The sequence below is a fragment of the Pogoniulus pusillus genome, chromosome 34 (genome assembly GCF_015220805.1).
Source record: "Pogoniulus pusillus isolate bPogPus1 chromosome 34, bPogPus1.pri, whole genome shotgun sequence".
In the NCBI taxonomy this organism is placed as follows: domain Eukaryota; kingdom Metazoa; phylum Chordata; class Aves; order Piciformes; family Lybiidae; genus Pogoniulus; species Pogoniulus pusillus.
The window spans coordinates 11532237-11672710 of NC_087297.1; the positions used below are offsets into that span (position 1 = coordinate 11532237).

At 47.0% G+C, this 140474-nt stretch overlaps 4 protein-coding genes and 1 long non-coding RNA gene across 8 annotated transcripts in view; 2 read left to right on the forward strand and 3 right to left on the reverse strand.

Moving 5' to 3' along the window:
* Window positions 1-4919: 4919 nt before the first annotated feature.
* On the forward strand, window positions 4920-74157 carry UBXN2B (UBX domain protein 2B). 3 transcript variants are annotated; one of them, XM_064170476.1, is made up of 16 exons: window positions 4920-4983; window positions 5564-5657; window positions 19519-19658; window positions 23941-24067; window positions 30545-30728; window positions 32485-32677; window positions 34627-34692; window positions 53690-53820; window positions 63245-63345; window positions 64250-64321; window positions 65914-66073; window positions 67042-67119; window positions 67773-67882; window positions 68319-68456; window positions 69789-69950; window positions 72027-74157. In XM_064170476.1, exons 7-16 carry the CDS (start codon window positions 34671-34673, stop codon window positions 72187-72189), a joined length of 1137 nt encoding a protein of 378 aa, XP_064026546.1. In that variant the 5' UTR covers window positions 4920-4983; window positions 5564-5657; window positions 19519-19658; window positions 23941-24067; window positions 30545-30728; window positions 32485-32677; window positions 34627-34670; the 3' UTR covers window positions 72190-74157. The 3 variants fall into 3 exon arrangements, with proteins under 3 accessions (XP_064026546.1, XP_064026545.1, XP_064026547.1); XM_064170475.1 differs by lacking the exon at window positions 4920-4983 and having other exon boundaries at window positions 5456-5657; XM_064170477.1 differs by lacking the exons at window positions 4920-4983; window positions 5564-5657; window positions 19519-19658; ... (3 more) ...; window positions 34627-34692; window positions 53690-53820 and adding an exon at window positions 60078-60222.
* A 9933-nt stretch (window positions 74158-84090) lies between these two features.
* On the reverse strand, window positions 84091-92666 carry LOC135189766 (cytochrome P450 7A1). Its single transcript, XM_064170474.1, has 6 exons — window positions 92587-92666; window positions 90894-91134; window positions 89051-89664; window positions 87093-87223; window positions 85976-86151; window positions 84091-85359 (listed from the first exon to the last, which is right to left on the reverse strand). The coding sequence occupies exons 1-6, from the start codon at window positions 92664-92666 to the stop codon at window positions 85060-85062; spliced, it is 1542 nt and encodes a 513-aa protein (XP_064026544.1). The 3' UTR covers window positions 84091-85059.
* An 11515-nt stretch (window positions 92667-104181) lies between these two features.
* Window positions 104182-120343, forward strand: SDCBP (syndecan binding protein). The gene is made up of 9 exons (XM_064170504.1): window positions 104182-104316; window positions 108424-108493; window positions 112680-112758; window positions 115574-115683; window positions 116405-116563; window positions 117290-117465; window positions 117656-117827; window positions 118805-118896; window positions 119639-120343. Exons 2-9 carry the CDS (start codon window positions 108443-108445, stop codon window positions 119691-119693), a joined length of 894 nt encoding a protein of 297 aa, XP_064026574.1. The 5' UTR covers window positions 104182-104316; window positions 108424-108442; the 3' UTR covers window positions 119694-120343.
* A 498-nt stretch (window positions 120344-120841) lies between these two features.
* On the reverse strand, window positions 120842-121753 carry LOC135189785 (uncharacterized). Its single transcript, XR_010308298.1, has 2 exons — window positions 121399-121753; window positions 120842-121288 (listed from the first exon to the last, which is right to left on the reverse strand). It is a non-coding gene; the product is annotated as an uncharacterized LOC135189785 (long non-coding RNA).
* A 277-nt stretch (window positions 121754-122030) lies between these two features.
* NSMAF (neutral sphingomyelinase activation associated factor) overlaps window positions 122031-140474 on the reverse strand; it is a 29274-nt gene continuing 10830 nt past the window's right edge. For both annotated transcript variants that reach the window (XM_064170505.1, XM_064170506.1), the window contains 25 exons: window positions 140238-140309; window positions 139667-139714; window positions 139518-139570; window positions 138894-139023; window positions 137954-138025; window positions 136991-137099; window positions 136210-136386; window positions 135173-135252; window positions 134972-135062; window positions 134815-134878; window positions 134647-134698; window positions 133573-133693; window positions 133174-133305; window positions 132123-132165; window positions 131190-131353; window positions 130298-130406; window positions 128703-128761; window positions 127920-127987; window positions 126323-126390; window positions 125971-126094; window positions 125460-125543; window positions 124379-124529; window positions 123948-124050; window positions 123155-123264; window positions 122031-122390 (listed from right to left, as the gene is read on the reverse strand). In XM_064170505.1, the coding sequence (XP_064026575.1) occupies window positions 122296-122390; window positions 123155-123264; window positions 123948-124050; window positions 124379-124529; window positions 125460-125543; window positions 125971-126094; window positions 126323-126390; window positions 127920-127987; window positions 128703-128761; window positions 130298-130406; window positions 131190-131353; window positions 132123-132165; window positions 133174-133305; window positions 133573-133693; window positions 134647-134698; window positions 134815-134878; window positions 134972-135062; window positions 135173-135252; window positions 136210-136386; window positions 136991-137099; window positions 137954-138025; window positions 138894-139023; window positions 139518-139570; window positions 139667-139714; window positions 140238-140309 (2379 nt within the window). In that variant the 3' untranslated portion in view covers window positions 122031-122295. The remainder of the gene's footprint in view (window positions 122391-123154; window positions 123265-123947; window positions 124051-124378; window positions 124530-125459; window positions 125544-125970; window positions 126095-126322; window positions 126391-127919; window positions 127988-128702; window positions 128762-130297; window positions 130407-131189; window positions 131354-132122; window positions 132166-133173; window positions 133306-133572; window positions 133694-134646; window positions 134699-134814; window positions 134879-134971; window positions 135063-135172; window positions 135253-136209; window positions 136387-136990; window positions 137100-137953; window positions 138026-138893; window positions 139024-139517; window positions 139571-139666; window positions 139715-140237; window positions 140310-140474) is intronic.

The following is a 140474-nucleotide window of genomic DNA, read 5'->3' on the forward strand; positions in this document are numbered from 1 at the left end:
AGCTGGAATGGTAGCTCTGGTACCTCTTCTCTGTCAGTAATCCACTGGTGAGTCCCTGGGGGTGATGTTTGCACAGGCAGATTGTGCTGGTTAGCCCTTCAGGAGGGGCAAATGGGAATCAGGTTGGCACCGTTTAACAACAAGGTAAACGAGGAGATCTTTTGGAAGTGGGCAAATATTTGGCATCAGTCATGTGTTTCTGTGAGCAGAACTTCTTCAAGTGGCTGCTAGTGCCACTGACTATAAAAGAGTGCAGGTGAGGAGTGAAAACTGCTGCTGGTAGTACTGATAATGTCAGCAAGGCCAAGTGTAAGGTCCTGCACTTGGGTGGGTGCAATCCCAAGCACAGCTCCAGGCTGGGTGGGGAATGGCTGAGAGCAGCCCTGAGGAAAAGGACCTGGGGGTCTGGGCTGATGAAAAGCTCAACTGGAGCCTGCAGTGTGAGTGCAGCCCAGACACAACCCTGTGCTGGGCTGCAGCAAGAGCTGTGTAGGCAGCAGGGCAAGGGAGGGGATTCTGCCCCTTGGCTCTGCTCTCCTCAGACCCCACCTGGAGCCCTGTGTGCAGCTCTGCAGCCCCCAGCACAAGCAGGACATGGAAGTGTTTGAGCCAGTCCAGAGGAGGCCACCAAGATGCTGAGAGGGCTGCAGCAGCTCTGCTCTGAAGAGAGGCTGAGAGAGTTGGGGCTGTGCAGCCTGGAGAAGAGAAGGCTTGGAGGAGACCTTGGAGTGGCCTTCCACAATCTGAAATGGGCTCCAGGAGGGCTGGGGAAGGACTATTGACAAGGACTTGTAATGACAGGAGGAGAAGGATTGAGTTTGAACTGGCAGAGGGGAGATTGAAAGTGGATGTTAGGAAGAAGTTGTTTGCAGTGAGGGTGGTGAGACACTGGCACAGGTTGCCCAGGGAGGTTGTGGAGCACAGAAGCACAGAATGATCTTTGATTAAAGATCACATTATGTGATTCTGTGCTCCACAACTGTCTCTGGAGGTGTTCAGGACCAGGTTGGATGCTGCTTTGATCAACCTGTTCTAGTGGGGGATGTCCCTGCCTATGGCAGGGGTTGGAACTGGCTGAGCTTTGAGGTCCCTTCCAACCTAAACCATTCTAGGACTGTAATATTTTGTTCTGCTGTGCCAGACAGTGCAGTGATTCTATTTTCAGCATCATAGAGGAATTAATTTTCTTTTTCATAAGGGCAATGAATGCAGTCCAAACCACTTAGCAGAGCCTCCTAATTTCTGATCTAAAGGCTTCATCAGGTGTTTCCATCACTAGGATTGGAAGAGTAGTGTTTGCCTAAAGAGGAAAATGGTTGGGCTCAGGGGCTGAGGGCATACAGTTGTCTGGAATGCATTGCAGTGGCTGCTTGCCACGACAGCCTCTGCAGGACTGAGATGTTTTGTAATCTGCTTACTTGCACTAATTTCCTGATAAGAGCAAGCCTCATGACTGCTCCTTTGGAAACTTCTGCAGTTCTCTCTTCTTGGATAACCACAGGCTAATCCTGCAAGGACCAGGGTGGAAGCTACTGGAGAAAGAACTCCTTGTACCGAGAGATGGTTCTCATTATGCTCTCAAGGGTACATCCTGCAGGCAGCTTTCCAGCATGAAGCAATAATTCCAGTCGGAAATGTGTGGAGGCATTGGGCTGAAGTGATGATCAAGCAACTTTGGGAGAGATCTGCGTTTTGTAACACAAGCTTCTGCAAGATGTAAATGTCCAAACATTGTATCAATCCAAATCTGCCTGATTATCAATGCTGTGTCTCTTGACACTGCTATAGCCTGCATATGGAGCATTAGCTTAGCTTCTTTTTTCCTATAAGAAGAGATGATCCAAGGGCTGGAGCACCTCTGCTGTGAGGACAGGTTGAGGGAGCTGGGGGTGCTCAGCCTGGAGAAGAGAAGACCCCAGGGAGACCTTAATGCTGCCTTCCAGTAGCTGAAGGGATCCTGCAGGAAGGCTAGAAAGGAACTTTCCATGAGGGTGTCTAGAGACAAGAGAAGGGGGAATGGTTTCAAGCTGAGAAAGAGCAGGGTCAGACTGGAGCTTAGGAAGAAGATCTTCAGTATGAAGGCGGTGAGACTCTGAAACAGGTTGCTTAGGGAGCCTGTGTCTGCCTCCTCCCTGGAGGTGTTCAAGGCCAGGCTGGATGAAACCTGAAGCAGCTGCATCTAGTTGAGAGGTGTCCCTGCACATGGTGGGGAGGTTGACCTAGATGATCTCCGAGCACTTTTCCAACCTAAGCCATCCTTTGGCATGGAACATCAGTTGCAGGTAGGTTTTGTTATGTCCCTCTTAGTGAAGAATCACAATCACTGATGTGATGGATGAGGCAGAGGGGTGAGGAAACCTGTTTGATCCAGCATAGCAAATCCGCTACACTGGTAATCCTCCAAATTCCCATCACCTGTGTCTCAGTGCCATTCCTGCCCATCCTCAGATGAAGGAAAACATGACACATCTTTACATGTCTAGCTGAGGACAGTTGGTTTCAACCCCCAGGGAGCTAAACACGTCAGTGCAGACAGTAACTTCAGCTGCCATTTGAATGCTGGACTCAGAGAAGGGGATTCAGAGCAACAGCTTTCTCCCTGCTATCTTAGGATGCTGTAGGAGGGCAGCAGAACCCAAACAGCTGGAGTATGTGGTTTTTCTTTGCACTTTTATTGAAGAGGGAGGAAGAAAGTGGAATTTCTGTGTATCTGATGAGAGAAAGTATGTTTATGCCTGATCTTGAAAGAAATGGAAAGCAATCCATGGCTCTGGTAAAGGATTTCTTCAGTACCTCTGCCAAGGTCATTAAATGCATAAATCTAGGAGAGTAGAGGTTCTGCTGTTTCCCCACAGCAGCTTTCTGAGGGCTTAGAAGGGTGAGAGAGTTTTCTTACCACTACAAAGCTATTAAACACAGCTGAAAACGTTTTTGCTGCAGTTGGAGGTCTCACCACCATTATAACAGAGCCAGCAGTACCTGAGAGCCTGCTGCAGACAGTGAGTCAGTGTGCCCATGCTCTTTTCCCAAGGTCCTGGGTCTCCTTGCTTCAGAGATCCCACTGTGAGCATTCTGAGTTGCAGCCTTTCAGCAGCTGGGCTTGTTGTCAGGCTTTGTGAATTCAGGTCAGTCTGTTCTCTGTTTTTTTCCATTTCTGCTTTGCAAGGCAGTGCAGTTGAGCAATTCAGAGTGCAGGCATGGGTTAAGAGCTCCAAAAGTAGTCCTGTCTCCAGCCAGCACCCTTCCCCTAAAGTAACCCATATGGTTTCAGAGGTTTTTCTGGGATAGAAGAACATCAAGGTATCATAACGTAGCTTGCTGCAAAAGTGCACTCTTTCAGTGCACCCAAAGTAACTGCCTAAGTGCCTCTTGCCACATCTGGCTACCTGCTACAGACCCATGGGTCTCAGGCATTCGGAGGTGAGTGCTGTGGTGTCATGGTGCAGCCTTCTCATGCTCTGCTGTGCAGCTTGAGTACCCTGAGTGCTTCAGCTCCACGTCCAGAGGCACTCAGAAGTCCTTGTGTTGCCCTCACTGGTGGGGCTTTCAGGCTTCCCAAGTTGTTTGTTCATGGAGAACCTGGTGGCAATCCAAGGGAAGGTTGTTGGGAGGGTCAGAGGCTTGGAGGATGGATCTTGCCAGGGTAGGCTCAATCACTGAAACAGAATTAACCAGGTTGGAAGAGACCCAACCTATCACCTAACCCTTCTAATTAACCCATGGTACTAAGTGCCTCATCCAGTCTCCTCTTAAACACCTCCAGGGATGGGGACCTCCCTGAGCAGCCCATTCCAATGCCAATCACTCTCTCTGGGAAGAATTTCTTCCTAACATCCAGCCTGAACCTGGCCTGGCACAGCTTGAGGCTGTGTCCTCTTGTTCTATCCCTGGGTGCCTGGAAGGAGAGATCAACCCCACCTGGCTACAGCCTCCCTTCAGGTAGTTGTAGAGAGCAATGAGCTCTGCCTTGAGCCTCCTCTGCTGCAGGCTGCACACCCCCAGCTCCCTCAGCCTCTCCTCACAGGGCTGTGCTCCAGGACCCTCCCCAGCCTTGCTGCCCTTCTTTGGATACATTCAAGCACCTCAATATATTTCTGGAATGGAGAAGCCCAGAACTGGACACAGCACTCAAGGGGTAGCCTGAGCAGTGCTGAGCACAGGGGCAGAAGAACCTCCCTTGTCCTGCTGCCCACACTGCTCCTGAGCCAGGCCAGGATGCCATTGGCTCTGCTGCCCACCTGGGCACACTGTTAGCTCATGTTCAGCTCCTCTCTGCCAGCACCCCCAGCTCCCTCTCTGCCTGGCTGCTCTCAGCCACTCTGTCTCCATCTTTCCAATAATTACTTAAAACCAGAGGATTATGCAAATGCTGACAGGAACATCTCAATTAAATGTGGTAGTGGCTGTAGCATATCTATAGGTCAGTATCTCACTAGGGGAAGAAAGCAGCCCAGCCATAATAGCATAAAACTAAACTGTTGAAGAGTGGAGACTTTGTTTCAGCTTTACTCTCATTTATTTTCCCAGGAAATTGCTTTAAAAATAGAAAAAAACCCAAACTGTGAGGAACTGGAAGTGTGTTCAATCTGAAATGATTTTATATTAACTTGATAAACAGTAAAATAATGGCATGAAGCTCTTCCTACCCTTTCAGGGATGCACTCTTTATTGAGTTTCAACTGATAATAAACCATTGAGAGCCCACTGAGCTAGGTAATGAATGGAACACAGCAATTTGAGAGTTCATTTCTGAGGCTCTATAATAGTTTGCAGAGTTTTCTTTTTTTTTTTTTTTTTTTTTTTTTTTTTTTTTTTTATCTTAGTGGAGGTTTTTATGGTTGTGCAATTGGAGTAATTGAAAGTGGATTATAAAAATGATTCCCTTCCAGACCTTTCTGGGGTAAGAGAGAAGAAGGGGGAAAAAAAACACATTAAAAAAGAGATGGAATCTGAATGATGTCTCACCTGGGAGGACGCAGAGAGGTAATTTTCCTATAGCAGAATGGTTAGAAGGCTTCTGCCTGCAATCTCATTCTTCTAGGCAATATGCACAAAATGTGAGTTAAATTGGACATGCTCTCCTGCTGCTTTCCCTGTGCCCACCAGCACAGGCAGTGCAGAGGAAGGGCCATCTGGTGTGTGTGTGAGCAGAGATGGGACTTCACCACCCCAGACCCACCAGCAGTGTGAAGTATTAATGTCCTCATGAGTACCATCAGCCTCACTCCACAGGGCAGCAGTTGTGCTGCTGTCAAGATCTCTCCCAAGCTAGGACCAGACCTAGCCTGGTCTTTGCAATAGGATCATAGGATGTTAGGGGTTGGAAGGGACTGAAAGAGATCATTGAGTCCAACCCCCCTGCCAGAGCAGCATAGTAACCTAGTACAGGTCACACAGGAGCACATCCAGACAGGCCTTGAAAGGCTCCAGAGAAGGAGACTCCACAACCTCTCTGGGCAGCCTGTGGCAGGCCTCAGGGACCCTTACAGTAGTGAAGTTCTTCATGTTGAGATGGAACTTCCTGTACTGTAGTTTACATCCATTGCCCCTTGTCCTGTCACAGGGCGAGGAGGAGATCTCAAGTGTGCTGTGCCTTATGAACATGCAGGAGCCTGATGCCAGAAAATACAGTACAGCCAGCAAGATGCTCATGCTGGGTAAGTACCCATTTCATTCATAACCTGTAAATAAAACTCCTGTTATCTGAGCCAGGAGCAGGTCCAGAGGAGGGCAACAAAGCTGGGCAAGAGCCTAGAGAATAAATCTCATGAGGAGCAACTGAGGGAGCTGAGAATGGGTAGTGTGAGGAAGAGGAGGCTGAGGGGACACTGTAGAGAGGCTGCTGCTGGACTCTTCTCACAGGTCATTGGAGACAGAACAAGGAGGAATGGCCTCAAGCTGAGGCTGGGGAGGTTTAGACTGGACGTTAGGAAAAGTTTTTTTGTGGAGAGAATGGTCAGGGACTGGAATGAGCTGCCCAGGGAGGTGGTGGAGTCACCCAGCCTGGCTGTGTTGAAGGGTGGTGTGGCTGTGGTGCTTAGGGCTGTGGTTTAAGGAGACTCTTGTAGAGTAGGGTTGTAGGTTGGAGTTGGTGCTCCTGAGGGGCTTTGCAGCCTGCATGGTCCTTTGATTCTGTGACAGTGAGGAGCCAGGGACAGTACCCACTCGGAGGGGAAAGTCTCTGATTCTGCATACACATGAAAGGAGTCCATCTGCATCAGCACTGGGAGCTGGGTTAATGGGCTCTGGTGGCACAAGTGAGCAGGGGTCACCTTGCCCAGAGTGGGATGGGAACGGGGTTGCCATCTGCACACCCCTGATTCTCTGCAGAAGCAGCAGCCTGTTATTCAACCATACTTGGCAAGCAAACGCCTGTGCTTAGCATTTATGTGAGCGACATATGCGGCATTGTCTGAGCCACAAGCTCATTAGCACACCAATGTGAGGTGCCACCCCAGCCGGGAGACCCTGGCAGGACCGAGACGAAGAGGTAGGTGGAACTGGCTGAGGGCAGAGGGGCTGGTGGCAAGCAGTGATGCTGTGTCTAGCAGCAGGGAGACTCCTCACCCTTTTTATTTACCCTGCAATTTGATCAGTGGCTCTAATAACCTCGCAGACCAGGGCGTACAAAGAGCAGTCATGACTTAAAGCTCAGCCTTCATCGGAGCTTTGAGGAGCAGCCCACAGCAGACTGAAGGCAGTAGCTGTGAGCACAAAGAGAGTCAGCTGGCTTCTGAGCTGAGCCAGGCCTGTGTTCAACACTACCCAGCACCTGAACAGTGTCAAAACCAGGCTGGCATCAGCCCATTTCTCTTCCAGACAAACACAGAACCACAGAGTCAGTCAGGGTTGGAAGGAACCACAAGGAGCAGCCAGTTCCACCCACCCTGCCATGGGCAGGGACACCCTACCCTAGAGCAGGCTGCCCACAGCCTCATCCAGCCTGCCCTTAAACACCTCCAGCCATGGGGCCTCAATCACCTCCCTGGGCAACCCATTCCAGGCTCTCACTACTCTCATGGTGAAGAACTTCCTTCTCACATCCAGTCTGACTCCCCACCTCCAGCTTTGCTCCATTCTCTGCAGTCCTGTCACTCCCTGATAGCCTAAAAAGTCCTTCCTCATCTTTTTTGTAGGCCTCCTTCAGATCCTGGAAGGCCACAAGAAGGTCACCTGAGAGCCTTCTCTTCTCCAGCCTGCACAGCCCCAACTCTTTCAGTCTATGCTCACAGCAGAGCTGCTGCAGCCCTCTGAGCATCCTCCTGGCCCTGCTCTGGAGATGCTCCAGCATCTCCACATCCCTCCTGTAATGGGGGCTCCAGAACTGGGTGCAGTAATCCAGGTGGGGTCTTACCAGAGCAGAGAGAGAGAACCACCTCCCCCAACCTGCTGGCCACACTAACATGCTGCTCCTTAATCCAAAACTGCACAGAAATACACAGAAGAAAGCTACTTTTGTCACCTCCTTTTCCTGGGTATTGTTCTTGTGCACAATTCTAGCATCCTGTACTCAACAATGGTCAGGCCACACCTTGAGACCTGTGTGCAGTTCTGGGCTCCTCAATTCCAGAAGGATGTTGAGGTGCTTGAATGTATCCAAAGAAGGGCAGCAAGGCTGGGGAGGGGCCTGGAGCAGAGCCCTGTGAGGAGAGGCTGAGGGAGCTGGGGGTGTGCAGCCTGCAGCAGAGGAGGCTCAGGGCAGAGCTCATTGCTGTCTACAACTACTCTGAAAGGAGGCTGTAGCCAGGTGGGGTTGGGCTCTTCTGCCAGGCACCCAGGGACAGAACACAGCCTCAAGCTGTGCCAGGGCAGGTTCAGGCTGGATGTTAGGAAGAAATTCTTCCCAGAGAGAGTGATTGGCATTGGAATAGGCTGCCTGGGAAGGTTGTGGAGTCCCCATTCCTGGAGGTGTTTAAGAGGAGGCTGGATGAGGCCTTGAGCAAACTGTTCTTGTTGGAGGTGTCCCTACCTATGGCATGGAGTTGGAGCTGGCTGAACTTTGAGGTCACTTCCAACCTGGTTAATTTTCACTGTGTGATGCTGTGAAAGAATGGAAGCCATGAAGTCTGCTGGAGTTTGACAGGGTTGTTATCTGGGCTGTGCAGTCAGAGTATCCCAACACTGCTGGATTTAAGTGCAGTGTACAAATGGAAGTGCCCCATAATAACTTAGCCATCTTACATCCCATTGTGACTGACTTATTTTTCTCCTTGCTTTACTTAGGAAGTCTTTCTGTTTCCTCCTTATTTGGGGGAGGTTTTTTGCTTGTTCAGTTTTGGTTGGGTGAGTTTTTTCCTTTGGTTTTATTTTGGGTTTTTTTTTCATAACATGTAATCAAATTTCATTTTATATTTCATTTCTGTGGTTCTCATAAGGGTATTGTTGAAACTGGAACCAATTACAAAACATCTGTAGCCAACACAATGCTGTCGAGTGTGAACAATAAAATCTCTTCTAAGAGAAGAGAGAGCACAGCACACTCTCAACAAATATGGGAAAGCTTTGTCCAAACAAAAGCTGTGTTTATATCTTCACTTGGAGCTTCCAGTGTGTTCCATCCAGGCTGTAAAGAGCAGTGTAAAGCAAGCCAGAGCTGACCCAGCCTTTGCAATCAGCAGCACTAATTAAGTTCAGCCCACCACCAGCTAGTCTGGTTTAGGTATACTGTGCTAAGCAGGCACATAAAGCAGTGACTGTGTGCTTATGAAGAAGATATTTTAGTTTAAACTGATTTTTTTCTCCTCTCTTTTTAATTCTGAGGATCTCACTAGGGAGCCTTGTAAAGGTTATATGGAGCCATTTTCCCTCTCTCCAATCCAATTTCATTTCTTTTAGGCTTTGCCTCAGGCCACTGGGATTGTCGTGTTTCTTTATGGGATAATTATGATATCCCCATAAGGTTTTATTACCTTAACATGCTGGTGTGTATTCTCACTCCCAACTCTGGTTTAATATGTATGTTTCAATAATTAATATGCAGCACAGACAAGCATGTGGTGCAGCAGAGAAATGAGACAGCAGGAGGGTCTCTGAGGGAGAGATGTGCCCTGTCCACATGCCCATCCTCCCTGGAAGGGTGGCAGAGAGGGGTAAGACCTGAAAACATTGGTACCAACAAGTTGCTGGCTTCTTCCTGCAGATAGGAGAGATTTTAACACAGTGTTGTCCACTTGGAGGAGTACAAATACACATGATAAGGCTTCCACACCAGGAGCTGTGGTTGGTCTGTTGTGGAGGAAAGGGCTAGGAGCTTTTTGTGTTCACAGGTGTGAGGATAAGAAGTGGGTTTGCTTTCTCCCTGCAAGATGTGCTTCTCATACTTATGGCATTAGGAGTCTACAGGATGAAAAATACTTGCTTTGGTGAGGGCTGGAAGGCTAACACTGCTGGTGTCAGTGGGCACCATGAGGGTATCCAGCCCAGTTCAGAAACTAGCTCTGTGCTGCTGGTGCTCTGGCTGTCACAGCCCAGATGAATGGCCAAGGGGCTTAATGCAGTCCTCAGTGGGTTATTTTATCACACAGTATCACAGTATCACCAAGGTTGGAAGAGACCTCACAGATCATCAAGTCCAACCCTTTACCACAGTGCCCAAGGCTAGACCATGGCACCAAGTGCAGTAGGCCGTGTAAAATCTCCATTACTGCCATCACTTCAGCAGCTGGATGCATGGTGGGTGCAGGACAGCCCCAGGAGCTGCAGCATGGTCATGCCTGGAGGAAGAAAATTGAGACCATCATCTCTGTGGCTTCACAGTCTGCCCTTTTTCCTGGGCAGAGATGAGAAGCTTTGCTGTTTCGCCTGCAAACAATGCTTCCCTTTTCCTTTATCAGAACTAACAGATACTGCATGACAGCTTTATGCTCCACAGGCTTATTTTCCCTCAGGCAGCCCTACCTGAGCTCTCAGTCCCACTGGTATGGCCACAGCAGGAGTCATTAATTACAACAGACAGCAAAACCAATAACAGTTCTTATTTACAGACAATGTAAGATGCAGGGAGGCAGGGGCCACAGGTGAAGCAAACACCTAGTGTGGGTTATCTCAGAATCACCTTTCAGCACTTCCCAGAAGAGCAGCCTTTATTTACCACACCACCACTTACCAGGGGCGTGAGCAATGGCAAAGCCTCTGTCTCTAAATTCTCCACCAAGGCCTCTGATTATTTTTCAGAGATAGAATGTCTGGACTGCTTCAGTAGAAACTGGTTGTACAGAGTAATCTTCAAGTGGGGTATGTCCAGACATCACAGAATCTCCACAGTGCTACCCAGGCACCAATGGAAGGATGCATTATGAAGTAAGTAGGTCATAGGATGGTTTAGGTTGGAAGGGACCTCAAGGATCATCCAGTTCCAACCCCCTGCCATAGGCAGGGTCACCTCCCACTAGAACAGGTTGTTCAGGGTCTCATCCAGCCTGGCCTTGAACACCTCCAGGGAGGTTGTGGAGCACAGAAGCACCCAATGTGATCTTGGATCACATTCTGTGCTTCTGTGCTCCACAACCTCCCTGGGCAACCTGTGCCAGTGTCTCACCACCCTCACTGCAAAGAACTTCTTCCTAACATCCAGTTTCAATCTCCCCTCTGCCAGTTTAAGCCCATTCCTCCTCATCCTGTCATTCCAAGACCTTGTCAATAGTGCCTCCTCAGCCCTCCTGTAGCTCCCTTCAGATACTGAAAGGCCACTATAAGGTCTCCTCAAAGCCTCCTCTTCTGCAGGCTGAAGAGCCCCAACTCTTGTAGCCTGTTCCCATAGCAGAGCTGCTGCAGCCCTCTGAGCATCTTTTCCATTTGTTAGCAGGCAGTATTTTGGGATTTTTCCAAGTGCAAACTTTGGGAAATTCCCATCCACATTGCTTTTGAGAACCTCTTCCTGTTCTGCCATCTCTCCTTATGCCTTCCCTCTTGCAATCTCTCCATCTCTGCAGCCAGCTCTTCTAAAGCAATTTCTAATTTTATCTGGAGCTGTGAAGTTTTTGAAGATTCTCTGTTTGAAAAAGGCTGCAAGAAAGAAGAAAAAATAAATGAGGCTGAACTGAATAAGTAGTTCTTCTAACATTTTGATGTCTCATGGGTGCCAGAGTGGTTCAGAAGGCGGGGGTAGGATGAGGCTCTGAAAAATGATGATCCTATTAAAGCTTCCTTGCTGGTTTCCTCCTGAAATACAGGGCTGTAGGTCATGCAACTTGCTTAACTTAGGTCAACTCCATCACAGATGTCTGATGCAACTCTTGTGATTCAACAGGCTAGAAAAGAAACAGGGCAGGAGGAGATGAGTAAGAGGGCTTGCATCATAAGCTGCTGCTCCATGTAGCTGCAGACATGGGAACAATGGAAATGTCTACAAAGGCTTAAGTCAGAAGTGTAGCAACAAGTCATGTCCTGCTTTGTCTGTGAAAGCTGGGAGGAAAGAATTGTATCACTGTTTGCCCGTATATGTCTGCTTTCAAATTTTCTTATTAGAATCATAGAACCATAGAATTGCTTGGTTGGAAAAGACTTCTAAGATCATTGTACTGTGTCCAGTGCTGGGCCCCTCAATTCAAGAGAGATGTTGAGGTGCTGGAAGGTGTCCAGAGAAGGGCAACAAAGCTGGTGGAAGGCCTGAAACATAGAATCAAGCAGGTTGGAAGAGACCTCCAAGCTCAGCCAGTCCAACCTAGCACCCAGCCCTAGACAATCAGCCAGACCATGGCACTAAGTGCCCCAGACAGGCTTTTCTTGAATACCTCCAGGCATGTCAACTCCACCACCTCCCTGGGCAGCCCATTCCAATGCCAATCACTCTCTCTGCCAACAAATTCCTCCTGACATCCAGCCTAGACCTCCCCTGGCTCAACTTAAGACTGTGTCCCCTTGTTCTGTTGCTGGTTGCTTGGCAAAAGAGCCCAACCCCACCTGGCTACAGCCTCCCTTCAGGTAGTTGCTCACTTGTGCTAGTTTGAGCCTAGCTGGAATATTTTGGTGAGAAGAATTAGATGCTAGGCTGTGAAAAGGGAACAATGGTGATGTCTGCTGCACTCATAGGCTTTGCTGAGATGTGTGAAAACAAGAACACATAGATAACTCAGCTGCTGTGTGTCTCTGGCTGCCTGCACTCTTCTGCCTAACCTGCTGTCTGTCTAACTAATCCTTCTGCTTCCTAACCCCTCTAGCTGATTCTTCAAACTCACCTTGAACATAAGGCAAAGTCTGGGATGAGGTAGAGGGGTGAAAAGGAGGTGGAAGTATGGATGGGAGCCCCTCTTGGGGACTCTGGTTTCTGGCAGGGCTGTTGTGTTTCTGTATCCCTTTTAACTTGTCTATTTCTGTCTATAGCTGTAGGTATTGCAAATATCTGCTTGTATAGTGTGCTGAGCTGTAAATATAAAGCTTGATTCTTAATTTCCAGCTTAGCTGAGTCTAGTCTGGGTAGTTTCATAAGAGTGGGGGGGTGGGCAACACCTGAACCATCACTTCAAAGCAGTACTTCCCTGATTGCCCCAAAATAATCAGCACAATGCAACATGTTTAGAGTCATAGAATCATAGGTGGAAAAGAGCTGAACTGTAGCTTCAGTTCAACTTGGCAGACATCACACCAGAACTCAGACTCCAAAGGATCCTCTCCAGCCCTGCAAAGCTATTACAGAAAATGACTCCACTGCTTCTTGAGGAAATCTGATACAGCCTTAGACTACTTGGGGAGATAAGTTATTTCCTTTTCTCATATCTGAAGCAGTTTGGTTCAAAGTTTGTAGCTGCCTTTGCTTCCAGTGTTTTCCCCAAACACCTTTCGGTGTTGTCTGTGGGAGTAGCCACAAAGCAAAAGAAACATGCCAAACATATTGATTACTGAGTTAAATGGTTGCCCTGGCAACTAAAAATCCTAGGAAAGCTCTTAAAACTTCCTTCCTTTCTCATGTGACTTCTTTTTATATACTTCCCCCCCTCCCTCTGGTGGTTTCAGAACTCATGGATGTCAGATATAAAAGTACTTGCTCTGACTGTACAGCAGTGGAGAAAAGGTGATTCACACTGAGATTATCTATTCTACCAGGAATATAACTACCCACATTCCTGCCTTACTAATCCATCACTTGCATAATGGATAGGCCATTTTTGCAATTCTGAGGGGCAGAATAACCCTCTCCCACTGATTTCTAAATCTATATTCAGATATGAGCTAAGGAAAAAAATGTGGGGACTAGAATTTTCCTGAAGTGCCAAGGCAAGCAAGAAGAGCAGTGTGAAAGGAGCCTTATGCAGCAGCCAGGAGTTTGCTCTGCTCCTTGTGGATCAAAGGAAATTAATGTCCTTTTTCCATGAGTGGTTTTGATCAAATAGTGATTAGGTGTGACAAATGGAGTAACCTCACCAGATGAACAGCATGGATTGGAGCTGGCCTCAGTGGCATCACTCAGGCTCATACTAGGCACAGCCCAAATGATGCTGCCAGTGTGTTTCAAACCACAGAAACGTAGAATGATTTAGATTGGAAGGAACCTCGAAGCTCAGCCAGTTCCAACCCCCTGCCATAGGCAGGGACACCTCCCACTAGAACAAACTGCCTAAGGTCTCATCCAGCCTGGCCTTGAACATCTCCAGGGTGGTTGTGGAGCACGGAATCCCAGAATGTGATCTGAACACATTGGGTGATTCTGTGCTCCACAACCTCCCTGGGCAGCCTGTGCCAGTGTCTCACCACCCTCACTGGAAAGAGCCCTTTCTTAACATCTAGTTTGGATCTCTCCCTTGTGCTGCTGAAAGCACATATGAAGCTCAGCTAGGGCTTGTTTCTCTCTCTCCTGCATGGTTCAAGCCTCAAATACAGAAAGTTGCCTGCACAATGCTCAAGCAACCCTTGTGAGCAGGCTGTTTGCAGAATGATTGGGTTGGAAGACACTTCTGGAGACCATCCAGTCCCACCCCTCTGCTAAAGCAGGGTTACTTACAACAGGCTGCTCAGGAATACAATGGCCAGGTGGGTTTGGAAGCTCTCCAGAGAAGGAGACTGCAACCAGCCTGGGCAGCCTGCTCCAGGGCTCCAGCAGCCTCACAACAAAGACTTTATTTTCTTGAGTTCAAGCGCCAGGGGAGGTCTAGGCTGGATGTTGGGAGGAAGTTCTTGCCTGAGACAGTGATTGGTATTGGAATGGGCTGCCCAGGGAGGTGGTGGAGTTGCCATCCCTGGAGGTGCTCAAGAAAAGCCTGGATGAGGCACTTAGTGCCATGGTCTGGTTGATTGGCCAGGGCTGGATGCTAGGTTGGGCTGGCTGAGCTTGGAGGTCTCTTCCAACCTGCTTGATTCTATGATTCTGTGTTCCAGTCTGAGCCCACTTTGATATTGCAGGGACTGCCTTCACAGGCACTAAGTAGACCCTTGCTGGCCAACCCATTTGTAAGCAGGAACTGTAACCGGACTGCGAGGAAAGAAGAGGGGGGAAACATGTGACAGTGATTACATTAGGGTTTAGAGGCTTGTTAGAGTCAGGCAATCTAAGCCAGCGATTCAGAAAACAGGGCACTACTGTTCAGGCTTTGATATGCTGATTTTTCTCTTCCCTGAACAAGTGGCACTGGGGTTGGGTTATGAGTGGTTTTTTTTTTCCTTCTTTCTCCTTTTTCTTTTCTTACTTTTTTGGGTCCTTCCATACTGGTTTCCCAAATAAGAATGGGTTTGAAAAGCTGCAATTACAGAGGTTACAAATAAAGCACAGCAACACAGCTGGCCTGGAGCACTTCCAGAACGTTATCACCTGTCGTGTGTGCTAATTCCAGCACCCTTTATTGGGGACCCTTTATTGCCAGTGGGGGTCTGACAGGTCTGTTGTTCAAAGTGGCATCTCCTAATGGAGCAGGTTTGGGATTGTCTGAGCCCCAGCCTGTTTTCCTCTGTCAGCTTGTGTTAAGAAGGTATGTTAATGCTTTGAATGATGCTTGCTTTTTCAGTTGTCCCAGGCTGGTCTTGTCAGTAGAGGGCTGCAGAAAATGCGATTAAGCTACATGGAAGCACAAATGAGCTTGCTATGAAAAGGAACGACACAAGCACAACTTTTCCAGCCAACATAATCCTAAGGAGAACTGAATAGGGGCTAAAGGGCAAGGGTTGGGGGTGGGGGGAGCACAGTGGTTAATTTTGATAGGTGGAATATTACTTCAGTGCAACAAAAGGCACTTCTCTCACTCCCTTTGTTTGAACAGATGTTTGCCTTGTGTTGTGCTTTTGTATTCTCAGGGCTTTTCTGTCAGTCCTGCGTGGGACAGCTCTGCTAATGCCTTTCTAATTCATGGTCTCCTTTAATTTAGATATTTTATTCTAATTGAAAAATGCAAAGCCCTCTAAGGCAGCAATGATTGTCTCCCATATGAGAAGCTGGAGTTACTGTCACTTCTATAAGCAGCCTTCTGCTGAGAAATACAAAGATGATAACAGTGAGCGCTAACATTTTGACATGTACCAGTCACAGGACTTAATAGTAACATCAAATTGACATCCCTGGTAGGGGAAGGAGTGAGTCCTCAAAGGAAATATGGTCCCACTTCCCCGTCACTGTCATCACTTCCCTTTGCATGGCACTGATTAGGGGAGATTGGATCAAAACAGTGCAGTCAGGACTAGATCCCAGCCTGCCTGACGTTGTGCACAAGCAGGGCAGAGAGTTCTTCCACTTGCACTCCATCATCTGCTGCTGCAGCAGAGCCTCCTGCTCCACAGGTCCCTGCTTGTCTGCCCCAGTTCCCAAGGGGACACCATCTGGTTAAAGTGGGAACACAGAGGCTGTTCTTCACGGAGTACCAGAAGTTTGTCTGATTTTTCCTGTTAGTGTTTGGCAGCAGCCAGGTTTATTGCCCTGAACCCCACACAGCTTTAGGCCTGCATCTGTGAATGCTGCTGTGCTCTCCAAAGCCAGGTGCATATACCTTCCCTGCAGGGTGGGAAGGTCCCCTGATGGCACAGATGTCTCAGAGAGTTGTGCCAGGTGACTCTGTCAAAGAGTGACAGGCTCCCAGGGCAGCTCTGTGGCCCATTCCTGGGCTAGCTGTGCCAGCCAGGCGGGCAGACCTGTCTGGTTGTGGCAGCAGCCGCTGCTAGTAACATGTTGGCTTCCCAAGGTCCTTCCCCAGGCATTTGTGGGAGCAGAGCAGCTCCCTCAGCCTTTGTCTAACTGTCCTGCTGCCATCTATAACAGAAGCAATTCTCATTTCAGTGATGTCCTTTCCTAGCTCAGGCTCTGCTCACTGAGGCACTATCTGAAGTTCAGAGGTGCTTTGTTCAGCCAGGGGCTGCTCCTAGCAGGAAGAAGCTGATGGGACAGTTCTTGCCAAGGTTGGGCTGAATCACAGAATTAACCAGTTTGGAAAAGACCTTTGAGATCATTGAGTCCAACCTATCACCTAACCTTTCTGATTAACTAAAGCATGGCACTAAGTGCCTCATCCAGTCTCTTCTTACCTGTAAGGATGGAGATTCCACACCTCCTCAGGCATCCCATTACAATGCCAATCACTCTTACTGTGAAGAATTTCTTCCAAACATCCAGCCTGAACCTGCCCTGGCACAGCTTGAGGCTGTGTCCTCTTCTTCTGTCATTGGGTGCCTGGGAGAAGAGACCAACCCCACTTGGCTACAGCTTCCTTTCAGGTAGTTGTAGTGTGCAAGAAGGGCTCTGGCTTGGCCTTGCACCTGTGCAGACCCAGCATCAGTGGTGCCAGTGGTGTCATCATTGCCGTCACAGGTTGTGTCTCTGTCTCTAGATCGCTGGAGTGTTCTTATTTCCATCCCAGAAGCTTTAGTTGCTTTCCCAACCCATCAGTCTCTCTCCTTTATTCCCTTTCTCTTCCCTTTGGGAAGAGAGGGGGTTCATAGAGAAGTTCTGGCATGCATCTAGAGGCCAGCCTTGACTATCCCATGAGTATCTTCTCAAAGCTTGGAGCAGCAGGATGTGAATGGAAGTATCCTATTGCAGCAAGAATCCATAGTTCTGTGTGCTCATGTTTGTGTTGCATCACTTCCTCTCATTTCCTATTCTCCCTATGGATTAAGGGCATGTCCATGCTTGGCCACAAGCTCCTTGAAGAGCTTTATGCCAGAAAGGCCCTGGGCTTGTGCAGCAGCAGCTGGAGCTGCCACATGTCCCATGCTGGGGTTCTTTAAAATGAAGCACCTCCAGGGCAGCTCTGGGGAAGGGCTGCTGCTGCCTTCCAAGCCTGCCTGCCTGCGTGGGGGTGTGCACACGTGGGAGTTGTTCTCATTACTCACCCCGTGGTAATGAAGTGCACAACTTAGGTGAGGAGAGATGAGGCAGTAAGCACAGGCTGTGGCTTTTTTGGGTGGGAAGCATGTTGGTGTTATGTGGATGTTATTGTTGACCCAACCACTTCTTTCAGTGCTGCTAGCACTTCCCATGGGGATGCTGGACCCAGGCTGCTCTTCCAGGGTTGTGTAGTTGCCTTTTAATTTTCTCTGATCTCTCTTCCCCTCTCTGTGCCTCATAATTGTCTTATTATATAGACAGGACCGATGTCCTTCATTACTTATCTGAGGCCCTTAATTGGGTGCTGCTGCTGGAATCCCTGGGAAGAAGATAGGCTTGGGAGATGTTTGTTAGTGCTGAAGGCCACAGACAATCACAGATGCCAAAATGAGTGTGTGGAGGAGAATAAGAGGTGAAAGGAAGGAGCACTCAGACCAGCAGATGTGGCTTGTTATCTTCTGTGTTTCTAGCAAACCCTGGAGTTTTCACCCTCCTTTGTTCCTTCTAACATAGTAATATAAACTAAAGTGTTATATGCTCTCACATGAGAAATTGACACTCACTGCTCCCATGCTTTTTCCTCTATTGATTTTAAGATCATCTGTTCCACCTGGGCTACTTTATGCATGTACAAGTTAAACTCTTATGCAGCCAGCAAAGAACTCAGAGCTTACAGTCAGCACACAGCCTGTTTGTGAACTGGGGGCCCAGAGTGGCACTAAACCTGCCTAGGATGAACAGAAAGGCTCCTCACATTTTTGTTTACAGGTACATTAGGGGTTTTTTCCCCAGTCCATCAGCTGAGCAAAAGATGCTGGCTCTCAGAATGAATGAATCATAGAATCCAGCAGGTTGGAAGACAGCTCCAAGCTCAGCCACTCCAGCCTAGCACCCAGCCCTGGCCAACCAACCAGACCATGGCACTAAGTGCCCCAGCCAGGCTTTGCTCCAACACCTCCAGAGACAGCAACTCCACCACCTCCCTGGGCAGCCCATTCCAATACATATACTAAAATTCACCAGAATCTTAACTGCTTCTTTGGAAAGTTTCTTTAAGTATCCACAAATCTTGGGAACCATAGAATCGTAGACCTGTGTGATCACTGAGTCCAACCACCAACCTAATACCTCCCATGGCTGTTAAACCTGTCCCCAGGTGCCATGTGCACACATTTCTTGATCACCTCCATGGACAGTGACTCCACCACCTCCTTGGGCAGCCTGTTCCAATGCCTGGCCATGCTTTCCCTAAAGACTTTTTTCCTAATATCCAATATAAACTTCCCCTGGCACAATTTCAGGCCATTTCCTCTTGTTCTATCATCTGATACTAGACAGAAGAGATTACTGCAGGAGAGGTCAGAGAGCAAAAGCAAGACACATGCTATCCCTCCATCCAAGTCCTGCCACTATACAGAAAGTGAATAGAGGAGGTTTAGATTAGATATCACAAGAAATCTCTTCACTTTCAAATGTTCTCCAACACTGGAACAGGCTCTCGGGGCAGTGGTGGATTCCCCATCCATGGAAGTGTTTAAAAGAGGCAGAGATGTGGTGCTCAGGGATACCAGATTTAGTAGAGAATGGTTGGACTCAATGATTGTAAAGGTCTTTTCCAACTGAAACAGTTCTGTGAGCCTATAATACTCAAGAAGACAAAGAGAGAGCTCAGTAATGAACAAACATCCCATTAAGCTCAGCCTGGGGGAGCAGAATAGCCAGAGGAGGCTGACAGCAAAGTGGTGCTGCTTCTTTTCATTTGCTGCAGTGCCCTTTAGCTTCACCAGGCTCATGCAGGGCTAGATCTGGCATCTCTCACAGCACAGCACCGTGCCACAAACACTTGCCTGGGATTCTGGAGGGACTGATCTTCTGGGTAATCCTGCAGCAAGTTCTGGAGCCCCTATTACAAGAAGGATGTGAAGATGCTGGAGTGTGTCCAGACCAGGGCCAGGAGGATGCTCAGAGGGCTGCAGCAGCTCTTCTGTGAGCACAGACTGAAAGAGATGGGGCTGTGCAGGCTGGAGAAAGGAGGCTCCCAGGTGACCTTCTTGTGGCCTTCTGAAGGAGGCCTCCAAAAAAGCTGGGGAGAGACTTTTGAGGCTGTCAGGGAGTGCCAGGACTGGGGGGGATGGAGCAGAGCTGGAGGTGGGTGTAGCAGAAATGAAGAGTCTTTATGAATCAGGACTATTCACATCTCTACAAATAATAATTTTTATTATTAACATTCAAAACTTGGGAAAATTCCCTGAGAGGTTCTTTGGATTTTTGGTTGACAGAAAGCAATGGCACAGACTGAAACAGTTGAAACAATCAGAACTTGGAAAACAGTAACATGAGAAGAGGAACAATTCAATCTGTGCCTGTGGAGTCTCAGCATTCACCGCAGCAGATGGACTCACGACGCCTTGGTCCCTGAGTAAGTCTCCTGTATGAAAGACACTTTTAAACTCACAATCATCCTCCCCCTCTACTCTGCCCTGGTGAGACCCCATCTTGAATACTGTGTTCAGTTTTGGGCTCCCCAGTTGAAGAGGGACAGGGATCTGCTGGAGAGGGCTACGAGGATGATGAGGGGACTGGAAGCCATGGCTTATGCTGAGAGGATGAAAGACTTGGGACTTTTTAGCCTGGAAAAGAGAAGACTGAGAAGGGATTTGATAAATGTTTCTAAGTATCTAAAGGCTGGCCAGGAGCTGGGGGCAGGCTCTGCTCACTGCTGCCTGGGATAGGACAAGGAGCAATGGGTGTAAGTTGCAGCACAAGAGGTTCAACCTCAACACAAAGGGGAACTTCTTTATTGTGAGGGTCCCAGAGCACTGGCACAGGCTGCCCAGAGAGGTTGTGGAGTCTCCTTCTCAGGAGCCTTTCAAGGCCTGTCTGGATGTGTTCCTGTGTGATCTGAGCTAGATTGTGTTGTCCTGCTCTGGCAGGGGGGTTGGACTGGATGATCTCCTTGATCTCCTTCCAGCCTCTAACATCCTGTGAGCCTGTGATCCTGGGGTAAAATACAGATATTTCAGGCAGAGGGAAGAGAGGCTGCGAAGCTGCTGGTGTGAGCTGCAACACCTGGCTGCCTTTAGCCAGCCACAGACGAGGAGAGCTAGGATGGCTCCGTGCAGACAAAGGCACGGTGCAGAAAGGCCAGTGTAAAAAGGCCCAGTTTCTAAATCTTCCCCCTTTATATACTTGACTTTGAAATCCAACTGGCCAACAGGCACTAGCACCACTGCTCTGGCCAATGGATTCACAGTTTTGTGCCTCCTTTGACCATGCAGGCACGGTGAGGGCAGCACAAGACACCTGACACGAGGTGCTAAGCCCCCCTGCCCTCAAGGCTTTGCTAGGGTCAGACTCTTATTGTTTGCTCATCTACTCACTCCTAACAGAAGGAGGAGAGCAAGGGTTAAACCTGCCTGGAAGGATCTATGCCCCACCAGGACAGTAGGGAGATTCAGCCTGGCCATGAGGAGGAAGTTGTTGAGCATGAGAGTGGTGAGAGGCTGGAATGGGTTGCCCAGGGAGGTGGTTGAGGCCCCATCCCTGGAGATGTTTAAGGCCAGGCTGGATGAGGCTGTGAGCAGCCTGGTCTAGGGTAGGGTGTCCCTGCCCATGTCAGAGGGTTTGGAATTAGATGATCCTTGTGGTCCCTTTCAACCCTGATTCTAGGATTATGTGATTCTATGAGTCTAAGTCTGTCTTCTGCTGGTACATTCACAGCATAGATCCAGGTTGTTTCAGCAAAAGCAGTTTCTTCTCTCTGCAGCATTGGGCACAGACACCTGAATCCTTGCCCTGCCAAGCTTTACAAATATTGAAGCAGGCAGGGCTTGCTGAACAGTATTTACTTTTCACAAGGAAGCATCTAAAGGTTGCTTTATTATTTTGGTTTCCATTGCAAATAAAAAATACAAATTATATGTACTCTTAAGGTAGAACAGTGAAAGAATCCAGTGAAACTGGCACTTAACTTGACTCTTCCTCCAGTCTGCTTATTTGAAAGCTCAGACACACAAACAGTTTTCATAAAGCACTGACAGAGATGATTTCCTCTACTTTGAGTTGCAAATCCCCTCTGCAGAAATCACTGCTTAACACAGGCTCCATTATCCACTGGGTTTTCCAGTCTTGGGAAGATTCCATGTCCTTGAATAGCTTTGTTCTGCAACTTCAACTTAAGCTCATGTCTGATTCATGTACACATATAAGCTGCTGATTACAAGAGAGGTAAAGAGCTGTGTGATCTTGGATTGGAGTAATTGTAAACTCTTGGATAACTCAGAATGATAGTTGGAGAAAAGCACTTTACACATTATTGGCACTCTGCAGCAGCAGGCATCTCCACATGGTTGTGTCATCTCTGTGACCTTACACAACAGCTGCATTTTAGGCATCTTCTCCTCCAGCAGCAAGGGTTGCTCACACCAGTGTTAGAGCCTAGTGCCTGTTTCAGCCTGGGGTATCCAAGTGTATCTTTTGTCAGGCTTCAGCAACAGAACAAGGGGACACAGTCTCAAGCTGTGCCAGGGGAGGTCTAGGCTGGATGTCAGGAGGAAGTTGTTGTCAGAGAGAGTGATTGGCATTGGAATGGGCTGCCCAGGGAGGTGGTGGAGTTGCTGTCCCTGGAGGTGTTGAAGAAAAGAATGAATGAGGCACTTAGTGCCATGGTCTGGTTGATTGGCCAGGGCTGGGTGCTAGGTTGGCCTGGCTGAGCTTGCAGGTCTCTTCCTACCTGCTTGATTCTATGATTCTAAGCCAGAGAGACACTCCCTTATCTATGTCTCAGCAAACCTATAAGTGAAGCAGACACCACCATTGTTTTTTTTTTCACAGCCTATAATCTAATTTCTCTCATTAAAACACTCCTGTTAGACTCAAACCAGCACAAGCAGCATCCATTAAAAAATATGCTCTTTGCATTAAAAAGGAGGAAAAAATCCATCTCCTTCTGCCCCTTGGCTCTGACAGATGTTCCACACCCTCTGCAAATGAGGAGAGTACAGGTGAACAGGACCAAGGGACCATCCTGCTTCCCAGAGACAAGTGGAAAACGTCCCATTGCCATCCACACAGGACACCACACTGAGTGCCTTTGCACAGGGCACTTCTCTTTCTAGAAGCAGCCTTTTACACTTTGAAGCTTGCATGGCAGAGCTCATTTATAATCTGGTCAGGGTCTGTGTACGGCTGTGTACGTTCATATGTCTGCCATGAAAACCTCCTACCAGCCAATCAGCACTCCAGAGCAGACTGGAAGCTGGCAGAGCAGCTAATTACTCTCACTAAGAGAAATCTGCTGGCTTGATTAATGCCAGCTTACCAATCCTTGCTGTTAGTTCTAGTGGAGTTCTGGAGCCCGTATTACAAGAGAGATGTGGAGATGCTGGAGTGTGGCCAGGAGGATGCTCAGAGGGCTGGAGCAGCTTTGCTATGAGGACAGACTGAAAGAGTTGGGGCTGTTCAGTCTGGAGAAGAGGAGACTCCCAGGTGACCTTCTTGTGGCCTTCCATTATCTGAAGGAGGCCTACAAAAAAGCTGGGGAGGGACTTTTCAGGCTCTGAGGGAGTGACAGGACTGGGGGGAATGGAGAAAAGCTGAGGTGGGGAGAGTCAGGCTGGAGGTGAGGAGGAAGTTGTTGAGCATGAGAGTGGTGAGAGCCTGGAATGGGTTGCCCAGGGAGGTGGTTCAGGTCCCATCCCTGGATGAGGCTCTGGCCAGCCTGATCTAGTGTGAGGTGTCCCTGCCCATGGCAGGGTGGGTGGAACTGGCTGATCCTTGTGGTTCCTGCTTGTAGTTCCTCGGGGAAATCAGAGTGTGTGAAAATGCATCCCATCTCTTTTGGAGCAGTATTCCTGTGAGATCATCCTGGGGGCAGGAGCCAGTGCTGAGCTGAGCCTGCCAAGCTCTTCCTGACTCCCACCAGGCCCTGATGCAGTTAATGATAACCAGAGTGCAGCTCACTCTCCCTTCTCATGAGAAGGAAGGCCACTGAGAAGGGCAGGCAGAGGGACAACTTCTAAGACTTGGAATGCTCCAAATTCCCAGAGAGGTAGTGCCAAAGTGCATTGCAGATTGTGTGTAGTGGGCCCTGGTGTATCTCCTGTGTGACACCAAAGATGTTTTTTGCAGAATGTTTCTATATGGAAAATGTCTTTTGAGTTTCAGCACTTCAGACTGACCATGCCAGGGGAGACAAAAGCTTCACTGTGCTGCATTTGGCTGGGATAATTTTCTCCAGGGTAGCTGCTATGGGCTGTGGTTTGGATTTGTGCTGGAAACAGTGTTGATAGCACAGGGATGTTTTTAGCTGTTGCTGAGCAGGGCTTGCACAGAGTCAAGGCTTTTCTGTTGCTCACCCCGCCAGTGGGTAGGCTGGGGGTGCCCCAGAAGCTGGGAGGGGATACAGCTGGGAGAGCTGACCCCAGCTGACCAAAGGGATATTCCAGACCATGTGAGATCAAGCTCAACATGAAAAGCTGGGGGAAGAAGTCAGGAGAGGACATCTGGAGTGATGATATTTGTGCTTCCCAAGTGACCATTACATGTGATGGAGCCCTGCTTGCCTGGAGGTGGCTGAACACCTGGAAGTGGTGAATGAATTCTCTGGTTTTCTGGTGTGCATAGCTTTTGCTTTACCTGGTAAACTGTCTTTATCTTAACCCACAAATCTGCCCTTCTGACTTTCTCCTCCACCCCTCCAGGTAGGAGTGAGCAAGCTGTGTGGGGCTGCCAGCTGGAGTTGAACCATGACATTCACCTGGTCCACTGTCCAATTTCCAGAAGTGCCCAGAAGCAGATGGCTTGGCAGAGTACAGGGACAATGCAAAGGTATCAAAGCTTCCTACTGCTCTCCTTCAATGCTTCCTGCTGCTCTCCCTCAGCATTGCCTCCAGCAATCACTGGGTCAAGAGCTTCTTGACCCAGAATTAGTACCCTTGGATTTGCATGGGTGTGAATCAGCTGTGCACAAAATGCTCTTGGTAGATGGCATCCTCCACTGCTGCCACCATCCCTCCCTGGTGCATTCAGCAGCCTGCCACTGCTTGCCTATATCCTGCTTGTTCATAATGCAGCAAGTGGTGAGGAGTGAAGCCTGTGTTCAAACAGGCTCTGAGCTACAATGCTCAGGTCCCCATCCCCAGACAATTTATTTCTGTTTTCTGAACCTGGCTGTGTTCCGACTCAGTGCTTTGGTTTGGTCTCAGGCTATGGTTTGTATCTGAACCTGAGCCCAGGCCTGCTTGAATAGGATCTGTTGTTCTCTTTGGAGACTACCTCAGATAGCAGTGCTCCCAAAGGAGGGACTTTGTGCCTTTTGAAGCAGCTCTGCCTGCCAATGAAATCTTCCATCCCAAATGACCTCAGGAACAGCCATGTGAAACAGTTCCTTCTGATGGGAATCTTTGCTCTGGCTCAGGATTTGTGAGGTTCAGCTGCTTTGTGCAGAATGAAGATGCAAACACTCGAGAAGCTGGCAAACTTCTCCTCACCTCCAAGCACTAGAGGAGGAGAGGGGAAGGAGTAAAAGGCTGGCAGGAGCATGCCTGACCATGGGGGCCTGGAAACTCCTGCTAATTCAGTGCCAACCTCAGCAAGTTCAGTGGGGCAGCTCACGCACATCCCAAGGGAACCAAAATGCATCACTCCCATGTCATTAATCTAGAAGGGTTTTATAAACCTCACCTGTGCTTGTTGATGAAGCAGAGTGCAAATGGGGTGAGTAATGGATAGCAGAGGCAGTGAGACAGCTGAGGCAGGATCCAGTCTTGCAGTCCCTGTGTATGTGGTCTACTGCTGCTGTGCAGGGAGTGCAGTCGGAAGGAGCTGGGAGTCTGTTCCAGATTTGAAGAGTTGAGACTGTTTCTGTGCAGTGAACAAATGATGAGTACAGACACATCATAGAATCATACAATCACAGAATCTGTCAGGGTTGGAAGGGACCACAAGGATCATCCAGTTCCAACTCTCCTGCCTTGGGCAGAGACACCTCACACTAGATCAGGCTGTTCAGAGCCTCACCCAGCCTGGCCTTAAACATCTCCAGGGATGGGGCCTGAACCATCTCCCTGGGCAACCTGTTCCAGGCTCTCATCATTCTCATGGGGAAGAACTTCTTTCTAACATCCAGTCTGAATCTCCCCATTTCCAGCTTTGTTCTGTTCCTCTCTGTCCTATCCCTACCTGACAGCGTAAAAAGTTCCTCCTCAGCTTTCTTGTAGCCTCCTTAAGATACTGAAAGGTCACAAGAAGGTCACCTGGGAACCTTTTCCTCTCCAGACTGAACAGCCCCAACTCTCTCAGTCTCTCTTCACAGCAGAGCAGCTCCAGCCCTCTGCTCATCCTCGTGGTCCTTCTCTGGACACCTTCCAGCACATCCATAGCCCTCTTGTCCCAGGGGCTCCAGCACTGGATGCAGTACTCCAGGTGGGGTCTCAGCAGTGTGGAGCAGAGGGGCAGTATCACTTCCCTTGCCCTGCTGCCCACACTTCTCTTGCTGCAGCCCAGGCTCTAGTTGCTCTCTGTGCTGCCAAAGCACACTGACAGCTCACATGGAGCTTCTTGTCCACCCCCACCCCCAAGTCCCTCTCCTCAGGACTGCTCTCGACCCAAGCCATCACAGAATCATAGAATGGCTTATGTTGAAAGGCTTCTTAAAGATCATCTAGTTCCACCTCTGCAGAGGCACCTCCCACTAGACCTGGTTGCTCAAAGCCTCATCCAGCCTGCTCTTAAAACAATTCCATGGATAAGGCATGCACAGCTTCTCTGAGCAACCTGCTGCAGTGCCCCAGCAGCACATGAACAGGCCCTGCTCCATGACCTGTGCTGACACGTAGGCTTTCTGGAAGCAGTTCTTCTCCCAGGGCAATAAGGCTAATTTATTTGCTTCAGTTGATGTCTAATCTTAAACCCCAGTTACGGCTATTGTCATTCCTTCCCAAGCCAAGCAAACAAGTACAATGCAATTAGTGCTCTGAGGACCTATTTGCCATTTCATTGTCAACACAGCAATAAGGGATGTTTGACAAAGCCTGAAGGCAACTGATTACATTCTTTATCTGTCACAGCAGGCAAAGGCTGCTCCTCTTGGTAATAAGGCTATATTTGTTGTCCCTCAAGGAGAAGGTGACAAATAAATTCACGACTAGAAGCTGTAAAGCTTTTCTCGGTTGCATGGTCTATTTCAAGACAAAAATAGCTCCTTTGGGTTGGGTAATAGATACTCCCTAAGCAGCAGTTGTCATATTTATCACAGGTTTCAGAAAATTATGAAACCAGGAGCGTTTCCCTGGGAAACACAAACACTGCCACCCTGCAAAAGCAAAGCACCGCTAACGGCGCCTTCCTCTTCAGCCTCATGCAAGTTTGCCTCTCTCAAATCTATTGTTTTAGGGTTTTTCTTCCTACATCTAACCAATTTTGGTTGTTTTACAAATAGCCTCTCTCTTGGGAAGATGCTAGGATCATTGCTGGCCTTCTCTGGACAAGTAGCACTCAACATCTTTCTGGAATTGAGGTGCCCAGAACTGGACACAGCACTCAAGGTGTGGCCTGAGAGTGCCACCTCCCTGGGCAGCCTGTTCCAATGCCTGACCACTCTTTCACAGAATCATAGAATCAACCAGGTTGGAAGAGACCTCCAAGATCATCCAGTCCAACCTATCCCTACAGCAATAGAATCATAGAATGGTTTAGGTTGGAAGGGACCTCAAAGCTCACTTGGAGATAGAGGTGAGATGCTGCTACCAAAGACTAAAGTCTTTGCCATCTCTTCTACATAACTGTAGTAAAAGTTGAGGAGCACTAAGAAGTAACTTTTCAAGCCCCCAAAATTATTTATAGTTAAGATGGATAGTGCCAGTCTCTATTTGGTGTTGGTGAGACCTGCACATCTCATGCAGTCTGTAGGAAACCCTGGGCTTTGGAATTGGTATTTTATACTAGAGCAAAGCATGGGCAGGGCACAAACCCAAAGCTTACTGAGTTGTGGCAGTGGTAAATAAAAGAACAGGAAAAATGTGCAGATGGGCATCACAGTAGCAATAGGCAGAAGCAACAAGAGTTGAAGATGCTCTCTTCTTGGAGAAAGAAACCTTCCATAGCAGCTGAGTGGGCTCAAAGCTGGCACAGGAGGTAAAAAGGCTGTTGGGTTTTAAAGATAAATGAGCCAAACTGAGTTGCTTTTTTCCCCCTTTGTGTTCTGCCAGAGTCATGATTAAAGAAGTCAGAAGATTGTGCTGCTTTGGTTCAGTTGTATTATTAGCCACTTAGACTGAATCATTACAAACATGAAACAGAAAGCTAATTAGTCAGCTCTCTGAGCTTTTTGGCTTCTTTGAGATGCTGTTTGGCTTCAGCAGTCCCAGCTAGTGGGTTTTATCCCAACAGCAGCAGCAAGCTGCAGGCTGAGGCAGTGCATAGGGTAGGTCTGGCCGCAGTCTGCCTCTGCAAGCCCACTCCTGCCTGCTGTGCTGGGAGACACAGCTCTGCTTCACGCTGCCACCACCATCAGTCTGCTGGCTTTGTTGTCATCCCTGGACAGCACTCGTTAACATTTCAGAAACAAGCAAACAAATTCTAGCAAGCCCAGAGAGCACCTGGCAAGTAAAAGAAAGCAGAGAGGGAGCAGGAGCCATCGTCGCAGGTCAGAGGTGAGGCCAAGTGTAAGAGCCACGTTGGAGGAACTTGTGGAGCATTTGCTGGCAGTAGCAAAGCCCTTGGCTTCCTTTCTGCTGGATGACATCCTAAATCCACTCATCTGCTTTGTAAGAGACAAGGCAATGCTCCTAGAGTTAATCATAACCAATTTATGTCTCCAAAAGTGTCACAACGTGATACAGAGAGAGCCTTCCCTTGCCTGCCTTGTCCTGCTGAACACAATGCCTGATGATGACTGTTTTCATTACAGTGTGCATATTGCCTCATGTGAGCAGAATGAATAACACCTTCCCTGTTTAATTAAGCTGTTGAAAATGGCTTTGTATTCGTTGAAGCCATCACTCCTCTCTCCTTGGCTTATCCTGGCTGCACCTCAGCTTGCAGGAAACCGTGAAGTAAATTATCAAAAGGTGGTTGCTTAATTGTGAGCTAATCCACCTGCTGGGAGGGCTAACTAAAAGCAGTGGCTGGCTTTGGCACTGTCCTTGCCATCACTTCCACAGCTGCATCAGCTGGTTGGGTCCATCCCAGAATTTTGCTATCTGCATACAGCCTCTGTAGCTGCTGCACACCGTGCGGAAATGATTTACAGAATCACAGAGTTGTTGGAAGGGACCTCAAAGATCAGCCAGTTCCACCCTCCCCCCCCTGCTATGGGACACCTCACACTAGATCAGGTTGCTCAGAGCCCCATCCAGCCTGGTCTTAACAACTTTAGAAGGGCTTCCATTAGATTTGTTTCACAAAAGTTCTATGTGCTGCCCTGAAGGGATTTATTAAAGCCATCTGCATATAAATGAAGCACTGCTTGCACCTTGCCTGTAAGCTCTCAGAGCAGCTGCACCCCTTCTGCTGCATCAACTTGAGCTATTATTAGGAGCAGGTGTGGATTTGTTGAGGGTAGGAGAGCCCTGCAGAGGGACCTGGCCAGGCTGGATGGGTGGGCAGAGGTCAGTGGGATGAGATTGAACAAGGCCAAGTGCAGGGTTCTACACTTCGTCCACAACCTCAAGCAGTACTACAGGCTGGGGACAGAGTGGCTGAGAGCAGCCAGGAAGAAAGGGACTGGAGGGTGCTGATAAATAGCAGCTGAAGATGAGGCAGCAGTGTGCCCAGGTGGGCAGCAGAGCCAATGGCAGCCTGGGCTGGCTCAGGAGCAGTGTGGGCAGCAGGGCAAGGGAGGTTCTTCCGCCCCTGTGCTCAGCACTGCTCAGGCCACAGCTTGAGTGCTGTGTCCAGTTCTGGGCTCCTCAATTCAAGAATATCTCCCTCTCTGGAGATACTCAGGAACCATCTGGATGTGTTCCTGTGTGATCTGCTCTGGGTGATCCTGCCCTGGCAGAGGGGCTGGACCAGATGATCTTTCCAGGTCCCTTCCAGCCCCTGACATTCTGTGATTCACTTGCACATATTCCTGTCCATGAGAGATTTTAAGGGACCCTCAGACCACATCTCTGGCTAGAGATAGCTCAGCTGGACAATCTAACACCCTACCCGACTATTTCTTCCATGGGATGGCCCCTCACTGCTCTGGAGGTGGGGGGGGCTTTGAAGCTTTGCTTGGGAAGACCTGGCACACAGGCTTCAGCCACCTTCTTTTTTCATTTCTTTCTTTTCTTTCCCTTGCAAGTCCTGACAAGATCACCCCTTGATTGGTGTGCAGCTGTGGGCAGCTTTGAAACCTGGAGAGTTACAGTACAATGTGCAGATGTTTGCACACCAGCAGCCCCCACCTCAGACACTGGGAATCCTGCTGAACCCCCTGGTAATTGGTGATGAGATGCTACAAACCACTTTGCCATGGCTCACTGGGGACATAAGAGTTTTGTCCCCCCTGGTTTCTTTATGTATGTCCCAAAATGTTTGGCATTGAGCCAAAATAATTTGTTCCTTCTTGGAAAGGGAACCTTCAGATGCACCTCTGATAAAGCCATCAAAAGCCCCTGTTGTTATGGCCTGTAATGGCCCAGAGGAGTGTTTGATTAGAGCTAGGAGATATTATCTGCCTCAGGAGGCTAAATGGAAGACCTGAGGGATAAAAAGGTCTCATTATTATTATGTGCATAGTCTTGTGACTGAAAATGTCACGAGGGATTAAGACAGTTCTGGATGTATGGAGGGAAGCATTCTATGTAAATGAATTTTGTTTACCCACACTGCTGGGTGTTGTAATTATTCTATTCAGCAACACTTAAACTTAGGAATAACCTAGGGGATACTCCAGCTGTGATATAATTGCTTTCTTATTTATAAGGGCTGTTGTGGTGATAATGAGATGTCTGGGTAACCCTTAACGTAGGGAGCTCAGCAGTGATATTAAGCATTAACACCACATCAGAGCTCCAGGCCTTGATGTCCTCTAAGACTGCCCACCTGTGTTGGCAGAAGAGCTCTTCCATCTAGGCAAATATGGTGGTAGAGTTGCTGTCCCTGGAGGTGTTCAGAAAAAAAGCCTGGATGAGACAATTAGTGCCATGGTCTGGTTGACTGGACAGGGCTGGGTGCTAGGTTGGACTAGATGAGCTTGGAGGTCTCTTCCAACCTGGATGGTTCTATGATTACAGTCCCAGCCCCTGAGGGACTAGATACAAGCCTCCAAGTAGACTCTGTCCCATTGATCACAACTCTCTGACTTCTTTCTTTCAGCCACCTCACTACTGGATCATCCAGACCACATTTGTTCAATGTAACTGTTTGGATGCTGTGGATACTTCCCTGAGGCCAAGAGAAACCACAACCACTGCACCACCACCATCTTTCCACTTGCTTAGGTCCTCCTGTGGTGCTGTGTGGAAATACTGCTGAATATACTTGGTTAAGTGCATATAAGGTGAGGAAAAGAGGAAGGAAGAACTGTGGCTCTAGGGGAGGTGGGACAGAAGGTGATGGCCTGCTTGATTTGCTTTTATTGAGGCAACACTGATGTCATTGCCATCAATCTTTGCCAGTAAGCCCCAAATATGTGTATTTTTCATGCCTGATAGATGCAATGCTGCTTTTCTTGGTGGTGGAACAGTTGTTATGGTGACTCTTTCTTCCCTCCTTTAATACAGGAAGCAGAGCACCAAAATAAAAATCATTCCATTTATGGAACTTAGGAAAAAAAAACACTCTGAAGCTGTAGCTCCAGAGAGATCTCTTGGAGTATTTAATGGCATATTTATTTTATGTTATTTGATTTTTTTCCCCACTCTGGAGCTTGAAGTTTTGTGGAAAGATGAAGTAATAGGAAATATATGGAAGGAAATGCATTTTTCTGGACATTATAGAATGGTTTAGGTTGGAAGGGACCTCAAGGATCAGCCAGTTCCAACCCCCCACCATGGGCAGGGACACCTCCCACTAGAACAGGTTGCTCAAGGCCTCATCCAACCTGGCCTTGAACACCTCCAGGGAGGTTGTGGAGTGCAGGATCACCCAACGTGATCAAAGATTCAGATGTGCAGGTTAAATCCATACCAGGGCTATGTGCACAGCCAGGGCAGATGTGACTTTGCAAAAGCTCACTTTGTCTATAAGAATTTGTGCAAGTTCTATATTGGTCAAAGCTTCTAAGTGGTCCTTGAGAACAGGCAGCTCTGTAGAGTGATTGACCTTCATGCAGTGGAGATAGAGCCCCCCTGAACGTGTCTTCACTGATGTTAAAGAAGTATTTAAACCTCCCTAAAGCAGTTGTGAAGGAGGCAGAACATGGACCTGGGGCAGTTTAGTCTTGAGAAGAGAAGACTGAGAGGGATTTAATCAATGTTTCTAAATACCTGAGGGCTGGGGGTCAGGAGGGGGAGGACAGGTTCTGTTCATTTGCTCCCTGGGATAGGACAAGGAGCAATGGATGGAAGCTGCAGCACAGGAGGTGCAACCTCAACCCCTCAACACAGGGGGGAACTTCTTTCATGTAAGGATCACAGAGCCCTGGCACAGGCTGCCCAGAGAGGTTGTGGAGTCTCCTTCTGTGGAGCCTTTCAGGGCCTGTCTGGATGTGTTCCTGTGTGCCCTGAGCTACATTGTCCGGTCCTGCTCTGGCAGGGGGGTTGGACTGGATGATCTCCTTGGGTCCTTTCCAGCCCCTAACATCCTGTGAGCCTGTGACTGAACCAGCCATTGCCATGAAAAAGAACATAGCAGGGGAAGATGATTCAAGCACAAAGAGGGAAGGCATCTTGGAAATTATCAACTGAATATCTTTAAACAGGAAAATAAACAAAGAGAAAATACTTTAAGTAGCCTACAAGTCAAGCTGCAGCTGGGGGTGTGCTCGGGGAGGAATGAGGGCCTCTCAGCTGGAAAAGGTGAAATCAAACACAGGAAATGCACAATCCAATAATAACTTCTCATCTATAAACACTAAAATCTCTGTGCTGAAGTGCTGCACTGAAATTACTGAGGGGATCAATTCCCCAGGAGCAGTTACCCTTTTATCAGCCTCCCATAGGAAAGCAGCAGCATTGCAGTCCATGAGAACTGCTGAAGTTTGTTAGGACCAGACTATCAGGGTAAACTTTTTAATGAGTCATTTATCACCCTTAGAAGCCCTGATTTTTATTAACCTTACCTGTGGCTGAAGATGAATTGCCTTCCTAATCCAGAGGCTGGCAGCCATGGAGCATCCCCTTATCAGCAGCAGGCCATTTGCTTCACAAGCAGTTCTGGTGGCAGGAGGGAATCCATCCTTCTTTAGAGCACTTCAGCCTGGGACAGATGCAGTGCCAGTGCCTCCTGCTGAAAGACTGAAGACCCTCAGAGGAGATGTTAGGATGTGCCTGAAGGAGTTCCAGCCAGGTAGGTGTTCATTACTGGTCTGCTCAAGTGAAGGCTGTGCTTGAGGACCTTTAGATTTATCCCACCAAGTACACAGTTGTAAAGATCTCTGCTGGTGTGCAAACCTGTCCCAGGTTACAGTGGATCACTCCCCTGGTAAAGTCACTACAATATGGATTTTTGGGAAGTCAGAAAAAAACACATTGTATTTCCTAGAGTTTAAATCCAACAGGATAAGGAGAATAAACTACTACAGAAATATAATAACCTTAACCTCTTGAATGGAGGAGCCCAGAACTGGACACAGCACTCAAGGGGTGGCCTGAGCAGTGCTGAGCACAGGGGCAGAAGAACCTCCCTTGTCCTGCTGCCCACACTGCTCCTGAGCCAGCCCAGGATGCCATTGGCTCTGCTGCCCACCTGGGCACTCTGCTGGCTCATGTTCAGCTACTCTCTACCAGCACCCCCAGCTCCCTCTCTGCCTGGCTGCTCTCCACCACTCTGTCCCCAGCCTGTAGCACTGTTTGGGAGTTTACATCCTGCTGCATGAAAGCAAGAAAAGAAAACAGGAGCACATCTGCACCTCTCTGCACTACAAAAACATGTCCCAGCACATTGCCATATTGGTGATACATCTAACCAGGGGGGAAATGAAATTCAGCCTCCCCTCCTTCTGTGTTGCTGCCAAGGGACAAAAATACACCATAGGCTAAAGGTTCTCTGCCAGCCCCAGCCAATTACAACATAACATACAATTAACTTTCACAGCTGGTCACAGGCTTTGTCAGAAGCCTGGGGAGAAAACAAAAAGCCCTGTGTGTTGGACCTGGTTGTGACTGTGCTTTATATAGCTCATTACATCCAGTTGGAGTTACACTTGCTGCTTGCTGGGTTAGCTGGCTGAGGGTCTCCTCAGAGGAGCACATGGGAAGAGTAGAACAAGATCTATCTAGCCAGTAAAAGCCCTTAGCTTCCATGGGCTAGGCTGGTTTTGTTGTTACACTGCATGCAGGCACAGTGAGGACACTGAAATCAGCCTGCTCTGGCTTTGTTCCTGCCTGCAATTACACACATGCTCACAACTGGCCTCCAACGTGCTGAGAGCTGGGGCTGTTTGGCTTGGAGGAGAGGAGGCTGAGGTGGGATCTTATTAATGCTTACAAATATCAAAGGGGTAGGCATCAGGAAGATGGGGCCAGGTCCTCCTCAGCAGCCCCCAGTGACAGGACAAGAGGCAATTGAACAAAAGAAGTTTCATCTGAACATGAAAAAGAATTTCTTTACATTGAGAATGGCAGAGCACTGGAACAGGCTGCCAAAGAGGTGAGGGATTCTTCATCTCTGCAGACTTTCAAGGCTTGCCTGGATGTGTTCCTATGTGGCCTGCTTTAGATGGTTCTGCTCTGGCTGGGAGGGTGGACTGATGATCATCAGAGCTCCCTTCCAAGCCCTGTGACTCTGTGATGTGGACTTTGCCTGTTAACTCTCTGTGGCCAAAGCTGCCATTGCATTACACACACCACACACAGCTGTCAAAGCTTCTACCACTGCAACAGTTGGCCCTTGGTGGACTCATGGAAATGTGGAAGGAACAGGGAGTTCTCACTGACTGCTCAGAAATGCTTGCTCAAAGGTTTTCCAGCCAGCAGATTGTCACTTGGTGAATTGAAGACATTTAACATTAGACTTTCTCTCTGTAAGAGTCTTTGCATATAGAGATTTGCCACAGGTCTGTGAACTGCTCTTTGGTCTGATCTGAGAGGAAAATGGGCAGGGTACATGTGTGCACCATACTGAAGTGATTATTTGGGTACCAGACTGGAACCTGACTGTGGGTGTTGGGCTTGGAGCATTTGGACCTACCTGAATTCCCTGGCATTGCTGTAGTCCTAATACAGCTTCCCCAAACCAAGCTTCTTTTTTAAGTGGATGATAACCATTGCTAATGTTGTTTGGGCTTCTGTTTGCAGCACTTCTAAACCCAGTCCAGCAGAAGTGACAGCTACTCAGAACAATGAATTCTACAGCTCCTCTAGGTATGTGCAGCTGTTTGTTTTAATTCAAATGAGCACTTCTGATCTTCTCTGTCGAGTTCTACCATAAGAGAAGGTGGGGGGTACCAGCTGAGGTGAATGGAACCAGATTTACCCATTCCAGCTGGGTTATTGCCACTTTTTCTCCCTTGGTTGGTGTGTTAGGAAATTCATGGAAATTTTGCCATGGATTTGAGTGAGGCCAGGGTGTAAACACCAACACATGCTGCATAAAGAAGCCTTTTTCATCTCCGTGTCATATCCTGAATAACTGCAAAGATAACCTCAATCTGTCTTTGCAATGTACCAGCACAGTTTAATGCCCCCAGCAGTGACTTAAAGACAAACAGTGGGGTTTTTTGAGGCTGCAGTTTTGAAGCTAATGGAGGATAAGTAAGCTAGAACTTCACACAGCTCAGGACACACAGGGTTGCTTAACTTTCTTATATTTTAATTGTGTCTTTCTGTAGAGAAATTTATGTCTGCAGACAAGTAGGTGGTCCAGTTAAAATAGCTCCTAGCCACAGAATCATAGAATCAACCAGATTGGAAGAGACCTCCAAGCTCATCCACTCCAACCTAGCACCCAGCCCTGGCCAATCAACCAGACCATGGCACTAAGTGCCCCAGCCAGGCTTGGCTTGAACACCTCCAGGGGTGGTGACTCCACCACCTCCCTGGGCAGCCCATTCCAATGCCAGTCACTCTCTCTGAGAAGAACTTCTTCCTAACATCCAGCCTAGACCTTCCCTGGCAGAGTTTGAGACTGTGTCCCCTTGTTCTGGTGCTGGTTCCCTGGCAGAAGACTGACTCCCTGCCCTTCAAGTAGTTGTAGACAGCAAATAAATGTGTGCCTTTTGGAGTTCTGTCTGCTGTGGCATTTTCTAGGTGTGTCCAGGGAAACCTTGCTCTGCTCTCTGCACAACAACCCAAAGTGAACTATGTAGTTTCATATTCCATTTTCATTATGTTGTTGCTTGGAATTCACAGCATGATGTTGCTGCTAGCAAGGAATATAATATCACAGCCCTCCTGAGACTGCTTTAACACATGTACATTCCTGTAGGAAAGCTGTGAATCTAATGGATAAAGTGTCCATTTTATTAGGCAAGGGATGGATTCCTTTTTTTTTCTCAAGGCTCACCTGTTTCTTTACACCTTTTATTAGGAAAAGTTTGGGTAGTGCTTAATTGTGTTTAATTTGGACGTGGCACTTGGTGCCATGGTCTAGCCTTGAGCTCTGTGGTAAAGCGTTGGACTTGGTCATCTATGAGGGCTCTCCTGCCCCTCTACTCTGCCCTGCTGAGGCCACATCTGGAGTACTGTATCTAGTTCTGGGCCCCCCAGCTCAAGAGAGACACAGAACTGCTGGAGAGAGTCCAGCACAGATGCTGAAGGGAATGGAACATCTCTGTTAGGAGGAGAGCCCTGAGGGAGCTGGGGTTGTGCTGCTGGGAGGAGACTGAGAGGTGACCTCAGCAATGCTGATAAAGATGTAAAGGTGAGTGCCAGGAGGCTAGAGCCAGGCTCTGCTGGGTGGTGCCCAGTGACAGCATAAGGGGCAGTGGGTGGAAGCTGTGGCATAGGAAGTTTCATTTAAACATGAGGAGGACTTTTTTTCCCTGTGAGGGTGACAGAAGACTGGAGCAGGCTGCCCAAGGGGGTTGTGTTCCTGGATGTGTTCTTGTGATCTGGTCTGGGTGATCCTGCTCTGCAGTGGGGCTGGACTGGATGAGCTTTGGAGATCCCTTCCAGCCCCTGACATTCTGTGATTCTGTGACTCTGGAGAGCACTTGCTTTGAGTCATGGTCATGGTGGGAGCTCCCTCTGCTTCCCAGAAAGGCTGGGCAAGCAGCTTGCCAGACCTAGCTGGGGCTTGGAAGAGCTTTTTCTTTTTGAATAAAGCATATCCATGGGACCTCCCACACCAAAGAACACTGCAATGCATTGTTATGATGTCAGCCTCTAGCACTGTTTGAGCAGGACCAGAGAAAGGGCATGAAAATCATCAGAGGGTTGGGCTCTTCTCACAGGCATTTAGTGATAGAACAAGGAGGAGCAGCCTCAAGCTGCCACTGGGTAGATTTAGACTGGATATTAAGAAGGTTTTTTTCTCAGCAAGAGTGGTCAGGATTGGAATGGGCTGCTCAGGGTGGAGTCACCAAGCCTGGGTGTGTTTAAAGGTCGTTTGGTTGTGGTGCTTGGGGATATGGTTTAGGGTGCACCTTGTAGAGTAGGACTGTGGGTTGGACTTGGTAATCCTGAGAGGCTTTGCCAACCAACTCTGTGATTCTGTAAAGAAAGGGTGAGAGAGTTGGAGCTGTTCAGCCTGGAGAAGGCTCTGGGGAGAATTTCATGAGGGCTTTCAGTGCTTGAAGGGGCCAATAAGAAAGCTGGGGGCAGACTTCTTAGCAGAGTCTGTTGTGATAGGATCAGGGGTAATGGGTTTAAACTAAAAGGGAGAGATTTAGACTAGAGAAAATGAAGACTTTTTTTTCTTTTACACTGAGGGTGACAAAACACTGTCCCAGTTTGCCTAAAGAGGTGGGAGGTAGCCCATGCATGGAAACACTCCAGGTCAGGTTGTCTGGGGCTCTGAGCAACCTGCTCTAGTTGAAAATGTCTATGATGGGAACGTCTGACTGCAGGGAGGTTGGACCTGATAACCTTTAAAATATCCCTTCCTACTCAACTTATTCTGTGATAGCTGTTTCAAGGGTGAAAGTCTGTGTGGTAGCTCATGTGGTGTCTATCACACAGCTCAGCCAGTGGGAGGCAGGGAAATTGTGGCCAAGGACAGAAAGGTGAAGAAGCTGCTTTGTACATTAGTCAGGGCATTTTTAATGTCTCTGCTGCTCAGACTGAAATGCTGCTTTTGAAGCCTGGTCTTGAATATTCAGCATGTAGCAAGCTGAAGGGAATTAAATTTATCTGATGCCAAAAGAAGAAGGGAACATAGTTTATCACAGTAGTTTTAGCAACTGAAGTTAGAAATGCTACCAGCTGTGGTATTTACAGTTTCATCTGAAAGCCTGGAAACACTACTGCCCAGTCCAACCTCTGGCACCACTGCAGCTGTTGGCTGAGTCTCCCTCCAGGCACTCTCTCCTGGTGCTGTGAACTGCCTCAGAAGGCAGAAAGGTGTTCAGGAAAAGCCTGGATGGGGCACTTAGTACCACAGTCTGGTTGATTGGCCAGGGCTGGGTGCTAGGTTGGACTGGATGAGCTTGGAAGTCTCTTCCAACCTGGTTGATTCTATGATTCTAAGAGAGGTTTATGCATCACCACAGGTGGGTTGTGACATTTCACCAGTGCTGTGCTTTCTCAGCCATCAGAGCAGCCTCAACACTTTGTCATCTGTTCTCAGCTTCTTTCTTCTCCAAAGATCTTGATCTGTGTGAACTACTCTGGGTGATCCTGCTTGGGAGGGGGCTTGGAATTGGTGATCTCTGGAGGTCCTTTCCAATCTCTAAGGTTCTGTGATCCTGTGTAAGAAGACTTCTCTGCCCATAACCTTTGAATAGAATAGAGTAGAGTAGAATCAAGCAGGTTGGAAGAGACCTCCAAGCTCATCCAGTCCAACCTATCACCCAGCCCTATCCAATCAACCAGACCATGGCACTAAGTGCCTCATCCAGGCTTTTCTTGAACATGTCTGCCCCCTTGTTTTATGTGTAGTCCCCCCATAGACCACTGCATCCTCCTGTGATCTAGAACCATGGAACTTCCACCAAGCCCCTGTCCTCCAAGGTGGTGGCCTCCTTTCTCACTGTGTGGGACAGGATGCTCAAGCTTGGAGCTGGAGGTAGTACAACAAATCTAAAGTCAGTGAAGCTGGCAGTAAAGTCCCTCTTCAGGAGAAAGAAACTATCAGATAGAAATCCCTGGCAACAAGATCATTTGGAAATACTTTCCTGCAGTGACCTCTGTGGGGTTTGAGATGTTTGCAGCCTCAGAAACATGCCTTAGTTGTCCTCACCTTCAGCCTTTCAAAGTGACAGAGTTATCACCACCAGCCTGGTGTCCTGTCTCAAGCTCTTCTGAGAGCCTCTGACGCCAATGACTTCATTGTGAACTTATCAAACGTTGGAGGCTGCTCCAAACTGGTTTGGAAGATGGAGTGCACAGGAAAAGAGGAAACTGATGGAGATAATATTCATCTGATGGTTTCCCTGAGGATTTCTGTGGCTCAGAGTTTCATGGGAAAGCTTTCTTTTCAAATTAAACTCATCTAAGACTTCATACCACAAAGGTAGGGCTGTTTCCTAAGCGTCCCAAAGGCACAGGGGCCAAATGATTTTGTGCCTTTGCCATCCAATCCCTTGCCCAACAAGGCATTAAAGCACTGTCTTTCAGCCCCACACAGATGTGTTTTGGCAGGAATGAGAGCATAATAAAACAAAGCTCTTAAATATTGGGTGTATTTTCAGCCAAGTGTTTAAAAAGAGTGGAAAGAAGGCTTCTCATGTTTGTTGAGTTACGAGGAGTTTCGGTTCACATCGAACTGTGCTTTTCCTGGAGGCATTGACCCACAGGACAGCACTGCATATACTCTTAAGTCATACTTTTAAGTCACACACTGAGCTTTTAATGCATCACACATTGGATTTGCTCAGCGTGGAGGCAAAGTACTCTTCCTGTCCATCAACACTTGTGACCTAACTCAGTGTGATCTTCCTTCTGTTTGTGCAGCACAGGCTGGTACCTGAATCTTAGAATCATAGAATCAACCAGGAAGGAAGACTGAGTAATTCAGTCTCTTACCCTACTCACCCCAGGAGGTAGAGACTCAAAACGTTGTTATCTGTTCCATTATCTGTTCAGTCTGGAGAGGAGAAGGCTCCCAGGTGACCTTATTGTGACCTTTCAGTATCTTAAAGGAGCTACAAGAAAGCTGGGGAGGGACATTTTAGGATGTCAGGTAGCGATAGGACTGGGGAAACAAAGCTAGAAATGGGTAGATTCAGACTGGATGTTAGGAAGAAGTTCTTCAGCATGAGGGTGGTGAGAGCCTGGAATGGGTTGCCCAGGGAGGTGGTGGAAGCCTCATCCCTGAAGGTGTTTAAGGCCAGGCTGGATGAGGCTCTGGCCAACCTGATCTAATGTGAGGTGTCCCTGCCCATGGCAGGGGGGTTGGAACTAGGTGATCCTTGTGGTCCCTTCCAACCAGCCTGATTCTCTGATTCAGGATTTATTTGCAGTGCAGTGAGGATGTTATGTTGTGCACACCTCAGCTTTCCTCAGTGTTGTGATCATTACTAATAAAACTGGCACCATGCCTCCTGCGTCAGAGAGCTCTGAGGTTCATAACTAAATCAAACAAGTCACAGCTAAGGGACTTGCAGGGGGGGGAGCATTGGTTTTGTTTACTTCTCTCAGGAAGAACAACATAGATTGTTTAAATTTGCATGGGGTTGTTTTAAGAGGAATTCTCATTTATTTTGTGAGGACCAGCATTGTAGATTTATATACATCATGCCTACAGAAAAACCCAAACCATGCTTCATTTGTGTTCAGGAGTAACAAATTCTTCTTGTATCCTGAGAACGAGATGTGTGTGTTTTAAAGTTCTTTCATGTTGCCAGAACAGTGTTTGGGTATCAGCATAAATGAGAACCAGGTCCTGTGAGGATCAGGTGTTTAGAAGTCCTCTCTGGCTTATCACAAGCAGCTGGAGGAACTGGAGTTGTTTAGTGTGGAGATGAGGAGGCTGAGGGGAGATCTTACTGCTCTCTACAGCTGCAGTGAGGTGAGATTGGTCTCTTCTCCCCAGCACCAGGTGATAGAACAGGAGGAAGTGGCTTGATATTGTGCCAGGGGAGGCTTAGATTGGATTTTAGGAAAATATTCTCTCCTACAGGAGTGGTCAAACATTGGAACAGGTTGTTGAGGGACGTAGTGAAGTCACCATCTCTGCAGGTGTTCAAGTGTGGTCATGGCACTCCGGGACGTGGTTTAATGGCCATGGTGTGCTTAGGCCGATGGTTGGGCTGGAGGATCTTAGAGGTCTTTTCCAACTGAAGCAATTCTATGCTTCTATGAAACCTGAGCATTTGGTGTAAGCATTAAATGTATTCAGGTGTCCTGAGAACTGAAACCAGTGTGGAGGACATGCCCACACTCTCCATTTCAAATGCTGTGCCAGCTACGTAGTGCAGATGTTTTCCCAGAGCATCGCTCAGCGAATGCACACCAACACCAGAATCATTCATCTTTCTAGCTCTAAACAGAGCCTGAAATGGTAGAAATTGCTAGTGCTAAATCAGTATGAAACCCACAAGCTTTGCATCTGTTTGCAGGTTAGATAGCAGCTATCTGATTCCTTATGCAGCCAGTGAAGATGAATATTTACTGGAGAGAAAGCAAGAGCAGAGGAAGGGCAATCCTCTGGCATTGCTAAGGAAATCATCTCCTTTTGCAAGGAGCTACAATCCCTCTTACATCTCTGGTGTCTATTACATTTGCTCCAGAGCAGTTCATTTCATTGCATGGCAGTAGGAAGAATTTGAGGTCTCCTCACCAGTAATGGATACATTTAAAAGCTTTTCCTGGCAACTGATTCAGTTTCCTCAAATTTGATTCCCTAACCTGTATATATTTTTTCATTCTGAGGGCTGATATTTCTCACAAGCTGATGTCTGTGACACAGCTGTGCACATATTATTCAGTACCTGGGAACATATACAACACCTGTAAATAATACATGCAGTGCAGTGAGGGATGAGCCTCTTTTTTCCTGATTGCTTTCAAGCATCAGGAGCATACACATTGGTGTGTAACTTTTAGGGCACTGCAGTGGGATAAAGACAGCAGAGTGTATGGGCTGGAGTAACCTAACTGCATTGCATTGTGCTGCATGGTCAAGACTATAACATTAAACAAAAGAAGGCACAGAAGTGAATTTAGACACCAGAGCCCTAGGTGCTCACATCAATTAATCTTTAGCCTGGCCCAGTTTGGACTGTTTCAATGGGGTCTCTCCAGGATAAGTCTGCTCTAGAGGAGGCTAACACTAAGCACTGTGGACACAAGCATAGAATCATACAATGCCTTGGGTTGGAAGGGACCTTTAAAGCTCATCTAGTCCAATGCCCACGCAGTCAGCAGGGACATCTTCAACTAGAGCAGGTTGCTCGCAGCCCTGTCAAGTGTGACCTTGAAGCAAGTCAGTGCCATTGGCTTCTTTAATCACAGAGTTACAGAACATTAGGGGTTGGAAGTGACCTCCAAAGATCAGCCAGTCCAACCCCCTTGCCAAGGCAGGATCACCCAGAGTAGTCCACAGAGGAATGCATCAAGGTGGGTTTGGAAAGTCTCCAGAAAAGGAGACTGCTCAACCTCTCTGGGCAGCCTGCTCCAGGGCTCTCTCACCCTCACTGGAAAGAAGTTTCTCCTTCTGTGTCGAGATCTCATTGGATGGCTTCACAGCCTGATGGGGTGTGAGCACTCTCCTCTAGTTTCATATCATCAGAAGAAAGGGAAGAAGGGGAAAATGCAGATGAAGAAGAGGAGAATGCAGAAGAAGAAGGGGGAAAGGCAGAAGAGAAGGAGGGCAATGCAGATATAGAAGAACAACACAGCACACCAGAAGAGGATGACAATGAAGAAGCAGAAAAGCAAGAGGGCATCCTCAGCTACAACAACAATTATGAATCTGCTGCTGCTGCTGCCCAAGACAGAGAAGAAGAAAAAGAGCAAGACAAAGAAGAGGAGGAGGAAGATATCAGCTTGCATCTAACTCCTAGTGTATCTACATCACAGAAAGGAGGTTCTTGTGTAGATACTCAGCCACAGGAACCTGAGTGCCTGTGTGGGTCAGTGAGGGCACTGCTGCCCAGAGTTACAGCTGGCAGCCAGGTGCAGCCCAGATGTGTTGAGTGGCACAGTCAGCAGCACAGCCAGACTGACTCCAGACCTGAGGTGACGCCTTACACATCGCTGCCTGGTGTCTTGTGGCCCTCAGTGCTTGTTGTCCAAGCAGCACCGTTTGCCAGAGAGGGAGGATGGTCTTCTGTCAGTTAATTAGCATGGAAGCCATGAGGGCCCGTTGGGACAAGCTAGCCTCTAGACTGCCTCACAATATCTCCTTGGTGTTTGGATTCATTCCTCCTGCTGAACTTTCCATTCTCCGTGTTGAATGCTGCTTAGCACAGTCCCATGATATCATTTCCTTTAATCAAAATGTTTTGTTTCTGAGCCTGAAGAAAGGCAGGAAGGGTTAAGCCTGATGCTTTCCCCCCACTCGAAGATGTGGCCCTTGCACTCTTTGTTACTCCTACCTTCAATAACTGCATTGATGTTTTTGGCCACTCCACGCAGTGTGACCGTGACTGGCAAGCGGTGATTTAATCGCCTTGGCCTCCACAAGTGTTCTCTGTCTCCTAATGTTGTTTGCCTACAGAGCTAATGATAACATTTTCTCCAGCCATCTCAGCTGAGTCTGCTCTGCTGCACACAGCCCTGTTCAGTGTGTAACTCATGACATATTCTTGGAACAGAGTAGAATGGGCTCTTGTATGGGCTTTGAAGGCTCTGCTGCCTTTGGTGAATCGCAAGCTGTGGAAAGAACAAGTGAAAAAGTTACTCATTCTCTTCAGTGTAGCTTTGTAATGGCTCCAGAGGAGGGCTACAAGGATGGTTGGGGGGCTGGAGCATTTCTCCTATAAGGACAGGCTGAGGGAGGTGGGGTTGTCCAGCCTGGGGAAGAGAAGGAGCCAGGCAGACCTAATAGCAGCAGGTACATGAAGGGGGCTACAAAGGGACTGTTTGCAAAGGCCTGCAGTGACTGGATGAGGGCAGTGGTTTGAAATGAGGGAAGAGCAGATTTAGATTGGATGTTAGGAACAAGTTCTGCATTATTCAAGCTGGTGGAACACTGCAACAGGTTGCCTGGTGAGGTAGTTGAGGCCCCATCCCTGGAGATATTCAAGGTCAGGCTCAACAAGGCTCTGAGCAACCTGATCCAGTGGAGGAGAGGATGTCCTTGCTGGCTGCAGGGGGCTGGACAAGATGACCTTTGGATGTCCCCTTCCAACCCAAACCACTCTGTGACTTTCTAACAAAATTCCCCCATCTTATCCTTTAGTTTATTTTTGAAAAATGATATTAAAATGTCAAAGTTCAGCCCTACCTTGATTCTAGCCTCAGACTGGCAAGCTAAATTTGGCTCCTAGAATAAATAATCCCGATGCTTAGAAAATAAATACAAGCAATACACTTTGGAAAGATCACTTACAGCAGCAGGGTTCAGTTGGTGTTTCGTGGGACAAACCCCTCTGGCCTACTGCATTTCACAAAGGAAACACAGGGAATGCTGCTAGATGGAGCACTCAGAGCTGCAGTGCTTCTGCACTGTATGTACCCAGGGAAAGGGGGGACTGAAAGCATTTCTTCTCCACATGGCATTTACATGGCCTGAAGCTTACTGTTACATCAACACAGACCATCATGAGAGGGCCTCAAACTGCAGGCATCTCCACCCCAATGCAACCACTCTAGCTGACAAGGCTGGACCACCTGGAAGGTTTTCCAAGCTATAATATTTGCAGTGGAGGTAAAATATTTCCATCCTGCTCCAAAAATAACATCCCCGGAGGGGCTGCTGGAGGGGGCAATCAGTTGTGCTGGTGAGGATCTGTGCCCAGAGAGGTGAGAGATGCTCCCCTCTCTGGAACCATTCCAAGTCAGGTTGGCCTCCTCCAAACAAAAGCAGACCCACAGTTGGTTGCCTTCTCAAGGCTGTTTGGCCCAAAGTTTCATCTTTGGAGTGCACCTGGGTGCAGTGGCTTCAGAAGGTCCTTTCTGACCGCGGTGGTGTGCGGATGCAGGTTATTGGCTAGCACTGTGGTAAGAGGGCCTAGAGAATAAACCCTGCAAATGAAAATGCTCTTGTCTGAAACCAGGAGTGGGTCCAGAGGAGGGCAATGAAGCTGGGGAGGGGGCCAGAGAATAAATCTCATGAGTAGTGACTGAGGGAGTTGGGGATGGGTAGTGTGAGGAAGAGGAGGCTGAGGGCAGACCTCGTTGCTGTCTACAATCACCTGAAGGGGCATTGTGGAGAGGCTGCTGCTGGGCTCTGCTCACAGGTAGCTGGAGGCAGAACAAGGGGGAATGGCCTCAAGCTGAGGCTGGGCAGGTTTAGGTTGGACATTAGGAAAAGGTTTTTCACAGAGAGAGTGGTCAGGGACTGGAATGAGCTGCCCAGGGAGGTGGTGGCATCTCCCAGCCTGGATGTGTTTAAGGGTGGTTTGGCTGTGGTGCTTGGGGCTGTGGTTTAAGGTGACTCTTGTAGAGAAGGGTTCTAGGTTGGAGTTGGTGATCCTGAGGGGCTTTGCCAGCCTGCATGGTGCTGTCAGTCTGTGGTATGGGGCTGTGAAATTGCTCCTTTTATTCAATCAGAAAAGCAAATGAGAACATCAGCATTTAGCTACCACCAGCACCAGCTGGAGGTCAGAGAGAAAGCAATAAGCAGAACATCAGCGCGGCACCAGCAGAGTCAGCAGAGGTTTATGAAGTGACTTGTTCTTGCCCACGATTTCCTGAAGCCTGGCTGCTCAGGACTTAACAAAACTCTCCTGCTAAATTTAAAGGGCCTGAGGTCAAGTCCATCGTAGTGTTGAGTGCCTTTCCCATATTCCTGGCAAATTAATCATCCTGCTTTTTGACATTCCCCCTGCTCACTATGCAGCTGCTGTGTCTGGCAGGGTGGTGTGAGCTTGTCACTTCGGTGCAGTCTGGAGCAAAAAGCTATGTGAACACAAATGCCAGCGCTCTGCTAAGCCTTCCTTCAAGGGAGACTTGTTCCCTTTACATTCCCTGCTCCTCTCAGGGGGTCTGTTTATGCAGTGGGATGCTTGTAGGTTACAGAAAAGGTCCTGCAGTTTGGATTTAAACCTTTTGTTTTAACATTTCATGAGCATTTATACAGTTTCAGGGTTCTCATATCTTTAAACCACTTATCCCACCACTTGAAGTCTGGTGGGAACTATATTTGTCACTTCCTCAGAACAAAGCAAGTGGCTGCACAGCACTTCTCCAGCCTTGTTTCATATTCTACAGCCCACCTGTGCTGCCTGGACCAAACCATAAAGTCCAGCAAAATTAGCCTTGCACCAAACCACGCTGAGCTTCCACAGTTTCTTTCCTTCTGAAGTAAACTTGCTTAGGATTAATTCTTTTAATTAGAGTGGAGCCTCCTAAGTGACACATATATTGTACAATCTTATTTCTTTCTCAGATGTTTCCCTTCTGCAGTAATGTGTTTCTTATCAAGTGGATTTTGAGACTCCCCAAATGGCAAAACCAAGTGTATGTATTTAGCATATTCATCACTAAGTCACAGAGCTACAAAACTATCTGAAGTGTCTCTAAAGGTCTCTCACTCTCTCTGGTTTCCCATGAGGTTCCTAAACTTTATTCTTTCATGTCTTTTAACAAAAGTAGCATCCTGGGGTCTATATTATTTTTTATTAGAGTTCACAGAATCACAGAATGTCAGGGGTTGGAAGGGACCTCCAGAGATCACTCAGTCCAAAGCAGGATCAGATAGTGCAGGCTACACAGGATTGCATCCAGGTGGGTTTGGAAAGTATTCAGAGAAGGAGACTCCACAACCTCTCTGGGCAGCCTGTTCCAGTGCTCTGTGACCCTCAACATATAGAAATGTCTCCTCATGCTGTGGTGGAACCGCCTGTGTTCTAGTTTGTACCCTGGTGCTCCTTGTCCTATCACTGGGCACCACCAAAAAGAACCTGGCACCTTCACCCTGACACCTACCCCTCAGATATAGAATCACTGAATCAGTCGGAGTTGGAAGGGACCACAGGGATCATCTGCCATGGCAGAGACACCTCACATTAGATCAGGCTGTCCAGAGCCTCATCCAGCCTGGCCTTAAGCAACTCCAGGGATGAGGCTTCCACTACCTCCCTGGGCAACCTGTTCCAAGCTCTCTCCACTCTCATGCTGAACAACTTCTTCCTAATATCCAGTCTGAACCTACCCATTTCTAGCTTTGTCCCTTTCCTCCTAGTCCTGTCCCTACCTGACATCCTAAAAAGTTCCTCCCCAGCTTTCTTGTAGCCTCCTTAAGATACTGAAAGGTACAATAAGGTCACCCTGTAGTCTTCTCTCCAGACTGAACAGCCCCAACTCCATCAGTCTTTCCTCACAGCAGAGCAGCTCCAGCCCTCTGATCTTACAGCTCTTCTCTGGACACCTTCCAGCACATCCATAGCCTTCTTGTCCCAGGGGCTCCAGCACTGGATGCAGTACTCTAGTTGGGGTCTTGCCAGTGCAGAGCAGAGAGGCAGGACCACTTCTTTGCCCTTCAGCCCACACTTCTCTTGCTGCAACCCAGGCTCTGGCTGCTCTCTGAGCTGCAAGAGCACTGACAGCTCAGATTGAGCTTCTCATCCACCAGCACCCCCAAGTCCCGCTGCTCAGATCTGCTCTCAAGCCAGTCCCTGCCCAGCTTGTATTGGTGCTTGAGATTGCCTGGACCCAGCTGCAGGATATTTTTGCTTGCTTCCCCCTTCTTTTCTGTCTTCATTTTTCCAGACATAATTTTGTCTTGTTGGTGAATCCAAAGCGAAGGAGGTAACAGCTTTATTGTTACTACAGAGAAGTCATATTTTAGATTCTCTAGATGTGTTCTGCCCAAATGTTCACTTGGTAAAGCACACTGTGAAACAGCCTTCTGGAACTTGGTAATTTCTTCTCATCCCCCAATTTATTACAGCTGTAGAGTTTGATCAGCAAAACAAATTAAGAAGAGGTTATGCTGCTTTAAACAGAAATATTAATGTGTCATGTATAAATTAATTCACTGCATAACCATATAAATGCAAATTATACAATCAGCCTTTTTTTTTTTCCCTCCCTTTCCCTAATTATAACAAATGTATTTTAGAATTGTCTGCAAACAGTGTTCAAAATCCCTTTAAAATTGATTTCTTATATATTGCCTTGCAACAGAGCCATCGTTCCGCTTTCATTTTAGGTCATTTTGTGCCTGTGACCAATGGTTTAGAAAATTCTACTTTCCTTCAGCAGAAATATCCCCCTCCAAATTCTATCATAATGCAACCTTCAAGATGCACACCAAGGGCAAGAAAATTGTTAGTGTTCTCAGCTTCACAGCTCCTCTCGGAAATCTCTTTGGCATAAAATTCACTCTTTGCAGAAATGAGAATGATTTCAGTTGTTCCCACATCAGGTTCTTGAGTGTTGAGCCTCTCTTACAGATCTATTGGCCTATTTAAAGTCATCAGGGTAGGCTGAATATGAGGCAGCAGTGTGCCCAGGTGGCCAAGAGAGCCAATGGCATCCTGGCCTGCATTAGGAGCAGTGTGGCCAGCAGGACAAGGGAGGTTCTTCTGCCCCTGTAGTCAGCACTGCTCAGGCCACATCTTGAGTGCTGTGTCCAGTTCTGGGCCACTCAATCCAAGAGAGATGTTGCAGTACTGGAAGGTGTCCACAGGAGGGCGACAAAGCTGCTGAGGGGCCTGGAGCACAGCCCTGTGAGGAGAGGCTGAGGGAGCTGGGGGGGTGCAGCCTGCAGCAGAGGAGGCTCAGGGCAGAGCTCATTGCTGGCTACAGCTACCTGAAGGGAGGCTGTAGCCAGGTGGGGTTGGGGTCTTCTGCCAGGCACTCAGCAACAGAAGAAGGGGACACAGTCTCAAGCTGTGCCAGGGCAGGTCTAGGCTGGATGTAAGGAGGAAGAAGTTCTTCACAGCAAGAGTGATTGGCATTGGAATGGGCTGCCCAGGGAGGTGGTGGAAGTCTCATCCCTGAAGGTGTTTTATGGCCAGGCTGGATGAGGCTCTGGCCAGCCTGATCTAATGTGAGGTTTCCCTGCCCATGGCAGGGGGGTTGGACTCAACGATGTCCTTGAGTCCCTTCCAACCCTGACTGATCCTATGATTCTTGTGGCAGGGCTGAGCTGTGGTGATCTACTCCCTCACTACACAGTGCATGCACAGCATACATGTTAGGACTGATATGCATAAAAACCCTTTCAGCAAGGCATCAAACTACTATAAAGCAGCAATTGGACCTGACAGCCACATTGCAGAACTGGTGGCCCCAGTGCCATGGCTTTGTGATGCTGTGATCCTGGGAGCTGACCTTGAAGCAAATGCAGTAAGGTCATTCTTGTCTCAGCTGTAGAATCACAACATAGCTACATAGCACTACAGGGCTAAGAGCAGAGCATGAGCATCACCTGCACATCCATCTCCCAGCTTGTGTATATGTTGTGTTGGTGAACTAATACCAAATCAGTCTTCTGTAATCAATGTAAGGGTATGACAAAACAAAATCTTGTTGGGGATGGGAGGCCAGCCGTAGCCTAAGAGACAGATGACTGCCTCCTGCACTATCAGCTCTATATCATAGATCATAAAAGGATGATTCAATATCCAACAATGCTTTGGTGTTTGTACTGTTGAAGTCAATGCAATGTACAGCAGCCAAAAATGCTCCTTAACTTTGTCTCATCTTTGCCTGCAAAGAATTTGCTTACTCTCAAATAGTAGTGCAGTTTTCAGGGTGTGACTCTACATGACAAAATGAGACTCTTCCCTGGGGGAAATCAATAGGTTTTCTCTAAATTAAGGTAAATATCTCCTTGGTGAAACTGAAGAGTTTTACTGTGAAATCAAAACACCCTGTAAGCCATCCCAGAATACTAAAGCATAATGAGACAGAAAGGCAGCTCCAAACGTACAGCCTTTCCTTATATGTTGAGGAGAGGGTATGTTATGGACGTTGCACTCCTGGGTTGTGGTGAAGAGCATGGCCCTTTGTGCCCTCTGAACATCTTGCAGGGATCTCAGCAGCCAGACTCTATAATCCAACAGTCACAATCAAGGCCTTGTGACGCCGTCAAGCAGAAAAAGGCTTCTTTGACGGGATGATTTGGTGTTCTACATGCTAATGTGAGCCATAGCATCTGCAGAACAGCTCATGAATACCCCAAATCCTGTTCAGCACTCTAGTCAGAGATGTGTTTTACTTAGCTGTAGTGCCAAGATGCCATTTCGTTCACCTTATTTCTCCTTCTTTTCTGTACGGCGTAATTCTGTTGTAGCTTAGGCTCACCAGGATACGTCATGGATACCAAGTAGAGTAAATAGTGTTAACATAATATGCACAGCCTTTGCTTCCAATTTCCATGCTTCACACAGGAAGATGTGTAGTGACTGAAGTCTGACAGTTTAATTTATTCAGCCCTGTTAGACTGGTTTGTTTTAAAACCCCCCAACAACCAACCAACCAACTCACAATCAACCTTCCACATCGGATTCATTTCCCTTCTTTTTAAACCATGAAGAAGGAAGCAATTTACTTCCACTCTGCCTTAATTCTTAACTGACCTGTACTGCAGACAGCTAATGGAAGAGCTCAGATTCTTCACATGTCAACAGGGATGCTGTCTCGAGTCTATCTTTACAGTTCTGGCCACTTCTCAGTATTGACCTCGTGCCATGGTTTGTCAAAGTCGAAGAACAAATGGGTTAAATGTATACTCAGAAAATGAAGCAAGTTAGGAACACTCTGCTAGAAGTATCCAGGGTGTAATGAGGTCATTTGTTACCACAGGAAGGAAGCTGTTTCATCTTCCAAATGCTACCAGCTGTGGTATTTAAAGTTTCATCTGAAAGCCTGGAAACACTACTGCCCAGTCCAACCTCTGGCACCACTGCAGCTATTGGCTGAGTCTCCCTCCAGGCACTCTCTCCTGGTGCTGTGAACTGCCTCAGAAGGCAGAAAGGAGGTGTTCAGGAGAAGCCTGGATGGGGCACTTAGAACCATGGTCTAGTTGATTGGACAGGGCTGGGTGCTAGGTTGGAGTGAGTGAGCTTGTAGGTCTCTTCCAACCTGGTTGATTCTATGATCAACATTAAAAGCACATCAAAAGAGAATCTAAGCTATGTCAGAAGTTGATGGAAATAAACCCACTGCAAAAATTAGCAAATATTAGTGTATGCTTCTGGAACTGAACTTTTGAACTGAACCTTACCTAAACTCTCAGTTTAAGTCTCCAGCACAGGTTTGCACTTTAATCCTGAGCAAATCATGACCAGATTTGTCAAAGCATTTAAACACTGCATTTTGTGGCCACTTATGTAACTTAGATAAATCAGCTTTTCCATCATAAAGTTCATTGCTATTACAAGGAGGAGAGACAAGCTGGCTTTGCTCAGAGATGTGATGGAAGTACCTCATGTACTGGCCTAACCCACAGCTTTGGTGATCAGAAATGCAACCAAAGAAGGTTTGCTTGCAAATCTCAACTTTCCAACGTTCACAGAACTCAGCTTTTGATTTCTGCTTTGTACAGTTGGTGATTTCTAGCAAAATTCCTCTTCAGTTGTAACAAAAGCTACAACAATTAACTAGGTGGGAACAGCTAACCTGTACTGATCACATCCCAGCCTGAAGGCTCTCAAAGTTCTCTTCTCTACATGTGAATGAGTTTTGGCCTATGCTAGCAGCATAATAATTTGGTGACTAAAGCTGCCCCTGTCACATTACACCTCTTTCAACACTCTTATTTTTAACCCCTTCAAAAGCTATTGTAACCTGAACTTTTTGCAAGGTTACAGTATTCACTTAAAGATCTAAGTCATCATACTTCATTTTTGTCACACATGAACAGCCATCACCATGTGGTTGATGAGCAGCAACTCATCAGAATCCTAAATCCTGTAATCCATAATTCACCTTAACCCAGCACCCACTTTTTACACAGTCAAGCCTCTAGACTCTGGTACAAATTCCACATAGTGGCCTTGGATAGCATCAAAAGCAGCTTCTGATGAGTGAAATGATGCAGAAATTCAGCTGTGCCACCCAGTACTCCACTCACATTCAGACAGAGGCAGAGGTGTTTTGAAAATTGAGGGGATATTCAGGTGAGCAGCAGATTGAGCTTAGTGTCATTTACAAATAAGAGAAACACAGACAGGTCCCTCAGTGGCCAGAAATAATCTCCTTTTGAATTGCTTAATGCAGCATTATTCTGTTGGGTAATTCACTGTGTTTTGCCCTTTCCCTTCACAATGGAAATCAGTTCATTTGTTTCCTCACACAAACGTAGCATCTAATTGCTTCACAGGCTGTGCCAGCAGTGTCACTGCAAAAGAAATCTCTCTGTTGATCAAAGATCTCTATCTTGTTATTGTTTCTCTCCTGGAAGTGGTATCTTGATAGAGCTCTGGCTCTACAAGATGAATGTCAATGCATCTGAAGGTGCTTTGGCTTGCTAATATCTTTCATTCCTGAGCTAGTGCCAGCTACTTGGTGAAGATAGCAGTATTGGATGTAATTCCACAAGAGTAGATATTTAAAAGCACCCCTTAGCCAATCAACAGATTCTAATAGTGCCCAAACTTGCACAGTTTTGACAGCAAATGGAATAAAATCCAGCAGCATAAGAAGGTGATGCCATGCAATACCAAGGACAGAAATGCCCTATTGCCAGTGACTGTGCAGCCACACGTGAAATTTGGACTCTGCAAAGAGTTCTTTCAGGGAGTTTGGCTCCATCATCTCTTCACTGGCTCTGAATATCCATCCTGGAAGGGTTTTGCCTGTACTAGTATCTCATCATGTAGTAAACTGGAAAATGATGAGTGTTCAAGATGCTCCCCCCCTTTTTAAAGTGCTTCTCACTTAAACCCAAAACAAATCACAAAGAGGAACTGAAGTTCACATAAACACAGCAGAAAAAACTCCCAACAAGCTGCTTTTTGAAAGCAGAGTGACCCATGAACAGCTTGCAGCTCCTAAGTGGCAAATCAAAAGCATGAGTCAACTCTTCAGCAATCCCTTTAATCATGTAGATCCTACTCATGTTGCTTGCCAGAGCTTCAGCAACCAGCATCTCTTCGCTGGCTAGTGGTTGATGAGAGGACATCCAGCTTTACAACTCAGCAGGGCACTTACAGGGTCCCTCACTGTCCTTCCTGGGATTGTTTTTACCACACTTCATCAGCTAGCCCATAATTTCTTAACATATTTGACAGGAATATGATTGCACATCAGACAATCTGCCTCTCTACTCACTGAATCGCAGAATCAGCCAGGTTGGAAAAGACCTTCATCGAGTCCAACCTATCCCCCAACCCTTCTTATTAACTAACCCATGGCACTAAGTGCCTCATCCAGCCTCCTTTTAAACACCTCCAGGGACTGTGACTCCACCACCTCCCTGGGCAGCCCATTCCAATGCCAATCACTCTTTCTGTGAAGAATTTCTTCCTACCATCCAGCCTGAACCTGCCCTGGCACAGGTTGAGGCTGTGTCCTCTTGTTCTGTCACTGGATGCCTGGCAGAAGAGCCCAACCCCACCTGGCTACAGCCTCCCTTCAGGGAGCTGTAGACAGCAATGAGCTCTGCCCTGAGCCTCCTCTGCTGCAGGCTGCACACCCCCAGCTCCCTCAGCCTCTCCTCACAGGGCTGTGCTCCAGGCCCCTCACCAGCCTTGCTGCCCTGCTCTGGACAACGCTCAAGCACTTGAACATCTTTCTTAAATTGAGGGGCCCAGGGGGCTGATGAGATCACACCTGGAGTACTGTGTCCACTTCTGGACCTCCGTTTCAAGAGGGACATAGAACTGCTTGAGAGTCCAGCACAGAGCCACAAAGATGCTGAAGGGAATGGAACAGCTCTGTTATGAGGAGAGCCTGAGGGAGCTGGGGCTGTGCTGCTGGGAGAGCAGGAGACTGAGAGGTGACCTCAGCAATGGTTATCAGTATGTGCAGGTGAGTGCCAGGAGGCTGGAGCTAGGTTCTGCTGGGTGGTGCCTGATGACAGCACAAGGGGCAATGGTGGAAGCTGAGGCATAGGAAGTTTCATTTAAACATGGGGAGGATTTTTTTCCCTGTGAGGGTGACAGAGCCCTGGCACAGGCTGTCCACGGGGGTTGTGGAATCTCCCTCTCTGGAGATATTCAAAACTTGCCTGGATGCCAACCTGTGTGATCTGTTTTAGGTGATCCTGCTCCAGCAGGGAGGTTGGACTGGCTGAGCTTTGGAGGTCCCTTCCAGCCCCTGACATTCTGTGACTGTGTGAAACGCAGTGCCCCAGCAAGGCAGATATCAAGACCATGCCTTCACTCAGAGGTGAGTTCCCAGACTATTCAATGAACTCAGAGAACCTCAAGATTGTTTCACAGTCATCTGTGGGGAAGAAAGGCAACGAGGCAGGACTGCAGAGCTGCCTAATCCTCCCATTTTAAATACAGCTGGGTGGAAATTTCTCACTCAAGTGATTTTTTGACTGCAAAATGCCAGACTGTCAGAACTGACATGTCAGTGAGGGAAAGGCTTTTTGTTCCTGAAAATATTTTTGGGGGGAGGGAAAAAAAAACCCAACACATTTTGAACCTGTCAAAATATCTATTAGCATCATTATTAATTGGGAGGTTGAGAGGTGATCTGCTGGAGAGCAGCCCTGTGGAGAGGGACCTGGGAGCACTGGTGGCTAACAAGCTAACCATGGCACAGCAATGTGCCCTTGTGGCCAAGAGTGCCAATGGGATCCTGGGGTGTAGTAGGGAGAGTGTGTCCAGCAGATCAAGGCAGGTTCTCCTTCCCCTCTACTCTGCCCTGCTGAGACCTCATCTTGAATACTGCCTTCAGTTTTGGGCTCCCCAGTTTAAGAGGGGCAGAGATCTGTTGGAGAGGGTCCAGCAGAGGGCTACGAGGATGATGACTGGAGGGCATGGCTTATGAGGAGAGGCTGAAGGACCTGGAGCTGTTTAGTCTGGAGAAGAGAAGAGTGAGCGGGAATTTAATCAATGTTTTTAAACACCTGAGGGATGAAGGTCAGGAAGGGAGGGACAGGCTCTGCTCACTTGCTCCCTGGGACAGGACAAGGAGCAATGGGTGTAAGTTGCAGCACAGGAGGTTCCAGCTCAACACAAGGAGGAACTTCTTGACTGTAAGGATCACAGAGCCCTGGCACAGGCTGCCCAGGGAGGTTGTGGAGTCTCCTGTGGAGCCTTTCAAGGCCTGTCTGGATGTGTTCCTGTGTGCCCTGAGCTAGATTGTGTGGTCCTGCTCTGGCAGGGGGGTTGGACTGGATGATCTCCTTGGGTTCCTTCCAACCCCTAATATCCTGTAACTGAGAGTTTCCAACTCCCCCCTCCTCAGTTCAGAATTCTGAAATTCAAGCTACTTGAAGCTATCTAAACTAACCAACCAAGGAGCTATTAAAAATAAATGACCTATTTAATTTTGCTCATGAATATTTTTCAAGATTTTAATTTTTCATCCTGATTTGAGCAAGGGCCAAATTTGATATAAAAAAGAAAGAAAAAGAAAAGGAAATGAGTGGAAGAAAACCATGTTGCTTCCAAAAATAAGTTGCAGCTGACACCCAGTTACTGTAGTGCCAGCAACTTATGTCCCACCAAGTGACCTTCCTTGGCATTCCTCTGCTTTTGCTGGGACAGAATCACTGGCCAGCCATGGTCTGCAGGCACTGCAGGATTGCAAGGGGGGTTGAGGACACACCACACCAGTATAAACCAGTATGGACCAGTACAGATCAATATAGATCAGTTTGGGACTAATATGGAGCCTTATGAATCAATATGGACTAGTATAGACCAGTAGGGACCAGTATGAAGCAGTGATGGAACAGTATGGATCAATATGGACCAGTATGAAGCAGTAATGGAACAGTATGGATCAATATGGACCAGTGTGGACCACTAATGGACCAGTATAGATCAATGTGGACCAGTAATGGACCAGTATGGACTGGTATGGACCAGTATGGATCAATGTGGACCAGTATGGATCAATATGGGTCAGTATGGGACCAGTTTAAAGTCAGCTGAGCTGAGTTAGCTCCAGGTGACTTGCATCCCATAAACATCAGATTTAGCATAGAGGGGGAAGTGTGCTGCTGGAGAGGCCTCCTGCTCCTGAGAGCTGCCTTCCAGTTTGGTGTGCCCTTTGTGCCTTTGCTGGGTGAGTGTAGCTTCATGTGCTTTATGCTGGCTTTGGCAGGGGTTTGGCTGTTTTGTTAGTCTGCTCCCATTTCACCCCATGGACCTGTTCTCCTTTTCCTCATCCTCCTTCTCTGCTGGGGAGGACTCACTGGGTGATAGAACAACTGCTGTAGGTTAGCTCCAGGTGAGAGCTGAATGTAGATAGCTTTGTACAGAGAGCTTCAAAGACTCAGTTGTGATTTCTCTTGTTCCTGGACTCTTCCTTCATAGATCTTTTTCAGGTGATGACTTCTTCCAAAGTCCATGCATACCAGTGGGGTACAGGTGGTGTTTGTCATCTCTCAGCTTTCAAGGTGTGGCAGGTCCTAGAACTCCACTGTGGGCTGTCCTTCCTAATGCAGATTAATGGGAGGGAGATTTGTACATCCAAATTTCTACCATTTGTCTGCAAGTGCCTAGAAGATTCTGTTGTGGCTGCTGAGGAGCAGCCAACAGCTGCCTCCTGTTATTCACCTCCTTCAATTCTTCCTTCTCTCCCCATTTCTTTTATTTACTGATGGAGTAATGAGGGTAGATTAAAGAACTGCCAAAGATGAGGAATGCAAAATACAGAAATGAAAGGAAAGGCTGCGTGGACAGGATGCCTGTAGATGACTTCCTTGAGCTTGTGTTGAGTTAAAGGTCAGAAGCTTAAGTGGATGGGGATGAAGTATTGCCTGTGTTCCACGTTGCACTCTAATTTCACTCTCTGAAAGAAAAACAAGATCAGGTCAAACTGTGTTCCAAGAAGGAAGAAAATGATAAAAGAAACAAAGACCAAAAGGAATAAGCATCCTTTGGGGTTTGCAGCTGAAATGCATTGAGGTTTTTTTCCTAGATGTGCCTTTCTGAGCATTACTCTATAGCTAGGATCTTCAATTTTAGTTGTTTCCAAAAGAACCAAATGCAGTGCAAATAATGTGGAAGTAAGCATGAGGACTGGGTGTAATTCTACTTACAAGACAGAAGTTCAACAAATCCATTCATTGCAATTACCACAAGCAAGTTAAAGAACAAATGAGTGTTTCCTGGGGTTAAATTCATAGGATCAACCAGGTTGGAAGAGACCTCCAAGCTCAGCCAGTCCAACCTAGCACTCAGCCCTGGCCAATCAACCAGACCATGGCACTAAGTGCCTCATCCAGGCTTTGCTTCAACACCTCCAGGCACAGCGACTCCACCACCTCCCTGGGCAGCCCATTCCAATGCCAATCACTCTCTCTGACAACAACTTCTTCCTAACATCCAGCCTAGGCCTCCCCTGCCACAACTTCACACTCTGTCCCCTTCTTCTGTTGCTGGGTGTCTGGCAGAAGAGCCCAACCCCACCTGGCTACAGCCTCCCTTCAGGCAGTTGCAGACAGCAATGAGCTCTGCCCTGAGCCTCCTCTGCTGCAGGCTGCACACCCCCAGCTCCCTCAGTCTCTCCTCACAGGGCTGTGCTCCAGCTTGTGAAGTGTTGCCTATAGTTCAACTGCTCTACCTGGACAAACATTTCACTTGAACCTAAGGCAGAACTGTGCAGTGACAGGGTGGAAAAAAGACCCAAGGACAACTGATGCTTTCCTCCACCAAGTAACCATGAGATGCTTATTTTAAAAGCACTTTGTGAGAAATACATTTTTCCCCTGAGTAATTTCCAGGGTAAATGATTCAATTTCAGGTAATAATTCAAAGTGGTGGGGATGGTATTCTTTGCAGGGACTATTTCTCTAGAAAGTCTTCTTTGAGTGCCTGCTGTACAATGCAACAGTAAGCTTGGAGCAGTGTCTCTTTGTGTTTGCATTGACAGAGAAGTATCCCTATAGGTGTGAACTATATTGAGTGAAAAGAAACCACTTCTCAGCGTGACCTTTTGCTCATCAGTAGTACTTTGTCAGAACTTCTGAGCATTCCCCTGACTGCTATGTAAAATGTTGTTAGCCTGCTCACATGAGCCAGTGGAGGGAGTAAATGCAGTGCATTTTCTTTTCTTGGGGTACATAGAAACACAGAATGGTTTGGGTCAGAAAGGACGTGAAAGATCATCTAGTTCTAACCCCCCTGGCATTAGCAGGGACATCTTCCACTAGAGCAGCTAGCTCAAAGCCTCGTCCAACATGGTCTTGCACACCTCCAGGGAGGGAGCATTCATGACTTCCCAGGGCTTGGTGCACAGCTACAGCTCTTAGTCCCCCACCCCAGCAGCAAGACAGTCGTATTTAAGATTAGAAAGTGATGTAGCATTGGTATCGGCTGGCAGGAAAAGCCTTTTTGAAGTGCTGGCTTTAAAGTCGAGCCTGCAGCTCCTGCTCACCGTTCTACCAGCACCACCTTCTGGTATCTCACCCACTTTGTCTTTCTAATGCTGTCAGGAAGCTTTCTGCCTTTTATTTGAGCTCTAAAAATACCTGGGGGACTTAGAAAGAAAGTCTGTTCCCCAGGCTCTTCTGAGATCATGCACAGCAACTTGTGCTGGTGGTGTTTAGAGAACAGAAGCACCTGTGCAGACCATATCTCAACCCTTCTCCTGGGCTGGAGATGGGAGACAAACTTGCCTGCAAAAAATGTGCTCAGGTGGAGGACCTTCTGCAGCAGGTGGCTGAGCTGCAGGAGGCAGTAAACAGGTTACATCGTCTCAGGGAGGCAGAAATGCAGACAGAGAAATGGATTTAAGTGCAGTCTGCACAATGTCCAGTTGGAGACCCTCAGGGGTTGGTACTGGAACCAGTGCTGTTTAATGTCTTTGTCAGCAGCATGGGAAGGGGCACTGAGGTACTCTCAGCAAGTGTGTGGGTGACATCAAGCTGTGTGGTCCAGCTGACGTGCTGGAGGGAAGGGATTCTCCAGAGGGATCTGGACAGGCCACAGCCAACCTCTTGAAGTCCAGTAAGGTCAGGAATAAGGTCCTACACCTAGACTGAGGCTGTTCCAAGCACAGAGGCTGCATGAGGAGTGACTCAAGAGTGGTCTTTTGGAAAAGGACTTGGGGGGTGTCAGTTGATGAAAAACTCATGTGAACCAGCAGTGGTCACTGGCAGCCCAGAAGACAGCAGGGTGCTGGGCTGCACCACAAGCAGAGCACCCAGCAGTGGTCACTGGCAGCCTGTTCAGGGTGATAGTGTAGTCTCTGAAAGGATTGAAAAGTTGTGTAGATGTGGTGCTGAGGGACTGGGTTTAGTGGTGACCTGCAGTACTGTGTTAAGCTGGACTCAATGCACTTAGATGTCTCCTCCAACCAAATGCTTGTGATTTGAAGTGAACAGTGGTACCTCGTGGCTCTGCAGAGCCTCTTGCATGTCAGTGCAGACTGAGAAATCCCCATGCTAGCCACTGGGCTGACACCAGTGAGCAATGTCTGTCAGTTTCCACGGAGTCCCAGGTGACCCAGACCTGCCAGCAGACCAAAGCCTTCCATCCCAAAGCCATCCTTTTGGGACAGAGTGGCTGAGAGCAGCCAGGCAGAAAGGGACCTGGGGGTACTGGTAGATAATAGCCGAACGTGAGCCAGCAGTGTGCCCAGGTGGGCAGCAGAGCCAATGGCATCCTGGGCTGGCTCAGGAGCAGTGTGGGCAGCAGGACAAGGGAGGTTCTTCTGCCCCTGTGCTCAGCACTGCTCAGGACACACCTTGAGTGCTGTGTCCAGTTCTGGGCTCCTCAATTCAAGAGAGATGTTGCAGTACTGGAAGGTGTCCACAGGAGGGCGACAAAGCTGGGGAGGGGCCTGGAGCAGAGCCCTGTGAGGAGAGGCTGAGGGAGCTGGGGGGGTGCAGCCTGCAGCAGAGGAGGCTCAGGGCAGAGCTCATTGCTGCCCACAACTACCTGAAGGGAGGCTGAAGCCAGGTGGGGTTGGGCTCTGCTGCCAGGCAAGCAGCACCAGAACAAGGGGACACAGCCTGAAGCTGTGCCAGGGCAGGTCTAGGCTGGATGTTGTTAGGAAGTTGTTGTCAGAGAGAGTGATTGGCATTGGAATGGGCTGCCCAGGGAGGTGGTGGAGTTGCCATCCCTGGAGGTGTTGAAGCCAAGCCTGGCTGGGGCACTCAGTGCCATGGAGTGGTTGACTGGCCAGGGCTGGGTGCTAGGTTGAGCTGGCTGAGCTTGGAGCTCTCTTCCAACCTGCTTGATTCTGTGATCACCGCCAGGTGCTGCGGGCCGGCTGTAGGCGATCCCCCTCCCCTTGTTACGCCTTGGGTGGGACTCGCCTGGGCGCGGGCCGCTTCCCTCCAGCGAAGGGAAGGCTGGGGGCACACACAGAGGTATAAAAGCCCCCAGCCCCGGCGCCCGCTTGCCCCCAGGAGCACCGCGCGGCGGCCGGAGCCATGCGGCCCGACCCCCCCCCCCCCGTTACCGGGGCAGCGGCACCGGCGGCACGCGGCGGAAGTGCCGCGCGGTGCCGGCCCCGCCCGCGCCCGCCCCTCTGAAGATGGCGGACGGCGGAGCGGCTCCCGCACCGCGGGAAGGGGAGACGTCCGCGGCGGCCGCGGGCCCCCGCAGGGATCGACAGCCCCGCAGCAGCGGCCGCCCGCCCAGCGCCCGGGATTTGCAGGTGAGCGGCTGGCGGTGGGCGCCCTGCTGCCTCCGCGGGGCGGGACGGGGCGGGGTGCCCCTGCCCTTCCCCCTGGCTTCCCCCAGGCCGCCCCTGAGAGGAGCGGGCGGTGCGCGGGGTCCCCGCCCCTCTCCTTGCCGGTCGGGGCAGAGCTCCTGCGTTTCCCTTCCCCCTGCTGTCTGGAGGGTGACAGGGGCAGGACGCCTCGGAAAGAGGACTGAAGACTTTAGGGGGCGGTGGGCATTGAGGAGCTCGGGGAACTGGCCGGGCTCTCCCGGCGCTTCAGTAGCTGGGGTTTAACTGCTCTGAAGTTGCTCTGCCGTCATTGCCTTTCCTGCTTATTTCGTACAAGTCTGTTTTCTTGTATGAAATTCCAGCCTCCACACATGTGGGGGAAGACCAAGGACAGTTCGTCGTCGTCCCCACCCCCCCAGGTTTACATAGCAAAGTTTCTAGAGAGGTGTGGTCACAAGCCGTAAGATGGTTTGGGTTGGAAGGGACCTCTAAAGGTCAGCTAGTCCGACCCCCTCTGCAGTTAGCGAGGACATCCTCGGTTAGATCAGTAGTAAGTAACAGTAATACACAAGGGCAGCAAGGCTGGGGAGGACTGGAGCACAGCCCTGTGAGGAGCGGCTGAGGGAACCGGGGGTGTGCAGCCTGCAGCAGAGGAGGCTCAGGGCAGAGCTCATTGCTGCCTACAGCTGCCTGAAGGGAGGTTGCAGCCAGGTGGGGTTGGGCTCTGCTGCCAGGCAGCCAGCACCAGAACAAGGGGACAGAGTCTCAAGCTGTGCCAGGGCAGGTCTAGGCTGGATGTTAGGAGGAAGTTGTTGTCAGAGAGAGTGATTGGCATTGGAATGGGCTGCTCAGGGAGGTGGTGGAGTCCCCATCCCTGGAAGTGTTTAAAAAGGGACTGAATGAGGCACTTAGTGCCATGAGTTAATTAGAAGGGTTAAGCAGTATATTGGACTCGATGATCCTAGAGGTCTTTTCCAACCTGGTTAATTCTGTGATTCTGTCTGTGTTAATACTTGTGGTTCATAAGATATTTTTGATCGTTATTGGTAAAGGTCATTATTGATAAAATACTAAAACCTGAAGTACCACCCTCCTGTCTCAGAGTATCTGTCCCAGTACCTGATTCATTGTGGCACCATAAGAGCAAAAGCATGAGGAAAGCACAGAAGCTTAATCATGCCCTCTAAGTTCCCTCAACACCTCTCAATCTTTGGATATGGGAGGGCAGGGCAGATCTTTTAGTGTCTGCTTATGGACTTATCCCAACAGTGTTAGAAAAAAGAGACTGGAGACCCTGAATAGGTTTTGAGGGTTTTTTTCCCCCCTTTTTCTAGCTTATTGCTTAGTTTAATACTTTTAATGGGTGTAATTCCTCAGCTCATGGGTTGCTTTTTTTTCCCCTGTGGAAATGCCTCACAATAAAAGGGGATTAATGTCTGCAGTGTTCAGAGCAGTCTGTTGTGAAGGATGACTGATGTTTGATGTTTCATTTTATTGTATTCAACATAAAACTGTAATGAAATTACAGCCCAGTACCTGTTCTGGTGGGAATGATAAAATGCTAATATCAGTTGCATAATGTAAACAGAGTGGCTTGGGGACAAAATTAAGGATGATTTGACAAAGTGGGGTATTATTTGGGACTGAAGTAAGATAGCTGAAAAAAAGGCATGTTAGATGTGTCTCAGGACTTCTTAAAAATGGGCTTGCTGGTGATGTGGCAGCATTTTGAGGTCAAACTGTGTTCCAAGAAGGAAGAAAATGATAAAAGAAACAAAGACCAAAAGGAATAAGCATCCTTTGGGGTCTGCAGCTGAAATGCATTGAGGTTTTTTTCCTAGATGTGCCTTTCTGAGCATTACTCTATAGCTAGGATCTTCAATTTTAGTTGTTTCCAAAAGAACCAAAGGATTTAATAAAATGCATTGCAAATAATGTGGAAGTAAGCATGAGGAGTGGGTATAATTCTACTAACAAGACAGGTTTTTAAAAGTATTTGGAGTGATGTCTTGAATTCAAGCCAGATGAATTGGTTCATAATCCAAACAGAAGCTGATTTGAGTTACATTTTTTTCCTGTATCTATGTAAAACGTTTGTAAAATTATTTGCTTCCCAGTCTTATCAGAGAATAACTTCCCAACTTTATTTCAATTTGTTAGTGTTAATGAGATAATGTTTATTATGTAGGTGTGTGTACTCCTGTGATTCTGAGCCAAACACAGACTGAATGTAACTACTGAAGCAGTGTGAACCAAATGACAGCAGTACAAGTTCCAAGTCACAGTGGTTGTTTCATAAAGCAGAAAGGAAGTTGAATTTAGAGAGAAGTAGTTGGGGTTTCTTGTGTTGTTGTTTATAATCTTCTGGTGGTGCACATAATTTTGTTGGTCATCCCCCTGTACTTTGCACTGGTGTGGACATACCTTGAATATGAGGTTCAGTTTTGGGCCCCCACCCTAAGAAGGACATTGAGAGGCTGGAGTGTGTCCAGGGAAGGGCAGTGAAGCTGGTGAAGGGTCTGGAGAACAAGTCTTGCGAGGAGCAGCTGCAGGAACTGGGGTTGTTTAGTCTGGAGGAGAGGAGGCTGAGGGAAGATCTTGCACTTCACATCAACCTGTGAGGTTGGAGTAAGGTGGGGGCTGGTCTCTTCTCCCAAGTACCAAATCACAGTTTGAGAGTAAATGGCCTTAAGTTACACCAGAGGAGGTGTAGATTGGATACTAGAAGAAAATTCTTCACTGAAAGCCTTGTCAAGCCCTGAAACAGGCTGTCCAGAGAGGCGGTGGAGTTCCCATCCCTGAGATATTTAACTGATGTATAGATATGATACCAGGGAACATGGTTTAGCAGCAGACTTGGATCTGTTTGAATGGACTTAATGATCCTAAAAGTCTTTTCCAGCCTAGAGAATCCTATGATTCCATTTTATATTAGTCTTTGTCTTATTTCTGTTCCACATGTAGTTCTAGAGTTACAGACTTCTCATGAGAGTTCTGTTTTCTACAGCTGGCCTTGGCAGAGCTGTATGAAGATGAAGCTAAAAGGCAGGCACTGTGTTCTGAGAAGCCAACAACTACAAAGCTCAGTAACACAAAAGCAACACAGAGGTAAGATGTGCTTTGCCCTTCAGAAATGTGTTAAATAGATGCTGTATTAGCTCACAGTTTTGTCATACTTACTTGATCTCATATAAGAAGGGATCTACAGCTGCTCATAATTCAGCAGTTCAGAGTAGTGAATCTGCAATACTGTGTGGTGTGGGTCTCCTTAGAGTGCTTTTAAAGCTGTATTTCTTTAGGAGCCTTTGTGCTGCATGGTGTTTCAAACCATTTTAAACCCGTTTCAGGTAAGACAGGAGTAAAATGCTGTAGGTGAAATGCAGAGTTGCTCTTTTTAAGACAGAATTTGGAAACTTGCTGTGTCACAGGAATGCTGCAATTCTTCAGAATTCAATAGCTTGTGTGAAACTTGCCAAGTGAGCTGCTTTGAGTGTTGTACTTTGGTCAGCACCTGATGAGACAAATAGAATTCATTAGTAGGCTCCTGTGGGGTGAGACAAATGAGAATACTCTCAGACTGAGTTAGTCTGGGTTTGGCCAGTGGAAGGAAAGATATCAATGTATGAATCCATCCTCTGCTGGCCTGTAGTGTCTGCAGTTCACACAGCATTTGAAGATTCAATGCTGTTTAAAATTGGTTATGAATAAGTCTTGCCAGAGTTGTAAAGCAGAATTCTGCACAGCCTAGGCTGGGATAGGCCAGGTCAGTTGGAAAGGGCCTATAATGATCATCTAGTCCAAGTGTTACTGAAAAATGACCCTGCCAGACATGCATCTTTACCTGCTTCTTCACTGAGAAGTGTTAATGGCTGAAAAATAAGTGTGCTGAGAATAAAAAACCTCCAACAACTTGATAACCTTTGTTTTGGAAGGAAGAATTTTCAAAGTTAGAGATTAAGTACTTGGAGTGTGTATCAGTCATCTTCAGAGCTTTTCTTTTACTCTTTTACAGTCTTAAAATTGATCCTCTGAGAAGGTTGAGAAAACCAGAGAGAAGCATGAGTGATGACAAAGAAAACCAAAGGTATTTTTAGAGGAAAAAAACCCTTATGCTTGTGAAGGTAACTGGGGTGTTGTGGACATCACATGTGCGAGCTAAGCTCATCCTGCAAAGAGCCAGTAACTACAGAGACAGTAAAGTATTAGCTCTACACTGCTGCAGTAAAACTGATCAGCAGAAACTGCCTGTACTGATCTAGGACCTGTACATGTGACTGGTGTGTGAAGGTTGTAACTCACTTGGGCTTACATTTGTCTTTTCTCAAATGTCCTGAATTGTTCTGTGTGCCATTATTCGGATATCTGAGTACTTGCATTCTTTCTGGAATACCAGTTCTGGTGAGAATTCTTGGTTTATCTCCTTATCAGTAGTATTCCTGTAAATCTCATAATGAAAGACTTTCCTTAAGATGGCAACTGAGATAAAATAGAGATTTAAGTCCAGAGGACTTTACTCTGCCTTGATAAGACCTCACCTGGACTACTACATCCAGCTCTGGAGTCCTCAAAACATGGAGGACATGGACCTGATGGAGTGGGTCCAGAGGAGTTGCCCAGGGAGGTTATTGAGGCCCCATCCCTGCAGATACTCAATGTCAAGTTCAGTAAGGCGCTGAGCAACCTGCTCTAGTGGAAAATGTCCCTGCCAACTGCAAAGGGATTGAAATAGATGAGCTATGGAGATCCTTTCCAGCCCAAACCCATCTGTGAGAGCTGATGCTGACTGTCACTTGTGTGCCATCATAAAGCACTATGATTGTACAGCACCTTCATACCTATTAATGGAAAGTAGAAAACCATTATAAGAGTTTTTAACACTTCTGTAATCAAAGATAAACCACTCAAGTTTGCCAGGTTTTGAGTTGGTATCAAGATAGTTTTTTATAGCACCTCTTCCACTGGTACTTAGAGGTTTGTAGCTTCTTCCTCAAGAGAATCCTCCAGGACTGTGCTGTCCTTCATAAACAGACACAGTTTTGAACAGGATTATTTGTAGTTCAACCTTTCACCTTCACAAGCTCTAAACGAGGCTATGTTGAGAAAAAAGGACACAGATTATCTTTCTCAGCAGTTTCTGCAGATTTTGAAATGCCTTGAAAGGTTAATTAAATGTATTAAAACCTTCCCATTTCTGATACTGGCAGGAATGGAAGTACACCAGAGCTTAAAACTAAAAGATCCAATTATGTCACTGTTCAGGTTTTCCAACAAGAGTTTCAGCTTGTTTTGCCAAGGCAGTGTTAGGTGTGAATCTCTGTTCTAGCCATTCCAGGAACTATCTGTGCACAGGACACCCATGAGGCAGCATCCACATAAGATGAGGTGTACAAAGCCATGGCTGCAGCAGCACTACCTTCACTTAACCATCCAGTCTTGCTCACCAGCCTCAGAAAATTCTGCTGCAGAAGGCACCTTGCTAGTTTGATTAGTGAAATAGCTTTGGAGTAGTGCTGCTTGGATTGCTGGGAATGTTCAGGACTAACTGAAACGTTTTGGTGATCAGAATGAAGAGGTTTCGTGGCAAATTTGGCTCTTCGTGAAATTCTTTTGATGGGAAGAGAAAAATTCTGGTTGGCATTTAAAATGTTGTTGCTTATGGACGTTATTATTCTAAAGATTTTATTCAGGTGACTCAGAATATAGAGGGCTGCAGCTTTCTGGGGCTTCTAATAATCCAAGCAAAATTGTTGCTGAACTCTTCAAGGAAGCAAAAGAGCATGGGGCTGTCCCATTGGATGAAGCTTCAAGAGCATCTGCTGATTTCAGCAAAGCCAAGGTAAAACTTAAAGGATGTTTTGATCTCTCTTTGCTTTAGTCTCTCTGAAACTCATCCAGGCAAATCTGCCTTGTTGTGGTTTGCAAACGACAGAGGATTTAATCAACACAGTTGTGTGTTAGCTGTGCTGAGCTTGCCCTAGAAAATAAAGTGGGGAGGAACCACAGAATTTCAGGGGAAATTGTTAGAACTCAACCTGAACTGGCATTATTTGCTTTAGTTTTAGTTAAAGTAGAATTAAAAAACAAACAAACTGCAGTTGTGTCCCAAATCAGAATCTCTTATCTGTTGAATTGCTGCTGGAGGATAGCAGTTGGTGACTGGATGTCCAGATGGAGACTGGTAACGAATGGTGTCCCTCAACGGTCACTCAGGAGGTTCAGTAAGACCAAGTGCAAGGTCTGCACCTGAGTTGGGGCAAGCCCCAGGATCAGTGCAGGCTGAGGGATGAAGGGATTGATAGCAGCCCTGAGGGAGGTGAGAGTACTAGTGGGTGCAAAGCTGGGCATGAGCCAGCGATGCTGCTCCCAGCACAGAAGCCAACCTTGTCTTTGGCTGCATCCTCAGCAGTGTGGGCAAGCACATAGATGGTGGATGCCTCCTTGGAACCATTCCAGGTCAGATTGTTCGGGGCTCTGAGCAACCTGCTCTAGTTGAAGCTATCCCTGCTGCCTGCAGGCAGTTGGACTAGATGACCTTTAAAGGTCCCTTCCTACCAAAAGCATTCTGTGACTCTAATGTTTGAAGAAGGGTGCAGATGAGAAACTGAAATGCATCACACAAACACTGCTTGGGCTGTCTGGGGGTACTAGATAGAATTTTCCACTCTAGAAAACACACGAGGTAGAGCAGTGCATTTGCTTTTTATCACAGAAACCAGCTAGCTGATGCTTTTATTTGCAGCTAGGTAAAAATGTAACCTGCTTCAGATGTTGATTTCAATAAGCTTTTCTATGTGTTTTTTGCAGTCATTTTCTGGTGGTGGATATAGATTGGGTGACTCATCGCAGAAGCACTCTGAATATATTTATGGAGAAAACCAAGATGTAAGTAAAACCCTGAATAGGAGGATACAGAATCTCCAACAGATGTCTGCTTAATCCTATTTACAGCTTGAAATGCCACTATTACTGTGAGGAGAAATGAATATCCAAATCTGTTTTAAGTAAGAAATTGCCAAAGTGCAAATGTCCACAGAGGACAGATGCTCGTTAGGTACCCCTCGGGCTTCTGTTATGGAATTTTCTGACACAGATCACTTTGAAATTCATAGCAGACATTCCTTTAGTTGTTTACCTCCAGCTGTTGTTCTGCATTCTCTTAGCTATGTTAACATTGTTATCCTCTTAGGTAAGGACTTGTTTCTTCCCGTGGCTTGCAAAGTAGCCAGTCTTAAGCTGGAGGGTGTGGATTTGTTCTAGGCATGATCAAGCAGCAGGTTAGAGGCCTTATGAAAATAATCTGACCTTTCCTCTTGCTTAAAAAGCAGGAAATAAAGGAGAGGGTGGGGAAAAGCAATATTCTCTACACTTCAGCATTTATGTGGATGACTAGAGCAGATGTTCTAAAAAACAAAACCAAGAAATGAGGCCAAAATTCATTAATATAGATTCAAAATATAACTAAGCTGTATGAAATTGAAATATCTTATTTGTTTAGCTTAATTTCTCTTTTTTGTTTCACTGTTTTTGCTTCATAGGTTCAAATTTTGCTGAAACTGTGGAGGAATGGCTTCAGTTTAGACGATGGCGAGTTGAGATCCTATTCAGACCCAACAAATGCTCAGTTTCTTGAGTCTGTTAAGAGAGGGTAAGTTAAAATGGCATCTTTGTTGAGGTGATGTAAAAGGCTTTCTCCTGATGCTTATTGAAAACTTCAGGCTTCTGTGTCTTATCCTGCACTTGCAATCAGGTACAATGGGACATTTAAAATTTTGAATGCTTTGGTTCCTTCTGGTGATTCTGCTCTGAATGCTGCTTGTTACAGACAGCTTTTAGTTTCACATGTTTCATTACCTTGATATTCACTGCCAATATGTTCTGTGTTGTGACTGCCTGCTCACTGATTTGTTTTTTTTTTCCCCTCTTGCTTTAGGGAGAAATCAGTTCATAAAACAATTGGAAGTCTATGACTTTTAAAGTAACCATACTAATAGTATCAACTCACGCTGTACTGTGTAAGATTTGTGTGTAATTTTGTATTGCAGTTCAGAACATAATTGGAAACCTTTATTTTTGTAATCCAGGGAGATTCCTGTGGAGCTGCAGCGACTCGTTCATGGTGGGCAGGTTAATTTGGACATGGAAGACCACCAAGAACAGGAATATGTGAAGCCCAGGCTGCGATTCAAAGCTTTCAGTGGCGAGGGACAAAAGCTTGGGAGGTAAAACCTTTGAGAATTTCTATTTTGCATTCACATACTCCTTCAAAAGCTGGATTGAATCAATGAGGCTGCTGTTGGAGAAGCTAATCAAGTGATGAAGGCACTATAACATTCTGTGCCACAGTCAGCCCTGATTTCATAATCACCAGTCTTGGTTCTCTTTTGGAACTGCTGATAGACATCCTCAGTGCTTTTTGATTTGTTGCTATGAGATTGCTCTACCTGTTCTTACACACAATTTTGCCAGTTAAAAGGCTAGGCTGGTGCTGTTAAAACTTTTGCCATGTATAATTCTATTGAACTGATACCTAATGTGTCAAAATTTATTCCTATGAGTTCAGATTTCTTTATCCAAAGTTGCATCTCTGTTCAATTTCAGTCAGGCAGTAAGAGTAAACAATAATGTGGCCTCAAATCTGCCAGTCATCAGCTTCTCCACATAAAAAAAAGTGGCCTTTATAGCATCTTTTCCAGCTGACTTGATATTAGCTTTTAATGTGTTTCTATTCATGGATGCATTTATTCATGTCTTTTGGTTGCTAAATAAAGGTATTACTTGTGTGCTTCTGCTAGCCACTTAGTGCAAAAAATTCTTAACTGTTCCTAATCTATATTTAATCTCTTTAAAAATGAGGAACTGTGCTCATTATAATAGAGACAGTGATAAGATCTGCTAGGGTAACAAGGAGAAGTGTAAATAACTTCACCTGAACACCTGCTGAGGTTGTTAAAGGAAATGGGGAAGAGAGGAGGTTCTGTATCTAAAAATGTGTGGTGTTTTGGTGGCTTAAGAGGTGTCAGATGTAAGCAATGAAAGAGCAGACACATGGTTATCTCTGTGATGATATCAGTCACCTTTTAATATAATTTGAGCTCTATGATGGTGGGGATTGCCCAGAATCACACAGTAGTGCTCCTGAAGGCAATTACTGCAGCATTTTGGGTCAGTTTTAATGCACTGTTATGGTGCATGATTATATTTTAATGTAGTCCATGAGGTACTATATTTAAATCTTAGTATCAAGGATTGTCACTTCCTGCTCTGTAAGTGTAACCAGAGATAGTTGTGTTTGTACTCAATTACCTGGTTAGAATCATGCAAATGTAATGATCTGCCCCATTCTAAGGAAAATAAATATGAGATACTGCAACCATTGAGAAACTACTAAAGCTTCATTTGTGTCTGTTGGAAGAGCTGTGTTTATATTTGGCTCTGATGACTGTGAGGATTTTTGTTGCTCGTTTGTTCTAGCCAGTGAAAAAGACAAAGATTGCTTGGCTCTGGTTTGACTCCATTAATAACATATTGGTCTGTTTTTTTCAACCCTCTAGCCTTACCCCTGAAATAGTCAGCACACCATCTTCCCCAGAGGAGGAGGAGAAGTCCATTCTTAATGCACCTGTTCTGATTGATGATTCCATGCCAGCAACTAAAATTCAAATTAGATTAGCTGATGGAAGCAGATTAATACAAAGATTTAATCAGACACACAGGTAAATTGATTCTGCACCAGTGCAGGTAACTGTCACTGTTGTGATAGCTTGGTGTTTGTGAATGTGAGCACAGAGGGAGGATGGAGCTCCACTGGAATGTTACAGCTCTGTGTCATTTTCCTGACATAGATGTGCTTGTAACTGACTGTCAAAACAAAAAGCTGTAACCAGAAACACAAGATCTTTGATAACTTGAGTCACAAACTCTCATGACCAGGTGTGTCCTGTGATTTGTAAGGTCACGGTGCCAGCCACTACTCTTCTCAGAGTGACTGAAATCAGGGCAGCCTTGCTTTGTAGTAGTCCCAACTCTGAGCTCTTCTTGAGAGGAGCATGTGGCTGACTCGTGATCCTGTGAAGGCACTTCATGGTGGTTTTGGAGTATAGTCTGAGCTGGGATGTAGTCCATGCTATAGACACAGAAATACTTTGCCTATAATCATGAAATTATAGAATGATTTGGGTTGGGAGGGACCTTTTAAGATCACCTGGTCCAAGCCTCCTGCAGTCATCAGGAAAGTCTCAACTAGAGCAGGTTGTTCAGAGCTCCAAACAAGCTGACCTGGAATGGTTCCAGGGATGGGGCATCTCCCATCTCTCTGGGCAACCTGGGCCAGGGTTTCACCACCATCAGTATTAAAAATTCTTCCTTTTATCAGGTCTAAATCTCCTCTCTTTTAGTTTCAAACCATCACCCCTTGTCCTGTCGCAACAGGCCTTGCTGAAAGTCTGTCTCCGTCTTTCTGATTCATCCTTTTAAGTACTGAAAGGCCACGAGAAAGCGTCCCTGGAGCCTTCTCTTCTCCAGGCTGAACAACAACTCTCTCATCCTGTCCTCACAGAAGAGGGCTTGCAGCCCTCTGATCATTTTTGTGGCCTTCTCTGACCTCTAAAAGGTCCATGTCATGGAATCATAGAGTCAGCCAGGTTGGAAGAGACCTCCAAGATCATCCAGTCTTACCTATATCCTCGTGCTGAAGACTCCAGAGCTGGGCAGAGTACTCCAGATGGGGTCATAATGAGGAGCTCCAGCTTTCTACCTCATTATACTTGAGACTATGTCTAAACATGACCTGAGCTGTAAGTGTAGCCTGCAGCACATACGCAGAAGGACATACGAACATTCTCCATTGCAGTTCTGGTACACAGGGTGGACATAATATTGAGCAGCAGCCTTTTTTGTCTTGGACTGTCAACTCCTAGGAATTGGCAGTGTGAGCACTTGAGGGGGTTTTTAGATCTGGTAATAGTTTGCTGATTAAAGCTTGCCATCAGATTTGTTGACAGTGTTGGGGCACTGCCATAAGTGGTGTTGGCCAATTCCATGTATTTGTCGAAGAGGTTAGTGCAAGGTTCTGCAAAGCTTGGCTTTGCACGACGTGGCTGAGAGAACTTTGGGCTGAGGGCAGAAATGTGGGCAGAATTTCCAGCCACATTTCAGGGCAAGCAGGGTTCAAACCAGCTCTGCTCTGAAATCTTTATACCTGGTGTTAGAACACAAATGAAACTGAGCTGGAATTCTGCTTGAAGGTGGTCTTAGCATGCACCCACTTCTATTTAATGCTACCAATGTGCAGCTTTCCTTCCCTTGCCAACATACAGCTTCAAACTATTCCCCCTTGGCTGTCCCTAGACACCCTTATGAAAAATCCCTCTCCAGCCTTCCTGTAGGCTCCCTTCAAGTATTGGAAGACCGCTGTAAGGTCACTCCAAGGTTTTCTCCTCACCAGGCTGAACAACCCCAGGTCCTGCAGCCTATCCTCATAACAGGGGTGTTCCAGATTTTCAGTCATCCTTGTGGACTTTCTCTAACAGTTCCATGTCCTAGTGATGGTTCATATGACATCAAGGAAAGACTGGATGAGTCACTTAGAGCCATGGTCTAATTGACTGGATAGGGCTGAGTGATAGGTTGGGCTGGATGATCTTGGAGGTCTCTTCCAACCTGGTTAATTCTATGATTCTCTGAAATGGTTTAGTCTGTTAAAAGGTTTTGCATTCTCTGACCATCTTAATGCTCAGCTATATATGTCACAATGGAATCACACAGTTTTCATTTCCATCTCCTTCCCACAGGATCAAGGATATTCGGGATTTCATTATCCAGTCCCGCCCAGCCTTTGCAGCCACTGATTTTGTTCTTGTGACGACCTTTCCAAACAGAGAGCTAACAGACGAGAGCCTGACGCTACAAGAAGCAGATATACTGAACACTGTGATTCTCCAGCAATTAAAGTAACCTTACAGCTGTTTGTACACCCTGGGGAACATGCTGTGCTGCCATACAATATGTTTCCAGCAGAGCAAAGCGAGAGGAAATATTATTCCCCACTTCCACAGATTGGAATTTTGGGTTTCCTGTCTTCCAGCTCTAGCATATCTTTTCTATTTTAATTTTTCAACATTGTTCAGCCTTTTCTCTGTGGTTAAAAATAAGCTTCCCTCTGTTTAGTATTTTCCAAACCACATTTTGTATCAAATGTGAAATGAGGTTTGCCATTTGGACTCTCAATGATTGTGAGGGGGGCTGGGGGGGAGCAGGCTTTTGCCTGAAGGGAACAACATCTTTCATACAGTCGTTAAGATTTGCACTATGGAGATGTTTTATGCTGCATTGACAAACAGCCATTTGAAAACTTAGCCTGTAGGTTATGTTTACTTTCCAAGCTGTATTAATATTAAAGGTGTTCTGTTTAATATGTTGAGAGATAATTAATGCCCTGATACAATTTTTGTGTATTCTGTTGGTGGTGTTTCATGGTGCAGTAGAGTATTTATATCCTTGTTTTAACACTGTTCTCCTTGTACTGTTGCTCATCTGAATGAATCAGTTCAGGAGATGCAAACCTCAGCTATTAATAGATTGTTCTCATTTGTATTCTAGTTGTTCTACTTGTGGTGAAAATAAGTACGAATATTTCTTTTCTTCTGGAAGTTAGGGAATTGAGAGAGACCACTGTCAACTGGAGAAATGTTGCAGTAGAGATTGCATGAGGATAAAGCCTGTGGTCACATTGAACCTGAGTATGCAGTTGAACCCTAGGCAGCTACGTGATTCTTCACATCAACAGTTAGTTAACACCACCCAACACAGCGCTGACGTGCAGAGATCTTGCACATGCTGGGACTTCCATGCACAGGAGTCCATCCAGTTCTGGGCCACTCAGTTCAAGAAGGACCTCAGGAAACTGCTTGAAAGAGTCCAGTGCAGAGCCACAAAGATGTTGAAGGTAGTGAAACATCTCCTTGCTGAGGGAGCTGATCAGGCTCTTTAGCTTGGAGCAAAGGAGTCTGAGGGGTGACCTCATTCATGTTGTTAAAGATATGAAGGGCGAGTGTTGAGAGGATAGTGCCAGGCTCTGCTCAGAGATGTCCAGTGGTAGGGCAAGGGGTGCAAGCTGGAGCAGAGGAGGTTCCATGTGAATATAAGGAAAAACTTTTTCACTGTGAGAGTGGCAGAGCACTGGAACAGGCTGCCCAGAGTGGTTGAGGAGTCTCCTCCTCTGGAGACATTCAGAGTCCACCTAGATGTGTTCCTATGTGACCTACTCTAGGTGATCCTGCTCTGGCAGCGGGGCTGGACTGGATGATCTTTCAAGGTCCCTTCCAGCCTTTAACATTCTGTAGTTCTATGGGCAGCAGACATGTTAATTGGTCTGGTATTTTTGACCTGGATTTCAGATCTTTACATTTGGAATTTCAGCCAAAGGCATTTTGTGATGATTCAGTGGAGGGTTAGTTGTGCTGCTTTCACTACACCTGTTTGGAAGCTGCGTAGCCAGACCCCTTCATCTTGAAAATATGTATTTTTACAAACAACTTGCCCCCACACTGCAGCATGCAGGCAGGAATCTCACAGTGTGAGCAAACTGGCTGCTGTGCTGTAAGAGTTTGCAGTTTTGTAGTAGTTGTGGCTCTGTATCAGATGAGGGGATCACACTCTGGAGGAGGAGAAATGGGCTGTATATGTGTTTAAAAATGCTGGTTTCACTGATTATTTTATTCTGAAAACATTTATTTATGCTATATTATAATTGCTCAGTATATTTAATTTCATCTTAACATTTTTACCTCAAAGTAGATCTTTGGGTAAATTTGAAATGTGCCATTGTATTTGAAGTATTTTGTTTGGTAATCCAAATATCTGCATGAGAGAAATCCTAACTCATTTCATGTGCAAAGGAATTAAAATTTTAAGATAAAAGACCATAGACATCACTTCTTGCTTTTTTTTTTCCCCCAGTTTCTGTTGTGATGAGGTGGTGATTTTGTTGTGTGCCAAATGTTTAAGCCTAAATGGAAAGGAATGGACAATCACTATGCATTTATTGTCTGTGCTAACACCTCTCTAGGTAAGTGCAAAGCCAGAGTCAGTATTGTGGTATCAGTCTTGAGCAATCTGTGGTTTGGGCTCAGTTCAGGATATGGCTAAAGTTACATAGCTTACTGCTTCTGAAGATCAGTATTAATTAAACACTGATGAATGAAGGACAGTGGCTAGCTAAATTTGGCTGTTTTCAATCCTGTTATGCCAAAAATCCCACAACTGCAGATTATCCCAATCTCTCTGTTTGAAATAGCTGGAAAAATGAGTGTTCAGTAGCAGCTGGGAGTGACAGAGGTTCCCAGCAGCTGACTTCATTTTTCTGAGCACTGAGGAAATCTACCAGTGCTTGTGTTTAAATGTTTCACTGCTTCTCAGCACTTTAAAGCCTTTTGAGCTTTCCATGTCACACCTCTAATGTCCTAGCTTTTATTAACATTAAATTCTCACTCGTGTACCTAACACTTTGGTGGTTTGGGCACAAAACAGTTCATTGAGCACAGACCTGTGTGGCTACACAGTTAAGACTGACTGCAAGGGAGAAGGAGTTTAGTAGAGTGATGATCTTTCCCTCTCATCACAGCTGCTGACCCCCTTGGGAATTTCTCTTGGCTTTGATGCATTACAGCTAATAATCCTGTCACTTGCTCTTGTCGGCCTCTTAAGAAAGGCTTAGGCTTCACCTCTGCTTGGCTTTCGCTTTCCCACACAAGAGCCAAATAATCCAAACCTGAACGTTTTAAGAAAAGCTCTCTGGACCTGAATAATGGTGGGTTGTGGTTTTGGTTTTGTTTTTCCACTGCTCCCATATTTGTAAGTATTTATTCTGGATAAACACAATCAGGCTGCTTAGTTATTGGGGCAAGGGGTGGGCTTCTTGTTTTCAGCAGCATATTGAGATGTTTGTAAATGTTCTCCTTTAAGCAGACCACTGGACACACTTGTACAATTAGCATATATTAGCAGCTGCCTCATGCTGTTCTTGCTCTTCAGTGAAAATCTGTCCAGTATTAAATGGACCAAGGCAAGCGTGCATGCAGGCACTCAGAGCTGCTATTACTAGCTCCCTGCTTAGTAGCTTGCACTAAACTAAAGCTCTTGTGATCTTTAAACTGTATTACTAAAGAATCCCAGCATGATGTGGGTTGGAAAAGCCCTCTGGGGATCACCTAGTCCAACCTCCCTGCTGTGCAGGTTGCCTAGGATTGCTGTGTCTCTGTGGGGTTGGAATATCTCCAGAGGAGATTCCACAACCTCTCTGGGTGGCCTGCGCCAGTGCACTGGCATCCTCAAAATGAAGATTTTCTTCATGTTCAGATGGAACCTCCTGTGGTCCAGTTTGTGCTCATTGCCCCTTGTCCTGTCACTGGGCACCACTGCAAAGAGTCTGGCTCCTGCCCTTTAGATTTCAAAAAGCACTCCTTGGGTCCACACTTCAGTATGGCAAGAATTTAGAGCCATGTTTCTCAGTGTGCCTGCAAGTCCCAGAAACAGTGGCTGCCTGATTGCCATCTTCTGGGCCTGGTGCAGTAAAACATGGAAACCAAATTCCACATAATGACTGGCTGCTCTAGTTCCCAAACAGCTTCTAATGCCTCAAGTTACAGCTCCTAGAGCCTTAACCGATGCTGCAGTATCAGCCCCACAGACCTCCAAGGTGATGCATTGATGGATGTATTCCCTAGCTTTGAATTAAAAGAGAAGAATGCTTGTGCTCTCTTTCGAATGGCAGTTTATCTGAACCCATAAAAGCTGAGAACATGTCAACCTGGCAAGGTCTGTTTGCCTTAGCTCTCTGTAGGGGCTTTATTACCCAACCAACTGCGCAAGCAGAGAAGGTAGAGGTGACCTGCAGTTAGTGATTACCAAACAGCCTTTACTCATGGCCAAGGCCACCAACAATTTTCTTAGAATAGTAGCATGTGCAAGCTCAGATTTGCTGCAGCCTCTGTACCAGCCCTGCTGGTAGTTAAGTGTGTGTTAGGTGCTGTTACAACAGTGAGGTGGCTTCAGTGTGGAGAAAATCAGTTTGCTGATAGGCTTCTTCAGTTCTGCTCGTAGATGTCCAGAGCCTTTTCTTGTCCTTGAGTAATAATGTAATGATCTTCAAGAGGAATATGACCAGCAGGATGATAGAGGGGATTCTTCCATTTTTCTCTGCTTTTGTGAGACCCCACCTCAAATATTGTGTCTAGTTCTGGTGTCCCCAACATGACAGTGAGAAGGAGCTGCTGGAGTGTGTCTAGAGAAGGCCATAAAGATGATCCAAGGGTTGGAGCACCTCTACTGTGAGGATAAGATGAGGGAACTGAGGTTGTTCAGGCTGGAGGAGAGAAGAATCCTGGGGCACCTTTACAGCTTCGTTCCAGTACCTGAAGGGATCCTACAGAAAGGCTGGAGAGGGACTTTTCATGAGGGTGTCTAGTGACAGGACAAGGGGGAATGGTTCGAAGCTGAGGGAGAGCAGGGCTAGACTGGAGCTTGGGAAGAAGTTCTTCAGTATGAGGGTGGTGAGACTCTGGAATAGGTTTCCCAGAGAAATTGTGAATGTCTACTCCCTGGAAGAGCTCAAAGCCAGGTTGGATGGAGCCATCAGGAAGCTGGTCTAGTAGATGTCCCTACCCATGGCAGTGGGGTTGAAACTGAGTGGTCTTTAAGTTCTCTTCCAACCAAAACCATTCTCTGATTCTGTACTCATTACCAAAATCTGTATCACACCAAAGGTAGGAACCTGAAGTAAAGTCTGTTGGCTTACAAGAAACATCTGCTTCCAAAATACCATCATTATCCCCCAGATAAGCATTACAAGCTGTGAAAATCCTGCATTTCCTTAGTTACTTCTTGTTGCCGAGCATGACTTTGAGAACACATAAATTCTGCTACTGGCTCTGTGGTGCTGGGCATAGTTGTGTGTGTCTGTGGTTGGTTTGGCAGGCTCCAGTTACATCATTTTCTGTATTTTTTTCACTTGCAGTCCTCTGCTCAAAGGTTCAAGGCTGGCTGGTGGTGCAGATTGATGTACTGATCTTTAGTGATATCTCTAGTAGTGGAACACCTTAAATGCTATTCGAGGACAGTTTCCAAGGCTGAACATTATCACCTAATAACTTTGATCAGAGCGGCAGCAAATATTTGCATGAGTACCTGGACATGGATTCAAGTCTGCTCTATTTCACTTGCAGCAGTGACTGGTTGGAATAGGCTCTATCTGAGGGCTGCTCTGGAAACTTGAGGTTCATGATTTCCACTAAACCTATGCTCTCACTCCTATAAACCTATACTCTAACTCATGTCTCTCCTCTTCTACCTCCATCCTGTCATACCTCCTCAGTGTGGCCCTGTCTATCACTCCTCCCCTTACTTTTGCTCTTTTATCACCTAATGCAAGACTCCTTCAGTGATGATGGTGCCATTAGGGCTCTTTTCTTGCTTTTTAACTTGCTGAACACCATTCAAAGTCCCATTCTGGGGTACTGCTTTCAAGTGCTGTTCTGGCTTCCCATCAGTCAAATTTATACCTGCACTGAAGTGACACCACTTCCTAATGTCTTTAGTCAGGTCAAGTCTCCAAAGCAGTTTCTCATCCTCACCGTTGGCCACCCATCAGCAGTCTGTGTCACATCCAGAGGTACTCCTCTTAAAATGTTATGTCTTGGCATTGGCACAACTGCTGTTAAGACATAGCCTTTCCTAGCCATCCTCCTAACAACACATCCAGCCAAGTGCTCCCTTCTTCCACTGCAGCAATAATCCAGTGCTCTGCTGTCCTACTACAGCCTGTTTGTATCTGTGCTGTGATCCCTTCTACCTTGCCACCTTCTCCTGCAAGATAAATTCCTTACTTTTTACTTTCAAGGAGCTTCATCACTTAATCCTCACTTATCTATCACCTGCTATTGCCCATCCAGTTTTCTTGTTTTAGATCAGACCATATTAAGATGTTTTAGTGTCTGTGATAAGGTTGATGTTGACCAAGCTGCTGGTCTCTTCAGACCACTACTTGGCATGCTGTTAGTCCTGCTTCATTCTTCCCTTGCCCTCCTCTAGATGGATGAGTTTCACCATGTCTTTTCCTCAGGTGGTGACACCACTGGGAGAAGCATGGTGGCTTTGTTCCGTGTTTGTCTCATTCTTAGAGCAAAGTCCTGATCTCTGTGGAAAGAGTTTTTGCTCTTGTTATTTGCTATTTTCTCAGTAGGGAGGCCAAAGAATAAACATGTAACTTTTACCATTATTTAGCTTCAGAAACCACACATGGGGTGAGACAGAGCTGGTCCTTCAACCCTTGCCTACACCAGGAGCCATAGCAGTTAGCCAGGGTCTTCTGAACTGCAACCAGCTGTTCACCTTGCTAATCATAGAATGGTTTCAGTTGGAAGGGACCTCAAAGCTTGTCCAATTCCAACCCACTGCCATAGGCAGGGACACTTTCCAATAGCACAGGTTGCTCAAAGCTTCATCCAGCCTGGCCTTGAACGCCTCCAGGGAGGGAGCAGCCACAACCTCCCTGGGCAACCTGTGCCAGTGTCTCACCACCTTCACTGCAAAGAACCCTTTTCTAACATCTACTTTGAATCTCCCCTCTTCCAGTTCAAACCCATTCCTCCTTGTCCTGTCATTACAAGACCTTGTCAGTAGTCCCTCCCCAGCCTTCCTGTAGCCCCCTTCAGATGCTGGAAGTCCATTCCAAGGTCTTCTTCAAAGATTCCAGGCTGCAGAGCCCCAACTTTTGTAGCCTGTCTTCATAGCAGAGCTGCTGCAGCCCTCTGAGTATCTTTGTGGCCTCTTCTGGACTTGCTCAAACAGTTTCATGTCCTGCTTGTGTTGGGGGCTCCAGAACTACACACAGGACTCCAGGTGGGGTCTCAGGAGAGCATAGTAAAAGGGCAGAATCCCCTCCCTTGCCCTGCTGCCCACACTGCTCTTGCTGCAGCCCAGCACAGGGTTGTGTCTGGGCTGCACTCACACTGCCAGTTCGTGTTGAGCTTTTCACCAACCCAGACACCCAGGTCCTTTTCCTCAGGGCTGCTCTCCATAATAATGAAGTGGTTATTCCTTGTTCTGAGTTCTTATATGTAGGACATGAAATCGCCATGAAGAGAGCCAGTTCAGTGTGGAGAATATTCTGGGTTTTCTTAGAGCCTTCCCTTGACTGTTTGCCTTTCCTGAGGCTTCCCCAGACAGAGCAATCAAGCTGAAATGTCAATAAAGTAGAGAAGTCTTTCCCTCAGCATGAGGAGCAATTATTATTAAAGGAGTGAGCAGAGCTGAGGTTACTGTAGATAAGCAAGACCCAGATCTTTCTTGCCCACTGGTGTAACCCTCTGGGCAACATTCCTCACCCTGTGCCCCAAACCAGCCATGGTGGTCAGTGATAGATCTTTCACAAGCACCAAACTTGCCCAGTTCTCTTGCAGGCCCTGCTTGGCCTTTTGAGACACTCTGCCACACAGACTAGACATCCACAGGGAGCATGGGCTGAGGAGGGACAGGGGAGCTGGCACTGATCCCGCTGCAAACCAAGTGAAAGGTGAAACTGGTCACGGCGCAGCTGGCGCAGGCACGGGTTGGGCCCTGTGCTCCCACCTGCAAGTGCTTGTGCAAGGCATTACCAGCAGCTAGCATGGGGGTGGAGGCCTCACGTGGTGCTCCAGGACCTGCCAGAAAGCCAGTTGTTTTCTTGAGAAGTGCTGAGCACCTCTGAGAGTGAGTCCATTACTTAGGAGCTTTTTACAGGTCCTGGGAAGCTCCATTTGTGCTTGCCATACTTCTGACCATGTCTAATATGGAGAGGACCTCTGGCCTGATCTTTTCCAGTCTCTGGTCTTTCTGGTTATAAGCAAGGTGGGGATTGGTCTCTTCTTCCTAATAACAAGCAACAGGACTACAGGAAATGGCCTCAAAGTATCACAGTATCATCAAGGTTGGAAGAGACCTCATAGATCATCAAGTCCAGCCCTTTACCACAGAGCTTAAGGCCAGACCATGGCACCAAGTGCCACATCCAATCCTGCCTTGAACAGCTCCAGGGACGGCGACTCCACCACCTCCCCGGGCAGCCCATTCCAGTGTCCAATGACTCTCTCAGTGAAGAACTTTCTCCTCACCTCAAGCCTAAATTTCCCCTGGTGCAGCCTGAGGCTGTGTCCTCTCATTCTGGCGCTGGCCACCTGAGAGAAGAGAGCAACCTCAGGTTGGGTATTAGAAGCTTATTCACCGAAAGGCTTCTCAAAGACTGGCTCAGGATCCCCAGGGAAGTGGTTAAATCCCATCCCTGGAGGCACCCCCAGAGATGTGATGCTGATGGGACACGGTTCAGCCTCAGACTCGGTAGAGTCAGGTAGTAGTTGTACTCGATGATCTTAAAGGTCTTTTCCAAGCAAAATGGTTCTGTGATGTCCTTAGACTGCAGTTACTGGATACTGTGAGACATCTAATCCCCTTCCAATCAGCTACTGCACAAATGCTACTGAGAAATTATTCCATGGCTCCTCACACTGAAGTGCTCTCAGAAGTGATTTGATCAGTCAAGGTGTTTTAATCTTTCACAGTCTCTGTGGGATCCTGCTTATCTGATAAGATGAACTTCAGAACTTGCTGTTATCCTTAAAGAGAAAAATGGGGTTTGCAGGGTCTTGTTTATCCATGTATAGTGTAAGAGGAGCTTTTAATTTGAAGTCTGTGGCTCATTAGTGATGTGCTCTGATGTGACCTTTCTCTCCTTTTGGGACACATGGACATGAGTCAAAAATCATAGAACCATTTAGGTTGGAAAAGACCTTTAAGATCTTCGAGTCCAGCTCTTAAAGTAGCACTGCCAAGTCCCCCACTAAGCCACGTCCCTCAGTGCCACAAGAGTATTTGTTTTGAAGTGTGTCCCACAAAGTTGTCTGTCTTGGCAGAAAACAAAGTCAACACCAGTTAGCAGAGTGGGTATTTACTCTGACAGCAGTCTGCTTAATAGTATGTAACCTTTTTATTGTTGAGTTCTAGGGTTACTATGAGGCAATGACTGCTTTTACCACCAAGCCTCCTGTATGCAGCCTGCTGTGGGGGGATCACCTGCAGATTGCAGGTGTAACTATGAGCAAGCCTCCTCTGTGTGATGCCTAGCTGTGGTGACCTTACTGAGGTGGAAATCTGAGCAGATTTTGGCCCTATCTTTAGGCTGCTGCTATGTGGCTGGAGCACTCTGTGCAGTTCTTAAGTGGTGGGTACTTATTTACACTGCTGCAGCTTTCCATTGACACCAAGACCATGAAGCACCCTATTGACAACTAAGCTTTAGTTATCACTGACATTTATTCCATGCTGTCAGGAAATGGATTGAAGCTTCAGGAGGGGAGATTTAGACTGGAAATTAGGAAGAAATTCTTTCCAGTGAGGGTTGTGGTTGCCCCCTCCCTGGAGGTGTTCAAGGCTAAGTTGGATGAGGCCTTGAGCAGCCTGCTGCTGTTGCTTCATGCCCTCAGGAGAGGAGCTGGTTCAGCCTCTTGGAGGTAGATGGCTCTGTCCAAGGTAGTTCTACCTGACCCTTCACATCCAGCAAAAGTTTACTTGGGGTAGCTTCTCTGTGGATGAATCCCAGCTGGTGAACAACAGCTCTGGCCAGCGTGGTTTCAGAAACCTGAAACTCTTTGGGGTATTGATAAGATGTCTTGTTTTATTCATAAGGTCACCTCCAAGAACTCCATGATGAGGTAAAGATTTCTTCTAACTTGAAAACTTTAAAACATTTGCACTGCTTAGGTTCCATCTGCTCAGCTAAAATGCCTCTTTCTGCTGTCTTATGAGTCACCTTCTCTCACTCAAGCTGCCTGTCTCTTGCTGCTAATTCCAAGATTGCTGTGCAGAGGTACTTGGCTAATCCAACCCAGAATTCATCTGGATCCAAAAAGGCTTCAGCACTTGTGCCTAATGTGTCAGGTGCTTGTGTATCCCTACAAAGGTACCCCTTGCTCTTATTCTTTACAGGACAACCACAAGGTTAGAGTCACCTCCTGAGGTGTGGCAGAGGCTGGACTCAGTACCCTTCTCTCCCTCAGGGACTTCTATCCCATGCTGAAAAAGAGTCTTTCCTCAGCTAGGAGAGCACTGCAGCTATGAGGGCATGGTCAGGCAGCCATGCAAACCATAGAAACAGAACCAACCAGGTTGAAAGAGACCTTCAAACTTATCCAGTCCAACCTAGCACCCAGCCCCAGCTAATCAACCAGACCATGGCACTAAGTGCCCCATCCAGGCTTGGCTTCAACACCTCCAGGCACAGAGACTCCACCACCTCCCTGGGCAGCCCATTCCAATGCCAATCACTCTCTCTGCCAACAACTTCTTTCTAACATCCAGTCTAGACCTCCCCTGGCACAATTTGAGACTGTTTCCCCTTCTTCTGTTGCCCATCCTGTTGGATCTGTTCCATTTTTTAGAGAAAACAGGTTGCAGATTCCTTGAGGGAAGGGAGTGAGTGAGCCAACCTCGTGGTTAGGGCTCTCACTTGGAGGGTGAGATCTAAACCCCCCTTCTGCTTATATCTAGTTAATATGTAATGTGAAATACCACCCGTGTCAGAGGCTGCCTCCTTCCCACCAGCCTGGATCTATCCAGTGTTTCTCTAACTGCTCTGAAAGTCTTTAATCTTTACCTTTTTTTTTCTGTCTCCTGCCTTAAGAAAGTGCTGCTGTTGGGAGAGGCAGCAAGGAGGATTGCCCCGTTGTAACCTGGCTGTGTCCATGGTCCTGGCAAGGCCGATGGCTATTGATTGATGCAGTATTTGATGACATTAGCTGAGGGTGACAGCCACAGACTTTGTACTCTTTTGTCTCCTCACTTGCACCCATTAACTCAGGTTAGAAAAGTGGCAGCCATGGTAGCAAACCACAGCTCTTGTATATAGCCTAGTATAAAAAAAGAAGAGCTCTCTGTCCCAAACTCTTCATCTGTGTGTCTTCTGTCACCAAGTGAAAGTGTGCTCAGAGGGTTAAACTGCATCTTTTCACCTGCATAACACTAGGTCAACATTAAAAAGTAGCTTTGCTCTGCATAGTGCCCTGAAGATGTGCTGAGGTGCTCCTTGTTTTACAGGAGTTCAGAACTGGGCAGAAGGAGCTGATCAGCTCTGTGGTTTCATACAGTGAGTATCAATCCACAGCTCCTGGGGCTGACTATCCATGGAGAATTGCTTCCCCAGCCACAGAGGAGGCTGAGTGCTGAGGGCCACACTCCCACAGGAGTTTTGGCAGCAATACCTATACCTGAGCAGGACCCAATGTGTGGTTTGGCTACAGTGCTGGCTTCTGCCAGCACTTTGCTTCTACTGTGCCCTAGAGAGGCCATATCTGGAACATTGTGTCTAGTTCTGGGCTCCCTGTTTCAAGAGAGATAGGAAAATACTGGAGAAAGTCCAGCAAGAGGCTACAAAGGTGCTGAGGAAACTGAAGCATCTCTGTGAGGTTGGAAGGCTGAGAGCTCTGGGGTTGTTTATCCTGAAAAAGAGCAGCCCCAGAGGGAATCTGCTGACTGCTCAGCAGGAGCTAAAAGGTGAGTGTCAAGGAGATGGAACCAGACTCTTTTCAATCGTGTCTAGCAATATGACAAGAGGTAGCAGTTCACTGAGCATTGCGATCTTGGGCTACCTACTGTGGCAGGGGGGTAGGGCTGGATGATCTCTAGAGGTCCCTTCCAACCTCCACCATGCTGGGATTCTGTGACTCTGTCCATTTGTATCTGCAGTGAAGATATTGACCTTGGGTGATCAAATCTGTGATCATTTGAAGGCACTGAGCCAGCAAGCACTCCAGAGACACCTTTATTTCAGGCAATATCATTTATTTTAAATGATAGAGATAGAAGTTTCTGAAAAGACAGCTATTACAGTCAATGTAATACAAGTTCTGCAGTTTCACTAGAACGTGAACAGTTGTGTAGGTTTTCTTCAAGCTCTTTGTCTAGTTTTTCATAAAACCATAAAGGTATTTCCCCAGGAAACTCTTCCCCCTCCTCGCTGCCCATCTCCCTTTTACACGGCAATCATTTAATTCCATGTGTGGAGAGAACCACATCCCCCAACATTTCCACCATAAAAAAAAGAAGAAGTAATCCATTTTAACTGTAGCTGAACTATTGTGGCCTTCCAGTATCTGAAGAAAGCTGGTGAGGGTCTTTTTAGGATGTTGGGCAGTGATAGGACTGGGGGGATGGATCCAAGCTAGAGGAGGGGAAACTTAGATTAGATGTTAGGAAGAAATTCTTCACCATAAGGGTGCTGAGACACTGGAATAGGTTGCTCAAAGAGCTGGAGGAAGCCTCATGCCTAGAAGTTTTTAAGGCCAGGCTGGATGTGACTCTGGGCAACCTGATCTAGTGGAGTTGGAACTAGATGATCCTTGAGGTCCCTCCCAACCCTGACAGTTCTGTGATTCTGTGAATTTTTAACAATTATTTTGATTAGCTGATGAAGTTCTAACTCTGGGAAAATATTTGCTGAAAGAAAAAAAAAGAACTAAAAAGAGCTTCTGTACACACACAATTCAGAATCTGAACTGGAATGGGTGGTAAAAGGGGAGAGAGATTTGCACCAACCACAGCACATTAAACCTGCTGCAGACTGGTCCCATAGTGGTACTTGTGATGCATTTTCCCATGAGGCTGATGAGTTAACATCTTCATGTGCATCTTCCCCCCCAGACTTGCAACGTTTCACTTGCATATATACATAAAATATATATAAAGGATGTGTTATGTAGTGTCTTTATACAGTCCATAGTTGAAGTGTGCAATACAAAACATTCACAGACATCTCAGTCTGTACCTGAAGTCAATGTCATTGGCTGGTTGCAGAATGCCCAGTCCTGCACGGGACTGATCTAGAGAAGGACACTGCACGGTGCTGTCCACAAGCTCTATCTCAAAATATGAGATCATCACAGTCAAAAACTGTTTAATTTCATGGACAGCAAATAACCTGCCAGGGCACTTGGCAACGCCTGTCCCAAAGGGCATGTAGTAGTACTTGAGCTTGCGGCCGTTGCGGTAGAAGTCAGTCTTCTCTTCTCCCTTCTCGGTGAGAAAGCGATCGTATTTGAATGTCTGCAATGCAAACCAACAAAGGCTTGATGTTTTCATCTTTTTAATGTCTCCAAAACCTTGCTAAGGCCATTAGCACATAAAGTGTAGGCTGGGGAAGAACCTCTAGGAGTGAGCGCTGTACTGTGGCTGCAGCCCCCACAGCGCTGTTTTGGAGACGGTAACCCCTGAGTTCTGCTATGTGGGGCATGATCACGAGGTCTTTGTGGTAATTTGCCTTCTCTGACCTCTTAAAGTAAGCATTGTAACCTGCATCCTTGCTCATATAGCAGAGCAGGAAGATTTCTCATCCTGTGCCTCTGAGAAAACATTCTCCTTATCCTCATCCTCCCTCAACCCCTCCGTGGCGGTGATTGTTCCTCATCGAGGAAGGCAGTAAGTAGGAGGCTGCCTTGGGCTAGCAGCACACTTTCTGGTTACACTAAAAATGTTCTGCAGGTAATGCTTGCCCTGACTTTGTTCTTTTTCTTGCCTATTGTTATGTTTCCAGGTGTAGGAACAGACTGTCCAGAGTACAACAGGAAAGCAGCCGTAGGGGCACCCTGATCAATGCTCTGTGTAAAAGCATGTTAGCTTCTATTGGAGCTCAAGAGTTTAATGTACTTGGGCAGATACTTACCAAGGGATCAGCATAGATTTCTGGATCAAAATGCAAGAGTTGAGGATAAAGAGCCACGATATCATCCCTGCGAATGTTGTAAAACTCATTTTCTAAGTGCAAAGTGAAATCCTCCTTGGCAACTCGGAAAGTCATAGATGCACTCGATAGCCTCATTGCCTCCTTGATGATGCTGTCTGTAGGCAGAGGAAAAGGAAAGATTACCATGGAAATGGTATGTATGTCCTTGGGGGAGGCCATGCATTTGGAACTATTTCAGACCCTGCTTTTGCTAGAGAAGTGTTTTCTAATAGCTTCCTACATGCCTAAGAAAGTATCTTCCTTGTTTCTTTTTAGCATTGTTAACCCTTCTGCAGATAACACCCAGAGCATCATCTGCTTTCCCCTAGAAAAATAAGCCTTAGAGATGAGTCAACAGAGATGAGGCACTTTCAAATATTCTGTTTGAAAGTGAGACACTTTTTCACTCTCAGATAAAGAACAAACCAGTCAAAACTGGAAAACTAACAAGAAGCAGCACAGTGATCAGGATTTCCTGAAGCTGCAAAAGGTGGTCCATAAGAACTACTTCTCACAAAACTTTTACCTGGGTTTTGGGGTTTTTTTTTCAGTATAAGCTGATGGGTTTTTTTCCAGCTACAGTAGCTAAAGGGTGAACATTTCCAAACCTCTCTGTGACGTGGACACTTGATCTAAAGTCACTGCTAAACAAAATAGTGCTTTGAATTAGCCATGGGTGTCCAGTACTGTGTTGTGTAGCTGTGTACCAGTAGGGAGATGTGATTACCCATGAAAAAAACTGCTCTTTATGTCAGTTTTGATACTCAGCGCCACCTGGGCCATTGGAAAGATGATTATGTTGGTTACTGCCAAGAAACAGGCAGGATTTTATTCTAGTGTTTGTCAGCTAATTCACAGAACCATGGAAAGGTTTGAATTGGAAGGGACCTTTCAAATTCATCCGGTCCAGCCTTGCTGCAGTCAGCAAATAGAGCAGGCTGCTCAGAGCCCTGCCTGCTTCCACAATGATTTCACAGCAAGCATTAATGTGCTAACAGGCTGATAGCTGTGCAAATGGTGTGGTGATTTCTGGTGCTTCTGTATGAATTAATCCTACCTAGTACTGGCATATTATCCAGCTGCTTTCGGTTCAAGGAAATACGTTTGCCATCTGGGTTGATCTTCTCTCCAGCGCTTTCCAAAACAGTTTGTATTTCTTTGGTAGCAGCTCTCATTGCTTCTGGATTCCTAAGACCAAAAGAGCAGAAGCAGAACATCATTTTACACTTCAGAATGCTTTAAAAAGTCAGTTTGCCATCAACTTTCTTCTCGACTGAGATTTAGTTTGTTAGGTGACAAATGCAACCTTCTGAAATGAAAATGTTGCAGCAGAATGTTGCAGTTACACTTTGTCATGTCTTGGCACAGGTATGAGAGCTTCAGGGGAAAAAAAAGGAGGAAAAGAACCTCAAGGATTTGATTCTTGGGATGAGAAGTGGGACGGAACTGGTGTGCATAACTCAGGTAAGAAATGGTACTGTCACTACAAAGCAATGCCAAGAATAAGAAAGAAACCAATCAATTGTAGATGAGGAAACAGCCCCTAGAAGAACTCTGATGAAGAGGATTATAGATCAGTTTTATAATGTCACTTATTTTGGATGGTGCCCTATTATCTGGCAATATTCTGAGTCCACACAGCGTCCTTCACTGTCCAGACTTTCTAACAGCTCTGGAATATAAGAGCTGTGGTAAGATGTTTCTAGATAAAAACACAGGATGCAACAGCATCTTCATGAAGGCACAATCAGTCAGGGTGTTAAAAGACTCCAAGGCCAGAAGACCTAAAGCCAAAACATTCTTGGAATGAAAAGCAGTCAAGAACATCAGCACTGGCAGGTGGAAATGAGGGTGGAAGCCACTGGCTAAGTAAAACCATCAGCAATTTGGATGCCTCCCAAAGAGATAGTCAGGCTAAGGTAGATCATACTCCACAGAGGCCCACTCTAAAATGGAAATTAAATGTGATCTGAGCTGTGCACTCCTCTCATCAGAAACAACCTCAGCAGGATCTATTGATGTATAAACTATTTTCTATCAAATATCTGTGAAGGCAGTTATGAAATTCAAGCTCATTTTGCCTGCTCTAGTAAGGTGATCTAAAAAATGTCTGATTATATTTGGAGCATTTCATATAATTCCTGTTCTGACTGCAACTAGCACTTTCAATGCCACATCTTATAGATTTACTCCCAAGAATCATAGAATCAAGCAGGTTGGAAGAGAGCTCCAAGCTCATCCAGTCCAACCTAGCACCCAGCCCTGGCCAATCAGCCAGACCATGGCACTAAGTGCCTCATGCTGGCTTGGCTTCAACACCTCCAGGGGTGGCAACTCCACTACCTCCCTGGGCCATTCCAATGCCAATCACTCTCTCTGCCAACAACTTCCTCCTCACATCCAGCCTATACTTCCCCCAGCACAACTTGAGGCGGTGTCCCCTGCTTCTGTTGCTGGCTGCCTGGCAGAAGAGCCCAACCCCACCTGGCTACAGCCTCCCTTCAGGTAGTTGTAGGCAGCAATGAGCTCTGCCCTGAGCCTCCTCTGCTGCAGGCTGCACACCCCCAGCTCCCTCAGCCTTTCCTCACAGGGCTGTGCTCCAGGCCCCTCCCCAGCCTTGCTGCCCTTCTCTGGACACCTTCCAGTACCTCAACATCTCTCTTGAATTGAGGAGCCCAGAACTAGGCACAGTACTCAAGATGTGGCCTGAGCAGTGTTGAGTGTAGGGCCAAAACAACCTCCTATGTCCCTTGCCCAAAGCTCTCTTCATGAAATGTAGCATTGCCCTGGAGTGCATTTTTTCCCCTAAAACCTCTAGATAATTGCTCTGTGGCACCACTACTTGGTCTCAGACAAGTAAAAGTGGGTTCTGTGGAAGCCCAGACCAGCATGGCACTTCCACTTAACCAGCAAGCTGTTGGAGGTGTCAGGCAGTGGCATTTGCCTGTATTGATCTGGTTCCTGGAAGCCAACAAGCACTTTTCTTATTTGGAAACAAGAAGCATGGGGACTCACTTGAGCAGGTAGAACAAGCTCCAGAAGGTGGCAGGAATGGTGTTGGCCTGCGAGGCCCAGAGCACTGCCACATGGGTCTTCGCTTTTTCCATGTCATCGAAGGTTGAGAGAGTGTCGTTGAGGAACATGCGGAGGGTGACGAGCTGGGAGAGGTTGTCTCTCTTCTGCAGGTTCTTGTGGAGGAGAGCTTCTCCCAGCTTCTCCCGTGCACTGTGGGCACTCTTGAAGAGGTGGATGGGCAGCCCTGCCACGAGGGCTGGGAAGATCCTGTCGAATTCCTTGAAGTTCTCAAGGGCATTTAGGATGTGAGCTCTCTCAGAATCTTGCTTTGGCGATATGTTTTTGTCATTAGTGGTGTCCAGTTCTTTACCAAAAAGTGTTAAAAAGCCAGACTCAAACATCACTTGGCAACAGAATGTGTAAAGTCCTTCTGTCACCCAGGCATGGGACTGGAGCTTCGATGTTCTTGACTGCAGCATGACGTACTGTAGGTTCTCCATCATCGCTTCGATGAGGGCATCTAGGGCATTGCCTTGAAGGGTTCGAATGAAGGTCTGATGGAAATTTTCAGTGGTGTTTCCCTCTGCTGGGTCAATGCTGCCATGCCCAAAAGCCTGTTAAAAAGCAATTGGACCCAGGATAAACAAGGCCTGTCATAACTTTGGGGATAAAGTTTAAGAGAAGGCAGAGCTAAGGACTAACTTCATAGCTTGCTAGAGCTAGAAGCGTTGTTAACGCTAGGACTGATACTTTCTCAGTAAGCAGGTAGGGAGGGAAATGAAAATAGATTCATAGAATCAAGCAGGTTGGAAGAGACCTCCAAGCTCATCCAGGCCAACCTAGCACTCAGCCCTATCCAGCTAGACCATGGCACTAAGTGCCTCATCCAGGCTTTGCTTCAACACCTCCAGGCATGGCAACTCTACCACCTCCCTGGGCAGCCCATTCCAATGCCAGTCACTCTCACTGGCAACAACTTCCTCCTAACATCCAGCCTAGACCTCCCCTGGCACAACTTAAGGCTGTGTCCTCTTGTTCTGTTGCTGGTTGCCTGGCAGCAGAGCCCAGCCCCACCTGGCTACAGCCTCCCTTCAGGTAGTTGTAGATGGCAATGAGGTCTACCCTGAGCCCCCTCTTCTGCAGGCTGCACACCCCCAGCTCCCTCAGCCTCTCCTCACAGGGCTGAGCTCCAGGCCCCTCCCCAGCCTTGCTGCCCTTCTCTGGTCACATTCCAGCATCTCACCATCTCTCTTGAATTGAGTGGTCCAGAACTGGACACAGTATTCAAGGTGTGGCCTGACCAGTGTTGAGCACAGGGGAAGAATAACCTTCCTTGTCCTACTGGCCACATTGCCCCTGATACAGGCCAGGATGCCATTGGCTCTGCTGCCCACCTGGGCTCACTGGTGGCTCATGTTCAGCCTACTATTCAATGTACATGATTACCTACACCTTCATCCAACTCCCACTGACATCAGCAGGAGCCTTTTTGATTACTTCTAGGGGTGTTTGACTGAGCTCCTGCTGTGCTGCATTATTTCTAAAGGCATCAGGAGCACATCATCCATCCTGAAGAAGGTTCCAGCTTCAGCAAGCTGTAGCATCATTTTGCAGATGGTGTTAATTGTAATTCTGCTTCAGCAAACTACTACACTGTTGAACAATCCTAATCAGTGCAAACTTCCTTTCCATTAAGGAAAAGTTTCAGACTAGTAAAAATGCAGAAACCTGACCCCAGTTCTATTTCAAAGGCAGAGATATGCTATCAGGATTAGCAAGGTGCATCTTTCCTGCCAGCAGAGACTTTGCCTGTTAGACCTTAAAGGCATATTTAAAGTGGTACCTTGGCAGAGGTAGCAAAGTGGAACTTCTTCCAGTCCAGGTGTTTGCCCTGGCGTGTCAGCGCGTTGTACGAGAAGGGGTCGGTCAGGAAGTGGATGTATTTCCCTGCTACTCTGCAGGTGAAAATGTGCCCATGCTTCTTCTGCTTTTCCCTGAGGAACTCCAGGGGGTTGGCACCAAACTGCAAGGCACAGCCCAGGTATGGAAGGAAGCCATTTTCAAGTGGTGGCTCACCTTGTCGCCTGCAAAACACAAAGGGAAGCTGTAAGTTTGAGTGTGTATGAAGATCTCTTCTCCTGGGTGCCAGGTAAGATATTGATGCTTGGCTCTTTGTAATGGGAAAAGAAGTGCAAAAAGCCCCCAAACAAATAGTATATTGGCAGAGACTCTTCTACTCTTTAAGCACTAAGTCTGATGTGAGATCTATAGTATGTAAGAACAACCTTCCAGTATTAGAAAAGGATTACAGGAGAGCTTGGGAGGGACTTCCTACAAAGGCATGGAGTGACAAGACAAGGGATAATGGCTTCAGACTGGAAGATGATGGATTTAGATTAGACATTAGGAAGAAATTCTGCCCCATGAGGGTGGTGAAGCACTGGAACCCATCTGTCAGACAAGCTGTGGAGAAGCCTGGCAGTGTTCAAATCCAGGTTGGATACGGCCTTGAGCAACCTGGTCTAGAGAGAGAGAGATGGCTCTGCCCATGGCAGGGCATTTGGAACTAGATAATCTTTAAGATCCCTTCCAAGCCAAGCCATGAATCAATTAATCTATAAATTTCTAGGCAACAGGATCCACAATTCAGTTTGAATCCCAAAGAGAATAGCTTTTTAGTGTAGGAAGGTTGCTCTTATTGCCATATCCCATTTGGACCAGATCCTGCTGAAAACAGTGGGAATGTTACCATGTTCTTGTGTAAGCACAAGAGTCAATTCTTCTGACAGAGTGTTTGTAAGCAAAAGCTTTGGTTAAGAGTATTCTTACATGCCAGTTTTAGTTCTGTGTCAATAAACTTCCCTTTATTGCTTTCCCTCAGGCTGCTAAGATAGCACTTTAGCTTTTCTAATAAATACTTAATGGTTATTATCTGAACTTAACTTTATTTTCACCTTTTTTATTAACCCTTTTAAGGTAACCCAAGAAAACATGAGCTGAAAACCACAAAACTACAACAGGTCAGTCAATATGTCTTGCTCCTGCTGTGAATGTGCCAGTAGGACAAATGCTTTTTAAGGAATATGTATTTGACATGGTGAGGTACATAAATGCTATTTGCATTGCACTGTGTTGCTAGATGTGATAGGCTGATGGCATGAAAACGTTTGTAAGTATGTATTAAACCATCATTAGATACAAGTAGGTATTAGCTGAGATGACAATGCAGGTAAAACTACAGCCCAGTACTTGAGGAAATCAGAGCATGCATATTCAGAGTTTAATTACCTCATTTGCACATAGATTTGTATCTACAGCTGTGCCTAGGCATGACCTCACTGCTATTAAAAAGCCTATGCACACAAATTGTCTTCTGACATCAATCTCAGCAGACCAAACTGGAACGTCGCCCGTGCTGCCATGCATCTGCCCCTCAGACACTCTTCAGGTTAAACTTCTCTTAGTTCTGCACATGGGCTATTTGACAGAAATGAAGGCTAGGTACACTGAGATGCATCTAAAAATAGATGCCTTACCTTCTCCTCCTCCCTAGAAGCAGCCAAAACGCACAGCAGAGTACAGCGACCGCTCCCCAGATCCATGATGCTGCGAACATTACTGGTGATGTCTCAAAACTTCCAAGTGGAGAGCTGATAACTACCAGGATGGCAGGAGAGGTGACTGAGAATGATACAGAATACAGGTGAGCATTTATATACTGTGGGTGCACCCCTGTATCTAATGGCATTCAGTCAACCTAGCAAGCTACTGATTAACCATTTCTGGAGACAGCTTCTTGTGTGTCTGTTCTGACATCTTTCTGCAGAGAGCTTCACTGGATTGATGTAGCCAGTTGCAGGCATGGCCTTGAGCTGATGTTACACATCAGTAGTGGTTCCAAAGTAATCAAAGAGCTGTAATAGCTGATAATTTGAAGGTCTGACAGGTGTGTTTTGATCTATTCTCCAGATTTACCAACTGCAGTTTATAGTTCAAGTTTAGCAATAAATGAAATGGCTACTGAGAGGTGTCCAGAGATTTCAGACTGGGCAAACCTGTGGCTGCAGTTTCTGCTGTCCTTCAGCTGCCAGCCTGCTCACCTTGTTCTCATGGAGTGCCCTGGCTCTGGTGTGGGAGAGGGAATGACTGGGGTTCAAGTACAGGTGAAGGGATGGTGTCCTAGATTGGACATTTTTCATGGAAAGAGTGCTCAGGCACTGGAATGAGCTGCCCAGGGAGGTGGTGGAGTCACCCACCCTGGATGTGTTTGAGGGTCATTTGGATGTGGTGCTTAGGGCTATGGTTTAAGGTAAATCTTGTAGAGTAGGACTCTAGGTTGGCCTTGGTGATCGTGAGGGGCTTTACCAGCCTGCATGCTTCTGTAATCCATGAGGTGTTTAAAAGGGGCTGGATGAAGCACTTAGTGCCATGGTATAGTTAATTAGAGGGGTTAGGTGATAGGTTGGACTTGATGATCTTAGAGGTCTCATTCAACCTGGTTGATTCTGTGATTCTGTAGTTTGAGGCTGCAAGCAGCTTAAGACTGGAGAACAGAAGTGGCTTTTACTCCTTTTAGAGAGTAAGAATGAAAATACTGCAGACTAATTGGGAGTTTAAAGAGAGATTCTATTTGCTAATGCAAATAGGAAAAGGACCTGGGGGTCTGGGTTGATGAAAAGCTTAACATGAGCTGGCAGATGGAGTGCAGCCCAGACAGCCAACCTTGTCCTGGGCTGCAGCAAGGGTAGTGTGGTCAGCAGGGCAAGGAAGGGTATTCTCCCCCTTTACTCTGCAGTCCTGTGTGCAGTTCTGGAGCCCCCAGCACAAGGAGGACATGGAATTGTTTGAGCCAGTCCAGAGGAGGCCACCAAGACACTGAGAGGGCTGCAGCAGCTCTGCTCTGAGGACAGGCTGAGAGAGCTGGGGCTCTGCAGCCTGGAGAAGAGAAGGCTTTGAGGAGACCTATAGTAGCTTTCCAGCACCTGAAGGGGGCCTACAGGAATTCTGTGGAGGGACTATTAACAAGGTCTTGTAATGACAGGACGAGGAGGAATGGGTTTGAACTGGCAGAGGGGAGATTTGAGCTGGATGTTAGGAAGAAGTTGTTTGCAGTGAGGGTGGTGAGACACTGGGACAGGAGGTCCAGGGAGGTTGTGGAGCACAGAATCACAGAATGTCATCTTCAACAATCTTTGATCACATTCTGTGCTTCTGTGCTCCACAACCTCCCTGGAGGTGTTCAAGGCCAGGTTGGATGAGGCCTTGAGTGACCTGTTCTAGTGAGAGGTGTCCCTGCCTATGGCAGGGGGTTGAAACTAATGATCTTTGAGGTCCCTTCCAACCTAAACCATTCTATGACTCTGTGACCCTGGGACCCCTCAGACTATGAGAGGTGGCTGCACAGGTGGACTCGCCCCCTCTAGCAATGATCTGGTAGAAAAGTTAAAAATGGGCTTTCTATACTGCAGAGTGAGAGAGAAGAAAGCAGAATTGGACAACCATAGTGGTTTAGTTTGTCTTTTCCGTTGTCCTTCATCACCTTTCATATTCCCATTAAACCTTTTGCCCTTTATGTTGGTGACTGGCAAGAGTTCAGACTTTGGCTTGCACCTAGCACCTGGCATCAAGCCATCAAGGATGCATCTCAGGTAGCATACAGCAATGTCTCCTTAGTCATTCAGGGCCTCATATGTTTCCAAAAGAGGCAGTGATGGGTTTTAGTCACTTTTGCACCACATTTTGCTGGCGTCCTTACAGCTTTGTGATAAAACAGTAAAGCTTTGGACCTCTTGCTGTCCAAATTGCACACTGCACTGAAGGCAGTGAGCTGCAAACCTGGCAGGTGGGAGTGTTCCTTGATTCATAGAATGGTCTGGGTTGGAAGGGACCTTGAAGATCACCTACTTTCAACTCCCCTAGCTTTGGCAGAGACAACCTCCACTAGACCAGATTGCTCAAAGTCTCATCCAGCCTGGCCTTGAACACCTCCAGGGAAGAAGATATCCATGACCTCCCTGAGCAATCTGTTCCAATATTGCCCTGGCTTCAAACCAAAGCAGACAGTGAGGCACGAGGTAAATCTGTGCACATTCCATTATATTTAGGGCAGTTTTAAAGTCAACCTAATAAAGAAATAAATTCTTTTCACAGCTGTGAGATTGCCTAAAAGCCAACTCCTTTTGTTTGTCAGCTCAAAATCCAGTCCCCCACCCCACTTCCATTTAAGCACAGTTACTTCTTTGGTGTTCCTAGAAAAACTCCTTTTCCATCAGCTGAGCCTAGCCTGTTGTAACAGAAATGCTTTGCATAAGCTATGCTTTCCCCTTTCCTTTTTGATTCCAGTATGGGAAATTTCAGCTCTGAGTGTCATTTTGACAACATCCCATCACTTCCTCATCCTAAACAAGTACAATTTTATTCTGTTTCTGCTTAATTCCTATTGCCTCTGCAGGTCTCAGCCTTTTTGTGTCCAAATCACTGGACAAGAAAGCTGGAAGCTTCTGTCAGTTTAGCCTCTGCCACCTGGCAATTATGTTAACCAGCAACAGGGACCTGTGGCTCCTCATACTTCCATTAGCTGCACCAGGTAGAGCTGCCAGTCCCACTTGATTTTTTTTTCTTTACATGCTTTAGGCACTTGCACTGCAGTGTGATGATGACAGCATTTATAGACAGCTTCTCTGCCACACCAGGAGTGACATCTCATAGAGTCAGAGAGTGGTTTGGGTTGGAAGAGACCTTAGTGCTATAGGCAGGTACACCTTAGAATCATAGAATCAGGCAGGTTGGAAGAGACCTCCAAGCTCAGCCAAGCCAACCTAGCACCCAGCCTTAGCCAATCAACCAGACCATGGCACTAAGTGCCCCAGCCAGGCTTGGCTTCAACACCTCCAGAGGTGGTGACTCCACCACCTCCCTGGGCAGCCCATTCCAATGCCAGTCACTCTCTCTGACAACAACTTCCTCCTAACATCCAGCCTAGACCTCCCCTGCCACAACTTGAGACTCTGTCCCCTCGTTCTATTGCTGGTTGCCTGAGAGAAGAGCCCAACCCCACCTGGCTGCAGCCTCCCTTCAGGGAGCTGCAGGCAGCAATGAGGTCTGCCCTGAGCCTCCTCTGCTGCAGGCTGCACACCCCCAGCTCCCTCAGCCTCTCCTCATAGGGCTGTGCTCCAGGCCCCCTTCCACTAGCCCAGGTTGCTCAAGGTCTCATCCATCCTGGCCTTGAACACCTCTGGACAGGGGGCATCCACAACCTTCCTGGGCAACCTGTTCCAGTGTCTCACTACCCTCACTGGAAAGAATTTCTTCCTAATCTCTAATCTAAACCTCCCCTCTTCCCACTTCACTCCACTCCCTCTCATCCTATCACTAGGAGCCCTTGTAAAAAGTCCCTCCCCATCTGTAGAGCTGCTCCCCATCTTTCTCTTCTCAAACATAGAATCCAGCCAGGGGGTTGGATTAGATCGCCCTCGAGTGATCCCTTCCAACTCAAACGATGCTGTGAATCCTTTGCAGCCAGAAAACTGTTGACAAGTAATTGTGTGTCACCACCTACTGGTAAACCTCTTTGAATGGCACCTGTGCTCTACAGCACTTAGGGAGCTGTGCTGGGCACTGTTGATTTCTCCTTTCTAGACCACAAAAATGGTATTTATTCTGTGGGCCTATGTATTTTTCTTTGTATTCTCACGCAAATAGCAGCTGTGAAAGCTATCATAGGTATATGTAAGGACTTTTGGTCATGCTATGGCCACTGTAGATCTAAGGAGAAATAAAGGCCAACAGGGAACCAGTATTTGGAAACTCCCTAAGTTCCCCTTAATGGTGATTGCAGTGGCTGTTGTGGCCACTTTGGGGCTGAAGATGCCTGCAGAGGTTTGTGGAAAATGATGGAGCTGGATGAACAATGTTAGCTGGAAAGGATCCTGCCTGGGGGTCAGAAATACAGCATCTTCACAGCTTTCCTCTCTCCTGTTTCAGAATTCTCTATCACTTTTCCCTTGGATCTATAGATGAACACAAGGATCATTCTCTGGGACATCCTTGCTGGATTATTGTCTAGGGATGGGAATTTTGCCTGGAACAGTTATATATCAATGTATCTTCTACTGCAGCTCTGAGCTTTGCTGGGCTGTGCAAAAAGCAAAGAACTAAACAGCGTGAGGCACTCAGCTCTGTCACTGAGACACACTTCACTCTTCCAAGGGAGAACACATCCATCCTTCTGGAATTACTTCAGTATTCCATCCTCCCCATCTCTGTGTGCTGCAGTATTTATCAAGAGATGCAAATGAAGAACTGAAAAGTGATTGCCCTTTTGTATTGCAACAGAAATCTGCCAGTCAGATTTCAGTCCTTCTCTGTGACATGTTCCCTCTCATGATGCTATTCCACAGAATCACAGAATCAGACAGGCTTGGAAGGGACCACAAGGAGCAGCCAGTTCCAACCCCCCTGCCATGGGCAGGGGCACCCTACTCTAGATCAGGCTGGCTACAGCCTCATCCAGCCTGGCCTGAAACACCTCCAGCCATGGGGCCTCAACCACCTCCCTGAGCAACCCAGTCCAGGCTCTCACCACTCTCATGCTCAACAACTTCCTCCTCACCTCCAGTCTGAACCTCCCCACCTCCAGCTTTGTTCCATTCCCCCCAGCCCTGGCACTCTCTGACAGCCTAAAAAGTCCCTCCCCAGCTTTTTTAAGCCCCTTTCAGATCCTGGAAGGCCACAAGAAGGTCACCTGGGAGCCTCCTCTTCTCCAGCCTGCACAGCCCCAGCTCTTTCAGTCTGTGCTCATAGCAGAGGTGCTGCAGCCTCTGATTTCCACACAGCCAAAGCTTTTTAGGGACCAATGTGAACAATGTCTTTGCTGTGCGGAAGGAAATTAAAATAAGTCATGGACTTGTCATGGCCATCAAATGAAAGCAGCTTCAAAGTGTGAGTCTGTTCAATTCTCCACATCAGATTAAAAAGAGATGAATCTGAGGCTGCCCAAATGAGCTGCCCAAAGCACAGCCCACCAGATTTCCATGTGAATCAGCCTTCTGCCCAGAGTAAGTCCAATTGCAACTGAATGCAGAGGGCTAATCTGAAAAAACCCTCTCCCTCCGTGCTGATGTTAACAAGTAATTCTGATTTTCCACTCCCAGTGTTGCTCTACTATTGCAATTTTATTGCATTTTGCAGAATTATTGTCACTTTATCCCTTTATTTCTCTGTCTTTTTATATTATCAATCTCTTCCTGCTCTGGCAGCTGGGTTGGACTAGAGGATCTTTTGAGATCCTTTTCAACCCCTAACAGTCTGTGATTCTCTGATTACTTTTTTTTGTTAGTGTAAATAGGCAAAGCCCAGAGATCCTCCTCTTACAGCTCCACTTTGTAGATGAAAGGACTTACACCACAAGGGGAAGTCAAAAAGCCAAAAGCAGAAAGACAAAATAAAAAAGAGGAAACATACACACTGGAAGAAGATGGTAACTTAGGAAGAAGAAACTGAAGGATGGAAGGTGACAGGTTGCAGAGAACAGGAGCTGAGGAAGATGAAGACAAACCATCAGGTAAAAGCCAGAAGCACTGAAAGAGCTAGAAGGTTTACAAACAGGACCAGGTTAATGCTGTTCTTTACAAATGGACAAACATCAGTGCTTCAGCAGCCAGATGATGGCTCAAGACTCTTCTTGTAACTTAAACAGGTTTGGTGTGGTCAGAAGTCAGTGGCAGACTTCCAAAGAAAACCACTCCTGAGCGACAGAAAGCACTTGACTTGCTGAGTCAGTGCAGAGGCAGCTTCCCAGAAGAGCCAGGGCGCTGGGCCAACACTAACACATGCCTTGGGATGAGCATGTGACTGCTTATGCCAATTCAAGTTCCCACAGCAGACTCCCCCAGAATTTTCAGGATGGTCTAAAGACTTCCAGTGGTGACAGATGTGAAAGGGAAATTACAACTGTTCAGCTGTGGTGTTTTGTGATCGAGGAACCGTCTGGCATGGAGGGCAAGGAGGCTCAACAGCAAGAAGCACAGAATCCCAGCATGGTGAGGGTGGAAGGGACCTCTGGAGATCATCTGTTACAACCCCTCTGCTAAAACAGGGTCACAAACAGCACATTGCCCAGGGTCATAATGTCCAGGCAGGTTTGGAATCTCTCCCAAGAGGGAGACTCCACAACTTCTCTAGGCAACCTGATCCAGTGCTATATCCCACTGACAGTCCTCTTCAAATGGAACCTCCTGGATTCCAGTTTGTGCCCATTGCCTCTTATCACTGGCACAACTTAAAAATGTCTCCATCCTCTTGACCCCCACCCATTAGGTACTGATCAGCATAGAGAAGATTCCTGCTGCATTTTCAAATTCAGCTGACTCCAGTAAAGGCAGAACACAGAGCTGTGCTCCACCAGGCCACTTCAGCTATGTATTGTGAGGGCAGGGGACTGCCTGTAGTCCTCTAGTCTGGCTTCATGCTTCATCCAGACCACAAAATGTCACCTAAATCAGAGACTGTAACCTCAGCCTGAACCGGACCACTTCTGATGTGGAGGTATAAAATGTTGAGCTAGAGACACTGGGAGAAAGGCAATAACCCAGAGTCCCAGGGGAAGCAGTTAAACAGCAAAAATAACTGGTACCAGGACATTTATATCTTATTCCCACTCTGCCTACCCAGTCTTTACAGAGTACAGCTTTTTAAACACAGAAACACGTACGTCAGAACTAGGACAGAGCTGTACAGGCTATTTAAGTCCTTTCCAGTGAGGTCTCACTTGTGGATCGGGCACAGGAAGAGAACAGTCACCCCCCTGCCTGCCCACGTAGTGCTCAGATCCTCCCCTTCCTTGGCTTGCTTTCCTGTCTCCTCTCACCTAGGTCTGACTCAGGGTGATGATGTATGAAGGACGTTGTTGTCTGCAGGACCTCTGCTTCATCTCTAGAAAAGGTTTTAAGGTTTCTAAATGAATGAGGGGGAGGGAAGAACATCTTATTGCTCATGTCTTGGACTGGCAGAGTTGGTTGCTGTTCCCCCCTCTGCCTCAGAGCTCTCCTGTGGTGACAAACAAGCCCTCTTGCCAGGCTCTCCACATAGGGTTCCTGTGTTTTCCTCATTTTCCAGTGGCCCAACAGAGGACCCTGAATCTAACTTTCAGAAGTGTTGGGCATACACACCCACCAGTGAAGTCAGGAAGGTGGTGGCTCAACAAAATATCTTCTGTATTCTCACAAACAGGAGACACAAGCTTGTAGAACAGAGAGCTCCCAATAACACATGATGAGAATATTCCATTTAAGTGCCCAAATTCCCTGTGCTCTATCTGGGAAATCAGGGTAGAAAATAAACGAGCAATTGTTTGCACAGCACTGGGACACCAGAGTGTTACTTAGCAGAGATGGTGACCACATCACCATTTCCATCTTTAGAGCAGAGTTTGAATAGCAGGACAGGAAATCAAGCATGAAGCTGCCAAGTGAACAGCAGAGATTTGTACAGTCGCTGAGCAGCAGCCACCCTGTGGGCTGAGGAGGGAACAATGGAAGCAATAAGTTAGAGTGCCCTTAAAAGCCAGGAGCCAAACATACATGAACAGGGAGTCAGAAACACATTGACCCAGGCAGCTTTCATTCCAGAGGCTTCTCATATTAAATACCTTACTGCAGCGAAGCTCCTGTGATGTGATTTCTTCTATATGCCAGGGGCTGATGCTGAAATGTGTTTCCATAAGCAAACTCCACAAATTCTTGTTCACCAAGCCTGGCTGCGTCTCAGCGCAGCTCAGTGCGGTGCAGCTCAGGTACTTAAGCTGCTTTGGGCTGAGTTTGTCCTACAAACACAAATACTACGTCAGGACGCTCGTTTCACCTGGCTCAGAGCAGGACCTGTTCACTCCCTCAAAACCACCTCAGGTACAGGAACACTTCAACACAATTATGCCTCATCCAGCACTGGCAGGGTGCCCTCCTGAAGAGAGTGTTGCTGTTTTGAGTGACCCCTGGTAATGGCTCATTGTTGAATGGGTGGAGAGTTTCCTAAAGACCAAAAGCAGAGCCCCTTTCCAGCTTCAAAGGGGACATGGGATTTTTTAGGAAGCAGCCAAGTATTATGTTGTTAAGATTTGTGCAGCAGCTGAGACCAATACCGGTCAGTAGGCGGCTTCTGTTATGCTCTGAAAATTGGCACAGGGCTAATAAAACAACCACAGCCAGAACAATGGAAAATTACCCCACTCTTGCCCATAGGTGTTCTAATTCCAACGAGCCACATCTGACAACTTGGCCATTTGTTCCACATCTCTCAAACAATGAATGCTCATTTTGCATCTGCAGCTGTTTGTTTGGCTCATGTACCTCTGACACCTTTTTTTTGCTCTACAATCTTGGTGGAGTTCCTAGAAAGATACAGCCAGGCTTTTTCTGCTGGCCTCCTCCAAACTCTGGGGCACAGGTGTGACTCTCTTGTCCCAGGTCCTCAGTGCATGTCACAGAGTGACTGAGGTGTGTGTGAGGTGTGAGCTCTTCCAAGCTTTGGTTTCCCAGGGAAGGAAAAACTGGCAGAGGGGAGATTCAAACTGGATGTTAGGAAGAAGTTCTTTATGGTGAGGGTGGTGAGACACTGGCATAGGTTGCCCAGAGAGGTTGTGGATGCTCCCTCCCTGGAGGTGTTCAAGGCCAGATTGGATGGGGCCGTGAGTGACCTGTTCTAGTGGGAGGTGTCCCTGCCTATGGCAGGGTAGGGTGGAACTGGATGAGCTTTGAGGTCGCTTCCAACCTAAACTGTTCTATGATTCTACTCTATGAAACAAGGCTGTGCTGGGAGCCGGAATTGCCTTTGGTGATTCTATGGTTCTATGATTCTATGGTCTGTGTGATAGAAGGATGAGGACCCTGAGACGTGCCTCATTGCACAGATGTGACATGACCATTTTCCAGCAGTTATGTTTATGGTTTGCCATCTTTTCTTCCTGCACTGAAATGAACAATAACTTTAAGAAAGCTTTCCATTACAGCAAGGTTAATCTTTCCTTGTCCAAAAGCTGTTCTCCAGCAAGAAGAGCGAGCCTCATACTGCTCTTTGAAATCCTTATTGAAATTGTGTTTCCTGATATGCTTGGAGATGAAGAGGATAGGATTCATTTTTGTTACCAAGGTAGATTGTAGATTCATGGAAGGGACCTTAGAGATTACCCAGTTCTAACCCCGCTGCCATGGGCAGGGACACCTCCCACTAGAGCAGGTGGCTCAAGGCCTCATCCAACCTGGCCTTGAATGCTTCCAGCTAGCGAGAATCCATAACCTCCCTGGGCAACCTGTGCCAGTGTCTTCCCACCCTCACTGGAAAGAATTTCTTTCCAATATCCTGTCTAAATCCACCCTCCTCAATCTGTACTCCAGAGGGACATGGTATCAGAGCTACTGCCTGTAAGTTGGATGTTGTTCTTAGATCACTCAGTGGTAGCAGTGCACATGCAGTATGCCCAACAAGGAGCAGACTATGTGGAGCCAAGTGTTTGGGCTAGGATATTTTCATAAGGGAATTGGATATACAAAGTTCTCTTTCACTTGCACTTATACTAAAAAATCACTTTTGGCTACACAAGAAGTTTAGCACTTCAAAAGCTGGATTAAACCAGAGATAGACTCCTCCATCCCTCCTGGCCCAGAAGGAGTTTTGTGAACTCATACCCTAAGCCCAAATTTGCACTTCCAACAGATTTGATGATCTGTAGTTGTGTGACTCAGTAGCTGATGGTTCAGGCGCTGGCACGCAGGAATGTGTGACTGATTGCTGGATACCGAAACAGAGCCTTGCGAGCGACCAGAGAGAACCTGTTCCTCTGTGTTCAGCACTGCTGTGGCTGCTTCCTCGATCCTGTGCATCCCTGTGGTGCTCAGCAGTGATGCTGGGACTGGAGAGGATGAAGACATTTACAAGGACTGGAAAAGATGCACTGCAGCAGAATCTCTGCTTAGCTTAACTGAGGTTAGAATTGCGCAGGCAGCTCAAATGATGCGACAGCCTGTAAATGCCAGAAGGAAGGGAATCACCCTCCCCTCTCATTGCTGTTTCTCCTTCCTCTCCTTTCCCCAGTTTCCAGCTACACCCTGCCTTCCCTTCCTCTGGGCTGGTGCTGGTGAGATCCCTTCACTGCTGCTTTGACTCACTAACGCGGCAGAAAAAACATTCGTGGGGTTTGGTGGATTTGGTGTCTGCTGGAGCAGCTTGTTAAGCAGCCCACAGAAGAGCCTGACAGCTCCTAGGACTGGCTGAGGACAAGGAGAAGGAGACTAGAGATGCAAGTACATCTCCTTCCTTGGTGCTGGTGAACTGATCAACTCCTTTACTGACAGCTCTGGACTCTTAGCTGAAGAGAACTCTCAGGGCACTCAGCACATTTAATCATAGAACTTAGATGGGAAGGGACCTCAGAGACCATCTACTCCAACCCCCACTGCCGCTGGACTCAGCTGGACTTGGTTGTCCAATGTGATGAAGTTTTGACTACTTGAATCCTGGTGAAGTCTGAAAGGCTCAAAATTGATGCTATAAAGGCAAATGGGGAACAATTATGGTAATTGAGTATGAAAGCCTCTTTCTGAGCTAGTTCTGGGGTCTGCCGGTCCCTGGTATGCTTCACATCGTGGTTTCTCCAGGGCTGCTTCCCTAGGAGATGCTTTAGATGTATTTAATGAGAGAAGGTCCACACAGGAGCTGGACCACACAACAGGTGACCTGCTCAACCCAGGGGACAGGTCCATGCCGTGACTCACCAATGCCTGCCTGGAGACACAAAAACCAAGGCTCAGACGAGGCAGTTAGCAAAACACGCTTCGTTACAGGGGAAAATGAATTGAAACCGTGCTTCGTCCTTCATGGAAACGACAGCCGTGACCCAGTCCCGAGAAACGGGCGATGCCGAGGCAGTACAGCAACGCGGAGCCACCGGATAAGCGACCAGAGGGGAGCGTTGCGGGTCGCGGTGGGGAGCGGGGCCGCCGCTTTCGCCTTTCCTGCCCCTCGAGCCCGCAATCACCGCTCCCGGCCGGCAGCTGCCCCTGCCCCTGCCCCCGCCCCCGCTCCCGCCCCTGCCCCTGCGCCCTCCCCGTGCCCGCCCCGCGCCCGTCCCACTCCTGCCGCCGCCGCCGGAGCATGCGCAGGGCCGGGCCAGCTCCGCGCCGCGCCCGCTCCCCTCACAGCGGCGCTGCCGGCACCTCGGAACTGCCGCTGCGGACTCTCTCCGAGCCGGGGGCCCCGAACAACGGCAGACAGAGGTAAGGGAGCGGCCGGGCTCGGCTGGCGGGGGGACTTCTGCCGCGATCCTTTGTGCGCGGGCCTGGGGCGGTGGCGCTTCCTTCAGGGCCTGAGGGAGGCATAAGGGGAGGGGAGGCTGCCAGCGCGGCGGCCGCGCATGGCGGAGCGGAGCGGGGAGGGGGCTCGGCGAGGGGCGCCGGTGCCGGTTGGCTGAGGGCGGCGTTGGTCCCCGCTCCTGCCGCGGAGCCGTGTTCCGACGGGACGGCTCTTCCCGGGGCGGCCTCTTCTTGAGGCCGGCCGCGATGGGATCTCGGCCTGGCCAGGGGGCTTCTGTGTCCGCTTCCAGAGAAAATAGGGAGCAGATACACGGTCGTGAGGGTGTGTGGGGGCTCCTCTGCCCTCTCGTACAGGCTCCGGGGTCGTTGCGTAAGGAACTTCTCGGCCCGGTCCTGCGAGGGGACTCGGACATTTGTCTCCCTGCTAGAGGGGCTGAGTTGCAGCAGGGATGCAGTGGGTGCGACCTGCCTTTTGGGTTGAGCAAGCCCTGCTCCAGGTCTGAAATGGAGGCAGCAGATCTCGGAGCTAAGCGCATAATGGGAGCAGTTGCTCAGAGGCTAATTAGATCGGTATCAGAGGGGAAATGCCGAGTTATGCCTTGCAAAACAGTTGCTCGGTACCTGACGTGTCGGCCTGACCTCAAGGAGATTTCGCCCTCCTGGATCTGCTTTAAAGATCGTTTTTTTAAGTTCCTAAGCTTCTAAGTGCTGGAAGGCAGTGTTCTGGCCCGGGCGCCGGCTCTGTGCCTGCTGTCACCTCCTCCCGGGTCACAGCAGAAGCCACTTGTTGGTGGCAGTTTTGGTTTGGGTAGGTTTTTCTGTCCCCTCCCCCAGTATTGGCTGTGGCTGCTTTCAGAGGCAGCAGTCGCCGCAGCAGGGCCAGGGCTGGGGTTCGGCTGGCTGCTGTGCTGCTTTCGGCTCCGACTTTTCCAACCTGGGCAGTGCATAGGGCTGCCCACCTCCTGCCAGCCGTGCCGTGCCGTGCCACCGAGAGCAGGTCGGCATCGCTGCCACCCGCAGGGCTTGCTGCGGCCAGGCCCAGGCTGTCACGGGTGCTGGCCCGCCACGGGTCACCAGGCCCCGGCACTTCCCCCGGCAAACAGGAGCTGCTGACGGGCTGGGCCGGGCCGAGCTCGGCTTCCCAGCCAGGGGCACTGAGAGCTGGGCAGAGGCCTGCGCTGCCAGGTTCTGTGGGTTGCACCCTGAGATTATGGCTCTCCCTCCTGCCCCACACTCTGAATTTGGTTCTCTTTGTTGCTCCCCTGGCTGCTTGTGTTCCCCAGAAGATGTGGGGATGTGGAAACTGCAAAATCACAGCATGGAGTGGGTTGGGAGAGTGACTCTGAAGATCATTACTCACAAAATCACACAGGATCACAGCACCATGCAGGCTGGCAAAGCCCCTCAGGATCATCAAGGCCAACCTACTCTACAAGAGTCGCCTTAATCCATAGCCCTAAGCACCACAGCCAAACCACCCTGAAACACAGCCAGGCTGGGTGACTCCACCACCTCCCTGGGCAGCTCATTCCAGTCCCTGACCACTCTCCATGAAAAACTTTTCCCTAATGTCCAATCTAAACCTGCCCAGCCTCAGCTTGAGGCCATTCCCTCTTGTTCTGTCTCCAATGACCCGTGGGAAGAGCCCAGCAGCAGCCTCTCCAGAGTGTCCCTTCAGGTGGTTGCAGACAGCAATGAGCTCTGCCCTCAGCCTCCTCTTTTTCAAGCTGAACAGCCCCAGCTCCCTCAGTCACTCCAACCCCCCTGCTAGAGCAGGATCCCTTCATGATCAAGGAAAGTGATTCTGCTGTCAGTGTGGATTTTTAAGCGAGAAAAGGAGCTTATAGTGACTTACACTTTTTGGTAGCCACTTTCCAGTGTCTAAAGGTGTTACAGTTCCTGCTGAAACTGTTTGCAGTACAAACAGCTCTGCACAGAAGGTGCAACGTGGATTAGTTCTTCCTGGAATTACTGCTGCTCCCTGACAGTGGCAATTGTTACTAAGAGGTCCTATTTTAAGCTAAAGGTAGTATATTTTGCGGATCTAGCATTAGCCAGTGAGGATAATTTGCTGCGGCTGCCTGTGCATACATTGAAGATAGCCTATGCAAAGTTAGGAGCTCGGTGCCTGCAGTTGCAGTGCTGACAGTTACTCTGCCTGGTTAGCTGGAAAACCTAAAATAGTAACTGGGGAGGTGAAGACAGAGGAGCCAACCAAGCAGCTCCTTGGTAGTGATGACAAAGGCTGGGTCATTGGCTTATGTGCCCTTGGTGGGGGTTGCAAAGTGGCGGGATAAGCTGCTGGAGTGTCATCTTGTGTGATCTGAGAGCTAATGTCTGTTTAGCTTTGCTGGTGCTTTTCTGAGGACAGCATCATGCTCATGCTTCTCTGGGTAACCCAGAATAAGGTCCAGGTTGCCTTTCTCTGACAAATGTCACCAGTAATCAAGTGCAGGGGGAGAACAGGTTGCCCAGGGAGGTTGTGGATGCCTCCTTCTTGGAGGTGTTCAAGGCCAGGCTGGATGAAACCTTGAGCAATCAATCTGTTTGACAGGTGTTCCTAGCCATGGTGGCACCGTTGGAGTAGGTAATCTCTGAGGGTCCTTCCAACTGGCCTAAGCCATTCTGTGAATTCAGAATGCTTCCAGGCTTCAACTCTGTTCGGGTTAGTTGAAACAATTAGTCACAAAATGGCAGTGGCTGTTAATTATTACAGCTTAAGTGGCCACGCATTCATGGTTTGGAGCTCTCTGACAGTTAGGGCACGCTCTTCTGGAGCTCTCCTTGTAGTCTGACATGATACTGGAGCTGTTGGGCACTCTGCTGAACAAGTAGAAAAGCTGTGGATGAGCTTGGGGTAATAGGAAGAGACATCCATTGTGTTCCTGCAGTATCGCATTAGGCATCTGGGGGGGGCATATAAAAAATCAACTCAATATCTGCACTTGGAGAAGCAGCAGCTCAAGGATTTAGGCAGTGGTCACTTTCAGGCTGGAATTTTTGCTAAATTGCTACGTAAATAAAGGCCTCTTGTTCTTTGGATGAAAAAATGAATGCTTTTAATAGAGCTGCCTCATTAACTCTGCTCTCAGTGCCTTGTCGAGCTTGTGGTCTTCTGTTTCTGCCCCGCTTCCCCCCCATGAATTAAACGTTCCCAGATGTTGGTGTGAAATGTTTTTTATTGTGGTTTGGAAAAGTTCAGGTGACCCCAGCGAGGAGGAGAGTGAAGGAGCTCTGGGCTGGGAGGTTTCCCAAAGGCCCAGGTGCCTTGCTCTGAGCAGAGCTGGGTGTCAGGGTGGTTGGCGTCAGCGTGGTTGGTGCCCAGGGCATCACGTGAAGGGACTTTTTTCTTTGGTTTGCCTTGGGTTTTTTTCCCCTTGGTTTTCTTTTGTTGCATTACTTCCTGACAAGTTGTCACAGGGCTCTCCCAGCATCACATGAGTGCCAGCCTGAAGCTTCTCTGCGTTTTGAAACTGACTACTGACTGGATCTTGCTTGCTTATAGTCTCTTGCTGCAATCAGCCTGTTGGAAATGGACTCACTTTTCTTGCTAGTCTCTTTGGTGGCTTCTTAGTGAAACATCAGGTCTGCTGAAAGCGTTTAGAGACTTTGGATGACAGAGTGAAAGCTTCCACAGTTGTGTATAAGACACTGGCCCAACTGGGAGCAGGAATAGGAGGGCAGGGATTAGATTTTTCCTCTGAGTCCTCATCATGATTGCGTCCTGGCCTCCTAAAGTCTGTCTTTGCCACTATGAAGTGGTTTTCTCTGGCTAGGCCCTCTCATCACTGAGACCTAAACTTTGACAACACTGAGTGCATTAAATAAAGCCTATTACACAAAGGCTATTACTGATAATGGATTAAGTGGATAGTCTTAATGGAATTTATCTGCAGTGCCAGGTGTCTGTGGTGCTAAGACTTTGCAGAGCACAGACTTGCAGGTCACAGATCACATATTGAACATTTTGTCTTCTTTCTTCTGATTTTAAGTTGTAAATATCTCTGATATGTCTACTTAGGACTGACTTTGCTTTCTCCATTAATATTTCCTTTTTTTATCTTCCTCTAGCCAGTGAAACTGCATCAAAATGTCTCTCTATCCTTCCCTGGAAGATCTGAAGGTGGACAAAGTTATTCAGGTATGCTGGGCTCTAATAAGATGAGTTTTGATAATAGATACTGATAATATGATAATAGATGTGCTGAATTTTAATCTAGGGGAGAGGAGACTTCTACTGCAGGTGTGAGTTCTTGTTATGCCATCATACTCTAAAGAAAGGAAAGACAATCTGTATTTTGTAGCTTGATGTGTTTCTTGCTTGTTTTACCAATTTTGGATAGATTTATCTTGTTTTGTATATTAATTTCTAGTAATTTGTCTTTAATGCATTGGTATATTTGGGGTTTTGAGGTATAGGTACTTGGCCTGAAGAAGGCAAATGCAGTCTGTCTCTGGTTGTACTTCAGTGTGATGTGATGAATGGGTATTGACTGAACCAATAAACCTGCTGTGGCTCATTCCTGGTGTCCAAACCTGTGGCAGAAAGCTCTCATGGGCCAGCTGGGCACAAAAAAAACCCAAACCACTGACTCTTTTAATGTCCTCTGGAGTCACAGACTTTTCTTGTGGCTAATTCATGGCAGCGAGCAGCTCTCTCAGTACTTCCAAGATGATCATCCTTGTGTAAACCCCTTCCTGTGCAAAAATATTCATATCTTTGTTAGTTAGGATGAGGGTGAAAAAAACCCTGTGGAACAAACTAATGAAACTCCATGAAATCTGCCATGAAAGTATTCATGAGGAATTCCTTTGCTTTCCTCTGCATTTTAACCTTTCATTTTTCCGTCCTAAATTAAGTGGATTCCCCTCCAGTTCAAATGGCAGCAGGGAGTTGTACTGCACTTTTAAGGTGGCTGCTGCCTCTGTCCTTGTCTCTCTCATTGGGTATCAACCTAATCAGTGCAGTTTGCTTGATTATTAACTCTCCTGTGCTGTCCCAAAGTGGAGTGCCTCAGTCTCAGCTGTGTTTGCATGTGTGGGGTGAGGCTCTTGAAGCTGTGGACGCTGCATTGAGATTGCTCCTTGTCCTCTCCCCACCCCACTCTCCTTATCTTACCAAAGTCTTTTATCTACAGTTAGGTAATGCTGAAATGGAAAATAATATCTAGCCTGAAGCTAAGAATATGCTCCTCCTTCAGCCTTTGAAGGAACAGCTGCTGGGGTTCATGCATTGTAATTAAAAATAGTAAATGTGGCCTTTCTGCCACTTCACTTTGGTGACCACTGAAGGAGAGGAGGTGGAAGCAGAGTCTCTCTGTGCTGCATCTTCTAGATCTTAAACCACAGATACCTGTTGTGTCATTTAGAGCAGAGTCTCTTCTTCTGCATTGGCTTGCCCATACATTCAGGAGGGTTCATAAACCTGGGCAGAAGTGTCTTGTCCATGTAGCGTGTGGTGGTGTTTCAGAGAAGAGTGAACTCTATGGAGGTCTCTATAAGGAGCATCACAGGTCATTCTGTTAAGCTACTTTAGTGCTCAGAGGTCAGGATTCCTGCAGTTGATTCTTGCAGGATGGATGCCTGCTCTCATAGAATCACAGAATGGTTTGGGTTGGAAGGGACTTCAAAGATCATCTAGTTCCAACTCCCTGCCATAGGCAGGAGCACTTCCTACTGGATGGGGCACTTAGTGCCATGGTCTAGCTGATTGGCATGGGCTGGGTGCTAGGTTGGACTGGATGAGCTTGGAGCTTCCAGCCTGGTTGATTCTATGATTCTACTAGACCAAACTGCTCAAGGCCCCATCCAGCCTGGCTTTGAACACCTGCAGGCTTGGAGCCTGGAGTTCTGAAGGCAACCTGTTCCAGTGTCTGAAACCATACTCGCAGGTGACTGTCCATTCAGAGCTACGTGGACCAACCTCTCCTACTTAGTGACAGCCTCTGACAGCCATGTGGGGGTGGGAGAGAAGAGAGCAAGCTCCAAGTGCATTTGTTTCCAGGTCCCTCGTGGGACCTGAGCGCTTTGGTGTTTTTTGTTGCCACCATCAGTGGGGAAGATCCTTCAGCCTCTTGCTCCTACCAACCACAGGAGGAACTAGGAGCTAGGTCTACTAAGTCCAGTTGTGAGAGGGGAAGTAAACACTGTTGTTGCTAAATAAGCATGATGTCAGGAGCAGGCCATTCCGTTTCTGACTAGCATATTTGGTAGCAAAAGTTACCTGCCTCTCCCCAAAAGTGCATTCTAGAAATGCTGTCTTCTTAACCACCTCTGAGAGCACCCTTGGAAAAGGGGGCAGAGTACTGAGAGACAAAGTCTGTGTCCTCAGCGAGTGAAGGAGACCACAGGGACCGAGAGACTGGTTATATACAGTACTCCAGCCTGCTCTTTTTGCCCAGCATGGGAGTTGGAGGCTGCTCTAAATACCTCTAATACTGAAAAATAATGACTCATTCTTACTCTGAAACTTTTTTTCTCTAATACCAACTTCCTGGAGAGTACAGGACTATGAAATCCTCTATTTTTAAGCCTGATTTCCTTACAAAACATGAAGTAATCTGCCTGCCGTGTTGTGACGCTGCAGATGATTTATGTGTCCTGTTCAGCACACTGTTTCCCTCTGCATTTAGTAATTTCCTCCCTACCTTTGACACTCAGTCGCAGGGATGGTTATTTCCGCCACAACAGGCAGCGTTTTTCACTGGCCCCAATTCCTCAAGGCTGAAAAATGAGTAGCTGAAGTACTTAGAAGGAAGGAAAGTGGCTGATTTTAATATGGTCTTATGGGCTCCTCAAGTCAAGAGGGATGTTGAGCTACTGGAAGGTGTCCAGAGAAGGGCAACAAAGCGGGTGAGGGGCCTGGAGCACAGCCCTGTGAGGAGAGGCTGAGGGAGCTGGGGGTGTGCAGCCTTCAGAAGAGGAGGCTCAGGGCAGAGCTCATTGCTGTCTGCAGCTGCCTGCAGGGAGGCTGTAGCCAGGTGGGGTTGGACTCTTCTCCCAGGCAAGCAGCAACAGAACGAGGGGACACAGTCTCAAGTTGTGCCAGGGGAGGTCTAGGCTGGATGTTGTTAGGAAGTTGTTGTCAGAGAGAGTGATTGGCATTGGAATGGGCTGCCCAGGGAAGTGGTGGAGTTGCCACCCCTGGAGGTGTTGAAGCAAAGCCTGTCTGGGGCACTTAGTGCCATGGTCTGGTTGGCTAGGGCTGGGTACTAGGTTGGACTGGATGAGCTTGGAGGTCTCTTCCAACCTGCTTGATTCTATGATTCTATGTATTTCCTCCTGTACTTGGCAGTAGTGAGGCCTTGAGTACTGATTCAGTTTTGGGCCTCTCTCTACAAGGACACTGAGATGCTGGAGTGTATCCAGAGAAGGACAGCTAAGCTGTCCAAGGGTCTAGAGCACAAGTCTTGTGAGGAGCAGTTGAGGGAACTGGAGCTGCTTAGTCTGGGGAAAGGAGGCTGAAGAGAGACCTTCTGCCTGAAAGGAGGTTGGATCAAGGTAGGGATCAGTCTCTTCTGCCTAGTGACAAGTGGTAGGAGAAGAGGAAATGGCCTCAAGCTGTGCCAAGGGAGGGTTAGATTGAATATTAAAAACAGGCCTAAAAAAGGGTTTTCAAACACTGGAATAGGCTGCCCAGGAGGAGGTGGAGTCATCCTCCCTAGAGGTGTTTAAAAGATGTGATGCTGAGGGACATGGCTCAGCTCCAGACTTGGTTGGACAGTGATTGGACTTAAAGGTCTTTCACATCACAGTGATTCTATATTGTGAGGCAATAAACGTTGTAGAAATTAAGTTGTAGAAAAACCATCTGAGAAGGTCCTTTTGTTTCACAAGGCACTAAGGCAGTAGCATTGGATTGTGTGGAGCTTGCAGCCTCTAAGGGGCTGTGGTGGGCCTCATAAAGAACACCTGTAAAAGGTGAAGACATTAAACTGCTGCTATCCCCCTGAAAAAAAGCAATTGTAAAACACTCTGGCAAAGACATACCTTCAAATGTAGTTACAAAGCTTCCTCAGCCAGGCTCAATGTGTCTTTAACTTGATGACAAAACCAGAGCAGGGTAACAGTATAGCCTCTCTGCATCCTGGCTGGAGTCTGGGCTCTAAGGAAGGTACAGGTTGATCTGCCAGAGTCGTTTGGTGGCACTACAGCATGTTGTGTTGAGGTTATTGATGTCAGAGAAACACAAACTGGCTTCAGAACTTCAACATGAAGACTAACTTGTGTGTATGAGGGGAAAGAAACTCCTGAGTCCCCTGCTTGCATAACAAAGATTCCATCATGTTCTTGTCCAAGATAACCTGTGTGAATTTCTTTGCTTTCAGGCTCAGACTGCCTTCTCTTCAAATCCAGCTAATCCAGCAATCTTGTCTGAAGCTTCTGCTCCTATTCCTCATGATGGAGGTAAGCTCATGTGAGGGTCCTCACGTTGTGAAATCCTAAAGCTAACAGCAGTGCAGTCAAAAATAGCCAGCAGTATGTAACCCTGTTTGCAAAAGGTGAGACCAGGGCTTCTTGGAAATGCCAACACCCACCTTGGGAAGGTGCTGCAGGAGTCCAAACCCAGTGTTTGCTTGGAAAAGGAAGTTGTGGCAAACACTAACCCTTCTCTTTTCAAAGCCCTCTCCAAGTCATCCTAAAATACCAGGACTTGCTGACCATTTGAACTCTCTCTTACCTCAAACACTTGATGGTCCTTATTTGTCACCTGTGTATTTGGAAGCTTTAGAGGGCAGCATGACTGAGTGCCTTTCCATATGAGCTTGCTTAAGGGACAGACAAACAGAGAACTGCCCAGAAAGGTGGAACTTAATCTTGCCTTGCTACCAATGTGAAGCTTCCAGCAGATTTTGGGATCAGAACTTTGGTGGGGAATCAATCAGACCTAAGCCTCAATGACTTATACCCATTTCTCCTTCTCTTCTCCCAAACACATGTACCTCCATGAAGGTGCACAGGCATGTTTGAGGTCAGAACTCTGGGCTTGTAGGTTCTGCTTGGTCTAAAAGCAGCAAGAAAAGCTGTCAGAAATGCTGGTGGATCAGACATTTTGAGCTTGGTGGATAGAACTGCAGTTCTTCAGTTCTTCTCTTGCTGCTGTTGTATCTAAGGTGACTATAGGCAGGAGCTGTGTCACCAGAGAACTGCCTCTTGTAGATCCCTTGTGTAACAGATGCTTACCTGGCCTAACTCCACCAGGCCAGACCTGAGTTTGCTTCAGCAGTCCCTTCTGGGCATGTTCTTTCTGCTGCCCAGAGTTTCAATTCTGCAGTTTTTGTGCCTGCTGGCCAGATGTCAGGATGTCGACATCAGCTTGTGAGTGAATTGCTCAGGAGCCTGTGTGGCTGAAGAGGGATTGAACACTAAATACAAACACTCAGCAAGTGTGCAGGTGGCACCAAGCTGTGTGGCACAAGCAACTTGCTAGAGGGCAGGGATCCATCCAGAGGGACCTGGGCAGGCTGGAGAGCTGTGCCCAGGCCAACCTCATGGCATTCAACAAGGCCAAGTGTAAGGTCCTGCACCTGGGTAGGTGCAATCCCAAGCACAACTCCAGGCTAGGTGGGGAATGGCTGAGAGCAGCCCTCAGGAAAAGGACCTGGAGGTCTGGGGTGATGAAAAGCTCAACAGGAGCCTGCAGTGTGAGTGCAGCCCAGACAGCAACTCTGTTCTAGTGGGAGGTGTCCCTGCCTATCGCAGTGGCTTGGGACTGGATGGTCTTTGAGGTCACTTCCAACCTAAATTATTCTATGATTCTACATCACAGACCAAGGCAGGCCTCTACCATCTACAAGGTGTGCCAAAGGCTCTGGCAACCCCTCTGCCCTGGCAGAACATACATTAAGTGCTTTCAGATGTGCTCTGCTGTGTGGAGATCTCTGTTTTGAAAGAGAATGTAATACTGCCAACAAAGATGCATCCTGTGTTGTGGTCTTCAGTGAAGAACAAAAGAGAAAAGTGGAGTAACTGCAGAAGTCTTGGGCAGTAGTATTTGTGTATAATGCTAGGGGCTTGAAAATGCAAGCAACAAAAATAGAAGGCATATTCATTAAAAGCTTATCAATCAGTGCTGGAGAAGCTGCAAGCTGATAGATCAGTCTGGAAATAAGGTTAGGCAGCTGCCATGTGAAGCAGCTTGCAAACATGGCCACCAAAAGTCCTGGGAGCAAAAAGTCTCTCACCTATACTGGAATTCATCTCTCAGGGACCTTTGGTCTCCTTACCAGAAAAGTTACTTTCCATTCCTGGTCAGATGTTTCTAGCACTGGTTTTGCACTTTGTATCCATAACTGGACTCTGGCCAAGTGAACTGGGGAGCCTGCTGGCTTCCTGAGCTGTGCTCTGCAGTGCCTCACTCTGAGCAGCCTTTCTATGCCCACTGGTTTGGAGGGAGGAGTGGATGGGCTCTGGAGAGTTCTCACAGCCTTCATAACTGCTGTGTGTTAAATGGCACCAGATCATTATCTATGGAATGTCAAGGGCAGCAACAAGCTTGTTCCAGAGTGGTTCAGCTCCAGGTCTGGCAAGTGTCACAACGTCATTTCTTCCCATTCCCTGCACCCTGCTCCTCTCTGCTCTTACTCAAAGGCTCTGTGTGTTCTCTCTTGTTGGGGAGCATTTCTAAACCCACCTCATTGTGAGGCTGTGGGAAAAAGACTGCTCCTTTCCTAGCTCTTGAGCAGGCAGCACTGTGGGCCCTGCAGGCAGGAGCCTGTCTTCTGCAGAAACTCTGCCATGCCTCGATCTGGGATGTCCTTGGCATGGATGCCTCTTGCAAGTGCTGTCTTGCAGTAGTGGAAGGGCACAGTGTCTGTTCTCCAGAATACCTGTTTGCTGGAGGGAGGCAGAGTAATTCCCCAGTAAGTGCCCCAGAGCTTTGGAGCAAGAGCACATCTTCATGGACTGAAGCACAGTGTTGAGTTTGGAACTTACTGCCCTGGGTCTGACGTTTGTGCTGAAAAGGATGGATGGGGTAAGTGAAACTGAAAGTTGTCTGGAAGCTCTGCATGTCAGGAATGCTGCTGGGCTGGTTGCTGCTTGAAGGAACAGTGCTAGGATAACAGTGCTGATGCCAGGGGCTCTTCTGGTGTGACTTACACATGAAATGCATTGCAGCAGCAGATTTGTTGAAGTAACTACGTGCCAAAGAGTGACTGCTCCTTCTGATAACCCAGCCACTGTAGTGATGGAGGCTTTGTTGTTTGTTTTTCTCCTACAGGCTTGTACCCCAGACTGTATCCAGAACTTACTCAGTACATGGGCCTGAGCCTCAATGAGGAGGAGGTGCAGAGAAACATGCCAGTGGCAGCAGCTGCTCAGCCACAGGGTGTAGGTACCAGTCAAATGTCTTAGGAAGCAAAAATACAAAGCCTAAATGTGGTTGCCATTCTAGAGAGCTTGCCTTGAGTACCATCCTTGGCTAATTAACTGTTTAAAGTACGAGTGCCTGTTTTAATCTGGTCTTAAACTGAGCAGTGAGGAGGCTGTGAAGGTGATCAGAGGGCTGGAGCACCTCTCCCATGAAGAAAGGCAGAGTTGGGATTGTTCAGCCTGGAGAAGAGAAGGCTCTGGGGACACCCTGGAATGGCCTTCCAGTATTTGAAGGGGGCTACAGGAGAGCTGGGGAGGGCCATTTTACAAAGGCATGGAGTGGCAGGACAAAGAGTAGTGGCTTCAAAGCAGAAGAAGCTGGATTTAGAGTAGACATGGGAGGAAATTCTGCCCTGTGAGGGTGGTGAGGCCCTGAAACAGATTGCCCAGTGAAGTTGTGGAGGCTCCAACCCTGGAAGTGTTCCCAGCCAGGTTGGATGGGGGTCTGAGCAACATGGTTCAGTAGGAAGTGTCCTTGCCTATGGCAGGGGGTTGGAACTAGATGATCTTTAGGGTCCCTCCAACCCAACCCGTTGTGTGATTCCCAGTGCCGGAGGTGGGAGGGTTGGTGGTGGAGTGACTTGACTTGGGTTTTGCTTTGATAACATTTCATGTAAACTGACCTACAGCTGTTTGAAAAAGCTGAAACTAAGGTGTCTGGTTGTTTTGTTTCAATCAGCAACTGGTAACACGACCTTCTACTAATTACATGGTAGCTCCAGTGACTGGGAATGACATCGGGATGCGCAGAGCAGAAATTAAGCAGGGCATCCGCGAAACCATCCTCTGCAAGGATCAGGATGGCAAAATCGGCCTTCGCCTCAAGGCTGTTGACAATGTAAGTACCAAAGGTTGCTTTTCCCTCTAGAGACAGAGTCACAGGTTGTAAGAGACCTCAAGGATCATCCAGTCCAACCCTGGGACCAGCACTGGAGGGTCAACACTGGAGGATCAGTGGGCTGGAACACCTCTGCTATGAGAACAGGCTATGAGAGTTGGGGCTCTGCAGCCTGGAGGAGAGAAGGATTTGAAGAGACCTTGGAGTGGCCTTCCAGTATCTGAAGGAGGCTACAGGAGGGCTGGGAAGGGACTATTGACAAGGTCTTGTAATGACAGGAGGAGGAGGAATGAGTATAAACTGGCAGAGGGGAGATTTAAACTAGATGTTAGGAAGAAGTTCTTTACAGTTAGGGTGGTGAGGCACTGGCACAGGTTGCCCAGGGAGGCTGTGGCTGCTCCCTCCCTGGAGGTGTTCAGGGCCAGACTGGATGAGGCCTTGGGCAGCCTGTTCTAGAGGGAGGTGTCCCTGCCTATGGCAGTGGGTTGGAACTGGATGAGCTTTGAGGTCTCTTCCAACATAAACCATCCTATGATTCAAACACTAAACCATGTCCCTAAATGCCAGGTTCACAAGCTGCTTAAACACCTCTGGGGACAGTGACTGTAGCACTGCCCTGGGCAGACTGTTCCAATGTCTGAGCAGGACTCTGTGTTCTGTCACTGGTCTTTGTCTTTAAGGTAGCACTTCCTGTATTTACTTTCTTTGCCTTTCCCTTTCTTGCAGGGTATCTTTGTCCAGTTAGTTCAGGCAAACTCTCCAGCATCCCTCGCTGGCCTGCGGTTTGGGGACCAGGTTCTGCAGATCAATGGTGAAAACTGTGCAGGGTGGAGTTCTGACAAGGCACACAAGGTTCTGAAGCAGGCTTCTGGAGAAAGGATTTCCATGATCATTCGGGACAGGTAAAGCCACTGCAGACAGGGATTGCCACTGCCGTCTGCAGGGTAATTCTGGGGCGTTGGGTCTGCTCTGCTTTGCGGGGCTCAGGTGCTCCAGTACTCCTTGGAAGTCCAAGCTGCTGGAATGCTGTGTGGTTCTTCCTGTGGCTCAGCAGGCCGAGCAGATGGCTTTACATTCTGCAATGTCTTTCAGGCCTTTTGAACGCATCATCACCATGCACAAGGACAGCACAGGGCACGTTGGCTTCATATTCAAGAACGGGAAAATAACCTCCATAGTGAAAGACAGCTCAGCTGCACGGAATGGGCTCCTGACAGAGCACAACATCTGTGAAATTAATGGGCAGAATGTCATTGGATTGAAGGTAAAAGAAGGGTTCTGTGCTGGGTGTGGCTAGCTGGGAGCTGCCTCTGCAGAAAAGAGCAAGGATTGTGTTGTGTACTTAACAATCATAACATAAGAAAGGTTACTTAACTTGAGTGGAAAAACAGGGATGTTCTGAGGCTTCTTTGCAGTCCTCCATCTGCAGGCAGGGCAACTCATTCTCTTCCTCTGCCTCTACTTGCCTGGGCTGACCATCAGTGTTTATCCTTGGTCTGACTTTGCTGGCAAAACAAAGAGAAAGCTTCCCCCTGCCAGCCTGTGCCAAATTCCTGTAGGAATTCTGTGTACAACATCTCTTCTCTAGTCAGTTTGTGCAAGATGCTGATTCTGTGCACATGGTGGGGATTGAAAGGGGCCTCTGGAGATCATCCAGTCCAACCCCCTGCTAAAGTAGTCATCCACAGCAGCTTGCCTGGGATCACAATAGCCAGATGGGTTTGGAATCTCTCCACAGAAGGAGACTCCACCAACCTCTCTGGGCAGCCTGCTCCAGGGCTCCCGCACTCCAGCACCCTCACACCGAAGACGCTTCTCCTTCTGTTCAGATAGAACCTCCTGGGTTCCAGTTTGTGCCTGTTGCCCCTCATGCTTTCACTGTGCACCACTGGAAAGGATCTGGCTCCATCATCATCTCTGTCTCCATTGATAAGCCGGGGGAAAATCCCATCTCAGGCTGCTCTTCTCCAGGCTCAGCAGCCCCAGGGCTCTCAGCCTTTCCTCCTCACATAGGTGCTCCATACCCCTCGTCTGTGCAGCCTCCCCTGACCTCTCTCCAGTTCCTATCTCTCCATGAAGTGGTAGTGCAGGTCCAGTGATTTGCCCTGCAGGTTCAGCACTCAAAGCAAGGAGCTGAGGATCTCTTAAGCCAAATGAAACATGTCTAGAGAAAGCTGTTGAGCTGCTGCTTTACAGTCAGCTGCAGGCCTGGTGCTCACTTGGCTTCTGCTTTAATAACAGGACCCCCAGATTGCAGACATCTTGGCAACAGCTGGCAGTGTGGTGACCATAACCATCATGCCTTCCAGCATCTATGAGTACATCATCAAGAGGTAGGTGATCAGCACAAAGCAGCTTGGCTATTAGTTGTCACCAAGCTGACAGTGACCGTTTTCTGCAGATGAAATTATGTCCTCATGGGCACACATGATGACAACCTTCACATGAAGGCAGGCCAGGGGTGTGTGAGGGTCTGAACATCTGCTTCATCTGCTGGTTTAGTCAAACCAGTGTGGTTTGGTTCTGGTTCTAAGCTGGTCCTGTGTTAGTGATGCTCCCTTGTCTCTTCTCCACTTGAAAAAATCTCTTTCTTAGCAGAGTTTACCAAACTTGAGCTTCTCCATGGATAACAACAAGTATTTGTGACCTAGCACTGGAAACAACATTTTAGTTACAGCTAATTCTGGAGACACAAACATGATTCTTGGCAGGGTGCAGTTGTTTGCTGCACCTTTGGCAGCAGAGGCTTTCTGCAGACAAATCTCTCCTGTTAAAAATGTTTCTGAAGTTGCTAGAAGTTCCTAATGCCTCAGGTCTGTGTGCAAGTGCTCATTTACAAACCACTCTTGAGCCTGACAGCACCTTTGCCCTCATACCTGTGCCACCAGGCTGCTTGTGCCCTGGGAGATGTTGGTAGCAGTGACTAATGAACAAGCAAGATGGAGACTGCTGGGCCTCCCCCTGTGTGCAGCTCCCTGCAGCAAGCACAGATTGTGATGTCTTAAATGCCCCTGCTCTTGAAGGGCTCGCAATGAGACAGCAATCAGGAGCTGAATATCTTCTCCTGTCCTTTAGGATGGCAACCAGCATTATGAAAAGCCTGATGGATCACTCTGTTCCTGAAGTCTAAGCCTGTCTCCTGTCTCTGTACATAACAACGATGATTCCACTCAACTCGGGCTGCTCTACTCAGTGATTTCTTTCTTCTGCACAGGAGCCTCTCAGGAGGCTTGGAGAAGATAATGCTGCATCAAGCACTTGCATCTCTAATGGCTGGGAATGTTACAGTTCAACATATCTCCTTTATTCACAAACTGTAAAACTTGTAGCCTTCTATGCTTCAGAAATGTGAAATTCCAGTTGTGTTACAACCTCTTTGCCTAGGCTTTAGGTTACTCCTCTAAGCCATTGCAACTGAAGGAACCAGGCAGCACTTGCAGAGTTCCTGCTGTTGCCTAGGACAATGCTGTGCTTTCTGTTTAAGACAGATAAATCTTTCTTCTGCTTTCTGTTTGCAAGAGTAGATTAGGAGTAGCCTTAGGAGTATGACCAGTACTAGTTAGTTTTTTTTTTGTTCTAGTAACTGCTGTTTACACAAGAATGCCAGCTGAGCTGCATAGAGCTGAGGCATTGTTCAGCAAGTAGGAAGTACAAGTAAGTAGTGTACAGATACTCAAATCTTTTTATTACTTGTTATACAAATTGTAACTAATGCTTCTCTCTCGCCTTAACCATGTTCTTAAGGAGTCAGACATAACCAAATAAATGACTGAACCTTTAGCCCCTCTGTTGTCTGCACAGACGAGCTAAGGCAGGCCTGGGTTGCTGAGGTCAGTGTGAACCAAGCTAGGAACTGGGTCAAAACAGCTTTTACCATCAGCTTGCTGCCTGCAGTGTTGAGGTGTTTCAAAAAGGTAGATGCAGGACACTCTAGACAAGATGTGTTAACTCTTTTCATGCCTTCAAGGTCACCAGGTGGAAGAGCAGGCTAGCTGCTCAGCGAGATGTTCTGGGAATGGAGGTGTGCTTTCATTTTAAAGCTGCTTACTGGCTCTGACTGGGAAGGAGTTAACTTTCCCTGCAGCAGCTGCTGCCTTTGGGACTTGTGACTAAAGCAGTGCTGGTATCGCCCCACGGTTTTGTCACTGCTCAGCAGCCCTTGCACAGGCTCAGGGCCTTTTCTGCTGCTGCCCAGAGGACAACTGCAGTGTTTGACGTGAGGCTCAGCAGCACTCTGGTAGGTGCTCTCCAAAGCAGCTGGTGGTTGGAGACTGGCTGGGCATCAGGCTGCAGGTGGGATGTGGTGAGTGAGTACCTTTTGGCATCACTTTTTCCCCCCTTCACTTCCTGAACTCTCTTTATCACAATCCACACATGTTCCTTCTCTTACCCACCCTGCTGCGGAGTGGCTGAGTGAGAAACTCCGGGGCCTAGCTGCTGCTTGGAGCCAACCCACTGCACTTTAGAAGCAGAGTGAAGTGAACTGAAGCTAAGTTGATTACCAGTTTTGGTGAGTGGCTCCCCTTTGCTTTTGATGCTCTCTTCCAGGTTTCAGGTCTGCAATCTGAGGTTATTGAAGTGCTTCTGAACCATCTGTTCCTTAGGCAGAAACTGGTTGGCTGCAGAGATCAGCACTTCAGTAGCACCTTGTCTGGGGCTCCAGGGGTTTCCTAGCTGAGCAAGCCAGCTTGCCAAGGAGCAGTTTTCCTCAGAGTGGGTGGTAGCCTTAAGTCAAAAAAAGTCTATAGGTATTATTTGTTGTAAGATGGTTTGGGGGAGTGGTGCAGCTGTTCTTTCAGAACTACTGGCTCCAAAACTGAATTTTGTTTACTTACCTGTCCCTTAAAGTGAAGTAATGCTTCAAAAGATGACTGTAGAGAGCTCACAGGGCACAGCTCTGCCCCAAGGAGTCTCATGTGCCAGGCCCTTCATTACCATATGTGGCTTGTTGCAGCTTTTCCAGTTTGTAGGGAAAGTGGCAGTGGAGGCAGGATTGGTACCATCAGCTGCAGGGTAGAGCTGCCCTTCCTGGGGTTGCTGCTTAACAGGGAGCTGTGACTCTGGAATCAGTCCTGGAGCTTCCTGTCTCTCAAATTGTCAGTGCTGGTTGCTAAGTGAAACTCACTGCACCACTTCAGGCTCTAGTGGTGATCACATTCATCCCGGGAGCCATTCTCATTGGAGTCTGTGGTTGCTGTTTCTGTAGCTCTGGCAAGCACTAACTGGTGACTGTAGTGGTTTAGGATTCAGCCCTATGGGCACGGGACCTGTAGCAGTCTTCTCCTCTGTCTTCACTAGGAAGGAGGCTGACTACACAGGAGACACAAACATGGCATGAGATGTGGTACTAAGCTGCAGGCATCCTTCAGGACTTGAGAATGCAAATGCTGCTTCTCTGGCAGCAGTCCAAGTAGCAAGCTGGGATGCATTCTATGCAAACCAAACAATGACTGCAAGTTAAGAGCTCTTTAATTACAGAAAAATAAGTCTTTAATTTAACCTCAGATATCTTTTTAGACAAGCATTTTCAGTATGACAGTCCATGGAAAACAAATGCATACACTCTGGAAGTTAAGAGCCCTCAGTGAAGTCACCATACCATTGAAAGCTGTACTTGGCCAGAGCTTCCTGCCTGGTTGAACTTCAGCAGCCATCATTGCACACAGTTGAGTTCCTTTAAAAGGTTTGGTTTAAAATAAGAGTTCATTTAAAGGTCTGGAGGGAAAGGCACTTCAGTATTGCAGCTTCCAGAACATGATTTGTTTGTCTTCCCCTCCTGTAATGACACTGTTGCATTGTTCATTCATCCACATGGACACCACAGCACCTGGGGCAAGACAAACCCGACCCAACAAGTCAGTCCACCCATGATTCATAGAATACCAGGCTGGAAAGAACCTTAAGGATCATTAATTCAGGGAATGGAGCTTTTTAAGAGAGTTTAGGATCATCTGGTCATGAGTTTGGGATGACACTGACAACACAAGGCTCAGAAGAATTGTGGGAGGCTTTTGGGTGCCTGCTCTTATTCACAGGAATGATCTCCCACAGCTGACTTTGGGTACTCAGGGGATGTCAGCTGCAGCACTGAATGTAGGTGGCAACACTGCCAAAAGGACCACAGGGATCAATCTCCAGAAGGGAGATTTTTCACTTCACATGAACAGTATTTTCACTTCAACTTCTGAGCCAAAACTGGCACTTCAGAATCAAGCAGGCAGAGTTCCTCCTTGGCACATCCTGGTTGCTAGTACACTGAAGCTTATACAGATGTATTTCCCCACCCAAAACAAACAATTTCCTCTCCTGATTTTCACTTCATTTGTTGCTAGACTCAGTCTGGTTGGACTTTGACACATGCTGCAGCCCACACTGCACTTCACTAGGGCTATGAGGTAGAAAAATGTTGACTTTGGTGATGTTGTGAAGAACAGAAAATTCCAAAGACCTTTACTTTTGGTCAGCCTTGTAGACAACAAAATTCCTCCTTCCTGGGAGGCTCCTGTGGCCCTGGTTTTAGTTCTAACAGATCACATTACTGTCAACAACAACCTTCCATTCAGTCTGAGACTAGGAATAGCTCAGCCATACCTGCATGTCCTTTGATGCGTTCAGTAACCTTTCCTCCCAGGAGGTCCCAAACCAGCAGCTCACCAGACTGGCTTCCTGACAAGATGGTGTTGCCATCCCATTTGAAGCACCTGCAGGGAAGTCAAAATGAGTTCACTCCAGGTGTTTGTATCAGGAGAGCTAAGCATTTCCAAACTAAGCCTGACAGAAGTGCCACTAGAGATACAAAATGGAAAGACATTCTTCCCTTTAACACAGCCAAAACACACACAATGGGGTAGAACCTCAGCCTTTGCGCTTTGAGAAGCAACTCAGTACAAGAAGTAGCCAGCACCACTGCCCTTCCCATTCTGCCACCACCTGCCATCAGACTTCTCCACAGTCAGCTGAGTTTGCCACACAGCTTCACAGTCTCGCTGCTAGGAACAGAAAATTTGTTTTGGCTGGAAAAGACCTTTCAGCTCATCAAGTCCAACTATCAACTCAGCACTGCCAGGTCACCACTGTCAGCACACAGCTTCTAAACCCCTCTAGGGATGGGGACTCAATCACTGCCATGGGCAGTGTGACAATGCTTTTGGGAAATACATTGTTCCTAAATCCCAACCTAAACCTTCCCTTTCCCCTTGCCATTTCCTCTTGTCACCCTTCAGCCTCCTTTTCTGCAGGCTAAATACCCCCAGATCCCTTAGCTGCTCCTCACCAGACCTGTTCACCAGACCTGTTCTCCAGACCCTTCATCAGCTTTGCTGCCCTTCTCTGGACCCTCTCCAACACTTCACTGTCCTTCTTGTAGCAAGTTCTCAAGAGTTACCTCTGTGGCTCATCAGTGGTTAGAGAAGATATGAGCATTCCAGTTTGTACATCTATTACTTTAAAACAAGAGTCCTCTCCTGTGCTGAGTAGATGTCTGCTGTCTGTCCAGAAGAAAAAAGCAAAAGAAATGACACAAAGGCACATTCAGACATTCAGTTCTAGTTCCCAAAGCTCTCTGTGATAGCAGCATGTTGGATGTTACTTAAAGATAATTTCCTGTAAATTAAGCCTGCAAGGAAGCAATGACAAAGTCTACATCGCTGGGCTGCAGCCTAGCATGGCCCTGTCTAGTTAATACGTTCTTTGTAGTGGAGACCCCTGCCAGTCCAAACCACCTCACCACCCCCTTGAAACAGTAATTCCACCACCAAGGGCATATTCCATCAGATCAGGAACGATTCCCATATTAATAACTGAAATCCAACCTACCAGGACTAAAAGCAGCATCAAAGACAGTCCCAGAATGGCAGGGCAACTGGTGCAACACTGTTGCTGCAGCCACATCCCAGACGCTAATGGTGCCCTCTTTGGTTCCAGAAGCCAGTAAAGTACTTGCAGCGTTCAGGTCGATTGTGTTCACCTAGGAGGTTCAAAATACCCTGTGAGACATCTTGAGGCAGGTTTTAAACACACACAGCAAGCTTCATTGTCTCCAAGATGGCATTTCATTGACAAAAAGCTTTTCTATTTAGCTCTGCAGCATCTTTGACCAAGTGTGATTATTACAAATCCTGCCTCTGAAAAAGAAAAGGTCCCTTTGGTATTTGGAAATGCAAATCAACATTTCAGACTACAGTTAGCACTACCTAAATGTAAGACTTCATCCCTTAAGGGTAAAATTCTTCTTTAAAGAGCTTCTTAGTCATCAGTTGTTGCCAGTTCTCTTGGGGACAGTTCTTAAATGTTAGCAGAACTTTTTCAATAAGCATTCTGTTAAAAGCCTGTTAAGAAGGCTTAAACCACTAATTCTAACTAGAGTAGGGGCTGGACTCTCCAGAGGTCCCTTCCAACCCCTCAGATCCTGCGATCCTGCGATCCTGTGACTTGAAAGGCTATGGCCAAAGGTGGGCAGCTTCACACTTGCGGTTCAGAGCACACAGTGAAATTCATTAAGATAGTTTCCAGCATGGTAAACAGCTTCAATTCTGCTTTCCTTTGGCCAAGACACTAATACCAGGAAGCTGTAACAATGAAAATACTCGAGAACCGTGGCTCTGTTTTCCAAAACAAAACAGCTCACAAAGTACCCTCAGTCCCCAGGAACGGTAAGCATACAAGCTGAGCAAGAGAAATTAAGGAGCCTCTGCTGCACCAGTCCCAGAGGGGACCTTTCACCCAGGGAAGCAGGGGACAAATCTCACAAAAAATACCCCCAAGTGAAACAAAACCTCCATTCCCAGCACACTTCCCCCCTATTGTCCCCCAACTCAGTCCTGGTGCTTCATCACTACATCTTGATGTTAACAAGCAGTTGATTTCCCATTCTGGGCTGCTCTGTCCACATACTCACACTGACATCGTGTTCCAGCTCTGCAAGCAGCTCAAACTGGTGTTTTTTATTGCTTGAGGTGTCCCCAGGAGCACAGTGCCACACCTACAACACAGACACTTCAGTTAGCTCATCGAAGTGTTGGTACAACCAAGGATGAGTTCCTCCAGCACTGAACTCTCATATTACAAGGAAGGCTGCGTGTGTAAACTGTGGGCCTTGTCTACGTGGCAGAACACAGCAAGCACAGCTGGCACCTGAACTCCTTCACCTTCAGCAGAGCCACACACTGAGCATGAGCCTGCTGGTCCAGGCAGCTCCTGAAGCTTTCCTAGCTAGGTCAGCATCCTAGCACTGGATGGATGCTGACCAAAATGCCATGAACAGGCAGCCTGGATTGGAACTAGACGATCTTTAAGGTCCTTTCCAACCCAAACCATTTTATGATGCACTCCAAAGCAAGTGAGTGGCTGAATATTACAAAGAGCTTGCTATAAATAGCTGCTGGAGTGTAACAAATCCACACACAAACCTTCACAGTGGAATCCCAAGATGCAGAGTACAAGCGCCCGTCACGCCAGCAGACCTTACTGACTGCATCATCATGCCCCATTAAGATGTCCTGCCGTCTTCCAAAGGCAATTGAGTAAAAATAGCTGTCAGGGAAAGGTTATAAAAGCATTATGCCTGCAGAGAACTTGAAAGGGGTTTTGTACACAGATGAAGGAGCTTTGCTCCTACAGCTACTAGCAGATATCTACCCAATAAAAGAGCTGAAATAGAGACAGTGCTATAACGACCAATATCTGTGTTATCTAAACACAAACACAGTGAGCAAGGCAATCCATGGCACTCAGTAAAGTCATCAGGAAGTAAATACACACATATGGTTGTCCCATGAAGAACTGATGACAGTGGTATCTCCAGGCAAGATGAGACAAGATGACAAGGCCTGTAAGGAAGAGAAGAAACTCAACTAGTGCTTGATTTCTGAACCCCACATTAAACAGAAGCACACTGGCATGGTTTTGGAGAACAAGCAACGTTTTAACCTTCCCTGTGCACAACACAGAGGCGATCTATGGACACCACTCAAGGCAAAACTTAAAAGTCAGACATTCAACAGCAAATATAAGCAGTATATATATAAATACACACACATGAAGCATTTAATAGCAAAGATAAGGCTCAGGAGGCAGCAGAACTGATGACTGCCTTTTCGATGGTGGTATCTCAGGGACATAGTGTGCAGTCTCTCACTCAGGAGAAACTGGGTCAGCTCTTCATCTTGTAAGCTGCTGTCAATTCTAGATGCAAACAGCTGAGAGAAACCAAAATACAAAGGTTTCCTTTGATGTTTGCTCTCTGTGACAGCTACTTGTCAGCTCAGCTCTTTCAGGCAACAAATCTAATTCCTACTATTCTCCGCTAGAACCATTCTTTACAGACAGCTGCTCAGATCCACGACCAGCACTAGAAGCAGCAAGGAAGAAAAAATAACCATCCCAGTGCTTCTACTAGTATCTGGCTATGGTCTAGATCTGTTCTAAACACCAGTAAGCTGCTGGACTCTGAGAGTCTACGGCTTCTTGCATTGCTGCAACAGACCAGTGCTAAAACTATGGGAGAAGGACTAAAGAGAAGAGTATGCAAGGCCTCCTCATGAGAAACTGACTTCTGGCTAGGATTCAGCAAACAGTTTCCTCTTCACAGCGACAAGAAGTGACCTTCCTAAGTCTGTCTTGGCTACAGCATAAGGAATTGCTCTATCTAGAGACATGTGGCACTGTGTGCCATGAGTCCTGGTCCCACAGCTCCCTAGAAGACCTGTTAGAGCATGCTGTGGCTGCTGTCTGGGCAACCCACTTGCCTTGTACAGAGAGGCTGATACATCCTTGCCTCAAACGACTCTAAACATAAGTAGGAAAGAATCTCTACAACCACAGTGGTCAAGCACAGAACAGCAAACAAAAAAAAATCATTTCAGGTTTTGTTTCAGAAGCAGGGGAAAAATGTTCAGAGGTTGCTGAGATCATTGCTCATTAAGGAAGGATGGCTCAAATTCACCCTGCATGGATTCCACTCCCTGTGCTCAATTTTCCTCTGCTGGATGACTCAGAGTTCACTCTTGGGAGCAGTAAGGCAATATGGATGTGAGCAAGGGGTGGAATTTAAGTTCTGTGATTCTTAGTTCAGGGATGTCCAGGAAGACTCCTCTGCTTACAGCAGACTATCTTTGTCTGCCACAAGCCCTTTCTTGGCTAGCAGAGCACTTCAGAACAGAGCTGAAGTGCAGCCATTTAATGCTGCCTTCCTGTGGCTCCATCTATATGGACGCCTGACAGAGTCTCAATTCACTTCACTAAATTATTCACTCACAGGACAATTGAGGAGGCAGGGGAAGAAAAGAGGCACTGATGCATGCTGAGAGACATTGCTCTGAGACCAAATGATCTTGTTTTCATTGTGACTGCAGCTTACCATGTTGGAAAAGGACACACTTCTCTGGGTTGTCTTTGACTCTTTGGAAAACATCTTCAGAGTGGAATCTGGGGGGAAAGGACAAAAGGGACAGAAAGTAAAAGGGCTGGTTTGTATTGCAGAAGCTAGTAATTGTGCTCCTTTGAATATTCAAATACCTTATTATGAAAAGCAGGTAAGGTTTATCACAGCCCTTGAGAAACTATAAAGCTTGTGACTGGAGCCTGGAACTGGCCTGTTCTGCACCAGTTGCAGAGGAACTCCTCAGTGCCCACCAAACTCAAAGAGAACTTTGGAATCTAAGGGGAGAAATGACCACCCTCCCAAGCCCTAGATAGAGATCATACTGAAATCCTTGAGTCCAAGTGATCTAAAACCTCACAAAATTCATCTACTTAGGCTGTTTCATTACAAGAAATATTTAACTGCATTTCTACAACAGGCAGCTTGCAAAGGTGAAAATCCAAAAGCCAGACAGAAGCAGCCTTTACATGTGAACACTGAAACTCTCTCCAACAGCGCAAAGGAATTGAGGGTGAAGTGAAAGCAAGAATCTTGCACTTGGCAGAAGATCAGGGCCACTCCTTTCACAACTCTGAAAACCCAGGACTAAATGGGGTGTTTCTGGAATCACTGAATGCAGTTTTCCTTTTGCTCTCAGAAGATATTAATGGGACTCAACTACATTTCAGAGTTTCAGGCTGTTTTGGTCACTAAGTATTGTTTAGTCTTAAAACATGCATTTAAAGTGTAGGCTCTAGGAAATTTCTCTGCAATTCTTACCCTGGGATGTAGTGAAGACAGAAGATCCATTGCTAGTGACTGCTATTCCAGTGATTGCCCTGTGTGATACAAGCAAGCTTAAAGGTGATTTCACAGAGTTTGAAACTTCAGCACCACTCTGTAAACTGACTACAGCTGAAATCCATTTGGCCTCTAAAAGCTAAGACATTCAAGGAGATGAACAGCACTACAGTGGTGTGTTACACACCTACAGACAAAAATTCACCTTGATAGAAGATGTGAAATACCAGTGCAGCTTCCCCAAGTTGCCCTGCAAGAATTTCATCCTCATCAGAAAGGACAAGCCAATGTGAGAGGATAAATAGTTTTCACATTCGTAGAAGCACAGAATCAGTCAGAATTGGAAAGGACCACAAGGATCAGCCAGTTCCAGCCCCACTGCCGTGGGCAGGGACACCCTCGGGGTGTCACTCCCTGATAGCCTACAAAGTCCCTCCTCAGCTTTTTTGTAGGCCCCCTTCAGATACTGGAAGGCCACAAGGTCACCTGGGAGCCTCCTCTTCTCCAGACTGCACAGCCCAAACTCTTTCAGTCTGTCCTCATAGGAGAGGTGCTCCAGCCCTACATTCACTCTTCCCAGAGTGGGGTTAGCTACAAAGAGAGTCAGGAACCTGCCTAGAAGCAGGTACTGAACTCAAGTGCCAGGAATCAGAACCTGCATGTCTTTTCCCCTCAAAGCTGGCACTGGCAAAGTCACTATAATCTAGACACAGAGCTTATGTCAGGGAGCTGTTAGGATGCACAAAGCACTCTTCACAGCTACAATTCTGTCATGCAGACTTCCTTCTGTTTCTCCTTCTACTGCAACAAAAATAACTATCTAGAAGCTGCAATTCAAATGTGGCTTCAGATTTCCCTAGCAAACTGGTAACAGAGGTCCTTTCTCACTCCCAATATTACCCAGGTGGGCTGACAGTCACCAAGAAAGCAGCTGCCCTCCAGGTAGTAAGAAGCCCTCCTATGAGCCCAGCCACTAGGACAAGAGATGGGGCCAAAGGAAAATCTGCTCTTTAAAACACAGCTGCTGCTGTCGTTGAGTGTAAGATGTTTTCTTAGTTCACCTGATACACCCTAGCTGGCTTCTGGCTCCCCAGGAATCCCTCAGAACAGCAGTGTGCTACCTGGATTCCCTGAAACCTACAGCTGGAGACTTGGGGAACTGCTCATACAGCAGCAGCTTCAGGTATGCAGTGCTCTCACACATCAAATGGGATGAAAAAGAACGTAGGTCCTCTTGGGGTTAGAGACAGATACATAAATAACTGGAAGTCTTTATCTGACTGCTGCTATCAGAGGTTTAGAGGAGGCTAATCAATATCTGCTGCAGGTACTAAAATGATGCCTCTGGACCTGCACATGGAACAGAAAAAACCCAAAGAACAAGCTGACAAATGCCTTCTTTGGATTGCTAATCCATCACAAACTCAAATTTCTCTTGTGCAATCAAATCAATAAGCTGTCTCCCAAAGAGACTTTACCTTAAACCCTAACCCATCATTCAGACTGACACACAGACACCCCCACACCCCCCAGTTCAAGGGAACAATTTTGACTGTGAAAAGAGTAGTACCTACTCTTTGTGAATTTTATATTGCTCGTTTAATTTGAGTTTGGCAATGTTGTTCCAAGCAAGTGTTCTACTTTCTTCTGTCAAGTCTTCAAATGATTCTTCATTTGGAGAAACTGCAATAAAAATGCCACAATAAAGTTTCACCACAAAGAAAACAAAGACAGATTTCAAATAGCTCAGCAGGGAAGTTACAAACAGATGTGAGAGCACAGAAATCATACAAAGCTCCAGGAGTAAGAATCTGTGGCTAGCAGAGAGTGACAAGATCATTTCTTCCCACTTCTCTTCCTGAATAAATAGGCTTAGTCAGGCAAAAATACAACTGCAGCCCCAAATCAGGGCTTTTAAACTGCAGACTTTACAGAGGAAGTTTCCAAACTGGAAAAAAAAACAACCCAAACCAAAAACAACAACAAGAAAGCCCCCCAAAACCTCATTGCAGAGGTGTTTTGGTTTTCCACTGAGCCTTCCAAGTGAAGAAGTAGCAGGAAAGCCATTTACTGCTACAATGCACCAAGTACTTCTATTACACTACTGCACTTTGTTTGGAAAGTCAAATTCATCTCACTGCACTGGTACAAATGTGAACTGTTATGCATGAATGAGTGACTTTGGCAGCACAGCACCAGATCTATTTACCACATATGAACGTTGTCAGTATCCCCATACAAGCTTCCAAAGCAGAGGCTGAGCAGTCCCAAACAACACCAGCACCACTACATTTCAAAGTGGCCTGATGAGATTTTCTTTACCAGTTAGCTCAGCTATTTATCTGCAGTTGGCTTATAGGCCAAGTGGCCAAGAGAGTTGTGTAATGAGATCCTGTGGGAGAAAGATGCAGAAGTTCTCAGCAGCACAAATCCATCCCATCCTCAGTTTACCTGCTAACCACTTACCTGGAGACTCAGCTATGGAAACACTGTGACTGGAAGCTCGAGACAAGCTTTTCAGCTTGGGGATTATCCTGCGAGGATGAGGAGTTGTAAACAGCTGCTTTGGTGTCTGTCCAAACTCCAAGATCTGTGTCAGCAGAGCCACTTTTTCATTGGGGTCCAGAATACTTCACAAGAACAAGGTATTTCATTAAGCCAAGCACACAAGTACTTTGTATTCCCTCCCCTCCCCTGAAAGCATGGGCCTGCACCTGCAGTTACTCCAGCACTTACAGAACTGATTTACTCTTACAGAATTCATTTTCCACAGAGGTGATGAACAGTCAGATCACAGCTTCAGCATTTTATCTATGATGGCACTATGGTCATCAGTTAAAAAAAGCAGAGGGAGAAAGGAGGGAGAAAAGGCAAAAAGCAGAGAGAGAAAAGGAGGGAGAAAAAGGCAGAAAGCAGAGGGAGAAAGGAGAGAGGAAAAGGCAGAAAGCAGAGGGAGAAAAAGGCAGAAAGCAGAGGGAGAAAGGAGGGAGAAAAAGGTAGAAAGCAGAGAGAAAGAGGGAAAAAAGGCAGAAACTGAGAGAAGGGAGGGAAAAAAGGCAGAAACTGAGAGAAGGGAGGGAAAAAAGGCAGAAACTGAGAGAAGGGAGGGAGAAAAGGCAAAAAGCAGAGAGATAAAGGAGGGAGAAAAGGCAAAAAGCAGAGAGAGAAAGGAGGGAGAAAAGGCAAAACGCAGAGAAAGAAAGGAGGAGAAAAGCAAATAGGAGAAGAATGTTTCCATAGATGCTGAAACTGAGAACCTCTGCACATTCTGGGGTATAAAATATTAGAGCTCCACCACTCCTGTACAGAGCACTTTTACAGCCAGCAGAGAACTAGGGAGGGACACTGAGAAATTCAGCTAACTGCTTTAACAAAACTATTCTGAGTCTTGTTAATTACCTGTTTAAATCCACTCCTCCTTCATAAGTTAATGGGTGGAACACTGGAAAAAAGCCAACAACATGATTGGTACAATGTAGATAAGCAAGGCTCACTGTCTTTGTCTGGAATAGCTACTATAAAATAGTTGTGGTTTTCACTCAACTTGATGATATTTAAGTAGTTAAGCTATTTCAGCAGGCTTCAGAGCTTGAGACCTTGTGTTTAAATCCTTACTTGGAAGGAGTTTAGATTTCCAAAGGACTCAGAGGAAGCTCCAGAAGAAATCAGACCTCTCATAAAGGAAGGGTGACTTCTTTTAGCTTCATTATCTACTCTCCATGCACAAAGAAAAGAATCACAGAACCTGAGACCTTGGAAGGGACCTCCAGAGACCATCAAATACAACCCCCCCTGCCAAGCAGGATCACACTCAGTAAAGGAAAAAAAAAGTGTAGCTATTTTTTGACATAAATTCACCTCCACACAGGTCCCTTCTGTCTCTCTCCTTCACAGACTGCATGTGGTTGGAAGGCACCCTCAAAAGTCATCTTGTCCAAACCCCTGCAGTGAGCAGGGACACTAACAACTAGATCAGGCTGCCTAAGGACACACCAAGTCTGACCTTCAATGTCTCCAGCAACAAGACCTCAAGCACATCTCTGGGCAGCCTGTCCCAGTATTTCACCACTCTCATCGTGCAGAACTTCCTCCTGATGTCCAACCTAAATCTACCCTGCACCACTTTCAAACCACAGACCCTTGTCCTATCACTACAAGACCTTCTAAGCAGTCCCTCCCCAGCCTTCATGTGGGTCCCCTTCAGATATTGAAAAGCCTCCCTAGACCCAACTCTCCCAGCCTGACTTCACAGGTTCTCCAGCCTTCTGATCATCTTTGAGGCTTCCCCAGGACCCACTCCAGCAGGTCCACGTCTCTCATGTTGGGGACCTCAGAGCTGGACACAGTTCTGCAGGTGAGAGTGCTCCAGCATTACAGACCTGCTGCTGTTTATCATCCCTGCCTCACTAAAAGCATCTCTTCTAACTGTTTCTATAAAGAGGATATTTACCATTGTGAGCTGCAACTGCTTCACCTCCTTTCTGCTTGCAGCCAAAGATGAGGTCAATCCATTCATGAAGATGTTCTGACACATACTGACTTTCTAAAGCCTCTTGGCTCTTCTGAAGAAAGTCATCAGGACCTGGCATGAGAAAGGTTAATGGGAGGAGAAGATATCCCATCCAGGTATCCCATCTCCCTACCTCCTCTTTTTTGGAAAAGCAGCCTAACAAACACCCCAAAACACATCAAATTTGCTATAAATAAACACAACTATTAATTAGGTCAAAGTTTTAAAGCAAAAACTCAGAAGATAGAATGGGATTTTATTTCAAGAGGAGAACCACCAGCCTAGCAACTAAGATCATCAGGAATTAATTCCCATTGCAAGAAGTTTGAGTATAATTACCTGATGCCCAAGGAGGAAGCTCTACATCTTCAACCATCTTTCCACCCTGCCTTTTTCCCAAGTCCAACTTCAAACTGTTTACTAAAAAACTAGAATCATTTTCATAAAATTCTGGAATCAACTAGGAGAAAACAAAAAAAGAGGAAGTTTTGAGACTAGCTTTGATCATTTAGGTACAATACAGTAAAAAAAGAATGTTGAAGTTTTTTGTGTAAGGCCCTAAAGTTGGGTAGCAATTTCTCCAGGCTTTCTTCTCTGTCAGTGAAGCAGCACTGGAAGCTTCCTCCCATTATCCTTCCACCTAACTTTTAGGTTTCTTGACTGCTTACAAAGCAATTCCTTGAGCTAAATTCAGACTGGCATAAATATTTGCAACATGTAATGTGTGACCTATGAGTTCATAACATCCAAGAGTATCTTCAGAATTCTGACTGCTTTGCTACCTTCTGATTTTTAAGACATCAGGTAAGAGTCAAGACCAAAATTACAATAAAACTAGACTGATGACAAAGATTTCAGGTTAAGTCAATTACTTAAAGACCACCATTATAGACTTGTTATTTTATAGAAGCATCCCCATGCTGGACTCTTTCATCATAGGAGCATCACTGAACAGCGCTCACTATCCGAGAGTTAATTGTTCTCAACAGATTCCACAAGTTATGGTTTCTGTAAGGCTCAATACACTAAGAAAGGACTTCCATAGATGAACTTCTCCATATGTACACAGCCAAATCCTTTCAAGATTCTGGCAGCTGATAACATAAACTTGCATCATTTCAGGCGAAATCCCCTCTGGTGATTCCCAATTATCCCAATAACACTCACAATGACACTTGTGTTAAAGTACAAGCCAAAAGCAGCATGGAATTACAGAGAAGGAAGCATTTCAAAAGGTTAAAAGGATTCATAAAGTGAATTTAATAGCCCTAAAAACCTCATACAACTGAAAACCACAAATGGCAAAAGAAGAAAACCAGCCAAGCACACCCCACTTCCACCTCCAGACAGCAGGAGACATCTAAGAACGGAAAGCACAGAGATCAAGAAGGACTTGAATCGTTTTCCATTTACCTCTTTGAAATCTGTTGCCCCATCCAAGCAGTTCTTCCAGGTCTCTGCAAGGCTAGATAACACACATCAGTCACACCTTTGCTAAAAAGACTACTTTTTAAGGCTTTGCCCTCCCTTGATGGCATTTGACAACAAACCCAGCCCAGTTATCACCAAACCTCCACAAACCTGTTGAACATTCTGTCAGCGTGATCGAACTTGCCGTTCTGCAGACAGAGCATGTATTCTGGAGCTAAGGAGAGAGGAGAAAAATCATCAGCTTGCTCCAAACCTCAGTCACTCTGGGGTAGCTGTGTGCTCAGAGAGCATCTCAAAGCTGTCTTACCAACTCTGACGAGATAAAACAAGACGTAACCCGGAGATGAATAATGGCTCCCATACATGAACTTGGGCTCTGACATTTCCTGATACCGTTTCTGCAAGGCATGAAGAAGCAAAAGAGCTGCTTTCCTTGACACAGCTGCCTTTAGTAGCAGTATGAACAAGGCCCATAATATGCAGCACATAAAAATGAAGCCATACATACCAAGAGTCTATCTAGCCTTTCCTTATTCAGGGCACCAATTGGTTTACTGAGGTCACGGAATGTTTCAGGCTTTGTCAGGTCTAAAATAAACCAAAACAGAGTCAGACTCTTTGCATTCAACAGAGAGGTTGGGACTAGGTGATCTCTAAGGTCCCTTCTGACCCAAACCATCCTATGCTTCTACAAACTAGACAGGAACATACTTTAATAGGTATTTAAAACAAAAGAAAAAAAGGCAGCACAAAAAGCACCCAAAAAAAGCCATCAAAACACAGAATCCATCCAGTAACTTTCCCTGCACCCTGCAAAAGAACAGTGTCTCACTGCAAATGGCTACTCAACTTCCCTCCAGGCAGACCTCTCATACCTCCTGTGTAAGTTATATGTACAGGACAGACACTGCAACTAATATCACCTTGTCAATACAGGTCTTGCTACCTGAGGCACAAAAGCAGCTTCTGTCTTTCCTCCTCTCATTAACTATTCAATCAGGCTAGAGCTAAGTCCCACTGAACAATCAGATGAAAATGTCTGGGTGGGTGCTGATGAGGCTCCCTCCAATCTGCTCCCTGTAGAGGGACACAATCCTCTAAAGGACAAATGTCCAGCACAAGCTCGCTAAGGCCCTTAATCAAAGAGCCTCCTTAGGCAGAAGCCTTGTTAGCACTGCAAGCTGAAAGAAGCAGCTAACAGTTGTAAAAGAACACCTGGGCTGCAGACATTCCAGAGCAGCCAAGCCATTCCACTGGCACTTTTACATTTCTCAGAATCACAGAAGTCGCTGAATGCTTAGTACTGCTGATTGTCAAATGCTTGGGACACACTCTGGGTGTGGAGCAAAACACTGACCAGAAAGAAGGTTCTTTGTCCACTCAACTCCAGAGAAGGGGGTGAGTGCATAAGAAAAGAGCCAGGATCACTCATGGCAAGTTCACATTGATGGAACATCAACTTTATGCAGTGTAAACCTGGCCCCCCTGCCCAAGACATTTCAGGTTGGGCACGATGCACCAAGATGCCTTTTTGTACACACGCACCTAGCACTGAACTGGAGTAGTCTGCTATGATCCAGGGAAATACAGGATACTGGGAGAGATCATTGCAGCTTCTGTCAGCCAGATTGTTGAGATGGAGAAGATACTGGTAGTTTGATAGGTGCCCTCGCTGCCACTGCAGCATGTAACTTTCAGCTGTATGCTCTGTAATGTGGTTTTCTAAAACAGAGGAGAAAACATTCAGTGTTGAGGTTTGGAGCTGCATCTCCAAATTATACTGGGACTAACATCATGCAAGGTATTATCAAATAATTAGAGGCAGAATTGTTTAAAGGAAGAAGCAGGATTAAGTGATAACTTCATGTTTCAATAGCTACCAAGTTGGTGTAATGACATTTAGCAACAACAACACCAAAATCATACAGGAGCAGTGTTTGTTTGCTTGGTTTCAATGGATGGGAAGGAGCCTGAACATTTATGGAGGCAAAGGAAAATATGTGCAGACCACAAACAGTTCTCCTGGCAGCCAGGCAATCTTTTAAGATTTCAACTGTCAAGGAGTAGTTCTGCTAGAGTCAGCAAAAGAATTACATACATTTAGCTGACTTTAATAATGTTATCTCAGCTTTCACATTCAGCTCTCCAAACACAAACAGAATCCATGCAGCTTTGCATTCTGAACTTTGTGCTTATCCATTCTTTTTAGGGGTAAGACATCTGTTTATTCTTCTCATTCTTTCCACAAACCAACAAAGCAAAACCCAGACAAATTTGCTCCCCCCCCAAGGTAGTACAGGTATAGTAAGAAATAAACACTGCAAACCTAGATATGTTGCAATAAGGTAATAGAGCTCATCTCGATCTTGGTAGTTGTAGAATTTCAAGTAGATGTCAGAACATAGATCATTTTCTGTGCAAAATACTTCAAGTCCCTTAGATGTTGAAGGAGGGGGGAGAAAGTAAATGAGAGCAACTGATCACAAGCTGTAATATTCATGAGTTATAACAGAATATTCCAGTTACTAATATCTAAAGCTTCAGGCTCTAAACTGAGCAGCAGTTCTGCCCACAAAGTCTAACATTTTCATCTTTCCCATTTCCAATCATAAAAGCACTCAGTTCACACCCAGCTGAGCAAACAGCTCTACAGTTTATAGCTGTCCATAGACTGGCTCTGCCTGGATTGATTAAGCACAGGCAATACTCTATTTTTGTCTCAAGTGAATGGAGTGAGGCAAAGAGTTAAAAGTATCTATTCCGTTTAAATGTGTCTTAAGACACAGATTTTGTCAAAGACTGACACTTCAGTGCAGGCACTGCAAACATACAGCTGAGGCTCTGCTGCAGCACCCTCACCATCCCTCAGCCACATACAGCAGGACTCATCATTCCACATCAGTCTCAATCTGAAGCAGTGATCAAGCTTCCTCCATGAAACAATCCTGAGAGCAAATACACCATGGGAGAGCAATTCATCCTACCCCAAGACAGGTGTTTGAGACAAACAGAAAGAATTGCTCCCTGGAGGTGCTCCCTTTTCCCTTCCCCTACACTGACTGCTTATGAAAGAAGTTTTTCATCCTTGGCAGAAATTACTCTTCCTCTTTTCGTCTTTTTGACAACACAGGGAATGAAACCACTTACAAAACAAGAAAGGACCTTTGAGTGCTGTGTGCTACATAATCCAGAGTTTTAAAAACACAGAGCTTTTACCTAGCAATGAACACACAGTTGGAGCTGGTGATTAAAACATGAAGACAGTAAAAAACCCAACATTTGAGCTTACCAGGGGCATCAGCCCATGTCTTCTTTTATAGATGCGCCGCACGTTCTGCAGGGTTATTTGTACAACTGGCTTCTGCAGGGTGAGGGATGGGAAAGAAAAGATGGGCATGTTTTAGAAGGTGCAAGTCCTGCATTGACCTCTCTAGTTAGTTTGAAGTTTTTCTTAACTAGAGATATTAGCAATGTGAGAACATCCAACCATGTCATTTGAACTAAGCAGTTATGAGGAAGTTTGTCTTTGCCATCTGAGCAGCAAACAGTTGAAGAATAAATCAGGAAGAGGCTCCTGTCAGCCTGTTGTGAGTTCTAATGATCATGCAAGAGAGGAGCAAAACACAAGGAACTCGACTACAAATAAGCTCAGTGAGCTGCTGAACAAACTGTTTGCCAGTGATGCCACCTGGTGAAGGGACATTGAATGGCATCTTTAGCTGTGAAGCAGCATTTCCTTGCCTGGACATATTTTAGCGTAGCTAGTGGCCTGCTGTCTGTGACTAAGTTCCACAGCAGTATTCTGTGTGCCATGTCCTCAGTTTTCTCTAGATAAAGAAATGATCATTTTAAAACTTAGTCAAAATCTAAAAGTCTCTATAAAGTTCCCACATCACAGAGCAAGATTAAGGCATTTACCTTAAACGTTGCAAAAAGTGATCTTTAAATATTAATAGAAAAATGAGCAAAGGACATTTTGGGCTTTGTCAGTAGGAGGTCAACTTTAAGCAAGTTAGCAGAATAAAGCCTCAGAAGTAGAGATACACTGGATGCAGCAGAGCAGCACAGACCAAAGGAGAACTAAGGAGCCTCTGGTTGTAACAGGAAACAGAATCTCCGAGGAGATGTGCTCCATGTGCTTTTAAGAGGAGAACTACAGAGAATGAGAACTGCCCATGAGAGGGGCAGCATGCTCACGTCGTATGCAAGACCATCCAGTAGGCACTTACAGGATATCCATTAAGAGGCTGGAAGTACAAGTTAGCATCAGTAACACACACGTGCCCTGGGTTAGTCACCAGTGGTGTCACCATTTCTGCTTTACATTCCATGTGCAGCGTTTCAGAAATGCTTTGAAATCTGTAAGTGAAGAAAGGGAGGAAAGTTTACCTCCAGTACTTGTTTTGGTAAAGCTACTCTTAACTTCTTTAGAAAGGTTTTAAGTTATCTTATAACTTTGGGAGATTAGAATGGAGACTTCATTAAACCTGTTTTAGGCATGGAGAAAGTTCTTTGTTGAAACCCCCACTTCAACAGGCACTCCAGAAAGAGAAGCTGCTACTTCCTGCACCAGTCTGAGAGCAGTAAGCCAGCTGACTTCTCTATACAGGGCTTTATTTGGCATCTACTGATGCCCAGCTGGCAACAAATTCAGATAAACTGAAGAGTTTGGAGATGAAATAAAAGTAACACCTTCATCTTCCCATTCTCCATTCCAGAGGGTTCAGAATACAAAGACAACTCTGAATTACAGAATTTATGCTGCCCCAAAATGAGAACCTGTAAGTACTGATGCAGTAGACTTAATCAAAAAGCTGAAGACCATTTCCCAGCAGGAAGTGAGCAGAAGTTACCTGTTTTTATCAAATGAAGTTCTAGCCAAGCGTGATTGCAGTATAGCAGTTATCTAATGGGGAAGGAAACCCAAAAGTTAATGCAGTCTAGGAGGAAATCCAATTAAATGTTTAGTACTAACGACTGATATCAGGAAAAAATCACTTACCATGGCAGCTTGATCTCCCATCTTATCCAGACAAGAAGCCCTGTAAAGCTAAGGAACAATGAGCTCTAAGTGAAACAGCACAGAGATCTCTCACCCAGCTCAAGTGAGGAAACCTGGGGGGACTTTGGCATTGATGCAGAAGTACTAAAAAAGTATTTCTTTTGGAAGCTTGTTCACTGCTGCTGTCATGCTATTACTCTGCCTGTACACTATATCCATAGAATCCATAGAATCAACCAGGATGGAAGAGACCTCCAAGATCATCCAGTCCAACCTATCACCCTGCCCTATCCAGTCAACCAGACCATGGCACTAAATGCCTCATCCAGTCTTTTCTTGAACACCTCCAGGGACAGTGACTCCATCACCTCCCTGGGCAGCCCATTCCAATGGCAAATCACTCTAAAAAGCTCCTATGTGTAGCTTACAAGACCTATCAGAACCTTGCTCTGAAGCACACCCTGTGTGCAACTGCTGCAGGTTAAAAACAGGTATTCTTAAAGGAAAGCTCTCATTAATTACCAAGCAGATGCTGTGCTGAAGTGTGCAGTGATAACAAAAAACCACATACCTGATGTAGCGTTTGCACAACATCTCCTAGTTTCCCAGCAACATCCAGCTGGAATATGTGTTCTGTTCTACCCTAAAACAACAAAAAACCCAAACATTTACTACAAAATGAATTTAAAATAAAGCTCAGTGAAAAAAGATTTAAAATTAAAATGCTCTAAAAGCTGGTCAAAGCTATCAAGGCTTGCAGGATACCCAAACCATTCCAAAGGGAGATGTTGAACTTGGTTTTGCTTTT

Coding starts and splice junctions, on each gene's coding strand:
- UBXN2B (XM_064170476.1), top strand. CDS start 34,671: ATGAATTCTACAGCTCCTCTAG. Junction 64,322..65,913: donor GATGACAAAGAAAACCAAAG/GTATTTTTAGAG, acceptor ATTATTCTAAAG/ATTTTATTCAGGTGACTCAG. Junction 69,951..72,026: donor AGATTTAATCAGACACACAG/GTAAATTGATTC, acceptor TCCTTCCCACAG/GATCAAGGATATTCGGGATT.
- LOC135189766 (XM_064170474.1), bottom strand. CDS start 92,666: ATGTTCGCAGCATCATGGATCTGGGGAGCGGTCGCTGTACTCTGCTGT. Junction 89,665..90,893: donor ACTTTGCTACCTCTGCCAAG/GTACCACTTTAA, acceptor GCTTTTTAACAG/GCTTTTGGGCATGGCAGCAT. Junction 85,360..85,975: donor AAATCTATGCTGATCCCTTG/GTAAGTATCTGC, acceptor TTTGCATTGCAG/ACATTCAAATACGATCGCTT.
- SDCBP (XM_064170504.1), top strand. CDS start 108,443: ATGTCTCTCTATCCTTCCCTGGAAGATCTGAAGGTGGACAAAGTTATT. Junction 112,759..115,573: donor TCCTATTCCTCATGATGGAG/GTAAGCTCATGT, acceptor TTTCTCCTACAG/GCTTGTACCCCAGACTGTAT. Junction 116,564..117,289: donor GCCTCAAGGCTGTTGACAAT/GTAAGTACCAAA, acceptor CCTTTCTTGCAG/GGTATCTTTGTCCAGTTAGT.